The sequence below is a fragment of the Ranitomeya imitator genome, chromosome 2 (genome assembly GCF_032444005.1).
Source record: "Ranitomeya imitator isolate aRanImi1 chromosome 2, aRanImi1.pri, whole genome shotgun sequence".
In the NCBI taxonomy this organism is placed as follows: domain Eukaryota; kingdom Metazoa; phylum Chordata; class Amphibia; order Anura; family Dendrobatidae; genus Ranitomeya; species Ranitomeya imitator.
In genome coordinates, this window is record NC_091283.1 from 642,093,835 (window position 1) to 642,238,013 (window position 144,179).

At 44.9% G+C, this 144,179-nt stretch overlaps 1 protein-coding gene across 1 annotated transcript; it reads right to left on the reverse strand.

The window, feature by feature from the left end:
* Positions 1-7,207: 7,207 nt before the first annotated feature.
* LOC138665362 (oocyte zinc finger protein XlCOF22-like) lies at positions 7,208-108,590 on the reverse strand. The gene is made up of 7 exons (XM_069752779.1): positions 108,537-108,590; positions 63,448-63,597; positions 61,705-61,881; positions 61,499-61,622; positions 61,321-61,418; positions 54,444-54,534; positions 7,208-9,258 (listed from the first exon to the last, which is right to left on the reverse strand). The coding sequence occupies exons 2-7, from the start codon at positions 63,523-63,525 to the stop codon at positions 8,000-8,002; spliced, it is 1,827 nt and encodes a 608-aa protein (XP_069608880.1). The 5' UTR covers positions 63,526-63,597; positions 108,537-108,590; the 3' UTR covers positions 7,208-7,999.
* Between the last annotated feature and the right edge of the window lie 35,589 nt (positions 108,591-144,179).

Genomic DNA, 144,179 nt, shown 5'->3' on the forward strand with positions numbered 1-144,179 from the left:
TATCAATTGCACCTTTTAATGTTAGGTCTAAGTTGAGTAGTCCCAAAGTTCTCTTCGGGCACCTCTAAGTCAGGGAAGCTGGGCTCCTCTGTCATCTTCTCATCCTCCTCTCCAGCGAGGACACATAGGGGAATCTCCTCCATCTTTAATTTTGCCGGAACCTCTTCTAGAGGGACCTGGCTTTTGACCGGGACACTCTGTACAGCCCTCTTTCACCACAAATACCAAAATCGTGAAAAATCCTGTTTCAGTATGACTGGAAGGATTAAGTCTTTTACTATCCCAACCTCATGGGACTTATTATTACAATCTGTTCCCATGGTTTCTCTGGCTACAGGGTAGTCTTTGGCATCTCCATGGATGCATCGGACGCCCACATACTTGTTAGGGATTAATCTGTGAGGTAGTGTAGAACTGATTAAGGTCATTAGACTTTGAGAGTCCAAAAGTCCAAGAACCACTACCCTATTCACGGACATTGTACACGACTGCAGCCCCTCACCAGGTTGACAGTCCACACTGCAGGCCAGATAAACATAATAGGAGCAGTGCCTGCCTAGGCTGCAGTCCCTTGATTTGAGGGACATATTACACCAGGCGTATATGTGTACATTATTATGACACCACCATTAGAACTTTTTAACAGCCTTAGGAGATCCGTCAGCAGGATTGAGACACCCACATTTGCCCCCTGTTGCACCATTTGCTGCTGTTGACTAGCTAGCTGGTGCTGCTGCTGTACCTGGATGAGATGCTTTACAAGATCTTCCATGCTGGCTGCATTCTCCACCATGTGTGAGGGTTTGCTTCACTTGGCTCCCTGCACAGGTAGACTCAGGAATGCCTCTTGAGGTAAATCGCTTGCTGGTTTATTAAAAGACAACATAAACCATAGCAGCGTTGAATAAAGCAACCGTGGCCTTTCCGGCCCAATGACAAAAAAATATATATATAAATTAAAAAAAGGGGTTCTTTCCCTGCAGGAATCACCTGTAGGTAATTCATAAAGTCCACAGCTCCTCCTGCAGCCACGTGGGAGTTCCTCCTCTCCCAAGACACAACACCCACTGACTTTCATGTCCAGCTATTTAACCTAACCATGTGATGATCACATGACCGTGACATCATCGCAGGTCCTGTCAGTACATACGCCGGTGTCGGCTTAGCAGGAGCAGATATGGTGAGCACCCGCACACCCATTCTATGGGTGCCCACCTGAAACCATCCCATGTAAGCAACTTTAGTTAAACCCTCTCAACACGTAGTTGTTATGACCTGGTGGTTAAGAGGCCACACTGAAATGACCTGGTGGCTAAAACGCAACATGGAACGAGCTCTAAGAAGGTGGTATCTCTACTGACCGCAGTCCCTAATCCTAACAACACAACTAGAAATAGCCGTGGGATGTTCCTGACACTCCCTAGACACCTCGTCACAGCCTAAGATATAACTACCCCTAAAGAAGGAAATAGAAAGCTATCTTGCCTCAGAGAAACCCCCAAAAGGAAAGATAGCCCCCCACAAATATTGACTGTGAAAGGAGAGGGAAATGACGAACACAGAAATGAAATTAGAATTCAGCAAAGGGGAGGCCAATACTAAACTAGATAGACAGAGAGCAAAGGATACTGTGCGGTCACTATTAAAAACTACAAAATCCACACAGAGTTTACAAAAATGAACTCCACACCGACTCACGGTGTGGAGGGGCAAATCTGCTTTCCCAGAGCTTCCAGCTAGCCTAAATAAGACATAGTGACAAGCTGAACAAAAGAGACAAAATGCAAAGCAATAGAGTCCAAACAAATGGACAAACAAACTAGCAAAACTTATCTTTTGCAGACAAGGACTGGCCATATGAGAAATCCAAGGGAAGAATCAAATCCAACCAAGAACATTGACAGCAGGCATGGACTAAAGCCCAGAGCAGGTTTAAATAACAAACCCAGGCAAGGCGATTAGTGAAGGCAGCTGCTACAGCTACCTAATGGAGCAGCAGTTCCACTCGAAACCACCAGAGGGAGCCCAAAGGCAGACCTCGCAAACACACCATTAGCAAAAACAGGAGGGAGCTCCAGAACGGAACTCACAACAGTAGTATGCTGGATGAAACATCTCCTGGTTTCACATCACTGACGCCATTATGCAGTGACACATATTTCCCCTCAAACACTGTGCCAGTGATCCTGTCACAGTATTTAGAATAAAGGAAAGTGGATGAGATGCTTTACAAGATCTTCCATGCTGGCTGCATTCTCCACCATGTGTGAGGGTTTGCTTCACTTGGCTCCCTGCACAGGTAGACTCAGGAATGCCTCTTGAGGTAAATCGCTTGCTGGTTTATTAAAAGACAACATAAACCATAGCAGCGTTGAATAAAGCAACCGTGGCCTTTCCGGCCCAATGACAAAAAAATATATATATAAATTAAAAAAAGGGGTTCTTTCCCTGCAGGAATCACCTGTAGGTAATTCATAAAGTCCACAGCTCCTCCTGCAGCCACGTGGGAGTTCCTCCTCTCCCAAGACACAACACCCACTGACTTTCATGTCCAGCTATTTAACCTAACCATGTGATGATCACATGACCGTGACATCATCGCAGGTCCTGTCAGTACATACGCCGGTGTCGGCTTAGCAGGAGCAGATATGGTGAGCACCCGCACACCCATTCTATGGGTGCCCACCTGAAACCATCCCATGTAAGCAACTTTAGTTAAACCCTCTCAACACGTAGTTGTTATGACCTGGTGGTTAAGAGGCCACACTGAAATGACCTGGTGGCTAAAACGCAACATGGAACGAGCTCTAAGAAGGTGGTATCTCTACTGACCGCAGTCCCTAATCCTAACAACACAACTAGAAATAGCCGTGGGATGTTCCTGACACTCCCTAGACACCTCGTCACAGCCTAAGACATAACTACCCCTAAAGAAGGAAATAGAAAGCTATCTTGCCTCAGAGAAACCCCCAAAAGGAAAGATAGCCCCCCACAAATATTGACTGTGAAAGGAGAGGGAAATGACGAACACAGAAATGAAATTAGAATTCAGCAAAGGGGAGGCCAATACTAAACTAGATAGACAGAGAGCAAAGGATACTGTGCGGTCACTATTAAAAACTACAAAATCCACACAGAGTTTACAAAAATGAACTCCACACCGACTCACGGTGTGGAGGGGCAAATCTGCTTTCCCAGAGCTTCCAGCTAGCCTAAATAAGACATAGTGACAAGCTGAACAAAAGAGACAAAATGCAAAGCAATAGAGTCCAAACAAATGGACAAACAAACTAGCAAAACTTATCTTTTGCAGACAAGGACTGGCCATATGAGAAATCCAAGGGAAGAATCAAATCCAACCAAGAACATTGACAGCAGGCATGGACTAAAGCCCAGAGCAGGTTTAAATAACAAACCCAGGCAAGGCGATTAGTGAAGGCAGCTGCTACAGCTACCTAATGGAGCAGCACTTCCACTCGAAACCACCAGAGGGAGCCCAAAGGCAGACCTCGCAAACACACCATTAGCAAAAACAGGAGGGAGCTCCAGAACGGAACTCACAACAGTAGTATGCTGGATGAAACATCTCCTGGTTTCACATCACTGACGCCATTATGCAGTGACACATTTCCCCTCAAACACTGTGCCAGTGATCCTGTCACAGTATTTAGAATAAAGGAAAGTGAGGCAGAGAAATGTAGGTTTAGCGGAGCTAGAGAGTCTGGTCTCCTGATGGCAGACTATGTTACAATGGCGATTCTTGTAAAAATGAAGGACTTGAACTGGATATGTAGGGGATTTGGGAGGCAATGAAGGAATTTTCAGTGTGGAAAAACGTAGGAGTAGTGAGGATAAAGGTGGATTAGTCGAGAAGATGAAGCAGAAACAAGTAGTAAGAGGGAGTAACATTAAAAAAGACACCAGGACTATGGTGTAGAGACACATGAACAAGTAAACATGGTCAAGATCAAAAGCAATTTTATGGGTCCTGGTTTTGTGTGTTGATCAGTGGAAGGGGTAGAATAGACTGGAACCATGTAGATTGTTCGACACTATGTGAGATCGCCTAACTTTATGATTTAGAGCTAACAGGACAAAGATTTAAAGGTGGGTCAGTAGCTCAAGTAGTGGTGAAAATGTTTAGTAAAAATAGGGGTGCAGGATAGTAATCAGCTAGATGTTTCAGGTTGGATCACTTAGCCTGGGGATGTGCTTTCTTGGGAGTTAAGAATGCTTAGGTTAAGGAGAGAACTTAGTCCAAGATGACTGAGTGTGTTATTTTTCAGTTTTTGCTTGGTTCGATAGGCTTGGAGTGTTGGTTAAGAAGCTGTAGTTGAGTCAACTTAGTGTTGAACTCTGTAAGGTAATGTGATAGCGTAGCGCCATTGTACTAGAAGATTAGGTGAAATTAATTGCCCCAACGGTATTTAATGTTGGCAAAGGATCTCCAGTTTGAGGTGATAGGTCATCGAATAACTGTAGCTATAATGATTGGAATGTCAGAGGTTCCTGACCACTTGCATTATACTTTCTTAGAGGATTTTTAGAAGGTCAGTGTAGAGACATGGAGATCAGCAGGTGCTCAAGACTGCATCGACTAGGGATCATCCCTCTGAATGCTCGCTCTCCTTTTACCGTGGTCAAAATACTACTCAGATAATACAGGCTGAAGGTAAAATAGCGTGGCAATCCTTTATTGAACCATGAATAGACAATAACACATAGAACAGTTCCAGCAAAATACCCAAGATCATGGGTGTCAAACTGCATTCCTCGAGGGCCGCAAACAGGTCATGTTTTCAGGATTTCCTTGTATTGCACAGGTGATAATTTAATCACCTGCACAGAATGATTCCAGCACCTTGTGTAATGCAAAGGAAATCTTGAAAACACGCATGGTCTGAGGCCCTCGAGGAATGCAGTTTGACACCCCTGCCCAAGGTGGTACAAAATTACAGTCTCAACCTTCCGCTGACTCTCCGGGATTAAAACAGCTGTAACTTTCAGGGCCAATTACTCCCATCTATGACACCCACAGAGAGGAGGTAATTACAAGCTTAGAAAGCTGGCTGAGAGCAATGCGGTATGTGGCCAGGAGAGCTGATTGTCCCAAAGTGGATTCTTCATGACGTCTCTGAGGGTTCAGCAATGGTCAATGGATCAGATCTGTATTCTATCAGCCAGGGCCGTGGTCTCCTAAGCTGGCATCCTGTAGAATGTCAAATCTGTGTCCCTTGTGATGGAGCCATAATGTTCTGCCAGCTATCTTGTAGAGTGTTCCTGTCTGTGGTTTTGTAAAAAGTCTCTGGTTCTTTGGATCTTTTTACAGAGGCATATTCACCTTATATAGTTCACAAATTTTGTCCTTCAAGCCATCATCCAAAGGTCAAGAGGAAGGTGTGATGAGATTAACTCGTACTGTTTGAGCATGCAATCAATTTGCATAGTTTTTCCTCCTGCTTTGCAAGTCAACAAGCCACAGGGTCCCACACAATGGTCAATCAACATATTATCAAATATTGATTGTTCAATTAACCTATATTCCTGTCTTGCAAACATAACAGACAATAAGCTGTAGGAGCTGATATAAGAGGCAACATCATTCAAAAATCAACATTTAAGACTCATATGACAAGAGTCTATGGTTCTTGAGCAACTGAAGCACAAACACATATATTCAAAAGTCAATATAGACTGTCTCCTGGCTTACTGAAAATAGATATGTCAACCAATTCAGACTTACATAAAATAGCCAAAAGAAGAGAACCGTATATAATTTTTATAATAACACATGAATTTTTATTATAAAGCTGATAAAAAACAAATAGAAGAAAAGTACTAAAGCCCCCGTCACACAAAGCGAGATCGCTAGCGAGATCGCTGCTGAGTCACAAGTTTTGTGGCGCAACAGCTACCTCAGTAGCGATCTCACTATGTGTGACACGTAGCAGCGACCAGGCCCCTGCTGTGAGATCGCTGGTCGTGTCGGAATGGCCTGGACCTTTTTTTGATCGTTGAGGTCCCGCTGGGTAGCACACATCGCTGTGTTTGACACCTTACCAACGACCTCATGGCAGGACGTCCCTCATTGAGGTCTGTTAATCGTCATGAAATAGCTGCCATGTGACATCGTTGTACAGGTCGCTACAGGTCGCCGCATCGCTGCTGCGTCGTTGGGGAGATCTCACAGTTTGACATCTCACCAGCGACCACATAGCGACGCAGCAACGATCCCTGACAGGTCGTATCGTTGTCGGGATCGCTGTAGCGTTGCTAAGTGTGACGGGGCCTTTAGACATAGATAGCAAAGTGTCCAGACTAATCCTGTCCAGAAAAGTAGTCAGACCAAGGGAGTAAACCAATCTATAGATTAGTTTACTCCCCTGGTCTGACTACTTTTCTGGAAAATGATTAGTCTCTCCCCCCTACTCGACACTTTGCTATCTATGTCTTACTACTTTTCTTCTATTTGTATTTTTATTAGCTTTATAATAAAAATTCATGTTTTATTAACTATACATATGGTTCTCTTCTTTCGGCCATTTTATGCAAGTCCGAATTGATTGGTATATGATGTGCCATGCCATATGTGACTTATTTGACGTGCCATAGCTTACTTTACTTTGGGACATTATTGGTTATTATTAGTGTTGAGCATTCCGATACCGCAAGTATCGGGTATCGGCCGATACTTGCGGTATCGGAATTCTGATACCGAGATCCAATACTTTTGTGGTATCGGGTATCGGTATCGGATCAATAGGGATGTGTAAAATAAAGAATTAAAATAAAAAATATTGATATGCTCACCTCTCCGGCGGCCCCTGGACCTCACGCTGGTAACCGGCCGGCTTCTTTGTTTAAAATGAGCGCCTTCAGGACCTGCGAATGACGTCGCGGGTTCTGATTGGTCGCGTGCCGCCCATGTGACCAGCACGCGACCAATCAGAAACCGCGACTTCATTCTCATTCACAACTCCTAATTCTCGGAATTAAGGACCTGCGAATGACGTCGCGGCTTCTGATTGGTCGCGTGCCATCACATGGGCGGCACGCGACCAATCAGAACCCGCGACGTCATTCGCAGGTCCTGAAGGCGCTCATTTTAAACAAAGAAGCCGGCCGGTTACCAGCGTGATGTCCAGGGGCCGCCGGAGAGGTGAGCATATCAATATTTTTTATTTTAATTCTTTATTTTACACATCCCTATGGATCCCAGGGCCTGAAGGAGAGTTTCCTCTCCTTCAGACCCTGGGAACCATGAGAATACCTTCCGATACTTGATGTCCCATTGACTTGTATTGGTATCGGATATCGGTATCGGCGATATCCGATATTTTTCGGGTATCGGCCGATACTATCCGATACCGATACTTTCAAGTATCGGACGGTATCGCTCAACACTAGTTATTATTGATTACTGAAAATAGATGTCTGGAATATTAAGATTAAATGATGTGTCATCACAGGCACTTTATCTACTACATCTCAGGGTTTCTCGTCTGCTCTTTTTGGCCCTCGAGAATAATGAAGTCTGTACATCTCTACTCGTTCTATAGGTATAGAAGGGGATATGTCCTATAAAATGATCATTTCAAAAACTGAAGGTTTGGGGTGATGTTGCGGTACTCGATCAAAACAGTTGAAAAGAGATCGATCCAGTGACCATTTGGTATCATGAGTAATAGAACACCCCAATTGTTGGGTGTCACATAGTTGCCTCAGCAACTGTCCTGATCATGCATAAGACAAAAGTGACAGTCAATCCAGTTGCCATTATAGTGTTTACATAAATTAAAAGTATACTATATACATGATGAAACATATAGGAATGTTACATGGATTCTGTTTTTTGATAATTGAGTAAGTTTCCCAATCATCATTTAATGTTATAAATTGCTTTCACTTTTAGATATGTGACTTAACTTTGACTATGTTAATTGTAACTTTTCTTGCACAATTTGTCAATATAAATATATATTTTATTAAAGTAGAATGACTACTTCCTTGTGTGCTTTGTCTGATGTTTAAGAAAATATAATTTCTTGGTAAAACATTTTCCACATTCTGAACATGAAAATGGCTTGTCCCCTGTGTGAGTTCTCAGATGCATAACAAGAGCTGAGTTAAAGAAATAACATTTCCCGCATTCTGAACATGAAAATAACCTTTCCCCAGTGTGAGTTTTGATATGTTTAGATAGATCTCCTTTGTAAGTAAAACATTTCCCACATTCTGAACATGAAAACAGTTTCTTCCCTGTGTGAGTTCTCAGATGCGTAACAAGAGATGATTTAAAGAAATAACATTTACCACAGTCTGAACATGAAAATGGCTTCTCACCTGTGTGAATTCTGTTATGTTTAACAAGATCTGCTTTGTAAGTAAAATGCTTTGGACATTCTGGACATGAAAATGGCTTTTCCCCTGTGTGAGTTCTGTTATGTTTAACAAGACCTCCTTTGTAAGTAAAACATTTCCCACATTCTAAACAGGAAAACGGCTTCTCCCCTGTGTGAGTTCTCTTATGTTTGACAAGGTCTGATTTGTAGGTAAAACATTTCCCACATTCTGGACATGAAAATGGCTTCTCCCCTGTGTGGCTTCTCTGATGTCCAACAAGTTTTAATTTACTGATATAACATTTCCCACATTCTGAACATGAAAATGGCTTCTCCCCTGTGTGAATTCTCTCATGTATAACAAGATTTGCTTTACAGGTAAAACATTTTCCACATTCTGAACAGAAGTATGGCTTCTCCCCTGTGTGAATTCTCTGATGTGCCACAAGACTTGCTTTGTCATTAAAACATTTCCAACATTCGGAACATGAAAATGGCTTCTCCCCTGTGTGACTTCTCTGATGCCTAACAAGTCTTGATTTAATGCTATAAGATTTCCCACATTTGGAACATGAATATGGCTTTTCCCCTGTGTGAGTTCTCTGATGCATAAGAAGTCTTGATTTAATGCTATAACATTTCCCACATTCTGCACATGATAATTGCTTCTCTCCTGTATAAGTTTTTTTATGTTCAGCATCCCTCCTTTTATTTTTATTTTTCTTAACAGTCTGTGATGAATTAGAAGATCTGTGGACTTGTTGAAAAGGATTACATAATAGATTTGTCCTGTGAAAGTTTGGCGATATATCTGTGATAATGTCATGCTCTTCATTTAGATCTGGTGTGATACTATAATCATCTGCTTTAAAATCAGAAAATGCCAGTTGTCCATTTGACCTCCTGGTACAGTCATCTGCAAGGAAAAAAAATACACGTACATTTGGTTTTTTTAAGTGCCGCCTTTCAAAGTAAATTGTATTTCAATTAGCAATGAAGACAGTGGTATCAACTGTAGACCTTAATGCTGTGACTAATACAGTAAAATATAATGTTAGGCCAATATGTTGTGCCCTTTCAATGTCCCATGCAGGGGGAACTGGTGGTTTGGATTGAGTTATGAATTAAGCTATCCCAGGCTCAGGCATGAGAGGAGGCTTTCATTCATTGTAAATTTAAAGGCTATGCTAAGGATGAAATTGGGTTTGATTACCCGTTATTACATCCAAGGGCAGAGAAAGCGTTTACCAAAAGTCTTTGGTCACACTTGTGAGCATAGCAAGCTTCTTGCTCAGTTGTTTGCAGACTGTCAGGTATATTGTTGGCTGAATCAATTCAACTGAACTTGAATCAAACTTTTCAGCTCAGGAATTTTGCTGATCTCTACCATTAGCAATTACTTCTCCAAGAAAGCTTTCCCTACATTGTGCTTTCACCTGCCATAGAGCATAGGCTGATCTTTGGAATTGCGATTGTACAGCAAAGTGCACTCCAACTCAAGCACATGGAAAAACATTACAGCCAGGGACAATAATTTTTTTTCTTGGCCAACAACAGTAGGTCACTGTTTTGCATAACAGTGATGATGATGATGCACCACAACAATTAGATGGCACTTGTTCACCTTCTCCACATCCTCAAGAATGGACATCTTCCTGTATCCATGAGCAACAGGACAGAACTTGCTTCAAGCTCAAGCTCTTCCTTGCTGTCAAACAGCTGATGTGCCTGTGCAAGAGAAGCCACCCAGCAAAGGAGTTTCTCTTCTGTATCGAGCAGCAAATTTCTCGACAACTAAAACTGGGCAAATATAATATATATAATACTAATGAGTCGCATGACATCGGGAAGGGAAAATGGCTAACTGGGCACAATTTGGCCATTTCCACTTAGAGGTGTACTCACTTTTGTTGCCAGCGGTTTAGACATTAATGAGTGTGCTGAGTTATTTAGAGGACACACTAAGTTTACACTGTTATACAAGCTGCACACTGACTACTTTAAGTTGTACCAAAGTTTCAGATCTTCAGTGTAGTCCTATGAAAAGATATTATAAAATATTTACAAAAATGTGAGGGATGTACTCACTTTTGTGATATAATGTATGTAAGCTCAAGCTCTGATGTGCCTGGGCAAGAGAAGCCAGATGGCTAGAGAGTTATTGCTCTGCATCAAGCAGCAATTTCCGCTTCATGTCTCCTCACGAACTGAAACTGGGCAAAGTAGTCAATAAAAATGGGAGGAACATTGTTGCACTTAAGTTGAGCGATCTACCGTAAATACCAAAAGAACTGGCGCACAGCTATAACATCATGTATAAACGGGGGGTGCAAGCAGCAGCAAAGTAACATGAACAAAAAAAAAAAAAAAAGAAAAAAGACACTGCTACAAAATGCACACCACCCAATATATAAACATACAAAACGGAACACTTTATTGGCATAAACAATAAAAACAATTACAATCACTATGCCACTGCGGGCCACCTGAATACATCACACATACATATATATATACAAGCAATATATGCAGCCTGTCCACATGTCAATCAAATATACGAGGACATATATAATAATACCACCCTACCTAGCGGCTCATGGGGGATCTAAGGGTAAACATATATATAATAACCCACAGAATCCAAGAAGGAAATAAGTCAAATAGCCGCAAGAAACCTACCCATGTATAATAGGACGGGTGTCTAAATCATAAGAGCATAATACCCCTGGTAAAGCATAACCAACCTATGGACTGACAGGCTGAAGTATCCAGGGGGCCGGGTGGACCATAGCCCCACGCGTATCGCCTCCCGAATGAGGCTTCGTCAGGGGAAGTGTATAACCTGCCAAAATGCAAGTGTATATAAGCATACATAATCATTGTTTCAAGCACCTACCGGTGTGTACACGGATCCTGTCCATAGAACGGGGCTGATGTGCCACCCCGAACCGGAAGTAACCTGCTCGAAAGAGCTAAAGAGTAAGGCACACAGAGCGCCTGCGCCCGTGCAGGGAAATTAACCTGCACAAGATGCGCGCGTGCGCAGCAGTATCCAAGGAACGCGATCAGAACTGAAAGATGAGGCACACAGCGCGCCTGCGCCAGTGCCGACAAATGAGCCTGCAGAGGGGGGGTGCGCGTGTGCAGTAGTAGCCAGAAGAGCGCGATCAATGCCTGCGTGGGCATCAGCGCCTATACAAGGTTCTGAACTACCGCACTGCCTGTATTGCGCATGCGTGGGACCATCCAGAAGGCACAGCCAAAAGAGCCGTGCAGCTGGAATAAATAAACCCATCTGGGAAATCATGATGGAACAAGGAGGCAAAATAGTGTAACTTGGCCAGCGCGCGTCCACGACTGTGCCCTAAAAATACCATTAGCCCATACCGCCCATATCTGGGACAAATAGGTCACCCCACTGCGCATGCCAGGGAATAATTGCCGAGCAGATGCAGATGGGCGGCCAAAAAAGGGGGGGGGGGGGGCCCATATGAGAAAAAGGAGGGAGCGAGAGGGGGTTTCATACTGCAAGGCTACAACGAGTAGCCAAGGAGGAGAACAAACAAGTATAGCAGCCCAAGAGGGCTCAAGCGTACCCACACCACACACCAATGCAATAAACACATATATACCCTCAAACAATATTCATATATACAGTGCCCACATACAAATGACCAAATCTCAACCACACATGTACAATGTAACCCACACACGATGCAGGCATGGAGCATATGTACCCCCAAAACCACATATACAACATATACACAGGGCAAACCTAACGTACCCCCCTAAAAGGGAAGATCAATCACTCATCATTCACCACGGTAAGTCAATAATGGCTGAAAAGCAACTCATATTATAAATGTTTATTGCATGATATAAATATAATAAATATGAACAAATCATTCTGACACGTGTACATCCCAGGACCAATAACCATATTTCAATAATAAATATAAATATCCCATCTATCCGGAGGGGTATAGTTAATAGAGACCAAAGTTGGTCCAACCCAAGCCCCGAGAGATAATATGTAGTTTGGGACCAGCCCACCCTGAAACATCAAGGCCTATAAAACCCACAAAATGGCCCTAGTGGGTACGTCCCACATATAGGGAACATACAAGAGACCAACCCCCCCCACAGATATACTAGGTCTACCCCCATGAGCCAACCTGAACCACTAAAGCTACCCCCATAAGCTACCGACGGGCAATGTATCAAAAATTCCATATTGGGCAGAAACCGATATTAATAAGTGGTCATAAGTCCAAAATAGGGCAACATCCCGATGAGAACCCATCCATGATGTCCGCTTCATATTCCTCCTGGGTCCAATATATCTATCCATCCTTACTCCAAATCCACCAAGGGCGACATATTCTGATAGTCCATAATGGTAGATTAACCAAGGAATCTGGTGAATAATAACTCCTTATTCAAACCTGTAGGAGCAACAGATCCCAAATTAAAAATCCACCGTGACTCTACCTGAAGTAACCGTTTCTTGGGGGAACCCCCCCTCTCTGATATAAGAATCCTTTCCAGTCCAACCACTCGTGTATTCACAGTACTGCCAGAGTGGTATGTTAAAAAGTGGGCCGCCACCGGGGTCAGGGTCCTTCCTTTATCAGTATCACTTCTCGCCAAATTAATAGTGGAAAAGTGTTTTTGGACCCTCCGCCACAATTCTTGAGAGGTCTGGCCCACATAGACCTTCTTGCATGGACAGATGAGGGCATAAATGACACATCTAGTCCTACAATTGATATACCCCCCAAGTCTATATGTTGAGCCATTAATGGGGTTTTGAAAAAATTCTCTGGTTGGACCCATGTGGGGACAGATGTTACAGTCCCCACAGGGAAAAGACCCCCTAAGTTTAACCCCACGATTAAGCCGAGTGGTCTGTCGTCTATAATGACTTTTGACCAGGAGGTCCCTAAGATTGGGAGCCCTCCTGGCTACAAGAAGGGGCCGTTCACCTACAATATTAGAGGTATTCAAATCCGTAGTGAGGATATCCCAATATAATAAATAAGCAAGGCTACAACGAGTAGCCAAGGAGGAGAACAAACAAGTATAGCAGCCCAAGAGGGCTCAAGCGTATCCTGCGTAGGATACCTCCCAATTGTGAGCAATGTGTATTGTAATTAGTTATAAACCTGGGAGCATTATCTCGTACCTTACGTTCTGCATTCAGTAGAGACTCTTGTGTTTGTGTCCTCGCCCTCTGGAATGCCAATGATATACATTTCTGTGGATAATTCCTTTCTTTAAACCGAGAAGTAAGTGTCAGGGCCTCCGACCTAAAGTCATCATCACGTGTACAATTCCTTCTTGTTCTTAGAAACTGTCCGATAGGGACTCCATATTTCGTATGTTGGGGATGGAAACTTCTGAAGTCCAGGAGGCTGTTGGTAGCTGTTGGTTTACGATACAATTTGGTGATAATAGTATCATTTTCCATCACCACCTCCAAATCCAGAAAAGTGACTGAGGAGGAAGATATTGAATATGTCAGAAAAATGTTATGTGAATTTTCATTCAAACCGTCCATAAATGTCCTACACTCAGCCTCAGTCCCCGACCAAACGAAAAACACGTCGTCGATAAAGCGCATCCAATGGTGCACTTTATCTTTGAACATGTCAAGCACATATATCACGGTGGCCTCCCACCATCCTAAAAATAGGTTGGCAAGGGCCGGGGCACATCTGGCCCCCATGGCCACACCTGAGGTTTGGAGATAATATGTCCTATCAAATGTGAAATAATTGTGCTTGAGGACAAATTCCACAAGATCCACAATCAGTGAATCGTGCATTCGGTCAGAGCGCCCCAGCTGGTCCAAGAAGTAGAGGACTGGCCTCACCGCATCTTCATGATTGATGTTAGAGTAGAGAGCCTCTACATCGCAAGTAACCAGTAACGTCTCCCTAGGTAACACAATGCCCTGGCACCTCCTGATAAAATGAGAAGAATCCAATGTAAAGGAAGGCAGCTTCTTAACCAAGGGCTGCAAAAAATGATCAACATAAATGCAGATTTTTTCGCATAAACTCCCGATACTGGCCACAATTGGACGACCGGGCGGCCTGCAAAGATCTTTATGCACCTTGGGGAGCATGTAAAAGGTAGCTGTAATTGGGTATTCAACCCACATGAAATTAAATTCATGGCCATTAATGATCCCCAAGTCACGGGCCCTTTCCAGAAGACCTCTCAATTTAACTGAAAACACCCCTGTAGGATCAGATGGTAATTTTCGATAAAAACGGGTGTTATCCAGCTGACGATGGGCTTCCTCCAAATAGAGGGTATGTGGCCACAAGACCACATTGCCCCCTTTATAAGCTTCCTTGATTAGAAAGGCAGGATTTGATTTCAATTTTGTGATAGCTCGTTTTTCGTCTTATCCAAGATTATTCGGTATACCAGAAAAGGGGCGCAGCCGGAGAATATCCTTCTTAACCAACTCGAAGAACACCCTTATAGCTGGTACCAAAGAAAAGGGGGGGGGCCACCATAGATTTATTTTTATGGGGGAAACGATCCTTACCACTGTCCGTAGTGTCCTCCTGTAATAGTTGCAATAAATCTTGAAGCACTCGTTGATCCGTCCGGTATTCAGGTGGCCCGCAGTGGCATAGTGATTTTAATTGTTTTTATTGTTTATGCCAATAAAGTGTTCCATTTTGTATGTTTATATATTGGGTGGTGTGCATTTTGTAGCAGTGTCTTTTTTCTTTTTTTGTTCAAGTTGAGCGATCTAACTTATTCTTCCTGTGAGGAGGATATTTGTTTTAAAACATATAGAGGCTTAAATAAGGTGTTGGTATGGCTGGGAGAGTGTCTGTATATACCAGCCATTCTTATATTGCTAAGCATGCTCCACTTGAATTACAGCAACAGAATAGTCTGCCTGCTTGACTTCGGAATGTATGACTATACGGCCTTCTATACATAGCCCACTGAAACCCCCCACTTAACTACAAATAAAAACACCACACTGCGTGAAATTAGATATAAAGGCCATAGCAGCCTCATTTATTAAATAATATATAAACATAAATGTCACGATTCCCCCTGACCGCTGTCACCAATGGGTCAGGATTCACACCGTGACCGTCACCCCTACGTCACGGATTGAGGTGACTTTAGGCCAACAGACGGCTATCACATGTGCAGGGGGGCTTATCTTAGTTATCCCTCCACTCCACGATGTGATGAAAAAAACCACACACAAGGCTATTGACCTCTTAGTTTACAGCAGGGGCTTATTCTAGGTATCCCACTGCTTTTCTATATACCACGAACTGCAGGGATTTATGTATATCCCGCTTACAGTTCCACTTAACACTTGTAGCTCTCTGGCGCCCCCCTTACTCTCAGGTCAGATTAGGTACTGCACCCTGGGTAATTAGTCGCCAGAAAGGCTGCCTGCTATGTACTGGCTATTGGGCACGCAGCAGCGACGCGATAACTACTCCCACTCAGGCAGGAACAATAATTATCAAACCCGCAGTTGCTTCAGCATAATCCAACAGTCAGCGCACTTTCGCTGCCACCAGCTTCGATTAAACGGGTCCGAAGCTAACCCAACACAACAGTAACAGTAGCGTATTTCCCTTCAGAGACTTAGGGTACGGTTTAGAACAGGAGAACGAACTAATATATAATAGTATATCCCATTAAAAATAATTAGGCAGTGCTTTATCAAAAATATTTTATAAAGAGGTTATAAATGAGACAATTGCAAATATGTACAAGGGTAATTATAATAATAATAATAATAATCTTTATTTTTATATAGCGCTAACATATTCCGCAGCGCTTTACATTTTTTCACACATTATCATCACTGTCCCCGATGGGGCTCACAATCTAAATTCCCTATCAGTATGTCTTTGGAATGTGGGAGGAAACCGGAGTGCCCGGAGGAAACCCACGCAAACACGGAGAGAACATACAAACTCTTTGCAGATGTTGTCCTTGGTGGGATACGAACCCAGGACTCCAGCGCTGCAAGGCTGCAGTGCTAACCACTAAGCCACCGTGCCGCCCTAATTATGAAATAAACAGGGTTTAAATGAGAAAAGTAACACTCACATGTTCAACGCATTGCAGGCAACCAGGCTAGGGCAGTTTTTCCCATACGTCCCAGCTCATTTGGACGTGAGCAGGGCTCTTCCAGGACAAGACAAGAAATCAAGCAGCAAGTGACTCCTCAGAGCCTGCCAGACACTTAAAACATTAAGGCTGTGACATCACAGAAAGGCTGGCTTATCCAGACCCTCCTCTCTCTACATTCTGCCTAAACTTTAAACTATTCTCTCTAATTTCTATAACTTCACTACAAAACACGTCATAGTTCTAACAAACCCATCAATCATCTCGGGTTAACGTGAGCATTCTAATGAGATCAAATATGTCCTATCTGGGATACATATTTACAGAGAAAACCCTACTTCATTACCAGACGGAGTTAGAAGCCCGAGTCTCAAGGGATGGGTACCTACACCGAGTGGGAATACGAATATATATTTTCGTGTTCTTACCGTAAACATGGTGCATAATATCGTACCAAAACCAAACAAAGGATCTTTCATGAATTTTGGAGCCACTTTACCAGTTCTGACTAGTGAAGGTGGGAGGGGTGAGGGACTTTCCTCTGAGCCTGGAATTTACGACCCCAGGGCAATAAAACCCCCTTCTAGCATACAGTCCGTAGCCCAGAGAGAAACAAGTAGAGTCAGCTAGTGAAGGGGGGGTTTAGCCCACCTCATGAGCTGACGAGCAACTAAACTTATATGATATTTCATACCATATCGTGACACCTCCCCCTTTTGGTGTGCGCTAGGGAGGCAGTACCCCACGGTATGCCTCCATGGGCACCTCAGTAGGTTCACCCTGGCGGGAGACTCCATCTGCATTCCCATGCTCTTTGCCCGTTTTATGTTCAATGGTGAAGTCAAACTGCTGAAGGGCAAGGCTCCAGCGTAGCAATCTGCCGTTGGTTCCACACATGGCATTTAGCCAGCGCAGAGGGTTGTGGTCGGTCACCACAGTGAAGGTGTGACCGTACAAGTAGGGCTGCAAGCGCTGCAGGGCCCAGACTATGGCCAGGCACTCCTTCTCGATGGTGGAGTAGGCCACTTCCCTCGGCAAAAGTTTCCGGCTCAGGTATAACACGGGGTGCTCTTGGTCCTCCGAGTCAACCTGGCTGAGTACAGCACCAAGGCCAAACTCGCTGGCGTCGGTCTGCACCAAGAACGGTCGACTGCTGTCGACTGCTTTCAACACAGGGGCGTTGCACAGTGCAGTTTTCAACGCCTGGAAGGCCCCCTCACAGCCATCTGTCCAGTTGACAATGTGAGGTAGCTTCTTCCTGGTTAGGTCCGTCAAAGGTTTTGCCAGGCTACTATAGTGCTTTACGAAGCGCCTATAGTACCCTGCAGTGCCCAAGAAGGACATCACCTGTTTCTTGGTCACGGGAGTGGGCCAGTTCACGATCACTCCCACTTTGTCAGGCTCTGGCTTCAGGGTGTTCCCGCCTACCCGGTGCCCCAGGTAGTGAACCTCCCTCATGCCCATCTGACACTTTCCCGGCTTGATAGTCAGTCCTGCTTGGTGAATTCGCCTGAGCACCTCCTCGAGATGCTGCAGGTGTTCCTCCCAGGAGGAACTGAAGATGGCAATGTCATCCAAGTACGCCACGGCGTACGTCTCCAGTCCCTGAAGCAGGAGGTTGACCATCCGCTGGAAAGTGGCAGGGGCATTCTTCATGCCGAAGGGCATGACCGTGGACTCGTACAGTCCAAAGGGTGTGATAAAGGCGGACTTCTCCTGTGCCTCAGGGCTCAGGGGAATCTGCCAGTATCCTCGACTCAGATCCATTATTGTTAGGTAATTTGCGTCAGCTAACTTCTCAAGCAGCTCCTCGATGCGCGGCATGGGGTGCGCGTCAGAGGCTGTAATGGCGTTGAGCCCCCTGTAGTCCACGCAGAACCGTGTGGTCCGGTCCTTCTTTGGCACGAGAACTACAGGTGATGCCCACGTGCTCTTTGACCGTCGAATCACCCCCAGCTGTAACATCTCATCGATCTCTTGGCGCATAATCTGGTGCACCTGGTCAGAGATTCGATAGGGTGTTCGCCGTAGTGGGGCGTGATTCCCGGTGTCCACCTCGTGGACGGCTAACTCAGTCCTCCCAGGTCGGTTGGAGAACACGAACTGGAAGGGTTCCAGTGTGGTTTGCAACTGCAACCGCTGGGGTTCAGTTAACGAGGCGCTTACCTCCACGTCCTCAATGGATCCATTGGCCTTGGCTTGGGCCAGCATGTCCAGGAGGGTGTCTTCCTCACCGTCTTCGGGCAAGCTGCAGACCGGTAGGACGAAAGGTTCACGTTCGTGATGAGCCTTCATCATGTTGACGTGAAAGGCCTTTCGCCTACCCCGAGCGTGGTCAAGCGTGACCACGTAAGTGACCGGGTTGAGCTGTTGGTGGACGACGTACGGGCCCTCCCAGGCTGCCTGAAGCTTATCCGTTGGTACGGGGACCAGCACCCACACCTTTTGACCCACGTGGTAGGTCCGCTCCCGGGCGTTCTGGTCGTACCAGTGCTTCTGATCAGCCTGAGCCTGCGTCATGTTGTCATGCACCAACTGCGTCAAGGTCTGCATCTTGTCACGGAAGCGCATGACATACTCCACTATGGACACTTCAGAAGGGTTCGGCTCCTCTTCCCAGGATTCTCTTACCAACCCAAGGGGTCCCCGGACTCGCCTGCCGTACAGGAGCTCGAAGGGGGAGAACCCCGTCGAGGCCTGCGGAACTTCTCGGTAAGCGAACAGCAGGTGTGGGAGGTACCGCTCCCAGTCGCGCCCTTGGGTCTCAACCAGCATGCGTAGCATCTGTTTGAGGGTACCATTGAAGCGTTCACACAAGCCATTGGTCTGTGGGTGATACGCACTCGATACCAGGTGCTTCACCTGCATTCTCTTACAGAGAGCCTCCATTAGGCGAGACATAAATTGGGTCCCTTGATCAGTAAGCATTTCCCTGGGAAATCCTACACGTGAAAAGATGGCCAACAGGGCATCCGCCACCTTATCTGCCCTAGTTGACGACAGAGCTACTGCCTCTGGGTACCGGGTAGCATAGTCTACCACAGTAAGGATGTATTGCTTTCCAGAGCTGCTGGGGACGGCCAGCGGGCCCACAATGTCCACCGCGATCCTCTGGAAAGGCTCCTCTATCACTGGCAAAGGGATCAGGGGAGCCTTAAGAGCAGGCCCCGCTTTCCCCACCCTTTGACAGGTGACACAGGAGCGGCAGTAGTTTGACACATCTGTCCCCATCTTAGGCCAATAGAAGTGTTGAGACAGCCGGGCCTTAGTTTTGCTGATCCCCAAGTGTCCAGCTAGCGGGATCTCATGGGCAATCCGCAACAACTCACCCCGGAATTGCTGTGGGACGACCAGCTGTCTTTCCCTCAACCACTCCTTTTGTGATTCTCCGGGTACTGTCTCCCGGTACAACCTACCTTGTTCCCAGAACACCTTCTCCTTATCGGTCTCGGAGAAGCGCGTCCCGGCGAGTTGTCTCAAACTCTCTAGGCTCGCATCTGTGTGCAGAGCGGCCTGAAACTCCTGGCTAGGGGAAGCCAAAAGCGACGTCAGGGTCCCTTTCCCACGGGAACCCTCTTGGACCTGCTCTGGGTCCACCTCTGGTTCAGTCACAGTGATGACTGAGGAGGGTCCGGAAGGCTGACAGTTATCTGCGTTCCGGGCACTCTGACTGCGGGTGACAGCAGCTACGTAGGCTGTCTCCCCGGGGATTTCTACAGGCCCATCAGCCGGCGCTGCTATGGGCTCTACCTCCCCATCCACCCCCAACACTCCAGGGGCAGTGCTACTTATGGGCCAGTTACCTTCCTCGGTGACACTGGTCACTTTCATGGCGTCACCTTCCTCACGGTTCCCATGCATCTCCCCATTTCCTGTAGCACCGACACTTGCCCCTGTTAGGGGTTCCTCAGCCGTCTCACTCCGCAGAGCGACGTGGCTGGGCACGCCTGTACCTATGGACACATTAACCTTCACAGAAAAATCATTATCAGGTTCAGCTGGCACAGGTACAACATTTTCACCATCAATCCTAGGGAAAAAATGGTTATTAGATGCATCATTACAAGATAAAGCATGGTCAGGTAACACATGCGAATCTCCCATCATCATCATCATCATCAGGGTTAACTTTACCCTTATTAGTAGATTGGGGAGGGGTGTCAGGGACGTAGTATGCAACCATCCTCCCCAAATCAGTCCCCAACAAAACATCAGTGGGCAAATTATCAGACAGCCCCACTTCCTTCACCCCGCTCCCAGCACCCCAATCAATAAAAACCCGGGCCATCGGTAAGGGACAGCTGATGCCCCCAATCCCAGTGACAGTTAGGGTTTTCCCCGGAATGATTTCTTCAGGGGCCGCCAGTTCGGGTCGGATGAGGGTTCGTTCAGCCCCGGTGTCCTTGAGGCCTGTATCAACATGGGTTCCCACAGTGACGTGCTGTACGTTGTCACACACCCTCCCAACCACACCACCCACCAAAAGAACTGCTGCATTAGGCCCTGGGGCCTTGGCTTGGGTGTTCTTCTGCTTGGTTGGGCAGGAGAGACTGATATGACCAGTCTGATGGCAGGTGTAACACGTACGAGGTTCGGTGGTCGGTCTGGTGCTGTTGGCCACGGGGCCAGGACCTCTGGTGTGTTGGCTGGCAGGGGTACTGGCGTTGGTTGCAGGCTTACCCCCTCTCCAGCTGGTGGTGACTGGCTTCCGCCCTTCCGATCTATGGTTGGCCTCATAGTCACCATCTTGTTCTTGAGGGAGGGCAGCGAATGCCTCCAAAGCTTTGCCTCTCAGCCCTGGTGTCAGGTATCGTGCCCATTCATCTGTAGGCAGCTGGTACTGTCTGCAGGCTTTCTCAAAGGCCCGCAGAAAAGTGTCCAAGTCCCCGTCCTTCTCCATAACAGGAAAGTGATCGGGCCGGGGCTTAGGTATCTGAGCGCTGCTGGGCTCACGTCTCTGGGCTGTGGAGGGCATCCCCCCCTGCCGGAGCATCTCCAGTTCATGTTCTCGCTGGGCTTGGCGCTCGGCTCTCTCAGCCTCCCACTCGGCTCGCTGGGCCTGGGCCTCTCGCTCAGCTCGGGCCTCTCTCTCGGCTCGCTGGGCCTCTCGCTCGGCTCGCTCCTGGTATTGCTGGATCAGCTGCAGACGTCTCTCTAGGTCATCTGCGGAACATTGTTGCAGAGCCAGCTGCAGGAGGAGGTCTGCACCCCCCTGGTTGCCAGTAGGGCCCGTATTCAGTGGTTGGACCTCTGCTGCAGCACCATGTTCGCTTGTGCTGGCTTCTGCGGCCTCTGGGCTCTGTGACCTGGCTTGGTCTGCTTCAAATTGCACCAGTTCAGCGACCATTTGTATCTTGGTCTTACCCTGGGGGTTCAGGCCATGGTACGTGCATATCCCAGCAAGAATGTCCTTCTTCTGCTGGTTGTACCAGGCTTCCCCTTTCGCAGCCATGGTTGCCAAATAAAAGATAGGATAGAAAAACGAAGAGAAAGGGAAGGGATAATTACCAGTACGCAATTGTCTCACAACTAAAAAGCACGGAGTTCGTTCTCCAAACTTATTTGCGCAGAGTCCTCGCAAGAACTTTCTGCAAGTTTTTAGTGAGAGGAATGATTACTCAAACCAAATCACTAATGCTCTAAGATATCCCACCGCCTTGCCACCAATTGTCACGATTCCCCCTGACCGCTGTCACCAATGGGTCAGGATTCACACCGTGACCGTCACCCCTACGTCACGGATTGAGGTGACTTTAGGCCAACAGACGGCTATCACATGTGCAGGGGGGCTTATCTTAGTTATCCCTCCACTCCACGATGTGATGAAAAAAACCACACACAAGGCTATTGACCTCTTAGTTTACAGCAGGGGCTTATTCTAGGTATCCCACTGCTTTTCTATATACCACGAACTGCAGGGATTTATGTATATCCCGCTTACAGTTCCACTTAACACTTGCAGCTCTCTGGCGCCCCCTTTACTCTCAGGTCAGATTAGGTACTGCACCCTGGGTAATTAGTCGCCAGAAAGGCTGCCTGCTATGTACTGGCTATTGGGCACGCTGCAGCGACGCGATAACTACTCCCACTCAGGCAGGAACAATAATTATCAAACCCGCAGTTGCTTCAGCATAATCCAACAGTCAGCGCACTTTCGCTGCCACCAGCTTCGATTAAACGGGTCCGAAGCTAACCCAACACAACAGTAACAGTAGCGTATTTCCCTTCAGAGACTTAGGGTACGGTTTAGAACAGGAGAACGAACTAATATATAATAGTATATCCCATTAAAAATAATTAGGCAGTGCTTTATCAAAAATATTTAATAAAGAGGTTATAAATGAGACAATTGCAAATATGTACAAGGGTAATTATGAAATAAACAGGGTTTAAATGAGAAAAGTAACACTCACATGTTCAACGCATTGCAGGCAACCAGGCTAGGGCAGTTTTTCCCATACGTCCCAGCTCATTTGGACGTGAGCAGGGCTCTTCCAGGACAAGACAAGAAATCAAGCAGCAAGTGACTCCTCAGAGCCTGCCAGACACTTAAAACATTAAGGCTGTGACATCACAGAAAGGCTGGCTTATCCAGACCCTCCTCTCTCTACATTCTGCCTAAACTTTAAACTATTCTCTCTAATTTCTATAACTTCACTACAAAACACGTCATAGTTCTAACAAACCCATCAATCATCTCGGGTTAACGTGAGCATTCTAATGAGATCAAATATGTCCTATCTGGGATACATATTTACAGAGAAAACCCTACTTCTTTACCAGACGGAGTTAGAAGCCCGAGTCTCAAGGGATGGGTACCTACACCGAGTGGGAATACGAATATATATTTTCGTGTTCTTACCGTAAACATGGTGCATAATATCGTACCAAAACCAAACAAAGGATCTTTCATGAATTTTGGAGCCACTTTACCAGTTCTGACTAGTGAAGGTGGGAGGGGTGAGGGACTTTCCTCTGAGCCTGGAATTTACGACCCCAGGGCAATAAAACCCCCTTCTAGCATACAGTCCGTAGCCCAGAGAGAAACAAGTAGAGTCAGCTAGTGAAGGGGGGGTTTAGCCCACCTCATGAGCTGACGAGCAACTAAACTTATATGATATTTCATACCATATCGTGACAATAAATAACATTCAATAACAGTAAACAAAATTAACTTGACTCTGAAAAGGAGGAAGAGAACTGAAGGTTCAACCATTTTGAAAACTGTAACAAACAGCTCCACCAGGCCACCCTCGGCTGCACCACAACCAGCCCAGGGACACCCAGCTGACTGTTGCCCATAGCAAAAATGTCCAGCTGAGACCTCTCTCAGTAATGAGCCGTTTCCAAGTTTAACACCGGCTTAACACCGATGGGGGTCACCCATCCCTGCAGTTGGCTCCCCGTCCTTTGGTGTAAGCAACATCCTTCAAAAACTCCCTCCTTTTCCGCCATAGCAAGCAGGAATTACCCCTTATGCCTGTGAGTCCCACCACACCAAAAGTGCCTTTTAGACTCCCTTCATCAGTGCTAATGCCCACATATCTATACCAATATCATTTAAATGGACCCCATCTGATCGCAAACATTCCCTGGAATGCAACAAACCCTTATATATATTAATATAATAATAAAACAATAATAAAAATTCTTGGGGGGGATCTTATAACATATGAGGCCAGACGTAAGACCGATACCTTGCAGACTCCGATTTTTTCACGGCTTTAAGCCCCCAACCCTCAGCAAACGGCCTCAGTGGCTGTCCCAATCCGAAATGAATGAGAACCAAACTCTAAACCATTCAAACCACAACGAGCCAATCCACACCTGAAAATGGCAATAAACTTATATACCGATAATGCAGATCCATCTTGATGTCACAAAAAGGAACTGGATATTAGAACTCTCACCTCCAAAAACAAAGAACCCCATCTCACTGGGTATTCAAACAAACTGTCCACACCCCACAATTCCACCAAACAACCCGTACCAGCCGTATCAGTCTTTAACCGCTTCAAATAGCACTGTACAGCCTCCTCTGAGCACCCCACATCATGTGATAACAGACCACCATGACATTTAACATTCCTGCTTAACAGCTCACTGAACCTAAACACACCAAAAAATGCCAAAACAAAAGCCGCCGCCAATAGCCGACATTCATATTCTGAAGTACACACAACACCAAGGCAACACAAAAGCTGACCCAATATTTCAAACGATACCGAGCACCAACAATCCCTTACCGGATAGCTCCTCCAGCATGCTTTCATCACTTGGCGACCCAAAAAATCCTTGGTAAAGTTCCTCCAATCCACTAGTTTAAAGAAAAATGCCAAACTTGCTAACTTACCAGCTACCACTGAGAACGAAAAGCCCTCCTGAAATGCTTTGCTGATGATAAATAACAGTAAATAGGGACTTCCGTCACCTGCTCGCCAGCCGACTCTTCGAGCTCCTGCCACAGATGCCATGCAGAAACATAACGAGACCAGGTACTGGGGTTTACAGAACACCTCACCAGTATCATCGCTGAACGGACACTAGATCCCACAACCACGGGGGCCAATCGGTCTCCAACCCCTTAGCATCTGGTGCCAGTTCCCTAAAACGATCCCACTGGAAGTGAGACAATGCATCAGCTATTGAATTCTAAACACCCCGTACACGATCAGCACAAAACGAGACATTAAAATCCAAACACCTGAGCACTAGGTGGCGCAAGAGAGACAGAACTGGCAATGATCCAGCTGACAAGTTGTTAATACAATGCACTACACTCAGGTTGTCACAAAAGAAACAAACTTTCTTGTTCCTCAGCTCAGTGCCCAAACTTCCAAGGCCATCACAATAGGAAACATTACCAGCAATGCCATGTTTCTTGTTAAACCTGCAGCTTTCCATGATTCCGGCCACTCTCCATCACACCATTTTCCACCAAAATAGGCCCCAAAACTACAAGAACCAGACGCGTCTGAACAAAACCAAACCCACATTAGACACGACTCGATCCATCGATACCGACCTGCCATCATAAGATTGAAGAAAATCTGCCTAGAGAGACAAATCCACCTTGTGCTCTGAATTCAATCTCACAAAAAAGCAACTGATATTTTTTGCCTACCATCTCCTGAGCTAATCGCCATAAAAAAAGTCATCCCATGGGTAAAATTCTACATGCAAAATTCAACTTACCTAAAAGAGATTGCAATTGGCGCCGCAATGCCTTCTGCACACAAAACATCAGATCTAACAACTTATTTTCTGACAGAATCCAATTCAATTCCTAAAAACTTCCAAACCATGGAGTGGCCCTCATTTTTCTCCGGGGCCAATGGAATGCCAAAATGAGATGCTTCCTGTTCAACTATCCTAAGCAGCAAAAACCAAACTGAGGACCCAGCCTGCCCACTACACAAGAAATCATCTAAATAGTGCAAGACTGAATCCAAACCAGATTCCTCCCTCACTATCCATTCAATAAAACAACTAAACTTTTCAAAATAGGAAACACGAGATAGAACAACCCATTGGTAAACAACAATCCAGGTAATACTGGCTGTCCCAAAAACAACCAATTAAATAAAATTCTCAGGGTGCACAGGAGGCAGACGAAAAATGGACTCAATGCCTGTTTTTGTCATGAGAGATCCTTTTCCCAGTCTCCGCACCCAGTCCACGGCCTTGTCAAAAGAAACATACAATACAGGTGCCATATCCAGATCAATACCATAATTAACTAAACTGCCCTGAGTCTGCGACAAGTGATGGATTAACCGAAACTTGTTGCGCTCCTTTTTGGGCACAACGCCAAAGTTACATAGTTATTAAGGTTGAAGGAAGACTTTAAGTCCATCTAGTTCAACCCATAGCCTAACCTAACTTGCCCTAACATGTTGATCCAGAGGAAGGCAAAAAAAAACCCATGTGGCAAAGAGTAAGCTCCACCTTGGGGAAAAAAATTCCTTCCCGACTCCACATACGGCAATCAGACTAGTTCCCTGGATCAACGCCCTATCAAGGAATCTAGTGTATATACCCTGTAACATTATACTTTTCCAGAAATGTATCCAGTCCCCTCTTAAATATAAGTAATGAATCACTCATTACAACATCATACGGCAGAGAGTTCCATAGTCTCACTGCTCTTACAGTAAAGAATCCGCGTCTGTTATTATGCTTAAACCTTTTTTCCTCCAAACGCAGAGGATGCCCCCTTGTCCCTGTTTCAGGTCTATGATTAAAAAGATCATCAGAAAGGTCTTTGTACTGTCCCCTCATATATTTATACATTAACATAAGATCACCCCTTAGTCTTCGTTTTTCCAAACTAAATAGCCCCAAGTGTAATGACCTATCTTGGTATTGCAGACCCCCCAGTCCTCTAATAACCTTGGTCGCTCTTCTCTGCACCCGCTCCAGTTCAGCTATGTCTTTCTTATACACCGGAGACCAGAACTGTGCACAGTATTCTAAGTGTGGTCGAACAAGTGACTTGTATAGAGGTAAAATTATGTTCTCATGAGCATCTATGCCTCTTTTAATGCATCCCATTATTTTATTTGCCTTTGTAGCAGCTGCCTGACACTGGCCACTGAATATGAGTTTGTCATCCACCCATACACCCAGGTCTTTTTCATTGACGGTTTTGCCCAGAGTTTTAGAATTAAGCACATAATTATACATCTTATTACTTCTACCCAAGTGCATGACCTTATATTTATCCCCATTAAAGCTCATTTGCCATTTATCAGCCCAAGCTTCTAGTTTACATAAATCATCCTGTAATATAAAATTGTCCTCCTCTGTATTGATTACCTGCAGAGTTTAGTGTCATCTGCAAATATTGAAATTCTACTCTGAATGCCCCCTACAAGGTCATTAATAAATATGTTAAAAAGAAGAGGGCCCAATACTGACCCCTGTGGTACCCCACTGCTAACCGCTACCCAGTCCGAGTGTGTTCCATTAATAACCACCCTTTGTTTCCTATCCCTGAGCCAGCTCTCAACCCACTTACACATATTTTCCCCCATCCCCATTATTCTCATTTTATGTATCAACCTTTTGTGTGGCACCGTATCAAAAGCTTTTGAAAAGTCCATATACACTACATCTACTGGGTTCCTTTGGTCCAGTCCGGAACTTACCTCTTCATAGAAACTGATCAAATTAGTCTGACATGAACGGTCCCTAGTAAACCCGTGCTGATACTGGGTCTTGAGGTTATTCCTCTTCAGATACTCCAGTATAGCATCCCATAGAATGCTCTCCAGGATTTTACCCACAGTAGAGGTTAAGCTTACTGGCCTATAATTTCCGAGTTCAGTTTTTGTCCCCTTTTTGAATATTGGCACCACAATTGCTATACGCCAGTCCTGTGGTACAGACCCTGTTATTATGGAGTCTTTAAAGATTAAAAATAATGGTCTATCAATGACTGTACTTAATTCCTGCAGTAGTCGAGGGTGTATCCCATTCGGGCCCGGAGATTTCTCAATTTTAGTGATTTTTAGACGCCGCCGCACTTCCTGCTGGGATAAGCAGGTGACATTTAATGGGGATTTTTTATCACTAGTCATTTTGTCTGCCATGGGATTTTCTTGTGTAAATACTGATGAAAAAAAGTCATTTAGCATAATGGCCTTTTCCTCATCCTCAACCACCATTTCACCCAGACTATTTTTAAGGGGGCCAACACTATCATTTTTTAGTTTCTTACTATTTATGTAGTTAAAGAATATTTTGGGATTATTTTTACTCTCTCTGGCAATGAGTCTCTCTGTCTCAATCTTTGCTGCCTTGATTTGCTTTTTAGTGGTGAAACACAAACACGGTAACGGGGGTTCCTTATCCAATTTGCCCTTAACAACTGTCGCATGCATCCGAGCCTAAATCAAATTCTTAGGTTGCGCCAAACGTGGCACCACAGCCTACGGAATCCTGAAGCCAAAATTAAAACCATCGCTTAACAACACAGCCGCTTCCCTATCCTGATACATATTTAGAAACGGAAGCATCCAATCTATTCTTACCAGTGTCCTCCCTTTTTGAAGAAGCCTTGCTTGATTTTCCTTTTCCTTTCTTAAAGCACTTGGAATGGCTGTGAGACCCTCCGAAACCTGAACATTCGTACTTATACTTACAGAATGTGCCGAAACGGCATTCCCGCTCGTTAAACTGCCAGCACACACCCTTTCTGGTGGAACCTGCTGTGGATGCAACCGAATTGGCAGTGTCCCTGGAACTCCCGGGAAAGGACTGAGGCCAGCTTCAACCACCAACTGCAGCCACAAACTAATCTCCTTGTGGTCCCACCGTAAACTCGGACGGACCTCTTTTCTTTGTCTGAACCGTTCGTCATACCTCAGCCGTGCCATCCCGCCATAAAGAAAATGGGAATATTCAGCAATCATGATTAAGAGCTAGTGTAACTCGAAACGCGTCGACCATTATATTTTTAAAAAATGTTCCTTTTTATGTTTTAAATCTACTAATAATTGTGAAGTTTTATGACTCTTGCGGTTGCTGAATTTTCCCATTTTCTTCACGGTTCATTTACTCAGGAAACCAGTCTGAAATCTCCGTGTACCACACAACTATTCTAGGAATTTCTCAGCCCGGTGAGCTGATGGTTGCTCCATTGTGTTTTTTGTCCTGGTATGCTTCACTAATGGAATCTAAATAACAGAACACCGCAGAACATTTCTCTGGAGCTTTCTCCCCAATGACACTCGATAACATGGTAAACGCCTGCAGGCAGTTCTGAAAAGTGCAGGAATAAGTCGATAATGCCTACGCTGATCCTCATCCTTCTTACTGTCATCAAGATTTACCCTGTCGAGATTAAACTTCTCTAACGGTAATAAACAAAAATTCCACGTACTCATCATTCAATTGTTTTTTTCCTCGCACCTCCTGTTTTAAATGAGCCCCTAAGGGGCCATCAAAGCACACATAAACTTCACCCCTTGCTCTGTCATCCAATCATACTGTATCCACTGGAGTCGCAGCATCTGCTGGAGACGAGACCGTCTTATTAACCGCAACTGGAGTAACCGTAACCAGTGCGAGAATCCCTCCACTAACAGCCACAGGGGTCTCCACAACCGCTGCTGATAGTGAACCTCCGACGCCACCCTGCCAAACTCTGCTAGGACCTGCCACAGGTGAGAAAAAACCCTGCACCATACTAAACAAACAAAAAAATTCCGACACCACATCACTCATACATTCCTTACCCTTCGTACTATTAGCCGCCATAGCCCTCTGAAAATACCGCTCCCTCAAATCCAAATCATCTACATTCCCCCGAGGCCCATGTAAACTACGTAACTCACCAGGCCGACTACGAGGAAACCTCATAACAGCTGTTGTGGGTCCTCCGCAGCGATCACCTTCACTTCCATCACTGCCAGATGAAATTTCGCCCTCCTCTTCAGAGGCAGAGTCAGCCTTGAGGACATCGCCAGGTAAACCCGACGTAGTCAACCCACCACTAGACTCGGACCTGCTATCAACAATAGCACGTCGTCTGGGAGGAGGAGAGACTTCTACTGCATGCCTGTAGCCCACATCCCTGGCAGTGATCTGCCCTCTGCTGTGGAAATCGCACCGGCCCTCGCTGCTGCCGACATCCAGGGCGGGTCATCTCCTAGACCCCGTTCTGGTCTTCCGTATCTCCGCCGCAGATTTCCTGCTGCTCCTGAAGCCTGGGCTCTGTGGGGATGCACCAGCTGCATTTTTTATTTCCCGTGGCTGCTCCCCGGGCCTGGCGCTGTTGCACCAGCCGCTCTTACGATGGTTCCCACCTACCTGCAGCAGCAGAGGCGTTGCTCATCTGGTACCACATGACCGGGATGACATCACAAGGGAGGAGAAGCCAACAACGTCACTCAACCCAGCTGCTGAACGTGGCTGATGCCCTGGAATCCCTCCAGAATTGCGTGCTGCAGATGGAGGCTGGGACTGCACCGGCGATCCAGAGAGGTCCCTGGAGGGGCTTTGCAGTCAGCGCCTGGTCTGGGGAGTCACTTCCGGGCTGAGTTTCTCCAGTGGTTTGGACCTACTGGTGGCTGCAGCCAACTCGGCGGTTCTATTTTCAACATTCCACTGCCACAATTGGTCCTGGAGCCACTGCTGTTCAATGCTGCATAGGCAGCATCGATAGTAAAAAGTTGGTCACACAGGGTTAATAACAGCGTTAACGGACTGCGTTACACCGCGGCATAACACGGTGTAACACAGCCATTAACCCTGTGTGAGCGCTGACTGGAGGGGAGTATGGAGGGGGCACTGACAGAGAGTAGGAAGGGGCGAATTTGCGGCCGGACTGTGCCCATCGTTGACGCAGGATTTCTGTGACAGACAGACTGACAGACAAACAGATGCAAGTACCCCTTAGACGATTATATAGATAGATGATGAACCAGATGTTTTATCATGTGCCAACCTGATGCATAGTAATAGAAGGATATGTACCACAGGAATTACCAGGTTCAGTCATACCAGAACTTTGTCCTTCCTCTGAAAGCTACCCTGAGGACTGACCCCGTGGACTTCTTGGTCAACAGAGTGAACCGGTAGCAGGATCTGACCTAGCTTGAAAGTGCCGAGATGGACAAGATTGTTTTACACAACCGTGAAAAAACTTACATTTGTTAACATGAATCATGCATGGGGATCTGTGAGGATTTTCACACACATTGCTGAGAGTGGGGACTGACTAATGCTGTTATTAGTGCTGATGTCCCAATACTGCCTGATATCTCTTGCTTTTCATTTAGGTTCTTTACTGTGATGATGCTGCCCCTACAGATCCAGACATCTCCTCCTTGTCCATTAAGTTTTATACTGTACAACTGAATGTGCTAATGCCTCTCACAAGACCTGGGCAAAGTGTGGCCGGATTGAAACAGTCAAAGGGCCGGATGCGACCCTTGGACTGAGACAACCAAAGGGGTAAAACAGTGTCACATGGGTCGCCTTGTGCCCTCCTCACCATCCATCCATCCATCCATCCATCCATCCATCCATCCATGATTATAAGGTGCTGTGTGAGACTCATGCTATATATAGGGGGGCTCATGCTGTACTGTATATAAAAGGCTATATGGGGGTCATACTGTATAAAAGGCTATGTGGGGCTCATTCTGTACACAGGTGGGTTATGTGGGGCACGTGCTGTATATAAGAAGTTATGTGGGGCACATTTTGTAAAAAGGCTATATGTGGAACATGCTATACATAAGAGGGTTATATGGGGCACATACTGTATATCAAAGGCTATGTGAGGCACATGCTGTATATCAGAGGTTATGTAGGGCACATACTGTATATATGAGGCCATGTGGGGGCTCATACTGTATATAGGAGGCTATGTGAGGGCTCATGCTGTATATAGGAGGCTATGTGAGGGCTCATGCTGTATATAGGAGGCTATGTGGGGGCTCATACTGTATATAGGAGGTTATGTGAGGGCTCTTACGGTATATAGGGGCTGTGTGTGGGCTCATACGGTATATAGGGGGCTGTGTGAGAGCTCATGATATATAGGGGGCTGTCAGCATACTTAATTGTGCTCAATATTAAGTCATACAATTAATATTAATATAAAATAATTATATTTAATATTAATATTGAGCAGAATAAATTTTAGCCTATTGATTCAGCCCTCCACAACAGTCACAGCCTCTAATATGGCCCCTTGGGAAAATTAATAGCTCACCCCTGCTATAGATAGATAGCCAGATGTCTCCTGCCTGACAAGTACGTAGTACTGCTGCTACTGCCAGTGCTAATGCCCTTACATAGCCAAATCATTTATTTCTTTAGCATTATGTTCCATATGGTATTGCTAATGCTGCCAGTGCTAATGCCACTATAGAGCCAGACATCTTCAGCCTGTCCATTTTGTCCCATAGAGTGGTGCTCCTGAAAAAGAAACCTACTCGATACAGGGTACATCAAACAACAAAGCTGAAACAGCTCCCAAAAAATGTATAATTTTTGAATAGATAAAAGGAAGCCATTGCTTTTTCACAGCCAATACTGTTCTTCTGCTGAGAGGGATACCTATGAAGTAGCTGCCACTGAATTTTTTTTATTTTTTTTATTTTTCTAGGCTGAATTAAGACATTGCTTTTTATTGGCCATTACCTTGCGCAGAGAAAAATAACATCGCACATAAATCTGCTGTAAAAATATTTTTTAGGCAAAATAATCCACAGAGCCATTGTTTCTTCATTGACCATACTGTCTGCGTCCTGTTGGTTACCACTGCTTAATCATTTTACAAACACCAAATCTACTTTCTACTCCCGCATGGAAAAAGTTGGTTAGATTAAAGATATTCATACTTGCGAGTGTCATACACATGTTTTCATAGAAATTGGAAGCTTTGGAGCACTCTGAATTCACCTTTAATTGATTTGCTCTGAATCAAATTTTTGGGTTGTATCAATCCCTAATCCAAATTTGGGAAATTAGGTCAGCTTTATTTGACAATCAAATCCATGAAAAAAGTGAGAATGTCTAACAGCTCAGATCTGTAGCTCTTATCTCTATGCTCCTGAACGATTTCCTAAATTGATTCAACAACCAAATCAAAGTTGAGCCCCTCTGTTCTAGAGATTGATACTCCTGTTCCCGAGTCTGATCATTTGATTTCTAGTTGGCAAAAGTATAGGCAAATAGAAAAGTCTACTAATATACAGAGGAAAACAGGGAACTTTCATTAATGTGAAACACAGTGTATTTGTCTTTCAAAAATATTAAAGGGTAACTAAACTTTGAATTTTCTATCATTTTTAGGCACTTAAACTGCTCAATGACGGGCCAGGAAGTAGTGTATAATTCATAGGTTTCGTCAAACTCAATCTGACAGGTGCCCCGCCCCCTATCAAAGTGTATCAAAGTGTGTAACCCCTCCCCTCCCCTTGTTTGACGGCTGGTATCCAGCTGTCCCTCCTTGTTTGATTTCCCCTTTTGATATCGTTTATATAACACATGTTTATAATTATAGCCTAGTCGTGTATTTATTTTACACGTGGTTTATAACACCTTTCTCATTTGTTTTATATTAGATTTTATACGTAGCCCGAGACTGGTGTTTCTGTATGCAATCCTACATCCTGTTATGTGAAAAGTATTCTCATATTATACCAGTATTTCTTTTTATATTTTATTCACAGTGTATCCATATAGTGAATAGGGCTGGTGTTTCTGTATGCAATCCTACATCCTGTTATGTGAAAAGTATTCTCATATTATATCAGTATTTCTTTTTATATTTTATTCACAGTGTATCCATATAGTTCTGAACTTAAAGCTGCTTATTTGTGCTCTACTGAACACTAACTAAATGGTGAACATTACCTAAATTAGGTTAACTGTGGGTCAGAGGTTTATAGCACCTAGGTCAAGCAATTGTTGTTGTATTTGCGTACCCAATAAATGTTTATTTTCACAAGCAGAAGAGGCAGCTTTTCTCTTTGTACATGTATTGTACCTGAATTGATATTTGCTTTCTCTTTTTTGTGTCCTGAAGATGGTATCTGAGAAGTTATTTGTTATCTACTGAGGTCATTGCAAGCTGTGTTTATTCACATTGTAGCAGGTTTTATCCTTGTGGCTGCCTTATATACACAGAAGAGATATGCACCAATGTCACAACACAAGTTATAATATGACCCAATGTTACAATACAAGTAAGAAGCGGCGTGTTTTATACGAATAAAAACCAAAGACACGATATTGTAAAAATGTAAAAAATTTTATTTCTCACAATAAAACAGCATCTCAAAGACATTTCAATACTATAAAAATTCTTACAGAATATAAAAAGTAAAAACATTAAAATAGTACAATGAACAATTACACTTCTTACAAAATAATTAATATAGAGTTACAAGGCGAGTACAGCATTTTAGCCAGTACATTCTTTACATCGTGAGCCACATGGTTTGCAGCATCGGTAGAGACCTTTTTTTAGGTAGCAGAGTTCCACGTGTGGAACCTAATGACGGGGAATGTAAAGATTGAATTGTACGGGGAGCCGCCGCTAACTTCAGCGGTGTAGATACAGAGCGTGTCTCACTGTTGGTAATTTTTAATTCATCTAAAAGCTTCCTAGTAGCGGTGTTACCCACAACTGTAGACGGCATATTTAGTTCGGCCATAGCCTGCATAAATGAATCCCAACCCGGCGGTAAATTTCTACTGTTCAGAGCATGGCTCTGCGTTGTACTACGTACCAAATCCAGTAAGTTAGACCCTGGTATTACGGATCCTTTGAAAATAAATTCAGCATTATTATTCCATGCTGTGACATTTTTATTCTGCAGCAACCTGTTTAGTAAAAATTCAGCATTCTTTTTATATCTTTGGTTTATATCATATTAGCTTTTTGTCATAGGTCAGGGATTTTTTTTTTTTTTTGCACTTTATTAATATGCGGTTATTAGTCATTTAGGACTTATGTTATCATGTTTTTTGCACTTTATTAATATGCTGACCACATAGGTCAGGGATTTTTGCACTTTATTAATATGCGTGCCACATAGGTCAGTGATTTTTGCACTTTATTAACATACAACACACACAAGAAATAGACATTTAGAACTTATTTATGATTAATATGCGATTATTAGTCATTTAGGACTTATGTTATCATGTTTTTGCACTTTATTAATATGCGGCTATTAGTCATTTAGGACTTATGTTATCATGTTTTTGCACTTTATTAATATGCGTGCCACATAGGTCAGGGATTTTTTGTACTTTATTAATATGCGGGCCACAAACACTTCTGCACCCACGGGCGCTTCTCAACCAACCATGCATCCGGTACTCATCAGGCACTGTGAAATAATGCAAAAATACATCTGTGTGCGGCTGTCGGCATCAACATTTTGCTATTATAAGTTTATGGTTCTGTAAAGAACACGCAACACATACAGAACTCACACACACACACAAATACACACAACACACAACACGCACATATTATGAAAAATGACAACCATTGTATGTGATTTAAAAGACTTTAGCTAGATTTATCAGGGGTGATTTAGTTTGAAAGCACGCAGTTCCGCGGTAATGTCTGGTGTTGTTAGTATTGCTAATTAGGCCATATAAATAGAAAATTATGTAGAAACCCAAAGTTTTGATAAGTATGAAAATACACCAATATTAACTATTTGTGCTATTTTAGGCGTAAATTTGTCCTATATGTATAGCAGTCAGGAGTTGGGGCGATGAAATATGTGTTACAAGCGTAATGAATTGCAGATATATTCTACAGTGTATGTCATTTTGAGAAATGTGTGGCATAACAATTACCTATTACGGCCACTAGATGGCAGAATATCATATTAATTATACATTGGGGTTTACTTTTGGAAACTTACAAATTCCTATAATTATGCTTATACCTTAGGCGTGTATTTACATGGCGCTGTAATTCGCACTTTTACAGACTATATGTGGATTACAGCCGGTATACAGTAACAGGCGGAATGACTGAGTGTAATATTGCACGCAATACTGTGCAAAGGGTCTGAATACTTATGACCGTGTGATATTTCAGTTTTCTTTTTAATAAATTCGCAAAAATTCTACATTTCTGTTTTGTTCAGGCATGACGGCGTGCAGGGTGTACATTAATATATATATATATATATATCTCAGAATGCAGCTGAATAGTATTGCTAATTAGGCCATATAAATAGAAAATTATGTAGAAACCCAAAGTTTTGATAAGTGTATGAAAATACACCAATATTAACTATTTGTGCTATTTTAGGCGTAAAATTGGCCTATATGTATAGCAGACAGGAGTTGGGGCGATGAAATATGTGTTACAAGCGTAGTGAATTGCAGATATATTCTACAGTGTATGTCATTTTGAGAAATGTGTGGCATAACCAATTACCTATTACGGCCACATTTCTATGCAGTGTATTTTAGAACCAGTGTTTCTGGCTGCAGACTGTAATGTGTAAGGTATTCTCATTATTATATATTGTATTTTATAACACACCATGCCGCTTATATAATAATCACAGTTGTGTCTCTACAGGACAACGTGGCTTACAAAGACATTTCAATAATACAGGGCATGCTGGTCACTAGACAGCCAGAGTTTCTGTGGGGGAGATATACTAACAGAGGTTCTGTTGACCCAAAAAACCGGTGTAGAACGTACACAGAGAGCAACTTACAATATTTACTAAGGTAGCGGAAATGAGTTTACTGCAGTTATCAGAGCATTGTATTTTATTTGACAGCCACAAGTCACACAGGTCATGATGATAGTGTATCTGCAGCATGTTATTTGGAAATAAAGAATCCTTTTTTGTATTCGCCCGCATTTTATATAAAATCTGCATAAAAAAATCTTCTTGGCTACACCAAAACACGTAAGAAACAAATGTATAACTTTTAGATCTACCGCATCCGCAGATATTATTTCAGCGTTCTTTAATTCTACATTATTTTAGCACATATTAATTTCACAACTTTTATATGATATTTATAACACTCATTTTATATGAGTTCTCTAACACATTCTCACGGGGATATTATATATATATATTTTGTGTTTTGCGCAATTATTTGACACTGTAATTCGCATTTTATATAAAATATGCATAAAAAAATCTTCACATTCTCACGGGAATATTATATATATATTTTGTGCTCTGCATCATTATTTGACACTGTAATTCGCATTTTATATAAAATCTGCATAAAAAAATCTTCTTGGCTACACCAAAACACGTAAGAAACAAATGTATAACTTTTAGAGCTACCGCATCCGCAGATATTATTTCAGCGTTCTTTAATTCTACATTATTTTAGCACATATTAATTTCACAACTTTTATATGATATTTATAACACTCATTTTATATGAGTTCTCTAACACATTCTCACGGGAATATTATATATATATTTTGTGCTCTGCATCATTATTTGACACTGTAATTCGCATTTTATATAAAATCTGCATAAAAAAATCTTCTTGGCTACACCAAAACACGTAAGAAACAAATGTATAACTTTTAGATCTACCGCATCCGCAGATATTATTTCAGCGTTCTTTAATTCTACATTATTTTAGCACATATTAATTTCACAACTTTTATATGATATTTATAACACTCATTTTATATGAGTTTTCTAATACATTCTCACGGGGATATTATATATATATATTTTGTGTTTTGCGCAGTTATTTGACACTGTAATTCGCATTTTATATAAAATCTGCATAAAAAATCTTCTTGGCTGCACCAAAACATGTAAGAAACAAATGTATAACTTTTAGCGCTGTCGCATCCGCAGATATTATTCCAGCGTTCTTTAATTCTACATTATTTTATCACATATTAATTTCACAACTTTTATATGATATTTATAACACATTCTCATTTATAAGAGATTTATAACACAATATTGTAAAATCATTTATTGGTTCGCGGCCTTACTAATATCCTTTGAAAATAAATTCAGCATTATTATTCCATGCTGTAACATTTCTATTCTGCAGCCGCCTGTTTAGTAAAAATTCAGCATTCTTTTTATATCTTTGGTTTATATTATATTAGCTTTTTGATAATCCCGGGAGTGCCATAAATCTAGCCCTAGTATTTTTGTTATCTCAAAAGGGTGTGACACAGTCACATATATTATTCCAGCATTCTTTAATTCTACATTATTTTAGCACATATTAATTTCACAACTTTTATATGATATTTATAACACTCATTTTATGAGTTTTCTAACACATTCTCACGGGGATATTATATATATATATATATATATATATATATATATATATATTTTGTGTTATGCACCATTATTTGACACTGTAATTCGCATTTTATATGCCGCTACTTTTTCTTGTTTTTTGTGTAAAAATCTCTGGCAGACAGGCACAGCTGTATCTCTACAAGACATGCGGGACACACCAGAGACATTGGAAATTGGGGTTTATAATGTCGAATTCAGAAAATAACCATTTTATATTGAATGACTAATGATTTCTATAGGCCTACTTTACTATGAAATTATGCATAAAAAAATCTTCTTGGTTAACCCAAAACTGTAAGAAACAAACGCATAACTTTTAGCTCGAACACATCAGCATATATTATTACAGTTTTTTGCTGAATTAAAAATTATACAGTTATTTAATATTTTTGGGGCTTAATGACAGGAGAAATTATTGATAGAAACCCAGAATTTTGATACGTGTATGAAAATACACCAATATTAACTATTTGTGCTATTTTAGGCACAAATTTGGTCTATATGCATAACAGACAGGAGTTGGGGCGAAGAAATATGTGTTACATGCGTAGTGAATTGCAAATATATTCTGAAGTGTATGGCATTTTGAGAAATGTGTAGCATAAACAATTACCTATCACGGTCACTAGATGGCAGAATATCATATTAATTATACATTGGGGTTTACTTTTGGAAGCTTATAAAGGCGGTGTGTATGTGCACAGGATGACTTATTTTGTTTTTTATAGTCACTAATATCCATATTAAATGACTCTTTAGCTTTATGAGTAAGAGACAACCTACAAATAGAATCCTTTTCCCTAGTAGTTTTATATTCTATGTCTGATATATTTCTACACAAAGCTACAAAACTATTTTGTAGTTTATAATGTATCACAGTAGTTTCATGTGAAGTTACATCTTAGGTTCTGTTCAGACTATTGTAATATCTGTAGCTTAAAATAGAGCCAAATAGCTACTTTCAAACACGGACATACACCATTGATTTTCGTCACAAATGGATCCAATATACACTATATCTCGTGTCACGGTTTATTTTTCCGCGTTACGGTTTAAAGTTATAATCATTTAAATAATAATTTTCTCATTAGATATGTGATTCGCGATATTTATTTGCTTAGGCTAGATCATTTTCAGTTTAACAATACATTTTATCACAAAAATGACCTTATCTGGGGCCCTAGAAACAACATAGCAGCATTAGTAAGCCCCTTTCTTTTTACATTATCAAGAATCCTTGGGCTAAGATAACGTAAGTTTATATGCATAAAGCATTTAATATAGTGCACCAAACATGATATGGTTTTTGATTTCTATGAACTGTCGCAAACAAATCATATAAGGTTAAAAATATGAATATTATTGAATATAATGTTTTACTATTGTTTACAGTATTTTAGTTACTTTTGTTCATGTACTACTGGTTTCTTCCTCAGTTGTGATTTTTTACCTTTTCTATATAAATATGGGTAAATGAATTGGCCATTATAGGTTTATCGTGTCAATGCTGTCGAGGTCTAAAATGTAATCGCACTATATACTATGTGCGTTGTGTGTAATGCATGTGTTGTATGTGTGTTGTGTGTGTGTGTGTGTATGTTTGTCGTGTGTGTTGTATGTGTTGTGTGTGTTTTGTATGTTATGTGTGTTTGTTTGTGTGTGTGTGTTCTGTATGTTGTGTATGTATGTTTGTTGTATGTGTTCTGTGTGTGTTTTGTATGTTATGTGTTTGTTGTGTGTGTGTGTGTGTTCTGTATGTTGTGTATGTATGTTTGTTGTATGTGTTGTGTGTGTGTGTGTTTTGTATGTTATGTGTGTTTGTGGTGTGTGGGTTCTGTGTTGTGTGTGTGTGTGTGTGTGTTCTGTATGTTGTGTATGTATGTTTGTTGTATGTGTTGTGTGTTTTCTGTATGTTATGTGTGTTTGTTGTGTGTGTGTGTGTTTGCCTGCAGCCATCTCATTTCTGTAATTCTCCTCTCTCTTTACAGCGCCATAAATCTATAATGGCCAATTCATTTACCCATATTTATATAGAAAAGGTAAAAAATCACAACTGAGGAAGAAACCAGTAGTACATGAACAAAAGTAACTAAAATACTGTAAACAATAGTAAAACATTATATTCAATAATATTCATATTTTTAACCTTATATGATTTGTTTGCGACAGTTCATAGAAATCAAAAACCATATCATGTTTGGTGCACTATATTAAATGCTTTATGCATATAAACTTACGTTATCTTAGCCCAAGGATTCTTGATAATGTAAAAAGAAAGGGGCTTACTAATGCTGCTATGTTGTTTCTAGGGCCCCAGATAAGGTCATTTTTGTGATAAAATGTATTGTTAAACTGAAAATGATCTAGCCTAAGCAAATAAATATCGCGAATCACATATCTAATGAGAAAATTATTATTTAAATGATTATAACTTTAAACCGTAACGCGGAAAAATAAACCGTGACACGAGATATAGTGTATATTGGATCCATTTGTGACGAAAATCAATGGTGTATGTCCGTGTTTGAAAGTAGCTATTTGGCTCTATTTTAAGCTACAGATATTACAATAGTCTGAACAGAACCTAAGATGTAACTTCACATGAAACTACTGTGATACATTATAAACTACAAAATAGTTTTGTAGCTTTGTGTAGAAATATATCAGACATAGAATATAAAACTACTAGGGAAAAGGATTCTATTTGTAGGTTGTCTCTTACTCATAAAGCTAAAGAGTCATTTAATATGGATATTAGTGACTATAAAAAACAAAATAAGTCATCCTGTGCACATACACACCGCCTTTATAAGCTTCCAAAAGTAAACCCCAATGTATAATTAATATGATATTCTGCCATCTAGTGACCGTGATAGGTAATTGTTTATGCTACACATTTCTCAAAATGCCATACACTTCAGAATATATTTGCAATTCACTACGCATGTAACACATATTTCTTCGCCCCAACTCCTGTCTGTTATGCATATAGACCAAATTTGTGCCTAAAATAGCACAAATAGTTAATATTGGTGTATTTTCATACACGTATCAAAATTCTGGGTTTCTATCAATAATTTCTCCTGTCATTAAGCCCCAAAAATATTAAATAACTGTATAATTTTTAATTCAGCAAAAAACTGTAATAATATATGCTGATGTGTTCGAGCTAAAAGTTATGCGTTTGTTTCTTACAGTTTTGGGTTAACCAAGAAGATTTTTTTATGCATAATTTCATAGTAAAGTAGGCCTATAGAAATCATTAGTCATTCAATATAAAATGGTTATTTTCTGAATTCGACATTATAAACCCCAATTTCCAATGTCTCTGGTGTGTCCCGCATGTCTTGTAGAGATACAGCTGTGCCTGTCTGCCAGAGATTTTTACACAAAAAACAAGAAAAAGTAGCGGCATATAAAATGCGAATTACAGTGTCAAATAATGGTGCATAACACAAAATATATATATATATATATATATATATATATATATATATATATATAATATCCCCGTGAGAATGTGTTAGAAAACTCATAAAATGAGTGTTATAAATATCATATAAAAGTTGTGAAATTAATATGTGCTAAAATAATGTAGAATTAAAGAATGCTGGAATAATATATGTGACTGTGTCACACCCTTTTGAGATAACAAAAATACTAGGGCTAGATTTATGGCACTCCCGGGATTATCAAAAAGCTAATATAATATAAACCAAAGATATAAAAAGAATGCTGAATTTTTACTAAACAGGCGGCTGCAGAATAGAAATGTTACAGCATGGAATAATAATGCTGAATTTATTTTCAAAGGATATTAGTAAGGCCGCGAACCAATAAATGATTTTACAATATTGTGTTATAAATCTCTTATAAATGAGAATGTGTTATAAATATCATATAAAAGTTGTGAAATTAATATGTGATAAAATAATGTAGAATTAAAGAACGCTGGAATAATATCTGCGGATGCGACAGCGCTAAAAGTTATACATTTGTTTCTTACATGTTTTGGTGCAGCCAAGAAGATTTTTTATGCAGATTTTATATAAAATGCGAATTACAGTGTCAAATAACTGCGCAAAACACAAAATATATATATATAATATCCCCGTGAGAATGTATTAGAAAACTCATATAAAATGAGTGTTATAAATATCATATAAAAGTTGTGAAATTAATATGTGCTAAAATAATGTAGAATTAAAGAACGCTGAAATAATATCTGCGGATGCGGTAGATCTAAAAGTTATACATTTGTTTCTTACGTGTTTTGGTGTAGCCAAGAAGATTTTTTTATGCAGATTTTATATAAAATGCGAATTACAGTGTCAAATAATGATGCAGAGCACAAAATATATATATAATATTCCCGTGAGAATGTGTTAGAGAACTCATATAAAATGAGTGTTATAAATATCATATAAAAGTTGTGAAATTAATATGTGCTAAAATAATGTAGAATTAAAGAACGCTGAAATAATATCTGCGGATGCGGTAGCTCTAAAAGTTATACATTTGTTTCTTACGTGTTTTGGTGTAGCCAAGAAGATTTTTTTATGCAGATTTTATATAAAATGCGAATTACAGTGTCAAATAATGATGCAGAGCACAAAATATATATATAATATTCCCGTGAGAATGTGAAGATTTTTTTATGCATATTTTATATAAAATGCGAATTACAGTGTCAAATAATTGCGCAAAACACAAAATATATATATATAATATCCCCGTGAGAATGTGTTAGAGAACTCATATAAAATGAGTGTTATAAATATCATATAAAAGTTGTGAAATTAATATGTGCTAAAATAATGTAGAATTAAAGAACGCTGAAATAATATCTGCGGATGCGGTAGATCTAAAAGTTATACATTTGTTTCTTACGTGTTTTGGTGTAGCCAAGAAGATTTTTTTATGCAGATTTTATATAAAATGCGGGCGAATACAAAAAAGGATTCTTTATTTCCAAATAACATGCTGCAGATACACTATCATCATGACCTGTGTGACTTGTGGCTGTCAAATAAAATACAATGCTCTGATAACTGCAGTAAACTCATTTCCGCTACCTTAGTAAATATTGTAAGTTGCTCTCTGTGTACGTTCTACACCGGTTTTTTGGGTCAACAGAACCTCTGTTAGTATATCTCCCCCACAGAAACTCTGGCTGTCTAGTGACCAGCATGCCCTGTATTATTGAAATGTCTTTGTAAGCCACGTTGTCCTGTAGAGACACAACTGTGATTATTATATAAGCGGCATGGTGTGTTATAAAATACAATATATAATAATGAGAATACCTTACACATTACAGTCTGCAGCCAGAAACACTGGTTCTAAAATACACTGCATAGAAATGTGGCCGTAATAGGTAATTGGTTATGCCACACATTTCTCAAAATGACATACACTGTAGAATATATCTGCAATTCACTACGCTTGTAACACATATTTCATCGCCCCAACTCCTGTCTGCTATACATATAGGCCAATTTTACGCCTAAAATAGCACAAATAGTTAATATTGGTGTATTTTCATACACTTATCAAAACTTTGGGTTTCTACATAATTTTCTATTTATATGGCCTAATTAGCAATACTATTCAGCTGCATTCTGAGATATATATATATATATATATTAATGTACACCCTGCACGCCGTCATGCCTGAACAAAACAGAAATGTAGAATTTTTGCGAATTTATTAAAAAGAAAACTGAAATATCACACGGTCATAAGTATTCAGACCCTTTGCACAGTATTGCGTGCAATATTACACTCAGTCATTCCGCCTGTTACTGTATACCGGCTGTAATCCACATATAGTCTGTAAAAGTGCGAATTACAGCGCCATGTAAATACACGCCTAAGGTATAAGCATAATTATAGGAATTTGTAAGTTTCCAAAAGTAAACCCCAATGTATAATTAATATGATATTCTGCCATCTAGTGGCCGTAATAGGTAATTGTTATGCCACACATTTCTCAAAATGACATACACTGTAGAATATATCTGCAATTCATTACGCTTGTAACACATATTTCATCGCCCCAACTCCTGACTGCTATACATATAGGACAAATTTACGCCTAAAATAGCACAAATAGTTAATATTGGTGTATTTTCATACTTATCAAAACTTTGGGTTTCTACATAATTTTCTATTTATATGGCCTAATTAGCAATACTAACAACACCAGACATTACCGCGGAACTGCGTGCTTTCAAACTAAATCACCCCTGATAAATCTAACTAAAGTCTTTTAAATCACATACAATGGTTGTCATTTTTCATAATATGTGCGTGTTGTGTGTTGTGTGTATTTGTGTGTGTGTGTGAGTTCTGTATGTGTTGCGTGTTCTTTACAGAACCATAAACTTATAATAGCAAAATGTTGATGCCGACAGCCGCACACAGATGTATTTTTGCATTATTTCACAGTGCCTGATGAGTACCGGATGCATGGTTGGTTGAGAAGCGCCCGTGGGTGCAGAAGTGTTTGTGGCCCGCATATTAATAAAGTACAAAAAATCCCTGACCTATGTGGCACGCATATTAATAAAGTGCAAAAACATGATAACATAAGTCCTAAATGACTAATAGCCGCATATTAATAAAGTGCAAAAACATGATAACATAAGTCCTAAATGACTAATAATCGCATATTAATCATAAATAAGTTCTAAATGTCTATTTCTTGTGTGTGTTGTATGTTAATAAAGTGCAAAAATCACTGACCTATGTGGCACGCATATTAATAAAGTGCAAAAATCCCTGACCTATGTGGTCAGCATATTAATAAAGTGCAAAAAACATGATAACATAAGTCCTAAATGACTAATAACCGCATATTAATAAAGTGCAAAAAAAAAAAAAAATCCCTGACCTATGACAAAAAGCTAATATGATATAAACCAAAGATATAAAAAGAATGCTGAATTTTTACTAAACAGGTTGCTGCAGAATAAAAATGTCACAGCATGGAATAATAATGCTGAATTTATTTTCAAAGGATCCGTAATACCAGGGTCTAACTTACTGGATTTGGTACGTAGTACAACGCAGAGCCATGCTCTGAACAGTAGAAATTTACCGCCGGGTTGGGATTCATTTATGCAGGCTATGGCCGAACTAAATATGCCGTCTACAGTTGTGGGTAACACCGCTACTAGGAAGCTTTTAGATGAATTAAAAATTACCAACAGTGAGACACGCTCTGTATCTACACCGCTGAAGTTAGCGGCGGCTCCCCGTACAATTCAATCTTTACATTCCCCGTCATTAGGTTCCACACGTGGAACTCTGCTACCTAAAAAAAGGTCTCTACCGATGCTGCAAACCATGTGGCTCACGATGTAAAGAATGTACTGGCTAAAATGCTGTACTCGCCTTGTAACTCTATATTAATTATTTTGTAAGAAGTGTAATTGTTCATTGTACTATTTTAATGTTTTTACTTTTTATATTCTGTAAGAATTTTTATAGTATTGAAATGTCTTTGAGATGCTGTTTTATTGTGAGAAATAAAATTTTTTACATTTTTACAATATCGTGTCTTTGGTTTTTATTCGTATAAAACACGCCGCTTCTTACTTGTATTGTAACATTGGGTCATATTATAACTTGTGTTGTGACATTGGTGCATATCTCTTCTGTGTATATAAGGCAGCCACAAGGATAAAACCTGCTACAATGTGAATAAACACAGCTTGCAATGACCTCAGTAGATAACAAATAACTTCTCAGATACCATCTTCAGGACACAAAAAAGAGAAAGCAAATATCAATTCAGGTACAATACATGTACAAAGAGAAAAGCTGCCTCTTCTGCTTGTGAAAATAAACATTTATTGGGTACGCAAATACAACAACAATTGCTTGACCTAGGTGCTATAAACCTCTGACCCACAGTTAACCTAATTTAGGTAATGTTCACCATTTAGTTAGTGTTCAGTAGAGCACAAATAAGCAGCTTTAAGTTCAGAACTATATGGATACACTGTGAATAAAATATAAAAAGAAATACTGATATAATATGAGAATACTTTTCACATAACAGGATGTAGGATTGCATACAGAAACACCAGCCCTATTCACTATATGGATACACTGTGAATAAAATATAAAAAGAAATACTGGTATAATATGAGAATACTTTTCACATAACAGGATGTAGGATTGCATACAGAAACACCAGTCTCGGGCTACGTATAAAATCTAATATAAAACAAATGAGAAAGGTGTTATAAACCACGTGTAAAATAAATACACGACTAGGCTATAATTATAAACATGTGTTATATAAACGATATCAAAAGGGGAAATCAAACAAGGAGGGACAGCTGGATACCAGCCGTCAAACAAGGGGAGGGGAGGGGTTACACACTTTGATACACTTTGATAGGGGGCGGGGCACCTGTCAGATTGAGTTTGACGAAACCTATGAATTATACACTACTCCAGGAATACCCACCGATGACTCAAAAGAGTCGTGGGCACTGTCCCAACAGGGTACACCTTGCGGCGGTGGGACAGCTTTATGCTTTTATTGATCAAAAACAGTGTTTACTAAGTACCCTATGTTAATTATTTAATGTATTAGATTTTTCACTTATTAATATTCATTAGGGTATATGCACATACTGTTTTTTCTTTGGTTTTATTTGTTTCCATGGCCATTGTGAACATGCTCTTAAAATCATGCATATTTTCAAGTCATACTCCGCCTCAGCTTTCTGTAGATCTTCAATGTAGTCTAACGCGTTTCTCAAACTAAGTCACTCATTTGTACATCCAGATAAGGATTCTTCTCCAGCTACTGTTGATTATTATCAGGAATTTGATTGCTTGGCCAGAAGAAATTGTAAATTGGCCAGAATCAATTGTCTATGAGTGAAAGATTCTGTTGCTTTAACCCCTTCACTCCGAAGCCTGTTTTTAACCTTCCTAACCAGGCCAAATTTTACAACTTTATAGCATTTTTTCTGTGTTTGGCTGCTGTCACACACTAAAAAATGCTTTTTATGGCGCATAGCCATATTTTGAGAGCTATAATTTTTCCATATTTCATCCGGCAGTGTCATGTTTTGCCTTTTTTTTTTGTCGTACGAGTTGATGTTCGTATTGGTACCATTTGTGGGCACATGCCATTTTTTAATCGCATTCTATTCCGATTTTTGGGAGGCAGAATCAACAAACACCAGAAGTTCAGGAATTAATATTAGTTTGCATCTCGGCTTTGGGAAAATGGCCGCCGCGATCTCTAATGCGCACGCGCGGCATCCCGCAGCCATTTTCCTGAAGCCCCGTGCAGCAGAGCACTGGATCTGCGCACGCGCGGCCCCAGGAAGATGGCCGCCCTGTTATGTTTGCTAATGACAGGTGTTATGAAGGCAATCCAGAAACACAGTGTGCTAGCGATCAGAGCGCACACAGTGATCTGACAAATACCCAAAAATACAAGAACGAGCTCTGAGACGTGGAAACTCTGTAGACTGCACACCTGATCCTATCCTAAACACAACTAAAAGCGGCTGTGGATTGCGCCTAACAACTACCTAGGCAACTCGGCACAGCCTAAGAAACTAGCTAGCCTGAAGATAGAAAAATAGGCCTGACTTGCCCCAGAGAAATTCCCCAAAGGAAAAGGCAGCCCCCCACATATAATGACTGTGAGTAAGATGAAAAGACAAAACGTAGGGATGAAATAGATTCAGCAAAGTGGGGCCCGATATTCTAGGACAGAGCGAGGACAGTAAAGCGAACTTTGCAGTCTACAAAAAACCCTAAAGCAAAACCACGCAAAGGGGGCAAAAAAAAACCACCGTGCCGAACTAACGGCACGGCGGTACACCCTTTGCGTCTCAGAGCTTCCAGCAAAACAAAAGACAAGCTGGACAGAAAAAAAGCAACAAAAAGCAAAAGGCACTTAGCTATACAGAGCAGCAGGTCACAGGAACAATCAGGAGAAGCTCAGATCCAACACTGAAACATTGACAAGGAGCCAGGATAGCAGCATCAGGCGGAGTTAAGTAATGAAGCAGTTAACGAGCTCACCAGAACACCTGAGGGAGGAAGCTCAGAAGCTGCAGTACCACTTGTGACCACAGGAGTGAATTCAGCCACAGAATTCACAACAGTACCCCCCCCTTGAGGAGGGGTCACCGAACCCTCACCAGAGCCCCCAGGCCGACCAGGATGAGCCGCATGAAAGGCACGAACAAGATCGGAAGCATGAACATCAGAGGCAAAAACCCAGGAATTATCTTCCTGAGCATAACCCTTCCATTTAACCAGATACTGGAGTTTCCGTCTAGAAACACGAGAATCCAAAATCTTCTCCACAATATACTCCAATTCCCCCTCCACCAAAACCGGGGCAGGAGGCTCAACAGATGGAACCATAGGTGCCACGTATCTCCGCAACAACGACCTATGGAATACATTATGTATGGAAAAGGAGTCTGGGAGGGTCAAACGAAAAGACACAGGATTGAGAACCTCAGAAATCCTATACGGACCAATAAAACGAGGTTTAAATTTAGGAGAGGAAACCTTCATAGGAATATGACGAGAAGATAACCAAACCAGATCCCCAACACGAAGTCGGGGACCCACACGGCGTCTGCGATTAGCGAAAAGTTGAGCTTTCTCCTGGGACAAGATCAAATTGTCCACTACCTGAGTCCAGATCTGCTGCAACCTATCCACCACAGAATCCACACCAGGACAGTCCGAAGACTCAACCTGTCCTGAAGAGAAACGAGGATGGAACCCAGAATTGCAAAAAAATGGAGAAACCAAGGTAGCCGAGCTGGCCCGATTATTAAGGGCGAACTCAGCCAACGGCAAAAAGGACACCCAATCATCCTGGTCTGCAGAAACAAAACATCTCAGATATGTTTCCAAGGTCTGATTGGTTCGTTCGGTCTGGCCATTAGTCTGAGGATGGAAAGCCGAGGAAAAGGATAGGTCAATGCCCATCCTACCACAAAAGGCTCGCCAAAACCTTGAAACAAACTGGGAACCTCTGTCAGAAACAATATTCTCAGGAATGCCATGCAACCGAACCACATGCTGAAAGAACAAAGGTACCAAATCAGAGGAGGAAGGCAATTTAGCCAAGGGCACCAGATGGACCATTTTAGAAAAGCGATCACAGACCACCCAAATGACTGACATCTTTTGAGAAACGGGAAGGTCAGAAATGAAATCCATCGAAATATGTGTCCAAGGCCTCTTTGGGACCGGCAAGGGCAAAAGCAACCCACTGGCACGAGAACAGCAGGGCTTAGCCCTAGCACAAATCCCACAGGACTGCACAAAAGTACGTACATCCCGTGACAGAGATGGCCACCAGAAGGATCTAGCCACTAACTCTCTGGTACCAAAGATTCCAGGATGACCAGCCAACACCGAACAATGAAGTTCAGAGATAAGTTTATTAGTCCACCTATCAGGGACGAACAGTTTCTCTGCTGGACAACGATCAGGTTTATTCGCCTGAAATTTTTGCAGCACCCGCCGCAAATCAGGGGAGATGGCAGACACAATGACTCCTTCCTTGAGGATACCCGCTGGCTCAGATAAACCCGGAGAGTCGGGCACAAAACTCCTAGACAGAGCATCCGCCTTCACATTTTTAGAGCCCGGAAGGTACGAAATCACAAAGTCGAAGCGGGCAAAAAATAACGACCAACGGGCCTGTCTAGGATTCAAGCGCTTGGCAGACTCGAGATAAGTCAAGTTCTTATGATCAGTCAATACCACCACGCGATGCTTAGCTCCTTCAAGCCAATGACGCCACTCCTCGAATGCCCAGTTCATGGCCAGCAACTCTCGATTGCCCACATCATAATTACGCTCAGCGGGCGAAAACTTCCTGGAAAAGAAAGCACATGGTTTCATCACTGAGCAATCAGAACCTCTCTGTGACAAAACCGCCCCTGCTCCAATCTCAGAAGCATCAACCTCGACCTGGAACGGAAGAGAAACATCTGGCTGACACAACACAGGGGCAGAACAAAAACGACGCTTCAACTCCTGAAAAGCTTCCACAGCAGCAGAAGACCAATTAACCAAATCAGCACCCTTCTTGGTCAAATCGGTCAATGGTTTGGCAATGCTAGAAAAATTACAGATGAAGCGACGATAAAAATTAGCAAAGCCCAGGAACTTTTGCAGACTTTTCAGAGATGTCGGCTGAATCCAATCCTGGATGGCTTGGACCTTAACTGGATCCATCTCGATAGTAGAAGGGGTAAAGATGAACCCTAAAAATGAAACTTTCTGCACACCGAAGAGACACTTTGATCCCTTCACAAACAAAGAGTTAGCACGCAGGACCTGAAAAACCATTCTGACCTGCTTCACATGAGACTCCCAATCATCTGAGAAGATCAAAATGTCATCCAAGTAAACAATCAGGAATTTATCCAGATACTCACGGAAGATGTCATGCATAAAAGACTGAAACACAGATGGAGCATTGGCAAGTCCGAACGGCATCACTAGATACTCAAAATGACCCTCGGGCGTATTGAATGCAGTTTTCCATTCATCTCCTTGCCTGATTCTCACCAGATTATACGCACCACGAAGATCTATCTTAGTGAACCAACTAGCCCCCTTAATCCGAGCAAACAAGTCAGATAACAATGGCAAGGGATACTGAAATTTAACAGTGATCTTATTAAGAAGGCGGTAATCAATACACGGTCTCAGCGAACCATCCTTCTTGGCTACAAAGAAGAACCCTGCTCCCAGTGGTGATGACGATGGGCGAATATGTCCCTTCTCCAGGGATTCCTTCACATAACTGCGCATAGCGGCGTGTTCGGGCACGGATAAATTAAATAATCGACCTTTAGGGAATTTACTACCAGGAATCAAATTGATAGCACAATCACAATCCCTATGTGGAGGTAGAGCATCGGACTTGGGCTCTTCAAATACATCCTGATAATCAGACAAGAACTCTGGGACCTCAGAAGGGGTGGATGACGAAATCGACAAAAATGGAACATCACCATGTACCCCCTGACAACCCCAGCTGGATACCGACATGGAATTCCAATCCAATACTGGATTATGGGTTTGTAGCCATGGCAACCCCAACACGACCACATCATGCAGATTATGCAACACCAGAAAGCGAATAACTTCCTGATGTGCAGGAGCCATGCACATGGTCAGCTGGGCCCAGTATTGAGGTTTATTCTTGGCCAAAGGTGTAGCATCAATTCCTCTCAATGGAATAGGACACCGCAAAGGCTCCAAGAAAAACCCACAACGTTTAGCATAATCCAAATCCATCAGATTCAGGGCAGCGCCCGAATCCACAAACGCCATGACAGAAAACGACGACAAAGAGCATATCAAGGTAATGGACAGAAGGAATTTGGACTGTACAGTACCAATGACGGCAGACCTAGCGGACCGCTTAGTGCGCTTAGGACAATCAGAAATAGCATGAGTGGAATCACCACAGTAGAAACACAGACCATTCAGACGTCTGTATTCCTGCCGTTCAACTCTAGTCATAGTCCTATCGCACTGCATAGGCTCAGGTTTAACCTCAGGCAGTACCGCCAAATGGTGCACAGATTTACGCTCGTGCAAGCGTCGACCGATCTGAATGGCCAAAGACAAAGACTCATTCAAACCAGCAGGCATAGGAAATCCCACCATGACATCCTTAAGAGCCTCAGAGAGACCCTTTCTGAACAAAGCTGCCAGCGCAGATTCATTCCACTGAGTGAGTACTGACCATTTCCTAAATTTCTGACAATATACTTCTATATCATCCTGACCCTGGCACAAAGCCAGCAAATTTTTCTCAGCCTGATCCACTGAATTAGGCTCATCGTACAGCAATCCGAGCGCCAGGAAAAACGCATCGACACTACTCAATGCAGGGTCTCCTGGCGCAAGAGAAAATGCCCAGTCTTGAGGGTCGCCGCGCAAAAAAGAAATAATAATCAAAACCTGTTGAATAGGATTACCAGAAGAATGAGGTTTCAAGGCCAGAAATAGCTTACAATTATTTTTGAAACTTAGAAACTTAGTTCTATCTCCAAAAAACAAATCAGGAATAGGAATTCTTGGTTCTAACATAGATTTCTGATCAATAGTATCTTGAATTTTTTGTACATTTATAACGAGATTATCCATTGAAGAGCACAGACCCTGAATATCCATGTCCACACCTGTGTCCAGAATCACCCAAATGTCTAGGGGAAAAAAAAAAGTGAACACAGAGCAGAGAAAAAAAAAAAAAATGATGTCAGAACTTTTTCTTTCCCTCTATTGAGAATCATTAGTTTGGCTCCTTGTACTGTTATGTTTGCTAATGACAGGTGTTATGAAGGCAATCCAGAAACACAGTGTGCTAGCGATCAGAGCGCACACAGTGATCTGACAAATACCCAAAAATACAAGAACGAGCTCTGAGACGTGGAAACTCTGTAGACTGCACACCTGATCCTATCCTAAACACAACTAAAAGCGGCTGTGGATTGCGCCTAACAACTACCTAGGCAACTCGGCACAGCCTAAGAAACTAGCTAGCCTGAAGATAGAAAAATAGGCCTGACTTGCCCCAGAGAAATTCCCCAAAGGAAAAGGCAGCCCCCCACATATAATGACTGTGAGTAAGATGAAAAGACAAAACGTAGGGATGAAATAGATTCAGCAAAGTGGGGCCCGATATTCTAGGACAGAGCGAGGACAGTAAAGCGAACTTTGCAGTCTACAAAAAACCCTAAAGCAAAACCACGCAAAGGGGGCAAAAAAAACCCACCGTGCCGAACTAACGGCACGGCGGTACACCCTTTGCGTCTCAGAGCTTCCAGCAAAACAAAAGACAAGCTGGACAGAAAAAAAGCAACAAAAAGCAAAAGGCACTTAGCTATACAGAGCAGCAGGTCACAGGAACAATCAGGAGAAGCTCAGATCCAACACTGAAACATTGACAAGGAGCCAGGATAGCAGCATCAGGCGGAGTTAAGTAATGAAGCAGTTAACGAGCTCACCAGAACACCTGAGGGAGGAAGCTCAGAAGCTGCAGTACCACTTGTGACCACAGGAGTGAATTCAGCCACAGAATTCACAACACCGCCCCCACCGACGAAAGGGATGACAGCGCAGATCGCGCGCTGCTTGTTCACCACTACGCCACTACGCCACCAACGTAAAGCTGAGGAAGAACCAGCGATATCACCACGCCCTCCCGACCTGACCAGCCTGATTGACAGGCGAAAACGGCAACTTTGGTAAGTTATTTCTCAGCATACATGGGGAATCGGGGTACACTACATACACTATAGGAACACACAGCGCAGGCCCTATTTAACAGTATTTATAGCTCAATCTCAAAAAACGGGGTGACAGGTTCCCTTTAACGGTGTTCACTGAAGTGGTTAACTAGTGGGACAGTTTTATAGGTCTGGTCATTCCGCAGGTGGCGATACCAAATGTGTACTTATTTTTACACAAATAAATGTATTTATTGGATTAATATTTTTTCTTTTTTGATCTTTATTTTGTGATTTTTTAAAAAATATTTTTACAATTTTTAATTACTTTTTATTGAGCGGTGACTGAAGCCATGCCGGCTGAGCCTCTGTAACTCAAAGCTGGAGGCTCTCAGGAGGAATAAAGGTAATTTCCTCCCGGTAGCCGGGCTTCAGTGTGTGTGCTGCACAGCTTTAGAAACCTATTAACCTGTAGATCATCATACTCATCCTATTGTCTCCCCACATTCCTTTTCCAATGTTGCCCTGATATTCCGCCAGTCTCTATACTTACTTTTCTGACAGGCACGACTGCAATACTGACAAGAACGTCTTTGCTGTTGCCAGTGACTAGCTGCAGTGACAGTAAATTTGTACTAACAGGACAGAATGTATACAGCATGGCTTCGCATTACTTTTCTTTGTGGGGGAAAAAATAATAATTTTTTTGCAATGTAATTTTGCCTTACACACGTTAATTAAAAGAAAAGTGTCAAAAGTTTTTTTTGTTTTTTTTTTCTTTTTCAGTTACGAACCAGATATTTGTGCAAGTAAGATTAATTTAAAAAATTCTGTAACAGAGGCTACAGAATTGTACCACTCAGAGAATGAGTAGATTCTCATTAACTCACCTGAGCGATTATCTTCTGGAATCTCCTGTTTACACCGCTCATCGCCTCTCACATATGTCTCTGCAGCATTGATATGGGTCAGATCTTTACCCTGAAACAAATATTGTAAATGTAACATACAGATGCAGAATTCGTATGATGTCCAAAAATGACATGACATCTCCATAGTTGCTGGTTCCTAATTGTACGCAGCAGTCTCCATAACTAGAAAATGTTGAAAATATCCACACAATATCTAATGTCTATGATCAGCTTTAATCCTGCCATCTCCATATAAAACATATATAGTAAGTCCTGCCTCACACTAGCATATTTCACAGTTTGTATATGGACTAAAATGCCCAGACAGACTGACTGCAGGTCTCTAGATACATATGAGTCTGAATGTTCGGGTCGGGAGACTGACCGGGCATCTTTGTCTGTACACAGACCATGAAATACGCTGTTGTGAACCTCGCCTAATACTGGTGGATAAAACAAGACTGAACAAGACCTTCACAGCCTTCTACAAATCAGAGGGAACATTTCGTAAAATCTTTACTCCATTTTAGGGTTGAGCGACTTTTACTTTTTTAGGGTTGAGTCGGGTTTTGCGAAACCCGACGATCTCAAAAGTCGAGTCGAGTGAAATCGGCCGATTATCGCGAAAAGTCGGGGTCGGGGATCGACCGAAACACGAAACCCAATGCAAGTCAATGGGGAAGCATAGTCGGCAGTGAGTGGAGGCCAGGAAAACACCTACAGTGCCAATTTTAATGACAAAAACATCCATTCTTGGTACTGAAGCTTGTCAATCTTAATTTACCTTATAATAATAGTTAGGCATTAGAAATTGGGGGTCATTTGGCTAAAGTTGTGGGGGGTATGGTTGGTTCAAGTATTTAGTGGGCCCAGGAAACGTGGACCACGTCACGGCAGTGGAGCAGGGAGAGGTAAGTATTTCAACTTTGCAAGTGCTGTTTTCCTGAGCAAGCAGGGGGGGCCCACTCGTTCGCATTGGCACTGGCACAGGGCCCCTCAAAGTACGGCGGTGTGTTTGCACGGCGGGGACGCCTCCCACTGGCAGTGACACTTTTGCATACTATGAGAAGCCCTGTGCCAGTGACATCGATAACGAGTATCCCCCCACCTGATGATGGAACCTGCACTTTCATCTGCACCTTCCTCTTTGTCCCCGTGTAAGGTGGTATAGTATGCGGGAAGGGGAACCTGACTTTCAGCAGGGTCAGAATCTGGCTGTGTAGCGTGCAAGGGGAAAGTAGCGGTCTGGGTCAATGTACCAGCAGACTCATCTAGCACTGGCTGGGCAATGGGCAGGATGAGGAGGAAACACAGATATAGGCCCAAATAATAAAGTGGGCTAAAAGCAGTTCAGGCAGCATTGGTGTGGTCAGTGGAGGACTATTGGAAGGAGGGACCGCAGACAGACTTAGTAGGCCTAACATAAAAAAAAGGTGGCTCTATCCAATTTTAAATAGGTTCCAGGGGTACACAGGCAACATTGGTGTGGTCAGTGGAGGACTATAGGAAGGAGGGACCGCAGACAGACTTAGTAGGCCTAACATAAAAAAGGTGGCTCTATGCACTTTTAAATAGGTTCCAGGGGTACACAGGCAGCATTGGTGTGGTCAGTGGAGGACTATTGGAAGGAGGGACCGCAGACAGACTTAGTAGGCCTAAAATTAAAAAGTAGGCTCGATGCAGATCTAAATAAGTTCCAGCCGGGTGTCAGCCGGGAAAGGTGGGGCAAAATAATTAGAAATCCATGAGTGGTTCATTTTAATGAAGGTTAGATCATCAACATTTTGGGTAGCCAGACGAGTCCTTTTTTCGGTCAGTATTGAACCAGCAGCACTGAATACTTTTTCTGATAGCACACTAGCTGCTGTGCAAGCGAGCTCCAGCAATGCATATTCGGACAATTCAGGCCAGGTGTCTATTTTGGATGCCCAGTAATCAAATGGGAATGACGGGTGAGGGAGAACATCGATAGGGGAGGAAAAATAGTTAGTAACCATACTGGACAAATGTTGTCTCCTGTCACTTTGAATTGATGCTGCAGTACCTGTCCTGTCTGCGGTCATTGCGAAATCACTCCACAACCTGGTCAGAAAACCCCTCTGTCCAACGCCACTTCTCATTTGTGCACCTCTAACACCTCTGCCCTGTTGCCCCCTGCAGCTCGTGTGAGAACCATCACCGGCGCTGTGTGCTGGGAATGCCTGAATCAAACGGTCAACAAGAGTTGCTTGTTTGGTTGCCAATATTTGTTCAAAATTCTCATGTGGCATGATGTTTTGCAGTTTCCCATTTATAGCGTGGATCCAGGAGGCAGGCCAACCAGTAATCGTCATCGGTCATCATTTTTATAATGCGGGGGTCCCTTTTTAGGATACGCAAGGCATAATCCGCCATGTGGGCCAATGTTCCACTTGTCAATTCACTGCTTGTGCTGGGTTGAGGAGCACTTTCGGGCAAATCAATGTCACTTGCCTCCCTCAAAAACCCTGAACCTGGCATTGCAACGCCACCAGTTTCTATTGCCCCCTGAGAAGCTTCCTCATCCAAAAAATACTCATCCCCATCATTCTCTTCGTCCTCCTCCTCTTCGCCCGCCACCTCGTCCAGTAGACTTCCCTGACCAGACAATGGCTGACTGTCATCATGGCTTCCCTCGTCCTCGGCTGCAGACGCCTGCTCCTTTATGTGTGTCAAACTTTGCATCAGCAGATGCTTTAGGGGGATGTTCATGCTTATTATGGCTTTGTCTGCACTAACCAGCCGTGTGCATTCCTCAAAACACTGAAGAACTTGACAGAGGTCTTATAGCTTCGACCACTGCACACCTGACAACTCCATGTCTGCCATCCAACTGCCTGCCCGTGTATGTGTATCCTCCCACAAATACATAACAGCACGACTCTGTTCGCACAGTCTCTGAAGCATGTGCAGTGTGGAGTTCCACCTTGTTGAAATGTCGATGATTAGGTGGTGCTCTGGAAGCTTCAAAGATCGCTGATGGTTCTGCATATGGCTGCAGTGTATGGGTGAACGGCGGATGTGCAAGCAAAGTCTGCGCACCTTCAGGAGCAGGTCGGGTAACCCTGGATAACTTTTCAGGAAGCACTGCACCACCAGGTTCAAGGTGTGAGCCAGACAAGGAATGTGTTTCAGTTGTGAAAGGGCTATGGCCGCCATAAAATTCCTTCCGTTATCACTGACTACCTTGCCTGCCTCAAGATGTACACTGCCCAGCCATGACTGAGTTTCTTGCTGCAAGAACTTGGACAGAACTTCCGCGGTGTGTCTGTTGTCGCCCAAACACTTCATTTCCAACACAGCCTGCTGACGCTTGCCACTAGTTGTTCCATAATGGGACACCTCGTGTGCAACAGTGGCAGCTGCGGATGGAGTGGTCATGCGACTGCGGTCTGTGGATGAGCTGTCGCTTCTGTTGGAGGACGAGGAGGAGGAGGAAGTGGGGCGAACGCCTAAAGCCAACTGTTTCCTAGACCGTGGGCTAGGCAGAACTGTCCAAATATTGCTGTCCCCTGTGGACCCGGCATCCACCACATTAACCCAGTGTGCCGTGATGGACACGTAATGCCCCTGGCCATGCCTACTGGTCCATGCATCTGTTGTCAGGTGCATCTTTCTACTCACAGATTGCCTGAGTGCATGGACAATGCGGTCTTTTACGTGCTGGTGGAGGGCTGGGATGGCTTTTCTCGAAAAGAAGTGTTGACTGGGTAGCTCGTAGCGTGGTACAGCATAGTACATCTGGGCTTTGAAAGCTTCGCTTTGAACTAACCGGTAGGGCATCATCTCTAACGAGATTTGTCTAGCAATGTGGGCGTTCAAACCCTGTGTACGCGGATGAGAGGATGAGTACTTCCTTTTCCTAACGAGAGTCTCTTGTAGGGTGAGCTGGACTGGAGAGCTGCATATGGTGGTACTAGCGGGGGTGCCGGTGGACATGGCAGACTGAGAGAGGGTTGGTGATGGTATTCTTGCTGTTGGCCTACATACAGTGTTTCCTACCAAGAACCTGGTGATTCCCTGACTGCTTTGGCCTTGCGACAAAACCTCCACATTTGCTGCAAGTGGTGTGGTAAACGTTGGGCTTACAGTGAGGGAAGGGATGTAGCGTTGCTGCCTAGCTTCATTGTCAGAGGGTGCAACAACGTTAAGGGACATTAGTCCAGGCTTGTAGGTGCATGGTGTTTAAATGTCTACGCATGCAACTTGTATTTAGACTTTTAACATTCTGACCTCTGCTAAAGGTGTTTGAGCATTTCTTACAGATGACTTTGCACTGATCATTTGGATGTTGGTTAAAAAAATGCCAGACTGTACTCTTCCTACTATTGGATACCTTTTCAGGCATTGCACACTGAGCTACTTTAACCGGATGGCCACGCTGTCCTACAACTGGTTTTGGTTTTGCCACACGTTTTTGGCCAGATACGGGCCTGCCAGATGGAACCTGTTGCGATGTTGATGCCTGCTGCGGCTCCTCCTCCTCCACTTCAGAGCTACTGCTGGCTGCACCCTGTTCCCCTAATGGCTGCCAGTCGGGGTCAACAACTGGGTCATCTATGACCTCCTCTTCTATGTCCTGTGCACCTTCCTCTGTGTCACCGTGTAAGCCGGTGCTATAGCGTTCGTGACGGGGCTCCATAGTCTCATCTGGGTCAGATTCTGGATCAGTACACTGCGAGGGCAATGTTGTGATTTGAGTCAAAGGAACAGCATAAGAATCTGGCTGTGGCTGTGCATCTGTGCACTCCATGTCCGATTCATCTTGTAATTGACATGACCTGTTAACAATTTCCCTTTCTAACCCAGGAACGGTATGTGTAAAGAGCTCCATGGAGTAACCCGTTGTGTCGCCTGACGCATCCTTCTCTGTTGTTCTGGGTGAAGAAAGGAAGCGACTTGTCCCTGACCGGGAACATCCACTGACGACACGCTGCTTTTACATTTTGCACTTTCCGAAGAGGAGGCAAAAGAGCTAGAGGCAGAGTCAGCAAGGAAAGCCAAAACTTGTTCCTGCTGCTCCGGCTTTAAAAGCGGTTTTCCTACTCCCAGAAAGGGAGCGTTTGAGGCCTTGTGTAGCCAGACGATGACGGTGGCTGAACAACTCGAGACTTAGGTGCTATATTGCTTTTCCCACAACCACCTGATGCTCCACCACCACTACCATCATTACCAGCTGGCAATGACCGCCCACGGTCACAACCTCTTCCACCAGACTTCCTCATTCTTGGAAATATGTAACCAAACTAACAAACGTTATTTGGTATTGTAAAACCAGTTACAAGGTGGACGCAAAATTGTTGTGAATTTAAATCTCCCTTTATAGGTGTGTGAGAGTGCAGGGAAAATCAGGCCCACTGTATTACAGTACACAGTTTCAGCGGCAGACAGTGGCTGACAGATATGCCACTAACAGGACTGACGCAGATGCACAGATTTGCCAATATTAATCTCCCCTTCTTTTTTTGGGGGGGGATGGGAGACTAGTGAATCAATCTGGCCCACAGTTTTACAGTAGTGTTTCAGTGGCACAAAATGACAGACCGATACCACAGACTGGACTGGCACAGATGCACAGATTTGCCAATATTAATCTCCCCTTCTTTTTTGGGGGGGATGGGAGACTAGTGAATCAATCTGGCCCACAGTTTTACAGTAGTGTTTCAGTGGCACAAAATGACAGACCGATACCACAGACTGGACTGGCACAGATGCACAGATTTGCCAATATTAATCTCCCCTTCTTTTTTTTGTGATGGGAGACTAGTGAATCAATCTGGCCCACAGTTTTACAGTAGTGTTTCAGTGGCACAAAGTGACAGACCGATACCACAGACTGGACTGGCACAGATGCACAGATTTGCCAATATTAATCTCCCCTTCTTTTTGGGGGGGATGGGCGACTAGTGAATCAATCTGGCCCACAGTTTTACAGTATTGTTTCTGTGGCACAAAATGACTGACAGATACAACAGACTGGACTGACACAGATGCACTGATTGGCAATATAAATCTCCCTTTTTAGGTGTGGGACAGTGCAGAAAAATACAGGCCCACTGTTTCACACTACACAGTTTCAGTGGCAGAAAGTGGCTTGAAGATATATAAAAAAATAAAAAAAATAAAAAAAAAGGGACTGTACTACAATTACTATCTCCCTACAGTAATCTCAGAAAAGTATGGCAGGCAGCAATAAAAAGGACTGCTGCACACAAAAGTGTGGACAAACAAACAAGATAGCTGTGCAGAAAGGAAGGAACAACAGGATTTGTGCTTTGAAAAAAGCAGTTGGTTTGCACAGCGGCGTACACACAGCAATGCAGCTATCAGGGAGCCTTATCAGGCAGCCTAATAAGCTACAGAGCTGATGCACCAAAAAAAAAACTCCACTGTCCCTGCAAAGAAAAGGTGGTGTTGGACAGTGGAAATCGCTACAGCACAAGCGGTTTGGGGGTTTATATTCCCTGCCTAACGCTATCCCTGCTTCTGACGAAGCGGCAGCAACCTCTCCCTATGCTCAGATCAGCAGCAGTAAGATGGCGGTTGGCGGGAACGCCCCTTTATAGCCCCTGTGACGCCGCAGAAAGCAAGCCAATCACTGCCATACCCTTCTCTAAGATGGTGGGGACCGATAACTATGTAATCACGTTGCCCACACTCTGCGTCCTCCTTCATTGGCTGAGAAATGGCGCTGAACGCGTCATATGAAACGCGACTTTGGCGCGAAGGTCGCGTACCGCATGGCCGACCCCACACAGGGATCAGGTCAGGTTTCTTGCCAAAAGTCGGTGACTTATGAAAATGACCGATCCGTTTCGCTCAACCCTACTCCATTTACCTGATCATCCTGAGGAACATTGTAACTTTCTTCTGACCAGTCCTGTGGAAGAAGAGGACTGGGCCATCTCTCTGGTGTTGTCCTCTTACTAGATAGAACTGTAGGAAACACATACAGGGAGTGAATTAATTCTTTACTCTATAATTATAGGACATGTGTACTTAGTTCTGTCTATTACCTGGGGATGTGAGGGGTTGGTTACTCTCTACTATGACATCCTTGTACAGATCCTTGTGTCCTTCTATATACTCCCACTCCTCCATGGAGAAACAAACTGCAATATCCTGACATCTTATAGGAACCTTACACACATAATGATACAGTCATCACCCCTATCCCTCCATAATATTATGTATAATGTCCCAGTTTTGCCAGCAATGTCACCTCTCTAGTCAGCAGCGCAATCATCTTATAGGTGAGTTCTAGGATCTTCTGGTCATTTATCTCCTCATCTTTCATGGGGTGAGGTTGAGGTCCCATGGTTCGTCTCAGGGTTCTTCTTCTTCTTTCAGACACAGGGGCCTTACAGTGCTTAGTGGTCTTTTTCACTGCCGTGTAATTCTGTTTATGGAGACACACATTAATAAATCTCACTTCAGACATTTCCATACTCATCACCTTTCCGGTTCTGTCCATCTGGTATCTATAATATAACGCTGGGAGCGTCACTCTGTCCGAAGCCTTTATAGATTGCGCAAGCACAAGCGCCGGCGCAGTCTGGGCCTCACAGAGTGACCCTCCCAGGAGATCGCAGTATGCGTAAACACTGAACGCACACCGCGATCTCCAACAGAGAAGCAGGGACCGCCAGGAGGGTAAGTATGAGCTATATTCACCTGGCCCCGTTCCACCACTGCGAGCCGCCATCTTCCCGGTCCTCGGCCTGTGACCTTCAGTTCAGAGGGCGCGATGACGCGCTTAATGCGCGCCGGCGCCGCCCTTTGACTGACCAGTCACAGCCAGAGGACCGGGAAGATGGCGGCGCGCAGCGGTGGAACGGGGCCAGGTGAATATAGTAAGTGCTGGGGGGCCTGAGCTGGCGGCAATACCAGCACCTGACCCCCACAGCGCGCCGGTGTCCCCGCCTGCTCAGGCCCCCCAGCACTCGGCGCCCAGCGACCATAGGTGAGTATGGTATTTTTTTTTTTTATATATTGCAGCATCATACGGGGCATATACAATGGAGCATCTTATGGGGCCATAAACCATAATGGAGCATCTTATGGGGCCATAAACCATAATGGAGCAGTGTACGGGGGCATATACCATGGAGCATCTTATGGGGGCTATAAACCTTTATGGAACAGCGAACGGGGCATACACTATGGAGCATCTTACGGGGGCCATAAACCATAATGGAGCAGTGTACGGGGCATATACTATGGAGCATCTTATGGGGGCCATAAACCATAATGGAGCAGTGTACGGGGGCATATACCATGGAGCATCTTATGGGGGCCATAAACCTTTATGGAACAGCGTACGGGGGCATATACTATGGAGCATCTTATGGGGGCCATAAACCTTTATGGAGCAGAGTACTGGGGCATATACTATGGAGCATCTTATGGGGGCCATCAACCTTTATGGAGCAGTGTACGGGGCATATATTTATGGGGGCCATAAACCTTTATGGAGCAGCGTATGGGGCATATGGATGGGAGCAGCAAATTAAAGAACGGTGGCGCAGGATGGGAGCAGCACATGACAGAACGGGGGCGCAGGATGGGAGCAGCACATGACAGGATGGGGACGCAGGATGGGAGCAGCACATGACAGGATGGGGACGCAGGATGGGTGCAGCACATGTCAGAATGGAGGCGCAGGATGGGAGCAGCACATGTCAGAATGGGGGCGCAGGATGGGAGCAGCACATGTCAGAATGGGGGCGCAGGATGGGAGCAGCACATGTCAGAATGGGGGCGCAGGATGGGAGCAGCACATGACAGGATGGGGACGCAGGATGGGAGCAGCACATGACAGGATGGGGGTGCAGGATGGAGCAGCACATACCAGGATGGAGACCATATACCAATATAAATGCTCGCCACCCGGGCGTAGAACGGGTTCAATAGCTAGTTACTATAGATAAGAATAATGTAATGTGACCTCATCAGAATTTCTCACCTCTCCAGTAAGCCGAAAGATGATTTCTAGGATGAGGTGTAATATCCTCTCTGTCGTCTTTTCTCTGTCCCTATCCATCCTGGATGGGTCAATCAAAAAAGTTGTCTCATATAGAAGATATCCACTGAGAAGATCCGAAATTGTAGGAACCTGAATGGGAAGATGTGACAATGTAAAATCATAAAGAATCCCATATAAGAAATATCCAAAGCATGTTAACTGCTTCATATGATGCCTTCATCCAGTCATGGGCATCATCCTGCCCCTGTGATAAGATATAATACAATTATAGTCTACATACAATTGAAACTAGAAGCTTACATTCTGTGACAAAGTCACCAGTAATGTAATAGAGGGGAGATATGTGTCACTGCGCTTCATGGCATCAGTGATACGAAACGCGAGTATTTTCCACACTACGTGTTGTGAAGGTTAAGTTATGTTATGGGCTGGTTTTAGTGGACCTTCATAGAGCGGGTGGGAGGAGGTCCACCGTATCTCCACATGGAGAGTCCTGATAGGACCTGTGTGATGTCAAGATCATATGATGAGTCACATGATGGTGGAGTCACATGGTCTTGGGTTTAAATAACTGAGCTCTTAGAGGCAGTCTTTGGTCAGCAAGACTGGAGAGTGAATTCTCCAATGGTTTGTGTCTTGTGGAGGAAAGACTGAACCAGTGTTGCTCCAGAGGAGGATGTTACCTGCTTAAGTACGGACTGTGTTGCAGCGTTGTATTTTTCTTTGTTGTTTTCCTGTTTTAGGCTGAAAGGCTGAGTTTATTTTCCTCTCTTGCTGGTTTATGCTGCATAATAAACCAATCAAAGATTTAAAGAGACGATGTTCCTCTTTTCTACCTCCATATAATGCAACGTGAGTTGAGCTACCACAGTATACTATATAAAAAGACACATACCGTACATACTCGAGTATAAGCCGACCCGAGTATAAGCCGACCCCCTAATTTTGCCACAAAAAAACTGGGAAAACTTATTGACTCGAGTATAAGCCTAGGGTGGAAATGCAGCATTTACCGGTGAATTTCAAAAATAAAAATAGATCATTATTTCCCCATAGTTGTGCCATATAGTGCTCTGCACCGTTCATATTGCCCCATATCTGTGCCCCATATAGTGCTCTGCACCGTTCATTTTTGCCCAATATCTGTGCCCCATACAGTGCTCTGCACCTTTCATATTGCCCCATAGATGCTGCACAGATGCCCCATACAGTGCTCTGCACCGTTCATATTGCCCCATAGATGCTGCACAGATGCCCCATACAGTGCTCTGCACCGTTCATATTGCCCCATAGATGCTGCACAGATGCCCCATACAGTGCTCTGCACCGTTCATATTGCCCCATAGATGCTGCACAGATGCCCCATACAGTGCTCTGCACCGTTCATATTGCCCCATAGATGCTGCACAGATGCCCCATATATTGCTCTGCACCGTTCATACTGCCCCATAGATGCTGCACAGATGCCCCATATATTGCTCTGCACCGTTCATACTGCCCCATAGATGCTGCACAGATGCCCCATATAGTGCTCTGCACCGTTCATACTGCGCCATAGATGCTCCACATAAATCTGTGCCGCTGCTGCTGCTGCAATAAAAAAAAAAAACCACATACTCACCTTTCTTGATTGCAGCTCCCGGCGTCCGGTCCCGGCGCCTCCATCTTCCCGGCGTCTCGGCTCTGACTGATCAGGCAGAGGGCGCCGCGCACACTATATGCGTCATCGCGCCCTCTGCCTGAACAGTCAGAGCTCAGACGCCGGGAAGATGGAGGCGCCGGGAAGATGGAGCGACGCCCGGCGGCTGGAACGTGGACAGGTAAATATGACATACTTACCTAGTCCTAGCGATCCTGGCGCTCCCCGCCTTCCTCCCCATCTTCTGTGCTGCAGCCTCTTCCTGTCAGCGGTCACCGGCACCGCTGATTAGAGAAATGAATAGGCGGCTCCACCCCTATGGGAGGTGGAGCCGCCTATTCATTTCTGTAATGAGCGGTCCCATGTGACCGCTGAAGAGGGGAAGAAGCTGCAGCACAGAAGACCGTGGGACGGCAGGGGGAGCGCCAGGATCGCCAGGACTAGGTAAGTATGCCTCAGCGCCCTCACCCGCCAACCCCACCGCTACCGTGACTCGAGTATAAGCCGAGAGGGGCACTTTCAGCCCAAAAATTTGGGCTGAAAATCTCGGCTTATACTCGAGTATATACGGTATGTATGTTTTTCTCAAAATCTGACATGAAATTAGAATAAACCTTTCCCATTTTAGTTCAATTAGCATTGCCATAATTATTAATATTTGCCAAATGCAGGAATAATGAGAGAGAGAATGTTTTAAGCCATTTTTATTATTTACTGCAAAGTCAAGTACATACATTTCATTAGTATTTGGTACCATTCCCCTTAAACCCTTACCGACCAAGCCACTTTGCAGGTTAATGACCAGGCCTTAATTTTGAAATCTGACCACTGTCACTTTATGTGGTTATAACTCTAGAACGCTTCAATGGATCCCACTGATTCTGAGATTGTTTTCTCGTGAAATATTGTACTTTATAATGTTGGTAACATTTCTTCGAAATTACTTGTGTTTATTTGTGAAAAAAAGAACGTAAATTTGGCAACATTTTTAAAAATTTTAAAATTTTTACACTTTTCATTTTCATGCCCCTAAATCAGAGAGTTATGTGACACACAATAGTTAATAAATAACATTTCCCACATGTCTACTTTACATCAGCACAACTTTTGAAACAATTTTTTTTGTTAGGGTTAAAATTTGACTAGCGATTTCTAATTTTTCCAGCAAAATTTACAAAACCATTTTTTTAGGGACCACATCACATTTTAAGTGATTTTGGGGGCCTACATAACAGAAAATACCCAAAAATGATACCATTCTAAAAACTACACCCCTCTAAGTGCTCAAAACCACATTCAAGACGTTTAATAACCCTTCAGTGCTTCACAAGAACTGAAGCAATGTGGAAGATGTTTTTTTTTTAATTCCGACACAATTTTTTTATTTTCTCAATGGTATCAGGAGTAAATGAACCACAATATTTGTTGGGCAATTTCTCCAGGGTACACAGATACCCTATCTGTGGATAAAAATCACTCTTTAGGCCACGGCAGGGCTTGGAAGGGAAGGAGCACCGTTTGAGGTTTTGAACGTAAAATTGGTTGGAATCGAGATCGGACTCCATGTTGCGTTTGGAGAGCCCTTGATGTGCCTATACAGTGGAAAGCCCCACAGGTGACACCATTTTGGAAACTAGACCCCTCAAGGGACGTATCTAGATGTTTGGTGAGCACCCTGAACCCCCAGATCCTTCACATAAGTTTATAACGGAGAGCCCTGAAAATTAAAAATCTAATTTTTTCAACAAAAATCATTTTAGCCCCCAATGTTTTTATTTTAACAAAGGTAGCAGGTGAAACTGGACCCCAAAAATTGTTGTGCAATTTCTCTTGAGTTCGCCGACACTCCATGTTGGAGGAAGACCACTGTTTGGGAGCACATCAGGACCTGGAAGGGAAGGAGCAAAGTTTGACTTTTTGAACACAAAATTGGTTGGAAGCGAAAGCCATGTCACTTTTGGAGGGCCCCTGATGTGCCTAAACAGTGGAAACCCCCAACAAATGATACAATTTTGAAAACTAGACCTCTCAAGTAACTTATCTAGATGTGTGATGAGCATCTTGAACAACCAGGTGCATTACAGAAGTTTATAACAGAGCTAAGAAAATTTAAAAATTTAAAAAAAAAAATCAAATTTTTCCTGCAAAATGTTTCTTTTAGCTCAAAATTTTTTACTTTCTCCAAGGGTAACAGGAGAAAATAGACCGCAATTGTGCAATTTCTCCTGTGTCAATACCCTATGTGTGGGTGAAAACTACTTTTGAGGCACAGTGCAAAGCTCAAAAGAGAAGGGGCGCCATATTATAGTGCAGATTTTACTATTATGATTTGAGGGTGCCATGACCCACTGGGAGAGCCCCTGAGGTGCCAGAACAGCAGCACTCCTCATAAGTGACCCCATTTTACAAAATACACCTCTTGATCAATTAATCTAGAGGTGCGGAGAATGTTATGCCATTGGGCAGTAAAGAAAAAAAATTACATTCTTACCACAAAAATTTTGTTTTAGCCCCAAATTGTACATTTTCACACAAGAAGTGGCTAAAATTGAAATCAGAATTTGTCCCGCAATTTCTGCTGGATATAGAAATACCCCATCTGTGGCTGTACAGTACTACTTAGCCATACGGGGAATCTCGGGAGTGAAGGAGATCAGATTTTCCTAGAATAGTTTGCAGACTCCATATACAGAGCCAATAAGTGCTCAAGTGACCCCATCTTGGAAATTATACCCCTGCAAAATGTGAACGCTAAAGGTGGTTTATGCACAGTGGGGCTCAGAACGGAGGGGGCATTTGGATTTGAGAGAGCAGAATTTGCTGAATTTCTTTTGGGGGGCAAGGGGCCATTTTGCTTTTCCAGAGCCTTTGTGCTACCAGTAACATGGAAGCCACCTATATTTCCATTAACAGATGACGGACCTCAGACCTGTGAGCATGGTCTCAGAAGATTTCTGTAGCTTGGTGACCCGGGGGTCGTCCTGACGACTCCGAGTCACCATGGCGACATGACATCATGGGGGCACTGATCTGAAGGCAGAAGGAGATCCCGTCCCTCTACCTCTCTCCTGAATGCTGTGATTGTGCTCGATCGCAGCGTTTAGGGGGTTAACAGCCAGAGGCAGTGCTGACACCATTCCTGGCTGTTAGTGCAGAAGCTCGGCCACTGGCAGATCTGGGCTGCTGCACTGATCGGGCAGGAGGTGCTGATATTTCATCATCTCCTGCATGATCATGCTGTGATCAGTCAGTCAGATTGACTGACCGAACACAGCGAGCTGGGTGTGGGGACCGTCAGCATGGGTCCCTGCACCTCTTCCTGTGCCTCTCAGCTGTCACAGACAGCTGTCGGCACTGAACTGTCACTTACATGCAGTGACAGTTTAAATGCACGATGGATATAGCCCTTCTTGGTCCGGGAACTGACACCTGGCCATGATGGGCTATGCTCGTCATTGGACGTTAAGGAGTTAAACTGAATGACTTGGGTCAAACGTTTGGGATATCCTTCCACAAGCTTCTCACAATAGTTGTAGGTCACCTTGCTCACATCTGCCTTTTCAGTTTTGCCTATACATTTTCAATAGGATTGAGATCAGGATTCTGTGATGGCCACTTCAAAACATTGACTTTGTTATCCTTAAGCCCCTTTTTTTTTACCATTTTGGCAGTATGCTTCGGGTCATTGTCCATTTGGAAGACCCTTTTCTGCCCAAGCTTTAACATCCTGGCAGATGTCTGGAGATGTTGCTTCTGTATTGCCACATAATCTTCTTTTCTCATGATGCCATCTATTTTGGGAAGTGCACTAGTCCCTCCTGCAGAAAAACCACCCCACAACATGATGCTGCCAGACGTTTCCAAAAACATGACATCATCATATGGGCAGTCCCGAATTGTTTAAAGGCATAGTAATCTTAGTGTATGTAAACTTTTGACTGTACAGTAAGTAAAAAAATTCCTTAAAACATTATCTTTCTCTTATTATTCTGGCATTTGGCAAATATTAATAATTATGGTAATCCTAATTGACCTAAAACGGGAAAGGTTTATTCTGATGTCATGTCAGATATTGAGAAAAACATGCAGATGTGTCTTTTTATATAGTATATGTAAACTTCTAGTTTCAACTGTCCACAAAATGACTATAAAAAGTCTACACGCCTCTGCTAAAATGCAGGTTTTTGTCATGTAAAAAAAAATCATACCAAAAAGAATAATTTCAGAACTTTTTCCACCTTTAATGTCACCCATAATGTGTACAAATCCATTGAGAAACAAGCTGAAAGCATTTCAAGAGGGAAAATAAAAAATAGCAAAACTTAATAATGTGGTTGCTTAAATGTGCAAAAAAAAGTTGAGGAGAAAAAATACCACAAGGATATGGTCTTATCTGATCAAAAAATATCAGAAATTGTATCGATATATGCTGACCTGACCAGGGTTGAAAGGCTGTTGCGGTTCCACTGGCGGTTTCTTTTATTTTTCTACGTGTTTCAAAGTGTAACCCACGTCTTCTTCAGGAGATAAGTATGGTATGTTTTTAATTTAGTGAAGAAGTGGATTTCACATGCTGGCAGCGCATATATGGACCACTAACTTTCCAGGTTTTAGTTGTTTAAATGTGAACACCCTTAACGTTTAAGTCCCGTTAATTCCCATTATACTCGTTACTCGAAACGAACATCCAAGCATTAGGAATTGCTTGGTTCGAGTGATGAGCATGCCAGCACTTTAGTGCTCGCTCAACGCTAGAGAGCACCCTTAACTTTTAAGAGCTTAACTTTTTGGCCAGAATTCTAAAAGGTATGTTTAGCAAAAGACAACACTGTCCAAAAGAACACCTGCCCATAGTGAAGCATAGTGGAGGCAGCATTATGCTGTGGGGCTGTTTTTCTGCAGCTGGAACTGTGGCTTTAGTCAAGGTGGGGGGAATTATGAAGACTTCCATATATCAGTCAATTGTCAATTTTGCATCAAAACTTTCTGGATTTCGCTAAAAAACTGAAGGTGATGAGGAATTTCACATTTCAGCACAACAATGACCCTACACTACGTGCAGAATTATTAGGCAAGTTGTTTTTGGATCACATGATACTTTTAATACATTTTGTCCTACTCCAAGCTTTTCAGGCTTGAGAGCCAACTACAAATTAAGTAAATCAGGTGATGTGCATCTCTGTAATGAGGAGGGGTGTTGTCTAATGACATCAAAACCCTATATAAGGTGTGCTTAATTATTAGGCAACTTTCTTTCCTTTGGCAAAATGGGTCAGAAGAGAGATTTGACGGGCTCTGAAAAGTCCAAAATTGTGAGATGTCTTGCAGAGGGATGCAGCAATCTTGAAATTGCCAAACTTTTGAAGCGTGATCACCGAACAATCAAGCGTTTCATGGCAAATAGCCAACAGGGTCGCAAGAAGCGTGTTGGGCAAAAAAGGCGCAAAATAACTGCCCATGAATTGAGGAAAATCAGGCGTGAAGCTGCCAAGATGCCATTTGCCACCAGTTTTGCCATATTTCAGAGCTGCAATGTTACTGGAGTAACAAAAAGCACAAGGTGTGCGATACTCAGGGACATGGCCAAGGTAAAGAAGGCTGAAAAATGACCCCCTTTGATCAAGAAACATAAGATAAAACGTCAAAACTGGGCCAAGAAATATCTTAAGACTGACTTTTCAAAGGTTTTATGGACTGATGAAATGAGAGTGACTCTTCATGGACCAGATGGATGGGCCAGAGGCTGGATCAGTAAAGGGCAGAGAGCTCCACTCTGACTCAGACGCCAGCAAGGTGGAGGTGGGGTCATGGTATGGGCTGGTATCATCAAAGATGAACTTCTGGGACCTTTTCGGGTTGAGGATGGAGTGAAGCTCAACTCCCAGACCTGCTGCCAGTTTCTGGAAGACAACTTCTTCAAGCAGTGGTACAGGAAGAAGTCGGTATCGTTCAAGAAAAACATGATTTTCATTTTCATGCAGGACAATGCTCCATCACATGCCTCCAACTACTCCACAGCGTGGCTGGCCAGTAAAGGTCTCAAAGAAGAAAAAATAATGAGATGGCCCCCTTATTCACCTGATCTAAACCCCATAGAGAACCTGTGGTCCCTCATAAAATGTGAGATCTACAGGGAGGGAAAACAGTCCACCTCTCGGAACAGTGTCTGGGAAGCTGTGGTGGCTACTGCACGCAATGTTGATCGTAAACAGATCAAGCAACTGACAGAATCTATGGATGGAAGGCTGCTGAGTGTCATCATAAAGAAAGGTGGCTTTATTGGTCACTAATTTTTTTTTGTTTTGTTTTTGCTTGTCAGAAATGTTTATTTCTAAATTTTGTGCAGTTATATTGGTTTACCTGGTGAAAATAAACAAGTGAGATGGGATTGTATTTGGTTTTTATTAAGTTGCCTAATAATTCTGCACAGTAATAGTTACCTGCACAAACAGATATCCTCCTAAGATAGCCAAATCTAAAAAAAAAACCACTCCAACTTCCAAAAATATTACGCTTTGATACTTATGAGTCTTTTGGGTTGGTTGAGAACATAGTTGTTGATCAATAATAAAAATAATCCCCTGAAATACAACTTGCCTAATAATTCTGCACGCAGTGTAAGCATATTTCCAAATCAACTAAAGAATTGTTTTGTCAGAAGAAGATGAAAGTTTTGGAATGACCTAGCCAGAGTAGAGATCTGAATCTAATTGAAAATCTGTGTGTGATCTAAAGAGGGCGCTGTACATAGGATATGCCCTTGCAATCTGACAGATTTGGAGCTACTGCAAGGAATTCAACCCCAGAAACAAAGAAGCAAGTTTAAAAAAAATCTAAAATATTTATATATTTTTTAAACATTTTATAAAAACAAGAACCTTTTTTTTAAAGAACAGATAACAGCTACAGATCGGTATCATCGTACCAAACAAGTCAGTAATAAGTAATGACACAGCATTAATAAGAAATGAGAGAATTGAATTCTCAAGTTGAATTCTCAAATTTTAAAAACATTTGTAATCCCCAATTTTTGTGGCCATGTTGGTGAACTATTGAGGGTCAGACAAACAGTTAAAAAAAAAGTAATAACAATAATGCTCACCTCACTGCTCACATGTCTGGCCGTCCCCTCAGCCTCCTGTCTGGTCTGGTCCTCTGCTTTTTCATTTCTCGTTGCAAGCATTCCTTTCTTCCTCTTCACCCCAGGCCACGGCTTGCTGCTCGACTAGGCCTCGGATATCAGTGCATGCCGTGCAGTTACAGCGCACATTGGTGCATGGCTCTAGTAACATCTGAGGCCTAATTAAGCAGCAAGACACGATCTGGAGCTAAGAGGCTAAAGAGAATGTGTGCAATGGGGAAGGGAGAAAGAAGAGACTTAGAGGCCTAGACAGCTGACTGTGGGAACTGAGGCACAGCTGAGCGACTGTAAGGAGATGGACAAACTGTCCACGTTCCCACTTGAAGACGTGTGTATAGCTGCATTGTGTTATGATGTTTGTATGCGAATAATCTGTATTGTTAGTAATGTTGCTGTATTCTGCCCAGCAACAGCTAGTTAATAAGGACAGTGAGAGTTAACAGTTGGGACTAGCCCAGACTAGTGAGAGGGGCTAAAATGAAGGGACAGAGAGAGTTTCCTGTCAGGACGTTAGACAGGGCCTAGCTTGCAGCTAGAGCAGACTTCTGGTCTGATTACTCAGCAGAGCCGTATGATGTAAGTGTCCATAAAGTGAGAGGAGACAGAGAGGACGGATAGCATGCTCCAGTGGAGAGACAGCGACAAAAAGGAGTGAGTGATCCTGTGGAAACGAGGTATGGGGCAGAAAGTCCAGCAGAGTAAAATCGAGCATGCAAGTCCAACAGGTAACAGGACGTATCAGAGCAGGGAACATGAGAAGAAGAGAGTGCCCCAGGTGTTAGTTCCAAAGCATCGTCGAGAAGAGAAGCTCAGTAACGTCCATAGTGGCAAAGTGGTATTACCGTTGTTGGGGATGAGGAAAGTTACTGAAGTACTGTGCTGGGTAGTGAGGAAAATATAGGACATTCTGAGAAGGACAAGGAGGATGTATATGAAAATGTTTCATGCATTGACACCTCCATAAAGCTACGCACCCACTATGTGTTGTACATAATGCCCACTACTTGTACTTTACAAGACCTGCCCTGGCCAGGTGAAGTCATTGGTAATTTGTAAAAGGAGAAATAGGCACCAGTTGCTGAAAATAAGCAGTGCTCACTGGTTCACACCTCAATATGCCTCCTTAGGATCTCTGTAGGGTAGTGCATTCTTATACATAACATGAAGGTAAATCATAAGAAATGGAAAGAATTGCAGCACTCACCCAGACCCTTCTGGATGTGCAATTTTATTCCATGCTAAACCGTGACATCAAACCATGTTAAAGTGCAGAGTGCAGGTAGCAGGGGAGCTATGCAGATAAGAGAGCCTGACGGTCCGATGATTTAGCTTGAAGTCATCTGTAACATGCGGTCTGCAAGGGCAGAGCACCCCCATAGTACAAATCCACACACTCCAGAAGTCCAACTTTCATGTAACGTGCCGGGGAATAAGATGAGTACCTCGCCCACGGCTCCCACCCTGCTCCATGGTGACTATTTATTTTTAGTTTCTACATCCTATGTTTATTATGTTCTGGGTCTGGAGAGATCACAGAGATATTTGCAAACATAACTTCAGTGTTGTCAGGAACATGAGGTAGTGGAGTGTCTATTATCGCGCACACTGAGCTCTGCTACATCCGAGAACAGAGAACAGACACCCGCTGCAGCTTCGACCCCCCTTCTCTTCTCTGCTGGCAGCACAGTGGAATTCAAGCCACTCGTTCCCCCCTCCCTTCCTCAAGGAATGTCTTTGTTTGGTGAAGCCAAAACGTAAAGAGTAGAAAGAGGAGTGCATGTCATAACTCAGCCCACTCAGTGATGTCACGACGAGAGGGCATATCTTACCCCTGCTGAGTTGTGAGTGTTGGCCCAGGAAGCGAGCTAACAGCAGCTCTGCAAGCTGTCCTCATGCATCTGGATATATGCTCGCCCTTTTCCCTCAACACACGGCCAGCCAAGATGATATAAAATGATCTGAACGACCTGTAAGTGTTCTTTTCAATGTTAATCCTTTTTTATTTGTAATTTTATTGTACACATGATATTGTCTTCTTTATAATTTTTTTATACTTTGTAAATACTGCCTACCTTTTTGGACTAAAATAAAAAATTACTAGCTTGTCACTCCATGCTCTAAACGAACTGTCGCGTCTTCTTAAGTGAATTACGCTACTGATTTGGGTTGGCTCCAGACCCGTTAATCCTTGGCAAATCGGAGATGGTGACAGCATACTTTGTCCTGTGCAATCGGGCATCTTTGCAGCGACCGGTGGCGTTGATAATTATTGTTCCCGCCTGTGTGGGAGTAGTTATAGCGCCCTTGCTGCAGCGTGCCCAATAGCCAGTAGCCAGCAGGCAGCCTTTCTGGCAACTAATTACCCTAGGTGCAGTACCCTGACTGACCTGAGGGTAAGGGGGCACCAGAGAGCTGCATGTTCCAAACCAGAACTGGGAAATGGGATATAGATGAATCTCCTTCTGAAGAAACCAGAGGCAACCAAACAACCCCGGTTCGTGACAACTTGGTGTGAGTGGTGGGGATGATAAAGATATTGGTGGCAGCACGGTGGGATCCATGACAAGTGTGAATCAAAATTCCTTGTAAAACCTGAGCGATTTGGCAGATTTGATCATTTCCAACATTAATATATCCTGATAGTGTCCAACATGGAGCGGTGCTTATCATAATGGGGACTGAGCAGCAAGAGAGCAGCGAGTGACGTCAGGAGTAGTGTTGAGCGATACCTTCCGATATTCGGAAATATCGGATCGAATTGAATCGGACCGATACCCAAAAAATATCGGGTATCGCCGATTCCGATACCGGAAACTAATGCAAGTCAATGGGACACAAATATTGGAATTAAAATAAACCCTTTCTTTCCTTGTAGGTTAATTCTACATGAAGGAAAACAACTAAGAATATTGTAGGATGTATTGGGGGAGGTGGAGGAGACATTGAAGGCATAGAGGTTTAGCCCAATCAAATGGAATAGCAGGAATTATTGTTTTTTTTTTTTAAGACGTTCGGAGTTATAAAGATATTGACTATGTTAAGCTTTTTTATATTTTGTCAGATATTTATGTTTCACTACTTCCATGCTCTTCGCCTTCTTTTTAACTTCTCCCACACTTTCTCCTTCATCATCCTCAGCAGCAGCATCTTTTTCATCAACTTCTTCTCCACCTTATTCATCTTCTTCTTCACCTTCTTATTATTATTCTTTTTTTTACATTCTTCATATTCTTCTTATTCAACTATTATTCTTCTTCATATTCTATTTCTTCATCTTCTTCATGTTCTTCTTCTTCATCATATTCTTATTTGTGACAGGCATTCCTGTAGTTGTTATCTATAAAAGTTTGAAGATTACACCTTCCGTTCTGCCTGTCACAAAAGATTTACAACAGGATTTGTCCGCGTTCAGTTTGGCCTGCAGCAGCAGTTTTTTTCCAGGGGCACCACGAGGAGGAACGGACTCACCCCCATACACTGCTTAGTCTTCTTCCGCTTATAATTTAGATAATATCTTTTGCTCTGATTTTTAGTCTTATGCTTAACCCCTTAATCCCATTGGACGTACTATCCCGTCAAGGTGACCTGGGACTTAATTCCCAGTGACGGGATAGTACGTCCAGTGCGATCAGCTGCGCTCACGGGGGGAGCGCGGCCGATTGCGGCCGAGTGTCAGCTGACTATCGCAGCTGACATCCGGCACTATGTGCCAGGAGCAGTCATGGACCGCCCCCGGCACATTAACCCCCGGCATACTGCGATCAAACATGATCGCAGTGTTCCGGCGGTATAGAGAAGCATCGCGCAGGGAGGGGGCTCCTTGCGTGCTTCCCTGAGACCCTCGGAGCACCCTATGGAAAAATTATAGCTCTCAAAATGTGGTAACGCAAAAACATATTTTTTGCAATAAAAAGCGTCTTTTAGTGTGTGACAGCTGCCAATCATAAAAATACACTATAAAAAAACAGCTATAAAAGTAAATCAAACCCCGCTTCATCACCCCCTTAGTTAGGGAAAAATAAAAAAAAATTTAAAAATGTATTTATTTCCATTTTCCCATTAGGGTTAGGGCTAGGGTTAGGGCTAGGGTTTGGATTACATTTACCGATGGGACTAGGTTTAGGGGTGTGTCAGGGTTAGGGGTGTGGTTAGGGTTATGGTTGGGATTAGGGTTAGGGGTGTGTTGGAGTTAGGGGTGTGGTTAGGGTTGGGGTTAGGGGTGTGGTTGGGATTTGGGTGTGTTTGGGTTAGGGTTTCAATAAGAATTGGGGGTTTCCATTGTTTAAGAAAAAATAATCTCCAGCATGGATCTTCTAAAAAGTCAATTTATTGAAAACACTTTAAAATGCAAACATTTGCAAAAAAGAGATGGGGGTCCCAGGTGGTCAACGCCGACGCGTTTCGACCATCAGGTCTTAGTCATGGCAACATTGTTTAGGCACATCAGGGGCTCTTCAAACGCGACATGGCGTCCGATCTCAATTCCAGCCAATTCTGCGTTGAAAAAGCAAAACACTGCTCCTTCCCTTCCGAGCTCTCCCGTGCGCCCAAACAGGGGTTTACCCCAACATATGGGTTATCAGCGTACTCAGGACAAATTGGACAACAACTTTTGGGGTCCAATTTCTCTTGTTATCCTTGGGAAAATAAAAATTTGGGGGGTTAAAAAAATTTTTTTTGTTCATATCTCTGCGATTTAACCCCTTCCCGACCCATGACGCCACGTAGGCGTCATGAAAGTCGGTGCCAATCCGACCCATGACGCCTATGTGGCGTCATGGAAAGATCGCGTCCCTGCAGATCGGGTAAAAGGGTTAACTCCAATTTCACCCGATCTGCAGGGACAGGGGGAGTGGTAGTTTAGCCCAGGGGGGGGGCGGCTTCACCCCTCCGTGGCTACGATCACTCTGATTGGCTGTTGAAAGTGAAACTGCCAATCAGAGAGATTTGTAATATTTCACCTATTATAACGGGTGAAATATTACAATCCAGCCATGGCCGATGCTGCAATATCATCGGCCATGGCTGGAAACACTAATGTGCCCCCACCCCACCCCACCGATCGCCCCCCGATCTGTCCGGTACACTGCTCCGGCTCCCCTCCGTCCTGTGCTCCGCTCCCCCCATGCTCTTGTCCGCTCCCCCCGTGCTCCAATCACCCTCCCCCGTGCTCCAACCACCCCCCCTGCACTCCGATCCACCCCCCTGCAGTCCGATCCACCCCCCGATGCTCCAATGCACCCCCCCGTGCTCCGTTCCACCCCTCCCGTGCTCCGATCCACCCCCCCATGCTCCGATCCCCCCTGTGCTCCCCCCCACCCCATCATACTTACCGATCCTGCCGGGGTCCGTCCGTCTTCTCCCTGGGCGCCGCCATCTTCCAAAATGGCGGGCGCATGCGCAGTGCGCCCGCCGAATCTGCCGGCCGGCAGATTCGTTCCAAAGTGCATTTTGATCACTGAGATATAATCTATCTCAGTGATCAAAATAAAAAAAATAATAAATGACCCCCCCCCCTTTGTCACCCCCATAGGTAGGGACAATAAAAAAATAAAGAATTTTTTTTTTCCACTAATGTTAGAATAGGGTTAGGGGTAGGGTTAGGGTTAGGGCTAGGGTTAGGGGTAAGGTTAGGGTTAGGGCTAGGGTTAGGGCTAGGGTTAGGGCTAGGGTTAGGGTTAGGGTTTTGGTATGTGCACACGTATTCTGGTCCTCTGCGGATTTTTCCGCTGCGGATTTATGGCGGATTTACCGCGTTTTTTCTGCGCATTTCACTGCGGTTTTACAACTGCGATTTTCTATTTGAGCAGTTGTAAAACCGCTGCGGAATCCGCAGAAAGAAGTGACATGCTGCGGAATGTAAACCGCTGCGTTTCCGTGCAGTATTTCCGCAGCGTGTGTACAGCGATTTTTGTTTCCCATAGGTTTACATTGAACTGTAAACTCATGGGAAACTGCTGCGGATCCGCCCCGTTTTCCGCAGCGTGTGCACATACCTTTAGAATTAGGCTATGTGCACACGGTGTGGATTTGGCTGCAGATCCGCAGCGGATTGGCCGCTGTGGATTCGCAGCAGTGTTCCATCAGGTTTACAGTACCATGGAAAACCAAATCCGCTGTGCCCATGGTGCGGAAAATACCGCGCGGAAACGCTGCGTTGTATTTTCCGCAGCATGTCAATTCTTTGTGCGGATTCCGCAGCGTTTTACACCTGTTCCTCAATAGGAATCCGCAGGTGAAATCCGCACAAAAAACACTGGAAATCCGCTGAAAATCCGCAGGTAAAACGCAGTGCCTTTTACCCGCGGATTTTTCAAAAATGATGCTGAAAAATCTCACACGAATCCGCAACGTGGGCACATAGCCTTAGGGTTAGGGTTGGAATTAGGGTTGTGGTTAGGGTTGTGATTAGGGTTATGGCTACAGTTGGGATTAGAGTTAGGGGTGTGTTGGGGTTAGTGTTGGAGTTAGAATTGAGGGGTTTCCACTGTTTAGGCACATCAGGGGTCTCCAAACGCAACATGGCGCCACCATTGATTCCAGCCAATCTCGTATTCAAAAAGTCAAATGGTGCTCCCTCACTTCCGAGCCCCGACGTGTGCCCAAACAGTGGTTTACCCCCACATATGGGGTACCAGCATACTCAGGATAAACTGCGCAACAATTACTGGGGTCCAATTTCTCCTGTTACCCTTGTGAAAATAAAAAAATGCTTGCTAAAACATCATTTTTGAGGAAAGAAAAATGATTTTTTATTTTCACGGCTCTGCGTTGTAAACGTCTGTGAAGCACTTGGGGGTTCAAAGTGCTCACCACATATCTAGATAAGTTCCTTGGGGGGGTCTAGTTTCTAAAATGGGGTCACTTGTGGGGGGTTTCTACTGTTTAGGCACACCAGGGGCTCTGCAAACGCAACGTGACGCCCGCAGACCATTTCATCAAAGTCTGCATTTCAAAAGTCAATACTTCCCTTCTGAGCCCCGACGTGTGCCCAAACAGTGGTTTACCTCCACACATGGGGTATCAGCGTACTCAGGAGAAACTGGACAACAACTTTTGGGGTCCAATTTCTCCTGTAACCCTTGGGAAAATAAAAAATTCTGGGCTAAATAATTATTTTTGAGGAAAGAAAACGTATTTATTATTTTCACGGCTCTGCATTATAAACTTCTGTGAAGCACTTGGGGGTTCAAAGTGCTCACCACACATCTAGATAAGTTCCTTTCGGGGTCTAGTTTCCAAAATGGGGTCACTTGTGGGGGGTTTCTACTGTTAAGCCACATCAGGGGCTCTGCAAACGCAACGTGACGCCCACAGAGCATTCCATCAAAGTCTGCATTTCAAAACGTCACTACTTCACTTCCGAGCCCCGGCATGTGCCCAAACAGTGGTTTACCCCCACATATGGGGTATCAGCGTACTCAGGAGAAACTGGACAACAACTTTTGGGGTCAAATTTCTCCTGTTACCCTTGGGAAAATAAAAAATTGCAGGCTAAAAGATCATTTTTGAGAAAATAATTTTTTTATTTTATTTTCATGGCTCTGCGTTATAAACTTCTGTGAAGCACTTGGGGGTTCAAAGTCCTCACCACACATCTAGATTAGTTCCTTTGGAGGTCTAGTTTCCAAAATGGGGTCATTTGTGGGGGATCTCCAATGTTTAGGCACACAGGGGCTCTCCAAACGTGACATGGTGTCCGCTAATGATTGGAGCTAATTTTCCATTTAAAAAGCCAAATGGCGTGCCTTCCCTTCCGAGCCCTGCCGTGCGCCCAAACAGTGGTTTACCCCCACATATGGGGTATCAGCGTACTCAGGACAAACTGGACAACAACATTTGGGGTCCAATTTCTCCTATTACCCTTGGCAAAATAGGAAATTCCAGGTGAAAAAATCATTTTTGAGGAAAGAAAAATTATTTTTTATTTTCATGGCTCTGCGTTATAAACTTCTGTGAAGCACCTGGGGGTTTAAAGTGCTCAATATGCATCTAGATCAGTTCCTTGGGGGGTCTTGTTTCCAAAATGGGGTCACTTGTGGGGAAGCTCCAATGTTTAGGCACACAGGGGCTTTCCAAAAGCGACATGGTGTCCGCTAACAATTGGAGCTAATTTTCCATTCAAAAAGTCAAATGGCGCGCCTTCCCTTCCGAGCCCTGCCGAGTGCCCAAACAGTGGTTTACCCCCACATATGAGGTATCATCGTACTCGGGAGAAATTGCCCAACAAATTTTATGATCCATTTTATCCTATTGCCCATGTGAAAATGAAAAAATTGAGGCGAAAAGAATGTTTTTGTGAAAAAAAAGTACTTTTTCATTTTTACAGATCAATTTGTGAAGCACCTGAGGGTTTAAAGTGCTCACTAGGCATCTAGATAAGATCCTTGGGGGGTCTAGTTTCCAAAATGGGGTCACTTGTGGGGGAGCGCCAATGTTTAGGCACACAGGGTCTCTCCAAACGCGACATGGTGTCCGCTAACGATGGAGATAATTTTTCATTCAAAAAGTCAAATGGCGCTCCTTCCTTACCGAGCCTTACCATGTGCCCAAACAGTGGTTTACCCCCACATGTGAGGTATTGGTGTACTCAGGAGAAATTGCCTAACAAATTTTAGGATCCATTTTATCCTGTTGCCCATGTGAAAATGAAAAAATTGAGGCGAAAAGAATTTTTTTGTGAAAAAAAAGTACTTTTTCATTTTTACGGATCAATTTGTGAAGCACCTGGGGGTTCAAAGTGCTCACTATGCATCTAGATAAGTTCCTTGGGGCGTCTAGTTTCCAAAATGGGGTCACTTGTGGGGGAGCTCCAATTTTTAGGCACACGGGGGCTCTCCAAACATGACATGGTGTCCGCTAAAGAGTGGAGCCAATTTTTCATTCAAAAAGTCAAATGGCGCTCCTTCCCTTCCAAGCCCTGCCGTGCGCCCAAACAGTGGTTTACCCCCACATATGAGGTATCAGCGTACTCAGGGCAAATTGGACAACAACTTTCGTGGTTCAGTTTCTCCTTTTACCATTGGGAAAATAAAAAAATTGTTGCTAAAAGATCATTTTTGTGACTAAAAAGTTAAATGTTCATTTTTTCCTTCCATGTTGCTTCTGCTGCTGTGAAGCACCTGAAGGGTTAATAAACTTCTTGAATGTGGTTTTGAGTACCTTGAGGGGTGCAGTTTTTAGAATGGTGTCACTTTTGGGTATTTTCAGCCATATAGACCCCTCAAACTGACTTCAAATGTGAGGTGGTCCCTAAAAAAAATGGTTTTGTAAATTTCGTTGTAAAAATGAGAAATCACTGGTCAAATTTTAACCCTTATAACTTCCTAGCAAAAAAAAATTTTGTTTCCAAAATTGTGCTGATGTAAAGTATACATGTGGGAAATGTTATTTATTAACTATTTTGTGTCACATAACTCTCTGGTTTAACAGAATAAAAATTCAAAATGTGAAAATTGCGAAATTTTCAAAATTTTCGCCAAATTTCCGCTTTTATCACAAATAAACGCAGAATTTATTGACCTAAATTTACCACTAACATGAGGCCCAATATGTCACGAAAAAACAATCTCAGAACCGCTAGGATCCGTTGAAGCGTTCCTGAGTTATTACCTCATAAAGGGACACTGGTCAGAATTGCAAAAAACGGCAAGGTCTTTAAGGTCAAAATAGGCTGGGTCATGAAGGGGTTAAGGGCATAAAAATTCAAATTTGGACAATTGCGACATTTTCAAAATTTTTGCCAAATTTACAGTTTTTTTCACAAATAAATGCAAGTAATATCAAAGAAATTTTACCACTAACATGAAGTACAATATGTCTCGAAAAAAACAATGTCAGAATCACCGGGATCCGTTGAAGCATTCCAGAGTTATAACCTCATAAAGGGACAGTGGTCAGAATTGTAAAAATTGGCCCGGTCATTAACATGCAAACCACCCTTGAGGGGTTAATGTTCTTCTGCTTTTTGTTTTGCAGCTTCTTGCTCTTCTGCTGCTTGGTCTTATGTCTCTTGTTCTTCTGTATCTTGGTGGTTGTCTTCTTGTTCTTTGTCCTTTTGGTCATCTTCTTCAGGGTCATCTTCTTGGTCTTCTTTGGGGCGGTCTTCAGGGTAGTCGTCTCCAGGGTCTTCCTCTCCGGGGTCGTCTTCTTTGGGGTGGTCTTCAGGGTCGTCGTCTTCTTCGGGGTGGTCTTCAGGGTCGTCGTCTCCGGGGTCGTCGTCTCCGGGGTCGTCGTCTTCTTCGGGGTGGTCTTCAGGGTCGTCGTCTTTAGGGTCATCGTCAGGGAGATCCAGAGTAATTACCAAAAACCATTTCAAAAAGCTTGAACTTGGAAATGTAGCAAAAAGTCTGAGGAACTGCCGAGAACCAGCTGACGGTACTGGAACCCGGATGTGTAGCCGAAGGTACAAGAGCCAATGGAACTACCAAGGACCAGCTGACGGTACTGGAACCTGGTTACTAAGCAGGAGGTACCCATGCCAGGAAGCACTACCAAGGACCACCAGACGTTGGTGGAACTCGGATACCGAGAAGGAGGCACCTAAGATAAAGGCTCTGCCTGGAACCAGCTGACGGTACTGGAAACCAGGGGGACTTATTCAAGATTGACTTCAAAATAACCAGCTAATGGTGCTGGAACTCAGATAGGCAGCAGGAGGTCCACATGAAAAAAAAATTGAAAGGCCGCGAGCTGGCCAGAGTTACTGAAAACACACAGTCCTACAGGGGGAGCTTGTCCTATTGGCACTACGGAACCAGCCTTGATTGCCAGATCCCACAGCCCACATAGGAAGCACCTAAACGGCAGGCACCATAGAGTCGGCTAACCCGACCACAACCCAACAGGACAACGTATTGGAGGCAAAGTGACCTTGACACTACCCAGAAACAGCTGGCGTGCTGGAACCAGGCTGGGCAGCAGGGAGTACCCGTGCCAAAGACACTTATGAGCAGCAACTGGCGGTGTTGGCGCCCAGGGATTACAGGAGAAACAGAGTGTAGGCTGAGGCCTAATTGGAGCCAGTTTAATATCTGTAGCAGTGTGAATGTGGAGGGAGCAGGAGAAATTGCCGCACACACAGCAGGGGATCAGCAGACGTTACTGAACCCCAATAACACTGGAGCATGTGTGGACTGTGCAGATGGCACTTCTGAGCAGCAACTGGCAGTGTTGGATCCCAGGGTCAATTCTAGAAAAAGAGTGTAGGCTGAGGCCTAATTGGAGCAAGTTTAATATCTGTTGTAGTGTAAGTGTGGACGGAGCAGGAGAAATTTCCGGATACACAGAAGGGGATCAGCTGACGTTACTGAACCCCAATAACACTGGAGCATGTGTTGACTGTGCAGACGGCACTTCTGAGCAGTACTGGCAGTGTTGGAGCCCAGGGACAATGCTAGAAACAGAGTGTAGGCTGAGGCCTAATTGGAGCCAGTTTAATATCTGTTGTAGTGTGAGTGTGGACGGAGCAGGAGAAATTGCCGGATACACAGCAGGGGATCAGCTGACGTTACTGAACCCCAATAACACGGCAGCAAGTGTTGACTGTGCAGATGGCACTTCTGAGCAGCAACTGGCAGTGTTGGAGCCCAGGGATTACAGTTCAGGTGGTAGAAACATGAACACAACAGGAGACCTGGATACTGTTGCCAACCAATTATTTAATCTGGAAGAGGAGTGGCAAATTCCTGCGAGATCCAGGCCTTGTTCATTTTTACAAAAGTAAGCCGGTTATTGGAGGATAGACGCATGCGACAGTCTGTTAGTACACCACCTGCGGCACTAAAGACGCGTTCCCATAATACAGTAACAGCAGGGCAAGCCAGCATCTCCAATGCATAGTGGCTAAGCTCTGGCCATGTATCCAGCTTAGAGACCCAAAACTTGAAGGGGGAAGAGCCGTGTGGGAGAACACTGAGAGGGCAAGACATGTAGTCTGTCACCATCTGACGGAAACGATGCCTCCTGCTGACTGGAGCCATCTGTGATGGTGTAGACATTTGTGGAGGGGACACAAAACTTTGCCAGATTTGGGCCATACTGGTCTTGCCTTGTGCTGAGGCGCTGCTTCTGCTCCCTCTTTATGCAGAGCTTCCTCCACTGCCTCAACGCACTGAGCTGCTTTGTAAAGCACTAGCAGCACTGCTCTCGGGTGGAATGGAAAACATGATGGAATGCACCAGTGTGTCTTGATACTCCCGCATTTTACGCTCCCGGTTCAACGGTGTTATGAGGCTTTGTAAGTTGTCCCGGTAGCGAGGAGCTAGGAGGGTGTACACCCAATAATCAGCCGTGTTGAGAATGTGGGTGATGCGGCAGTCGTTACTCATGAAATCAACCATGTGCTGTAGACTGCCAACTGGCCAAGAAACGCTGTTCCCTGCTTGAGGCGTCATCTCTGCCTGCTCTGCATTACCCCACCCTCGCTCTACATACTGACTACTAGAGCATTGTGTAACTCCCTCCTCTGGACAGATGTCTTCCTCCTCCATTGACTCCTCCTCACAAAGTGTCCCCTGCCTAGGCCTTTGTGAGGAACCACGTTGCGCAGACTGTCCAGAAGCAGATGGCATTTGTGACTCCTCATCCTCCACCTCTTCCACAACCTCCTCCCTTAGTGCTTGCAGTGTTTTTTCAAGCAGGCAGATAAGGGGGATAGTCATGCTGACTAGTGCATCATCTGCACTCGTCATCCGTGTGGAATCATCGAAGGCATGCAAAACGTGGCAGATGTCCTTCATAGAGACCCACTCAGTGGTGGTGAAGTGTGAACGACGCACAGTGCGACTTGTTTGCGCCGGATGCAGCTGGTACTCCATTACTGCTGCCTGCTGCTCACACAACTGCTCCAACATATGTAACGTTGAATTCCACCTGGTGGGTAGGTCACATGTGATGCAATATTCCGGAAGGCGGAATCGGCGCTGCAGAGCTGCAATGCGCGATCTTGCCATGCTGGAACGCCGCAAGTGAGCGCACTCTAGGCAGACCTTGTGCAGCTGTGCGTCAAGATCCGGATAGTCCCTCAAAGCACTCTGCACGACCAAGTTGAGCACATGTGCCAGACATGGGATATGAGTGAGGTTGCCTAGGCCCAGAGCTGCCACCAGATTTCGGCCATTGTAACACACTACCATGCCTGGCTGGAGATTCGCTGGCATAAACTACACGTCGCTCTCCTGCTTGATGGCATTCCAGAGCTCCTGCGCTGTGTGGCTTCGATTCCCCAAAGAAATTAATTTCAGTATGGCCTGTTGACGTTTGGCCATGGCTGTGCTCATATCGGTCATAACAGGTAAGCGTTCACGGGTCCATGTGGAGGTAGACTGTGACGGCTCCTGCAGCGATGATTCAGAGGAACTGGAGTATGAGGAGTCAATGTGTACAGACTACAGTGCCGGCAAAAAAAATCTTTACAAGTTCAGTGAAACCACAAAATCTTAATATTCAAGTGGATTCAAGTGTTTTATTGTGGATATTTTATTACAGTTAGTATTTTGTCATGTCACCCTTACATTTTATCACCATCTGCAGTCGATTAGGCATGGATTCAGCAAGGCTGGCTAAGTATCTGCTACCCACACCATCACACTGTCAGGGTGTTTAACAGTCTTAACTGTATATTTTGGGTCATACCGTGACATGGTACTCGGACGACGCACAACATTTGAGCCTCCCCTGACCAGCCTGAAAGTGCTCTCATCACTAAACATCACTTTCTTACACTCTTCAGATGTCCAACCTTGATATTTCTTACAAAAGGCAAGCCTTTTCTTCTTCATTGCTGTTGTGAGCAGGGGCTTCTTTGCGGCACGGCAACTTGGCAGACCCAGGTCCTTCTGCAGGCGGTGATGAATTGTCCTAGTTGCGATGTTCTGGAGGAGCATAGGGTACTTGTTTTTTAGTTCAACGGCAGTTATAGAAGGATGTGACATCACTTCATGTTTTAGAAGCTTATCAGTCCTTGGTGAAGTCTTCTTAGGTGCGCCAGAGCTTGACTTCCTCTGCGGTACCATCCCAGGAGGCAATGATGCCGCCGACCGCTTCAGTTGATAAATTGCTTCTCTTGACACTCCCAGATCTCTAGCTACAGCAATCACCGAATCCCCCTTCTCGAGCCGAGTCAAGGCACGGGATTTCTCTTCCATTTTAAGCTTCTTTCGACCCATTGTGGGAGATAATAAAAAACTGAGGGAGATAATAAAAGACTGCCTAATAGCAAAACTGGCTGAGCTGCACATAACAACCAATCAGGGTCCAGCTTTGGGTTTACCAGAGAAGTGAAAACTGAGCGTTGATTGGTTGATAGTTGCAACAAAGCAAAATTTAATATTAGACAGTTTTTTATTATCTCCCCCATTGTGTACCCTTCTAAAAAGTGAAATTATGATGTGGATTTTATATGTAAAGTTTTTTTTTTTTGCTGCGCAAGTGTAAAGATTTTTTTTTTACGGCATTGTAGATTCCTGCAATCCTTGGAGTTGGCAGAACACGTACAGCGCCACTCTCAAGATCTGTACCCGGCTCCACAACATTTACCCAATGGGTAGTGAGAGAAAGGTATCGTCCCTGTCCATGGTTACTGGTCCACACATCGGTGGTCAGGTGGACTTTGCTACTGACAGCGTTTAGTAGTGCATGTTTAATTTTTCCCTCCACATGCTTTTTCAGGGCAGGGATGGCTTGCTGTTGTGAATTCTGCTCTTGGGCTCCCTCCAGTGGTTATGAGTGGTAGTGCTGCGGTAGTTGGATCGCAGCATTTGTCAGGTGTATCTATTTTTTGCAATTTGGGCTGGGCTATATAGCCTTGCTTGTTCCTTTAGTCAGTGCCAGTTGTCCATTGTTTTTGGAGGATTCACATCCCTTCTGGTCTCTCCTGTTCGCTGAGCTTTTCTTCAAAGATAAGTCCTGGCTTTGTTTTTGCTGTCCACCTGCTGTGGCCCTTATGGTTCTGTGCATTTTTCATGTTTTGTCTTGTCCAGCTTTGTTGTGAAGGATTTTTTGCAGCCTAGCTGTGTCTCTGGAGATGCAGATATACCCTCCATGTCTTTAGTCAGATGTGGTGTTTTGTATTTTCTGTGGTGGATATTTTCTAGTGTTTTAATACTGACTGCATAGTACTCTGTTCTATCTTTTCTTTTTTAGCTAGTATGGCCTCCTATGCTAAATCCTGATTTCATGTCTGCGTATGTTATTTCCCTCTCCTCTCACAGTCAATATTTGTGGGGGGGCTGTCTATCCTTTGGGGATTTTCTCTGAGGCAAGATAGGTTTCCTGTTTCTGTCTTTAGGGGTAGTCAATTCTTAGGCTGTGTCGAGGGGTCTAGGGAGCGTTAGGTACCCCCCACGGCTACTTCTAGTTTCACTGCTAAGTTCAGGGTTTGCGGTCAGTACAGGTGCCACCTTCTCCAGAGTACGTCTCATGCTGCTCCAAGACCACCAGATCATAACAGTAAAACTGGCCAACAATGAGTTAATTGCATCTCAAAAGAAGGGAGGAAAGGTTTTGAGCCATTTTTTTTTCCTTAGCCTGTTCCTCCCTCTTAATCTCTGGGTGGCTGCGGAACCTAGTAATAACATGAGTGTTCAGGAGTTAGTTTCTCGTGTGGATCAGCTTGCTGCTAGGGTACAGGGTATTTCAGATTATATTGTTCAGACTCCTGCCTTAGAACCTAGGATTCCCACTCCTGATTTATTCTTTGGTGACAGATCCAAATTTGTGAGTTTCAAAAATAACTGTAAACTGTTTTTTGCATTGAGACCCCGGTCTTCTGGTGATTCCATTCAGCAGGTTAAAATCATCATATCCCTGCTGCGTGGTGACCCACAGGATTGGGCATTTTCCCTGGAAACTGGCAATCCTGCTTTGCTTAATGTTGATTCTTTCTTTCAAGCATTGGGGTTATTGTATGATGAGCCTAATTCTGTGGATCAAGCTGAGAAAATCTTGCTGGACCTGTGTCAAGGTCAAGAAGCGGCAGAATCGTATTGCCAGAAATTTAGAAAATGGTCTGTACTGACTAAATGGAATGAGGATGCCTTGGCGGCAATTTTCAGAAAGGGTCTTTCTGAATCCGTTAAAGATGTTATCGTGGGGTTCCCCACGCCTGCTGGTCTGAGTGATTCTATGTCTCTGGCCATTCAGATTGATCGGCGCTTGCGCGAGTGCAGAGTTGTTCACACTGTGGCGTTGTCCTCCGAGCGGAGCCCTGAGCCTATGCAGTGTGATACTATTTTGTCTACAGCTGAACGACAAAGATTCAGGCGTCAGAATAGGTTGTGCGATTCTGCTCATGTTATTTCTGATTGCCCTAAGCGTACAAATAGAATCGCTAGTTCTGTTACCATCAGTACTGTACAACCTAAATTTCTGTTATCTGTGACCTTGATCTGCTTATTATCATAATTTTCTGTCATGGCATTTGTGGATTCAGGCGCCGCTCTGAACTTAATGGACTTAGAATTTGCCAGACGTTGTGGTTTCCCCTTGCAGCCTTTGCAGAACCCTATTCCTTTAAGGGGCATTGATGCTACACCGTTGGCTAAAAATAAATCTCAGTTTTGGACACAGCTGACCATGTGCATGGCGCCAGCCCATCAGGAAGATTGTCGTTTTCTGGTGTTGCATAATTTGCATGATGATATTGTGCTGGGTTTTCCATGGTTACAGGTACATAATCTGGTGTTAGATTGGAGATCTATGTCTGTGACTAGTTGGGGTTGTCAGGGGGTTCACGGTCACGTTCCTTTAATGTCAATTTCCTCTTCCCTCTCTTCTGAAATTCCTGAGTTTTTGTCAGACTTCCAGGATGTATTTGATGAGCCCAAATCCAGTTCCCTTCCACCGCATAGGGACTGTGATTGTGCTATTGACTTGATCCCAGGTTGTAAGTTCCCTAAGGGCCGACTTTTCAACCTGTCGGTGCCAGAACATGCCGCCATGCGGAGCTATATTAAGGAGTCTTTGGAGAAGGGGCATATTCGGCCATCTTCTTCACCATTGGGAGCAGGTTTTTCTTTTGTTGCCAAGAAGGATGGCTCCTTGAGACCCTGTATTGATTATCGCCTCTTGAATAAGATCACGGTCAAATTTCAATACCCTCTGCCTTTGCTTACTGATTTGTTTGCTAGGATTAAGGGGGCTAGCTGGTTTACTAAGATGGACCTTCGAGGGGCATATAATCTTATTCGTATTAAGCAGGGTGACGAATGGAAAACTGCACTTAATACGCCCGAAGGCCATTTTGAATACCTTGTGATGCCATTCGGACTCTCTAATGCCCCATCTGTGTTCCAATCCTTCATGCATGATATCTTTCGGAGTTATCTTGATAAATTCATGGTTGTATATTTGGATGATATTTTGATTTTTTCCGATGATTGGGAGTCTCATGTGAAACAGGTCAGGATGGTATTTCAGATCCTCCGTAATAATGCTTTATTTGTGAAGGGGTCAAAGTGCCTCTTTGGAGTGCAGAAGGTTTCTTTTTTGGGCTTCATTTTTTCTCCCGCATCTATAGAAATGGATCCGGTTAAAGTTCAGGCCATTCATGATTGGATTCAGCCCACATCTGTGAAGAGCCTTCAGAAATTCTTGGGCTTTGCTAATTTTTATCGTCGTTTCATTGCCAACTTCTCCAGTGTGGTTAAACCTCTGACCGATTTGACAAAGAAAGGCGCTGATGTGACGAATTGGTCCTCTGCGGCTGTTTCTGCCTTTCAGGAGCTTAAACGCCGATTTACTTCTGCCCCTGTGTTGCGTCAGCCGGATGTTTCTCTTCCATTTCAGGTTGAGGTTGACGCGTCTGAGATTGGGGCAGGGTCCGTTTTGTCTCAGAGGAATTCTGATGGTTCCTTGATGAAACCGTGTGCCTTCTTTTCTCGGAAGTTTTCGCCTGATGTCCGCAATCGGGAGTTGTTGGCTATGAAGTGGGCATTTGAGGAGTGGCGACATTGGCTTGAGGGGGCCAAGCACCGTATTGTGGTCCTTACCGATCATAAGAATCTGATTTACCTCGAGTCTACCAAACGGCTGAATCCTAGACAGGCTCGATGGTCCGTTTTTCTCCAGTTTTGATTTTGTGGTCTCGTACATTCCTGGTACTAAGAATGTTAAGGCGGATGCCCTCTCTACAGCGTCGGACTGGGGCACCGGGACACCGGAGAATCCTCCGGTGGGCCCCGCCCCCTGGCCCTGCCTGCCTCCTTCATTTGTCCCTGCAGTGCCCAGGCTGCCTCATTTACGCTCGCATAGTTTGATCATCTCATGTCCTGTGTGAGAAGTGCAGCCGCGCTGCAGCTCCTTCTCCACATCACATGACATGACATCACATCACCACACTAGTGAACCATTCATTACCGCGCGCCGCGCCCAGTGCTGGGCTGGCTGCAGACAGTGCAGTGGCTAGTACTGTCTGCAGCCGCTGCAGTGCCGACTGTGCGCTACTGGCTGCCTGGCTGCTATCATGCTATTGAGAGCAGGCAGCCCGTGCGCAGCGATTCGCCGCTCAGCAGACCCGGCCACGGCACCACCGCTCCTCACCCCACCAGCACCAGTCAGGAGTCACTCACCATTTTATACATTTGATTTGCATGAGCATCATTCATGATCTTCTCAACTCCGCCTCCTCTTCTAGTTCTGTGGTCTGGTTGGACTACGGTATTCTAATGCTGATTGGCTGACATGCAGCCAATCAGCATTAGTTTTGCTTTGTGTGACCTCACAGGTCACAGCACAGAGTGAGCTGTGCTGTGATTGGTCGACTGTCCTCCTGCCCAAGCAGCACAGAGCCTGCACTGGCGCACTACGTCCTGCACTATCATTCATAGTCGGAGTCGGAGAGGCTGCAGTGCTGCGCTGCCTGTAGCTGATGGTTCAGAGACAGTCCAGGAATTTCCAGTCTTAGTTAGTGAGTCACTACTATTGTAATAAATCAATGTACTAATGTATGTAAGACAGTATGTGAGTAAAATATGCCTGCAGGCTGCAACAGTAGACAGCCACTGAGACAGTTATGGGAGGCCCCCCCGGCCCCTGCAATCTAAAGCGGTGACACAAGGTGTGGGTCTGGGGGGCCCCCATATAAAATTTCTAATTTCCTGTGGTCCCCCTTCCCCACTGTCTCCTAATTTGATGTGGGGCCCGGTCACCTCTCCCACCATTTCACCTCTGGGGAAGGGCCCCAAAGGGGCACACAGGGGGCCCTCAAGAAATTAGGTGACACAGTGGGGAAGGGGTCCTCAGGAAATCAGGTGACGTGACACAGTGAGGAAGGCAATATACTACGTGGCTGGGCAATATACTACGTGGCTCTGTGCTGTATACTACGTCGCTGTGCAATATACTACGTGGCTCTGTGCTGTATATACTACGTGGCTGGGCAATATACTATGTCGCTGTGCAATATACTATGTGGCTCTGTGCAATATACAACGTGGCTCTGTGCTGTATATACTACGTGGCTCTGTGCTGTATACTACGTGGCTGGGCAATATACTACGTCACTGGGCAATATACTATGTGGCTGGGCAATATACTACGGGGCTCTGTGCTGTATACTACGTGACTGGGCAATATACTACGTGGCTAGGCAATATACTACGTGGCTGGGCAATATACTACGTAGCTGGGCAATATACTACGTAGCTGGGCAATATACTACGTAGCTGTGCAATATACTACGTCACTGGGCAATATACTACGTAGCTGGGCAATATAGTACGTCACTGGGAAATATACTACGTAACTGGGCAATATTCTACATGGCTCTGCTATATACTATGTGGCTGGGCAATATACTACGTGACTGAGCAATATACCGTACTACGTGCCTCTGCTATATACTACGTGACTGGGCAATATACTATGTGGCTGGACAATATACTCCGTAACTGGGCAATATACTACATGGCTCTGCTATATACTATGTGGCTGGGCAATATACTACGTGACTGAGCAATTTACCGTACTACGTGCCTCTGCTATATACTACGTGGCTGGGCAATATACTACGTGACTGGGCAATATACTACGTGACTGGGCAATATACTATGTGACTGGGCAATATACTACGTTGCTGGGCAATATACTATGTGGCTGGGCAATATACTACGTGGCTGGGCAATATACTACGTGGCTGGGCAATATACTATATGGCTGGGCAATATACTACGTGACTGGGCAATATACTACGTGACTGGGCAATATACTATGTGGCTGAGCAATATACTACGTGGCTGGGCAATATACTACGTGCCTGGGCAATATACTACGTGGCTGGGCAATATACTACGTGGCTGGGCAATATACTACGTGCCTGGGCAATATACTACGTGGCTGGGCAATATACTACGTGGCTGGGCAATATACTACATGGCTGGGCAATATACTACGTGGCTGGGCAATATACTAAATGGCTGGGCAATATACTACGTGACTGGGCAATATACTACGTGACTGGGCAATATACTACGTGGCTGAGCAATATACTACGTGGCTGGGCAATATACTATGTGCCTGGGCAATATACTACGTGGCTGGGCAATATACTACGTGCCTGGGCAATATACTACGTGCCTGGGCAATATACTACGTGGCTGGGCAATATACTACGTGGCTGGGCAATATACTACGTGCCTGGGCAATATACTACGTGGCTGGGCAATATACTACGAGACTGGGCAATATACTACGTGGACATGCATATTCTAGAATACCCAATGCGTTAGAATCGGGCCACCATCTAGTAAATATATATTCACCTCCCGCACTGGCAGGTTTCCAGTGATGTTGGGGCTGGATCTCATTGTTATGAGCACTGATGGGCGGCTTTGGTCTTGGGCAATCCCTTTCAACTGAGCGATACATAATTGTGATTATACAGCGTTTTACATGTTTGGAAAGGTTGTACTGTCAGAAGCTGTGTGTCTCAATGACTCCCCTTGTAATGTCACTCACCCAAAATATTACAGCATCTCCCTTGACCACAATGGGCTGTGATATCACAACAGCTCCATAACTGATGCCAACCTCATAAAACGACATATGTGATGAGTTATCTGCCGTGATGACCTGGTAGTGCCAGTCATAGATCCCTATGACATTTCTTGTATCTGTAACCATATAGGTATTTGGATATAGCTGTAGAATGGGCCCCTAGGGTCAATTCCTCCTGTGGGCCCCAGACACCGCAGTCCGACGCTGCCTCCCTAGGAGTTTTTTTCCTGATTCCCCTGGGGTTCTTGAGCCTTTCGGCATTCTGAAGGAAAGGGTGGTTCTTTCTGCCATCTCCCCTGATTTACGACGGGTTCTTCAGGAATTTCAGGCTGATAAACCTGACCGCTGTCCAGTGGGGAAACTGTTTGTTCCTGATAGATGGACTAGTAAAGTGATTTCTGAGGTTCATTGTTCTGTGTTGGCTGGCCATCCTGGGATTTTTGGTACCAGAGATTTGGTTGGTAGGTCCTTTTGGTGGCCTTCTTTGTCGTGGGATGTGCGTTCTTTTGTGCAGTCCTGTGGGATTTGCGCGCGGGCTAAGCCTTGCTGTTCCCGCGCTAGTGGGTTGCTTGTGCCTTTGCCGGTCCCTGAGAGACCTTGGACGCATATTTCTATGGATTTTATTTCAGATCTTCTGGTTTCCCCGAGGATGTTGGTTATCTGGGTGGTTTGTGACCGGTTTTCTAAGATGGTTCATTTGGTACCTTTGCCTAAATTGACTTCCTCTTCTGATTTGGTTCCGTTGTTTTTTCAGCATGTGGTTCGTTTGCATGGCATTCCGGAGAATATTGTGTCCGATAGAGGTTCCCAGTTTGTTTCTAGGTTTTGGCGGGCCTTTTGTGCCAAGCTGGGCATTGATTTGTCCTTTTCCTCTGCATTTCATCCTCAGACAAATGACCAGACCGAGCGAACTAATCAGACCTTGGAGACCTATTTGAGATGCTTTGTGTCTGCTGATCAGGATGATTGGGTGGCTTTTTTGCCATTGGCCGAGTTTGCCCTTAATAATCGGGCTAGTTCGGCTACTTTGGTTTCACCTTTCTTTTGTAATTTTGGTTTTCATCCTCGTTTTTCTTCTGGGCAGGTTGAGCCTTCTGATTGTCCTGGTTTCTGGACTCATGTGGTGGACAATTTGACGTTGTCTCAGGAAAGGGCTCAACGTTTTGCTAACCGTCGTCGGTGTGTTGGTTCCCGGATTCGGGTTGGGGATTTGGTCTGGTTGTCTTCCCATCATGTTCCTATGAAGGTTTCTTCCCCTAAGATCAAGCCTCGGTTTATTGGTCCTTATAGGATTTCTGAGATTATCAATTCAGTGTCTTTTCGTTTGGCCCTTCCAGCTTCTTTTTCCATACATAATGTGTTCCATAGATCTTTGTTGCGGAAGTATGTGGTGCCCGTTGTTCCCTCTGTTGATCCTCCGGCCCCGGTGTTGATTGATGGGGAGTTGGAGTATGTGGTTGAGAAGATTTTGGATTCTCGTTTTTCGAGGCGGAAGCTTCAGTATCTGGTCAAATGGAAGGGTTATGGCCAGGAGGATAATTCTTGGGTTGTTGCCTCCGATGTTCATGCTGACGATTTGGTTCGTGCCTTTCATTTGGCTCGTCCTGATCGGCCTGGGGGCTCTGGTGAGGGTTCGGTGACCCCTCCTCAAGGGGGGGGTACTGTTGTGAATTCTGCTCTTGGGCTCCCTCCGGTGGTTATGAGTGGTAGTGCTGCGGTATTTGGATCGCAGCATTTGTCAGGTGTATCTATTTTTTGCAATTTGGGCTGGGCTATATAGCCTTGCTTGTTCCTTTAGTCAGTGCCAGTTGTCCATTGTTTTTGGAGGATTCACATCCCTTCTGGTCTCTCCTGTTCGCTGTGCTTTTTTTCAAAGATAAGTCCTGGCTTTGTTTTTGCTGTCCACCTGCTGTGGACCTTATGGTTCTGTGCATTTTTCATGTTTTGTCTTGTCCAGCCTTGTTGTGAAGGATTTTTTGCAGCCTAGCTGTGTCTCTGGAGATGCAGATATACCCTCCATGTCTTTAGTCAGATGTGGTGTTTTGTATTTTCTGTGGTGGATATTTTCTAGTGTTTTAATACTGACCGCATAGTACTCTGTTCTATCCTTTCTTTTTAGCTAGTATTGCCTCCTATGCTAAATCCTGATTTCATGTCTGCGTATGTTATTTCTCTCTCCTCTCACAGTCAATATTTGTGGGGGCGCTGTCTATCCTTTGGGGATTTTCTCTGAGGCAAGATAAGTTTCCTGTTTCTGTCTTTAGGGGTAGTTAATTCTTAGGCTGTGTCGAGGGGTCTAGGGAGCGTTAGGTACCCCCCACGGCTACTTCTAGTTGCGCTGCTAAGTTCAGGGTTTGCGGTCAGTACAGGTGCCACCTTCTCCAGAGTACGTCTCATGCTGCTCCAAGGCCACCAGATCATAACAGCTTGCCTGCTGAAATAAAAGCGGCTGGGCACGTTGTATTGTGGGACTGCCAATGCCATGAAGTTACGGAAGGTGTCAGTCTCCACCAGCCCGAATGAGAGCATCTCAAAGGACAGTAGTTTTGCAATGCCAGCATTCAGAGCCTGTGCTCGGGGGTGGTTTGCCGAGTATGGGCGCTTTTTCTCCCATGCCTGTGCTACCGATGGATGTAGACTGTCCTGGGAGTGTGAGGATGACAGGGAACGTGGTGCTGTGGGTGGAATTACACTGTGTCTCTGTACAACAGTGCCAGAGGTTCTTCCATAGCGATCCTGTGAGGAAGCCGAACCAGCTGTGTGTGAGCTGGAGGAAGAGGCTACAGCACGAGGTGAAGAGGTGGTAGGTGGCGCTGTAGGTTGCCCTAGGTCTTCAGTGTGTTTTTGTAACTCCACCACATGCTTGGTCCGCCCATGTATCCACATATTTGTGGTATTGAGGTTGCTGACACTTTTCTCTCTTTTCACTTTCTGATTACACAGCTTGCATTTGACAAAGCAAATGTCATCTGCAACTGTGTCAAAAAATGACCAGGCACTGCAAGTCTTGGGAGCGCTCGTTTTGGGTTTTGGAAGAGGCATGCTCCTAATGGGTGCCGAAGTGGAGGCTACAGACAACCCAGTCTGCCCCCTCCCTCTCCCTCCTTTTTGGGCCGTTCGGGGAATCTCTTCCTCAGAGCTGCTCCTACCACCTTCCTGTACTTTTCGCCATGATGGGTCAAGGACCTCATCATCTACACTACCCTCTTCCAACTGCTTCTCCTGGGTAGTCTCGGCAGCACAGTACGCACCAGAAAGTGGCACCTGAGTCTCATCATCAGATGCGTACTGAGGTGTGCTGACCTTAGGCACTGGCCCACCCGCCTCTTCAGATTCAGAGAGACAAAGCAGTTACCCATCACTGCATACTGCCTCTTCTTCCATTTTTCGAATGCTGCTTGGCTAGCCCCCTCTTTCCAAGCCAAGAGATTCAGAGAACAGAAGTAGAGATGGCTCCTGTCCAGGGCTCTCTGACTGGGCAATTTGGCAGGTGGTGAAGAGACAGATGGGTGCTCTTCAGTGCTCTGGACATGAGAGGATGTTTCACTAATTGAAGTCGATGCGTTAGCTGCCATCCATCCGACAATGGCTTTCACTTGTTTGTCCCGCAGCAGTGGGGTACGGCGAGCTCCTACAAAGCTGCGCATAAAGGACTGTTCCCTGGTAAAACTGGGGAATGCTGAGTCACTGGTGCCCGCAGTAGGCACAGAATCCCCATGTCCTCTCCGTGCAGAAACTCCACACCCATGACCACGTGCCTTACTCCCTGCCTTCTTCATCTTGGTAGACTGATAAAGATAGGCAGAAAAGTACTAAGGGCTTAGTGTGCTTATTCCTGAACAGCTGCTAACAGGTATAAGAAACACAAATTTTATAAAGTGTGGACTAGACTTTAATATGAGCTAATGTGGCCTACACAACTGTAAAGTGGAGTGTTTGGTGAACTTTATTTAGGTTTTTTTTTTTACAAAAAAAATGGATGTGCCCAAAGATGTCAAACCGATAGTATCACAAACTTTTTGTAGCTATTACAATGCAGGAAGGTAACCTACATGCAATAGATAAGGCTCCAAAAAATAGGCTAATACTAATCTGGCTGGGGCTGCAGGTCACAAGGCTGCAGAAAAGCTCCTCTATCTACACCTATATAGTGTTTGCACGCAATCTAGCTGGATACGGATTGAAACACACTAGTAGGAGAAATCAGGAAAAATGTGCAGCAGCACAAATGCAAAAAAGGACAATGTAACAGTATGAGGCAGTGACGCACACTGAGCGGACTACAACCAGATGTGGCTGCAGAATACACTGCAGCGTGAGCTGCACTCACACACACAGAGACCTTGCAGACAGCCGTGAACAGCACTGCAAGGCAAAAAAAAGCTTCTCACACAGCGGTTGCTACAGTAGCCTGGGTAAAGCACAATGAAGCAAATCGCTGTCTCAAACTGTTCCTCAGTCAGGACAGCAGGGTCCTGTCCCTAACTGAATTCACAGGAGAGTGAACCCAAAATGGCGGCGGCTTTTATAGTGCATCATGACATCATTTCGGCACCCAATCACAGTCATGCCATTAGTTACATGCCTAACATGCATAACAGGATGTGCCCACACTTCTTAGGATTCCTCATTGGTTGAATTAAATCAAACTGGCTCATAGCATTATGGGAACTTCCGCCGATTCCAGTATTCGATATTGCAAAAGTATCGGAACTCAGTATCGGAACTCCGATACCGCGAATATTGGCCGATACCCGATATTTGCAGTATCGGAATGCTCAACACTAGTCAGGAGGGAAAAAACAGAATCTAATACAGTAAGGACTCATCGTTGTACAGCGCTACAGATGGCATGTGGCTACTGTGCTGTAGGGGTTAATGCTGAGTCCCCACATACCTCTACCTGCAGATGTGGCTACAGTGCTGACGGGGTTAATGCTGAGTCCCCACATACCTCCACCTGCAGATGTGGCTACAGTGCTGACGGGGTTAATGCTGAGTCCCCACTTACCTCCACCTGCAGATGTGGCTACAGTGCTGACGGGGTTAATGCTGAGTCCCCACATACCTCCACCTGCAGATGTGGCTACAGTGCTTATGGGGTTAATGCTGAGTCCCCACATACCTCCACCTGCAGATGTGGCTACAGTGCTTATGGGGTTAATGCTGAGTCCCCACTTACCTCCACCTGCAGATGTGGCTACAGTGCTGACGGGGTTAATGCTGAGTCCCACATACCTCCACCTGCAGATGTGGCTACAGTGCTAGTAAAGATGAACTTGGCACACACACAATATGTAGATGCGAGAAATGAAAGTATTTAATGAGGTATAGTACATACAGTGACGTTTCGGTCTATACACAAGACCTTCATCAATGTACTGCAAATGAAATAGAAAAACATAATGAAAACGAAGTATATACAAAAAGGGGGTCCAATGTACTGACAGTAAGTTAATAGATACACTTAGCGCAATTCAATTATCAACCGTGACACAAAAGAATAGATACAGACAACAGAATGATGAGAGTAAATGGTTGAATACATCCTGAATATTATAGCTAATATCTTAGAAGCGCCTTTGACATCGTCCACAGTGAGGAATACACCAGTGCAGTCATAGTATGTTGTAATGAGACAAGAAGGAGTGGAGTGATTTGCCGAGCTATTTATAAACCACTATAGGTGGGGTGATCGAATATGATAAAACGGAAAAAAGAAAAAACAAGAAAGAAAGGGAAAAAGAATATTGGCCTACCCTCATACAATTGTTACGAGATATCAGGGTCATTAGGGGAACCAGGGTCCTGAGGAAAATGACAGGGTGATGTCTGATTGTCCCACAGGAATAATTCACAGTAATGCTGTGTGGGATAGGCAGAATAGATACATAGCAAAAGAGGGGAGAAGCCAGCGCTGCCTATGGTCAGAATGCAATACATAAAGTGCAAATGCACATATTGATTTATAACTGTATTTCAAAATGAGACATTTAGCAAAAAATTGATCAATTCTTTGAGCTACCCCGCCACGTCATGGCATTCTCATAATGGGGCAGTCCTACTCTACATTTTTTATATTCGCTGTGCCATAAAGGCCTCCTAAATAAATTAAAAGCAAGACCACATTAAATGCAAGCTGTACCTGGAGCATTTCTGAATCACTCCCATGGCGCCAGAGGGGCAAGCGAGGATAAAGGTTGACCAGGTCCAGGCATAGAAATTTCAGGTCCAACCTCCACACTGCCAAACCAGCACCACAGATAAAGGGTGAGACAGGCTGAGACACAGGTGCACAATCAAACAGAGCCTAGGGCAGGGCTGCTGTATGTGTGTACAGCAGCCTATCAGTCACAGAAACACAGAAAGAATGGCGCACGTGACCCAGCGTGCACGGCAACAGTGGTGGTCAGCCACGTACCAATATCAAAGCAAAAGAGGGGAGAAGAATTGATCAATTGTTTGCTAAATGTCTCATTTTTTAAATACAGTTAGAAATCAATATGTGCATGTGCACTTTGTTTTGCGTTCTGACCATAAGCAGCGCTGTCTTCTCCCCCTTTTTTACTTTGATATTGGTTTGTGGTTGACCACCACTGTTGCCGTGCGCGCTGGGTTATGTACGCCATTCTTTGTGTTTTTTTGTGATTGACCTAGGCTGCTGTACACACATAGAGCAGCCCTGCCCTAGGCTTTGTTTGATTGTGCACCTGTGTCCAAGCCTGTCTCACCCTTCATCTGTGGTGCTGGTTAGGCAGTGGGGAGGTTGTACCTGAAATATCTATGTCCAGACCTGGTCGACCTTTATCTGTGCTGCCATCTCTGGTACCATGGGAGTGATTCAGAAATGCTTTAGGTACAGATTGCATTTAATGTGGTCTTGCTTTTTAGAGGCCGTAATAGCACAGCGAATACAAAAAATGTAGAGTAGGACTGCCCCATTATGAGAATGCCATGACGTGGCGGGGTGGCTCAAAGAATTGATCAATTGTTTGCTAAATGTCTCATTTTTGAAATACAGTTAGAAATCAATATGTGCATGTACACTTTGTTTTGCGTTCTGACCATAAGCAGCGCTGGCTTCTCCCCCTTTTTTACTTTGATATTGGTTTGTGGTTGACCACCACTGTTGCCATGCGTGCTGGGTTATGTACGCCATTCTTTGTGTTTTTTTGTGATTGATCTAGGCTGCTGTACACACATACAGCAGCCCTGCCCTAGGCTTTGTTTGATTGTGCACCTGTGTCCAAGCCTGTCTCACCCTTCATCTGTGGTGCTGGTTAGGCAGTGTGGAGGTTGTACCTGAAATGTCTATGTCCAGACGTGACTGGTCGACCTTTATCTTTGCTGCCCTCTCTGGTGCCATGGGAGTGATTCAGAAATGCTTCAGGTACAGCCAGTGGCGTAAGAAGGGGGGTGCGAGGGGGGCGGTCCGCCCCGGGCGGCACAATGCGGGGGGCGTCCGGCGCTGCAGGAGGAGAAAGAGAAAAAAAAAAGACGCCCCTTTAAATCTTCGGGCGGCGCCGTCTGCCGCCACGACCAGGCTCCCCCCACCCCCGGGGCCCCCGCCCCCCGCTCTAATACTCACCTCTCCTGGTTCCTGTGGCGCCGGCAGCTGCAGCGTCCTCTGACTCTGCGACGTCTCAGAGCAGAGGGCGCGATGACGTCACTACTGTGCGCGCCGCTCAGCCTCTCTGTCCTGAGCGTCGCAAAGCCGGAGAGACGCTGACTACTGCACCGGACCTGCGCTAGGAACGGGAGAGGTGAGGATTTTACTTTTTTTTTTTTTCTTTATGTCTGACTCTGTCTGGGGGCAATGCTGGACACACTGGGGCAATACTGGAGACCATGGGGCAGATTGCTGGACACAGTGGGGCAATACTGGAGACCATGGGGCAGAATGCTGGACACACTGGGGCAATACTGGAGACCATGGGGCAGATTGCTGGACACACTGGGGCAATACTGGAGACCATGGGGCAGAATGCTGGACACACTGGGGCAATACAGGAGACTATGGGGCAGATTGCTGGACACACTGGGGCAATACTGGAGACCATGGGGCAGAATGCTGGACACACTGGGACAATAAAGGAGACTATGGGGCAGATTGCTGGACACACTGAATACTGGAGACCATGGGGCAGATTTCAGGACACATTGAGGCAATGCTGGAGACCCTGGGGCAGACTTCTGGACATACTGGGGCAATACTGGAGACCATGGGGCAGATTGCTGGACACACCGGGGCAATACTGGAGACCATGGGGCAGATTGCTGGACACACTGGGGCAATACTGGAGACCATGGGGCAGATTGCTGGACACACTGGGGTAATACTGGAGACCATGGGGCAGAATGCTGGACACACTGGGGCAATACTGGAGACCATGGGGCAGAATGCTGGACACACTGGGGCAATACAGGAGACCATGGGGCAGATTGCTGGACACACTGGGGCAATACTGGAGACCCTGGGGCAGATTTCTGGACACATTGAGGCAATGCTGGAGACCCAGGGGCAGACTTCTGGACACACTGGGGCAATGCTGGACACTGGGGCAGATTGCTGGACACACTGGGGGTAATATGCTGGACACACTGGGGCAATGCTGGACACTGGGGGTAATATGCTGGACACACTGGGGGTAATATGCTGGACACACTGGGGCAGACTGCTGGACACACTGGGGCAATGCTGGACACTGGGGCAGATTGCTGGACACACTGGGGGCAGTGCTGGACATACTGGGGCAGATTGCTGGACACACTGAGGGTAATATGCTGGACACACTGGGGCAGATTGCTGGACAACATGGGGGTAATATGCTGGACACACTGGCGCAGATTGCTGGACACACTGGGGGCAATATGCTGGACACACTGGGGGTAATATGCTGGACACACTGGGGGCAGGACTTGAGGCATGGGCAGAATGTAGATACGGGGCATGATTGGAGACACGGGGCAGGATTGGATCATGGGGCAGGACGGATACGATGGAGGCTGGTGGGGCAGGATGGGGAGATCATATGGGGTAGAATGGATACTCATGAGGGCAGGATGCGAGAACATATGGCTGGAGCCAGGAATGAGATAAACGGGGCCAGGATGGGGAATAGTGTTACCATAGGGGCTAATTAAGGGATATTATTACTGCAGTGATGTATTTATTTTATTTTTTGAGTATACTGTTTTAAATGGGGGGGCGGTCCTGTTACTGTGCAGAGTGACACTATATCACCTTTTTTTCTTCATGTGATGTAATGTAGAAGTTGTGAAAAATTAAGTAATGTGTTCTGCAAGCGGAGCTCGAGATAACTGTGTTATTTCCTGCAGAAACGAGTCCTGGCTGGAAGGAATGATGGCGGTCTGTGCTGGATGAAAGATGAAGGACTTCACCTAGAGACGTCACTGGTGAGTCAGTGTTACCTATACACTGACACTATACACTGTATACTATATAGAGGTCCTGTGTATAATGTCACCAGTGATCTCTGTATTACCTCTACACAGACACTGCATACTAAGTACAGATCTCCTGTGAATACTGGCACTTATGGTGATAGTATTGTGTTTTTTTTTTTTATTACTGATCAGTATTGTAGTATTCAGTCACTATGTGGTGGTAATATGTGTTCTGGAAATGGTGTTGTGGTATTTGTCCCTTGTATGTAGTATTATTCGGTCACTATGTGGCCTGGTCATGGTGTGGTGGTATTAAGTCACAGGTTTGGCATGTGGGGGTGACACCATTAGGCCCAGTTTAAGTTCTACAAAACAGGAAAACCATTTTTGGTAACCTTTGTGTGTATTGAGCCGGGGGAGGGGGGGGGGCGCCAAACTCGGGAACAGCCCCGGGCGGCAAAAGCTCTAGCTACGCCTCTGGGTACAGCTTGCATTTTTTTATGTGGATCGCCCCCAGAGTAGGGCAGTGGGGTACTCGGCACCAGGTCCTGCGGTTCGGAGGATGTCACAGTGGTTGACCCGGTCCGTGGCCCTCAGGGGTGTCCAGTAAAAGAGTTTATATATGGGCAAGGTGCAGTAAAGAACGAGGAGACAGGTTTGCAGTCTTTTACCTTGTTTACTGAAGACTTCAGATAGTATCCTCAGCCCAGAGCGCCAGATGACAGGGCAGGCAGAGTCCGGTCGGTCTGAAGGCAATTCCAGAGTCCCCTTATCCAGGTGGGAAATCAGTAGCCTTCCTTCTAGCGCCTGGGTGTTGTAGTACCTCCCTGCTGAGCTTCTCGGTAAGGTCCTCACAACTCTTGTAGATGTTCTATATGTTATTTCTTCCTCTCTGTTCCCCAGATGGTGTGAATAGGACAAACCCGTATGACTGACGGCTTGGGGCTTGTTTATAGGGACCCTAGAGACGCCCCAACCCCCACAAGTTGCCACAGTGTCTTCTTAGGTATAAAGGTCGGACAGCCAACCTGGAATTGACTGTCCTGCCGGTCTCTGGAGCAAGGCTTAGAGACAGTTACTCCCTCGGTGTTCCCGGCTACCGGCTTCTGCACCTCAGAAAGGAGCAGCTGGTTCCTGGCTGATCTCCCTCTGGTATTTCTCTCCTGTGCTCTGCTTTCCTGCATACTCTCTGCAGTATGTTCACCTTTAGGTGTCTTTTCCCAGGAGTTGCAGCACGTGATGCAAGCAGAGCTCCTCTCCTTCTCACTGCCTGACAGGAACTGAACTCTTTTTCCTCCAGATCAGGATGTAAGTAGGGAAGCTCACCCTAAACAGGCTTAGAGCTCCCCCTTCTGGTCTGGAGTGTGAACATGTTGCATGTGTGTGATACCTGAATGTGGTTGTCTTTCATTGCCTTCAGACATGACATCACTTCTCCCTTGAAAGGATAATGACATCACAGCGACGACCAGGACACTGGGGCGCCGCATATGCACCCTGTGATGTCCATGAGCCGGGACCGCGCAACCGGAAGTGATATACCGGAAGTGACGCGGGTATGTGAAGACGAGTGCGTGCGCTCCATTGGGTAGTAAGTAGGTGGTGTTATGACCTAGTATGCATTCCACGGTGTGGGCATGCGCATTAGGAAGGTGTGACAAGTACAAGATGTGTACTATGAGCGCTGGTGCAGCAGAGGAAAGGAAACAGGTGGAAGCGTGATCCTGTGGTTGGGTCCTAATCGTAGTGCACAGAGAGGTCTAGTAGAGTCGGTTCTGTAAAAAGAGGCTCATGGATATCACAGGGCGCATAAAAAGACAGGCTGCACACCTAGGTGTCACACTGGACAAGCGGTGGACACTGCGTCCGTGACTCCTATACAGCGCCCTCACTTGGTAAGCTAACGGGCTCATGGGCATACACTCTTTATGCGACATGTCTCAGCTTGGGACTTCGCTCTAACTTAGCCCTCCCCCTTTTTTGTTTTTACCCGTAGTGGCCGCCTCCACCCATTAAACAGGAGCCATTTACTCACAGGGTATGTATCTATTCTGCCCATCCCACACAGCATTACTGTGACTTATTCCTATGGGACAATCAGACATTACCCTGTCATTTTCCTCAGGACCCTGGTTCCCCTAATGACCCTGATATCTCGTAACAATTGTATGAGGGTAGGCCAATATTCTTTTTCCCTTTTTTTCTTGTTTTTTCCGTTTTATCATATTCGATCACCCCACCTATAGTGGTTTATAAATAGCTCGGCAAATCACTCCACTCCTCCTTGTCTCATTACGACATACTATGACTGCACTGGTGTATTCCTCACTGTGGACGATGTCAAAGGCGCTTCTAAGATATTAACTATAATATTCAGGATGTATTCAACCATTTACTCTCATCATTCTGTTGTCTGTATCTATTCCTTTGTGTCACGGTTGATAATGAATTGCGTTAAGTGTATCTATTAACTGTCAGTACATTGGACCCCCTTTTTGTATATACTTCGTTTTCATTATGTTTTTGTATTTCATTTGCAGTACATTGATGAAGGTCTTGTGTATAGACCGAAACGTCACTGTATGTACTATACCTCATTAAATACTTTCATTTCTCGCATCTACATATTATGTGTGTGCCAAGTTCATCTTTACTAGTATCACAGCTTGGGCACCTACTTGAGCACCACTCCCTAGTAGTGCGTACATTATTTATATCAGTGACTACAGTGCTCACGGGGTTAATGCTGAGTCCCCACACACCTCCACCTGCAGATGTGGCTACAGTGCTGACGGGATTAATGATGTTATGATGTGTACAGAGCGGACCTGTGTGTGTATGATGTGTATAGAGCGGACCTGTGTGTGTATGATGTGTATAGAGCGGACCTGTGTGTATGATGTGTATACAGCGGACCTGTGTGTATGATGTGTTCAGAGCGGACGTGTGTGTATGATGTGTACACCAGACCAGTGTGAGTATCACATGTATAGCGGACCTGCGTGTGCGTGTGATGTGTACAGAGTGGACCTGTGTGTGCATCGTGTGTATGGAGCGGATCTGTGTATGTTTGTGTGTATCATGTGTATAGAGCGGACCTGTGTGTGTATGATGTGTACGGAGCGGACCTGTGTGTGTATGATGTGTATAGAGCGGACCTGTGTGTATGATGTGTATACAGCGGACCTGTGTGTATGATGTGTTCAGAGCGGACGTGTGTGTATGATGTGTACACCAGACCAGTGTGAGTATCATGTGTATAGCGGACCTGCGTGTGCGTGTGATGTGTACAGAGTGGACCTGTGTGTGCATCGTGTGTATGGAGCGGATCTGTGTATGTTTGTGTGTATCATGTGTATAGAGCGGACCTGTGTGTGTATGATGTGTACGGAGCGGATCTGTGTGTGTATGATGTGTATAGAGCGGACCTGTGTGTGTATGATGTGTATAGAGCGGACCTGTGTGTATGATGTGTATACAGCGGACCTGTGTGTATGATGTGTTCAGAGCGGACGTGTGTGTATGATGTGTACACCAGACCAGTGTGAGTATCACATGTATAGCGGACCTGCGTGTGCGTGTGATGTGTACAGAGTGGACCTGTGTGTGCATCGTGTGTATGGAGCGGATCTGTGTATGTTTGTGTGTATCATGTGTATAGAGCGGACCTGTGTGTGTATGATGTGTACGGAGCGGACCTGTGTGTGTATGATGTGTATAGAGCGGACCTGTGTGTATGATGTGTATACAGCGGACCTGTGTGTATGATGTGTTCAGAGCGGACGTGTGTGTATGATGTGTACACCAGACCAGTGTGAGTATCATGTGTATAGCGGACCTGCGTGTGCGTGTGATGTGTACAGAGTGGACCTGTGTGTGCATCGTGTGTATGGAGCGGATCTGTGTATGTTTGTGTGTATCATGTGTATAGAGCGGACCTGTGTGTGTATGATGTGTACGGAGCGGACCTGTGTGTGTATGATGTGTATAGAGCGGACCTGTGTGTGTATGATGTGTATAGAGCAGACCTGTGTGTATGATGTGTATACAGCGGACCTGTGTGTATGATGTGTTCAGAGCGGACGTGTGTGTATGATGTGTACACCAGACCAGTGTGAGTATCACATGTATAGCGGACCTGCGTGTGCGTGTGATGTGTACAGAGTGGACCTGTGTGTGCATCGTGTGTATGGAGCGGATCTGTGTATGTTTGTGTGTATCATGTGTATAGAGCGGACCTGTGTGTGTATGATGTGTACGGAGCGGACCTGTGTGTGTATGATGTGTATAGAGCGGACCTGTGTGTATGATGTGTATACAGCGGACCTGTGTGTATGATGTGTTCAGAGCGGACGTGTGTGTATGATGTGTACACCAGACCAGTGTGAGTATCATGTGTATAGCGGACCTGCGTGTGCGTGTGATGTGTACAGAGTGGACCTGTGTGTGCATCGTGTGTATGGAGCGGATCTGTGTATGTTTGTGTGTATCATGTGTATAGAGCGGACCTGTGTGTGTATGATGTGTACGGAGCGGACCTGTGTGTGTATGATGTGTATAGAGCGGACCTGTGTGTGTATGATGTGTACGGAGCGGACCTGTGTGTGTATGATGTGTACGGAGCGGACCTGTGTGTGTATGATCTGTATAGAGCGGACCTGTGTGTATGATGTGTACAGAGCGGACCTGTGTGTATGATGTGTTCAGAGCGGACGTGTGTGTATGATGTGTACACCAGACCAGTGTGAGTATCACATGTATAGCGGACCTGCATGTGCGTGTGATGTGTACAGAGTGGACCTGTGTGTGCATCGTGTGTATGGAGCGGATCTGTGTATGTTTGTGTGTATCATGTGTATAGAGCGGACCTGTGTGTGTATGATGTGTACGGAGCGGACCTGTGTGTGTATGATGTGTACAGAGCGGACCTGTGTGTATGATGTGTTCAGAGCGGACGTGTGTGTATGATGTGTACACCAGACCAGTGTGACTATCACATGTATAGCGGACCTGCGTGTGCGTGTGATGTGTACAGAGTGGACCTGTGTGTGCATCGTGTGTATGGAGCGGATCTGTGTATGTTTGTGTGTATCATGTGTATAGAGCGGACCTGTGTGTGTATGATGTGTACGGAGCGGACCTGTGTGTGTATGATGTGTATAGAGCGGACCTGTGTGTGTATGATGTGTACGGAGCGGACCTGTGTGTGTATGATGTGTACGGAGCGGACGTGTGTGTGTATGATCTGTATAGAGCGGACCTGTGTGTATGATGTGTACAGAGCGGACGTATGTATGATGTGTACACCTGACCAGTGTGAGTATCACGTGTATAGCGGACCTGCGTGTGCGTGTGATGTGTACAGAGCGGACCTGTGTGTGCATTGTGTGTACGGAGCGGATCTGTGTATGTGTGTGTGTATCATGTGTATGGAGGGTACCAGCGTCTGTGTATTGTGTGTATGGAACAGAGCTGTGTGTGATGAAGCGGTCATCAAATAAAATAACTATACAGGGACTACAAAGATTGAACTGCAGAGGACTGGGGTCCTGTAATGAAGTGAAGGCTTTTTCAGACTGTTTGAGACATTGTCTGGAGAAGAAAACATGAGCGCTACTGTGGAGACATGGGGGAGGTCAGTGGGTGCTCTTGTCTGCTGTCCTGGGACCACATGGACCATGGCTCATCCCACTGAACGCCCGCTCTCCTTTTTCCATGGGCATAATACTACTCAGACAACACAGATGAGGGTAAAACAGCATGGCAATCCTTTACTGAACCACCAAAAGACAATAACATATAGAACAGGACAAGCAAAATACCCAAGATGGTGGAAATTACAGAGTTTCATTCTGGCGCACAGCAATTAGAGCAGCTGCGACTTACCTCCACTTGCAGAGCCGAACACTAGATATATGACTGATCTGTGCTTACAGGACCTGTGCTGATGTCATAGTCATGTGATCAAACATATGGCTGGGAGGAGTCAGGGGAACCCATGATCAGGAGCCTCTGTTCTATGTAGGACTATGTAGGTGTTGGTTGAGTTTATGTTTGGGATTAGGATAGATTTATAATGTATGCAAAGTGGACCTGTGTGTGTGTGATGTGTACAGAGCGGACCTGTGTGTGTATGAGGTGTACAGAGCGGACCTGTGTGTATGAGGTGTACGGAGCAGACCTGTGTGTGTGTGTATGTGATGTGTACAGAGCGAACATGTGTGTGTATGAGGTGTACAACAGAGTGGACCTGTGTGTATGAGGTCTACGGAGCGGACCTGTGTGTGTGATGTGTACAGAGCGAACCTGTGTGTGTATGAGGTGTACAGAGCGGACCTGTGTGTATGAGGTGTACGGAGCAGACCTGTGTGTGTGTGTATGTGATGTGTACAGAGCGAACATGTGTGTGTATGAGGTGTACAGAGCGGACCTGTGTGTATTATGTGTATAGAGCAGAGCTGTGTGTGTTTGAGGTGTACGGAGCGGACATGTGTGTATGAGGTGTACGGAGCAGACCTGTGTGTGTGTGTATGTGATGTGTACAGAGCGAACATGTGTGTGTATGAGGTGTACAGAGCGGACCTGTGTGTATTATGTGTATAGAGCAGAGCTGTGTGTGTTTGAGGTGTACGGAGCGGACCTGTGTGTGTGTGTATGTGATGTGTACAGAGCGAACATGTGTGTGTATGAGGTGTACAGAGCGGACCTGTGTGTATTATGTGTATAGAGCAGAGCTGTGTGTGTTTGAGGTGTACGGAGCGGACCTGTGTGTATGAGGTGTACGGAGCAGACCTGTGTGTGTGTGTGTGTATGTGATGTGTACAGAGCGAACATGTGTGTGTATGAGGTGTACAGAGCGGACCTGTGTGTATTATGTGTATAGAGCAGAGCTGTGTGTGTTTGAGGTGTACGGAGCGGACATGTGTGTATGAGGTGTACGGAGCAGACCTGTGTGTGTGTGTATGTGATGTGTACAGAGCGAACATGTGTGTGTATGAGGTGTACAGAGCGGACCTGTGTGTATTATGTGTATAGAGCAGAGCTGTGTGTGTTTGAGGTGTACGGAGCGGACCTGTGTGTATGAGGTGTACGGAGCAGACCTGTGTGTGTGTGTATGTGATGTGTACAGAGCGAACATGTGTGTGTATGAGGTGTACAGAGCGGACCTGTGTGTATTATGTGTATAGAGCAGAGCTGTGTGTGTTTGAGGTGTACGGAGCGGACCTGTGTGTATGAGGTGTACGGAGCAGACCTGTGTGTGTGTGTGTGTATGTGATGTGTACAGAGCGAACATGTGTGTGTATGAGGTGTACAGAGCGGACCTGTGTGTATTATGTGTATAGAGCAGAGCTGTGTGTGTTTGAGGTGTACGGAGCGGACATGTGTGTATGAGGTGTACGGAGCAGACCTGTGTGTGTGTGTATGTGATGTGTACAGAGCGAACATGTGTGTGTATGAGGTGTACAGAGCGGACCTGTGTGTATTATGTGTATAGAGCAGAGCTGTGTGTGTTTGAGGTGTACGGAGCGGACCTGTGTGTATGAGGTGTACGGAGCAGACCTGTGTGTGTGTGTATGTGATGTGTACAGAGCGAACATGTGTGTGTATGAGGTGTACAGAGCGGACCTGTGTGTATTATGTGTATAGAGCAGAGCTGTGTGTGTTTGAGGTGTACGGAGCGGACCTGTGTGTATATGATGTGTACAGAGCAGACGTGTGTGTATGATGTCTACACCAGACCGTGTATAGCGGACCTGCGTGCGTGCGTGTGACGTGTACAGAGTGGACCTGTGTGTACAGATTGGACCTGTGTGTGCATCTTGTGTACGGCGCGGACCTGTGTGTGCATCGTGTGTATGGAGACTATTTGAGACATTGTCTGGAGAAGAAAACATGAGCGCTACTGTGGAGATATGGGGGAGGTCAGTGGGTGCTCTTGTCTGCTGACCTGAGACCACATGGACCAAGGCTCATCCCACTGAACGCCCGCTCTCCTTTTCCCATTGGCATAATACTACTCAGACAACACAGATGAGGGTAAAACGGCATGGCAATCCTTTACTGAACCACCAAAAGACAATAACATATAGAGCAGGACAAGCAAAATACCCAAGATGGTGGAAATTACAGAGTTTCATTCTTCTGACGCACCACGATTAGAGCAGCTGCGACTTTGGAACTTCCAGGATTGACTACCCTCACCAATGGCACCCCGCTTTTGGTGGGTACCCACAGAGAGGCGATAACAACAAGTTTAGAATGCTGACAGCCTATTGATATACGTGACCAGGTGGCCTGATTGTCCCAACCTGGATTCTCTGAACATTTTTGAAGGTTCAATGATGATCAATGGAGCAGATCTGTATTCTTCCAGCCAGGGTCGTGGACCCTTAAGCTGGCATCCTGTAGAATCGTCCTGGGAACAGAGGCATATCGTCCTTTTATAGTTCACAACTGTTCTTCAGGTATCATCCACAGGTCAGGGGGAGGTAGATGAGAATAACTCTCATTGTTTGAGTATTTAATCAATCTGCATAGCAAGTCCTTCACTGTTTGCAGAACAACAAGCTACATGGATTTATACATTGGATAATCAAAATATTATGAAACATCGATTGTTCAATGGCCCTCCATCCCTGTTTTGCAAAGACAGCAGGCAATAACCTATAGGAGCTGATATAAGAGGCATGCAGCTGCAATAAAACATTCAAACAATAGTCTATCATTCTTGACCGACCGAAGAAAGCCACGTTTGATGTAATTACGATTAAATGCTGTGTCGTCACAGCTACCATGAGTACTGTGTCATGCCAGCTCTAAAGCATCCTGAGACTATTCGTGTGGATATCCTACAGATAGACCAACCAATCTATACAGTATCTCCTAAACTGTTACCAAATCTTCCTATCAAAAAATGGAGAAAATTCAAAATATAGAAAATTTCAATAGTCCATAAACCACACTTAAAAGCATAAAAAGGCTATAGGGTAGTTCATGATACGACATCACATTGCAAGGCCATGTACAATTAATGACCAGTGGGAATAAATATAAGATCTCTATACAAGCAATTCTGTAATATATCCATACATGGGGGGCAAAAAACATCGACCAGACTATATGTGTAAGAAGGGTAGAATTGCAAGATAATTTAAGCACACTATTTTATGCCCAGAGTGGAGGTAACAATATAGTAGACAAAAATAATTAAAAAAAGGTTGTAAAATACATAGGAAGAGAATAGCATGCAAATTGGACTATATTACCTTTCAGAAATCAAGTAAAACATAGCTGTCACATCAAATTAATTAAATATAATACGCTGAAAATCACTAGAAACAATTGCACTGTTATTTGCCTGTTGTAGAGCAAAAACAATCCAGATAAAGTACAGAAGTATACAGTGGGGCAAAAAAGTATTTAGTCAGTCAGCAATAGTGCAAGTTCCACCACTTAAAAAGATAAGAGGCGTCTGTAATTTACATCATAGGTAGACCTCAACTATGGGAGACAAACTGATAAAAAAAAATCCAGAAAATCACATTGTCTGTTTTTTTAACATTTTTTTTGCATTTTATGGTGGAAAATAAGTATTTGGTCAGAAACAAACAATCAAGATTTCTGGCTCTCACAGACCTGTAACTTCTTCTTTAAGAGTCTCCTCTTTCCTCCACTCATTACCTGTAGTAATGGCACCTGTTAAAACTTGTTATCAGTATAAAAAGACACCTGTGCACACCCTCAAACAGTCTGACTCCAAACTCCACTATGGTGAAGACCAAAGAGCTGTCAAAAGACAACAGAAACAAAATTGTAGCCCTGCACCAGGCTGGGAAGACTGAATCTGCAATAGCCAACCAGCTTGGAGTGAAGAAATCAACAGTGGGAGCAATAATTAGAAAATGGAAGACATACAAGACCACTGATAATCTCCCTCGATCTGGGGCTCCACGCAAAATCCCACCCCGTGGGGTCAGAATGATCACAAGAACGGTGAGCAAAAATCCCAGAACCACGCGGGGGGACCTAGTGAATGAACTGCAGAGAGCTGGGACCAATGTAACAAGGCCTACCATAAGTAACACACTACGCCACCATGGACTCAGATCCTGCAGTGCCAGACGTGTCCCACTGCTTAAGCCAGTACATGTCCGGGCCCGTCTGAAGTTTGCTAGAGAGCATTTGGATGATCCAGAGGAGTTTTGGGAGAATGTCCTATGGTCTGATGAAACCAAACTGGAACTGTTTGGTAGAAACACAACTTGTCGTGTTTGGAGGAAAAAGAATACTGAGTTGCATCCATCAAACACCATACCTACTGTAAAGCATGGTGGTGGAAACATCATGCTTTGGGGCTGTTTCTCTGCAAAGGGGCCAGGACGACTGATCCGGGTACATGAAAGAATGAATGGGGCCATGTATCGTGAGATTTTGAGTGCAAACCTCCTTCCATCAGCAAGGGCATTGAAGATGAAACGTGGCTGGGTCTTTCAACATGACAATGATCCAACGCACACCGCCAGGGCAACGAAGGAGTGGCTTCGTAAGAAGCATTTCAAGGTCCTGGAGTGGCCTAGCCAGTCTCCAGATCTCAACCCTATAGAAAACCTTTGGAGGGAGTTGAAAGTCCGTGTTGCCAAGCGAAAAGCCAAAAACATCACTGCTCTAGACTAGATCTGCATGGAGGAATGGGCCAACATACCAACAACAGTGTGTGGCAACCTTGTGAAGACTTACAGAAAACGTTTGACCTCTGTCATTGCCAACAAAGGATATATTACAAAGTATTGAGATGAAATTTTGTTTCTGACCAAATACTTATTTTCCACCATAATATGCAAATAAAATGTTAAAAAAACAGACAATGTGATTTTCTGGATTTTTTTTTTCTCAGTTTGTCTCCCATAGTTGAGGTCTACCTATGATGTAAATTACAGACGCCTCTCATCTTTTTAAGTGGTGGAACTTGCACTATTGCTGACTGACTAAATACTTTTTTGCCCCACTGTACTACCACCTAGTGGTGTGTGTTAGTAAACGTAGACTGCAGCTCAAAAAGGAATCCCTTTTATTGCCTCACTCCATTCAGATCTTTCATTCAAATAAAAACTTACATGAGAGAGGTATGTAAAATGTACTTTTCGTGTAGGCTTTTTTTGAAGGGGTATATGTACGGAGCGGACCTGTGTGTGTATCATGTGTACGGAGCAGAGCTGTGTGTGAATGATCTCTACAGAGTGGACCTCTGTGTGTATCATATGTGCAGAGCAGATGTCATGATCCATGTTTAGATCTGTGGCAGATCTGGTTTCCCTCTGATTTAAACCTTTTTTCCTTTCTGGTAATTGGGGGTTAATACAGTTCCACACAAGCAGGCCTTTGCCCAATTGCTACATACTTTCACCGATGAGTGTAAGGTGCTGCGTAGTGAGGTGGTGCAGAAGTTGCAGCAATTGTTGGGGTTTTGGGCCTAGGCTCAGGTACAGGCTCAAACAGAACCCAAGATATCTCTCCCAGACAGGTTCTCTGGAGGGAGAGATACATTTTTGGTTTTTAAGGAAGCCTGCAAGTTGTACTTCAGGTTCCGCCCTCGTTCATCAGGGAGTGAGGAACAACAGGTGGGAATCATCGTTTCCCTTCTTAAGGATGATCCCCAATCCTGGGCCTTCTCCCTGTCGACCGGTTCACCATCCCTATGGTCAGTGGACGAGTTTTTTTACGGCTCTAGCGCTGGTGTATGGTGATCCAGATGGCGTTTCCCTGGCGGAATCCCGACTCCGTAAGATCAAGCAGGGGGGTCGGCCAGCTGAGGAGTACTATTCAGAGTTCAGGAGGTGGGCCACTGACACACAGTGGAATGACCCTGCCCTTAGGAGCCATTTTGTGCAGGGTCTGTCCCCTAAGTTGCAAGATACCCTGGTGCAGTACGCAGCCCCCAGGTCGTTGGAGGCCGCTATGTCCCTTGCCATCCGGGTGGATAGACGCTTGAGGGAGAGGCATACACCAAATGTGCCCCCTGTGGTCCTTGCTAGGGAGGAGGACACACCTGGGCAGGCGGACGAACCCATGCTGGTGGGAGGAGTTGGTTCCCAAACTGGGGTGCCTGTGGTTCGCCGTGGAGTGGGGGCATGTTTCTACTGTGGGCAGACCGGTCATTTTATCAATGTCTGCCCAGCGCGTGCCAAAGTACCTGCACCATCCAAAGAGCCGTGTCCCCCTGGTCGTGTGGAGGGAGGTGACCAGGGTGTGTATATTTCCTCCATTTTTTCATCTCAGTGTACCTTACCTGCTGAGGTGGTTATTGGTGGGGTAACTGAGAATATTCCGGTGCTTGTGGAGCAGGAGTCAATTTGGTGGATGCTCATTTTGTCCAGACCCATGGCCTGATGAGTAGGACGCTAGCAAAACCCTTAAGCGTCCAGGCCATTGACTCTGCTCCGCTCAGCCAGGGGAGCATTACACAAGTCATAGACAATATACATCTGCGTATAGGGGCATGTCATGAAGAGTCATTATCATGCTATGTCTTGGAGGGCATACCAACTCCCATGGTTTTAGGACTCCCTTGGTTGAAAAGACATAACCCGGTCATAGACTGGCGGTCCAGGGAAGTAGTCAGCTGGGGTCAGTCGTGTAAGGACTGCTGCCCGGGAGCTACGATCTCTTGCAGTTCTTCTAAAACCTACCCCTTCCCCTTCAGTGGGGGCAGCAGAGATCCTGCCAGGGACTAGGGGCAAGACTTCACCCTCACTACAGGTTAACCCGGTGGGTCAGAGACCTCTTAGGAGGAAGGGTCAGATGAGGGTGGTGGTTCCCTCAGAGCATTGTGGGGGTGTGAGTGTAGTGACACAGGGGGGACGCCTCTATTGTCAATTCCTCAAAGAATTCTCCGTCCTGTGGAAATAAACGTTCAGGTCCGGATCTGTGTGTCAATGAGTACGTATAGGTGTCCACCAAAAACATCAGGTGGAAGTTTGCAACTGGGACCTGGAGTTCCAGGGTGATTGGGCTATATCGGGTGTCAGCCATTCTCAGCCTGGGGACTTTTCAGTTGGAGTTACCCCCAGTTATGCATGTACACAACTTATTCCCCAGGTTGGCGCTCTGGAGATTTGTGGCTCCTCCGGAGCCTACGTTGCTGGCATTTTCATCAGGTCGCGTTTGCCATAAACCTGAGAGTCAGGTGACTGATGAGGTGAACTCTGGTGGATCGAGGCGTCCTCACCGTAGATAGGTCTGGTGAGGTCTGATGTTGAGTGTCCAGAGGCTACTCATTGAAAGGGGGGTACTGTTACGATCCATGTTTGGATCTGTGGCATATCTGGTTTCCCTCTGATTTAAACCTTTTTTCCTTTCTAGTCATTGGGGGTTAATGCAGTAAACCCCCCCGATGGCCGCTGGTGTTATTGCATTGCATTGCTGCTGGGTCAGCTGATGTTTGTGACCACTCCCACCATCCTTTATAAGGTCACCTGGTGCATCAGCTGATTGTTGGTTATACAGTTCCTTTCAGGAGACCAACCTTGCAGTAGCAGCTCCCTAGTGTCAGCCTAGTCTGGTGTTTGGAGCTCAGTTGCTGAACTATCTGTATTGAGTCTGCAGCGGTGTGCACAAGCTAAGTTCTGAGTTTTGTTTCTTTGTAGTTTGTGCATTCACCTTTTGGTATCGTGTTCCCTTCACTCTCATATTGTTTATTCCTGTTTATTTAGTCCAACGGAACAGGTTCAGGGGCACCTCCCGATAATCCTTGTGCCAGCTAACAAAGCAATAGTCCACACGAGTCCAAGGGATCCCAAAACAATCTCACGAACGACGAGATATGTCCTCAGCTCAAGTCTCGCCCCGTTCACGTCCGCAGTCCCAGATGGGCGTGGGGTCTTGCCTCAGCTAAGAATCCCCACTCCTTCTCCTTCAAGGAGCAACTCACATCTGATCTCAAAATAAGAATGGATTGTCTGAGCTCCTGGGATCCGCCCATGAAGGGGGGTAGGGGTCACACCTTCTATTCAATGGTTGGGTCCACCAGAAGATTCTAGACTGGGGGCATGCCCCTTGAGGAAGGAGTCTTTGCCACTCCAAAACGCGCGTCGGGGTTGGGCTTTTGGTTTCCCACTCCTGCATTCCAGAGGTATGTACCATGAGTCGATATCCCGTTATTGATATTGCTATTGCTATTGATGTGTATCGTTATTACTATTTATGAATGCTATTATGTGCCATAATTTGGTGTAGTTTTCCGATTATGCAGGAGCGTGTGGCCAATTTTGCCCTTCTATTCTGCCTATGACCACTATGGGCACTATTCATCTCTCTAATCATGCCATTGTACCTGCTTTATACATTGTTTTAATTAGAATTTAATAAAGTTTACAAGTTATTTGGAACCTTTTTGACTGTTTCTTTTGTGGGTTTGTTTGGTATATTTATATTTGCAGTTGGGCCCTATTTGGTCTGTACTTACATGTAGACTATAAATTATATGATATGTAAGCCTATTATTGTGCTATTTAACCCCTTTTGGGGTACTCTACATGTAGTATGCTTGCTACAATTATTTTTTGCTCTGTGTGTATCATGTGTACGGAGCAGAGCTGTGTGTGTATCACGTGTACGGAGCGGTCCTATGTGTGTATTATGTGTACGGAACAGACCTGTATATTATGTGTACGGAGCAGAGCTGTGTGTGTTTCATGTGTACAGAGCGGACCTGTGTGTGTATTATGTGTACGGAGGGGATCTGTGTATGTATGATGTGTGCGGAGCACAGCTGTGTATCATGTGCGGAGTAGAGCTGTGTGTGTATCATGTGTACGAAGCAGAGCTGTGTGTGTATGATGTGTACAGAGCAGCCCTGTGTGTGTATCATGCGTACAGAGCGGACCTTTGTGTGTATCACAGGTATGGAGTGGACCTGTGTATGTATGATGTGTACAGAGCGGACATGTGTGTATGTGATGTGTACGGAGCGGACCTGTGTGTGTATGATGTGTACGGAGAGGACATGTGTGTTGATGATGTGTACAGAGCGGACCTGTGTGTGTGTTATGTTTATGGAGCGGACCTGTGTGTGCATCATGTGTACGGAGCGGACCTGTGTGTGTATGATGTGTATAGAGCCAACCTGTGTGTATGATGTGTACTGTTGTGAGTTCTGTTTTTGGGCTCCCTCTGGTGGTTACTGATGGTACTGGGTGATTTGTGTTCTGCTGTCTCTGGTGTCCACCTGTTCTATTAGGATTTGGGAGTTTCCTATTTAACCGGGCTTTCTTGTCATTTCCCCGCCGGCTATCAAGGTTATCAGAGTGTTTTGTTACCTCAGCTTCTGGCTTCAGTAATCTTCAGGACAAGCGAAGTTTTGATTTTCTTGTTCCACGTTTTGCTTTATTTTTGTCTTTTCCAGCTTGCATATAATTGTCTCTTTGCTGCTGGTTGCTTTAGTGGGCTGTAATTGCTCCTCATGTTCCATGAGTTGGAACATGAGTTCAAGTAATTACAGGATGGTTTTTTGAAGGGTTTTTTGCTGACCGCGCAGTTTACTTTTGTATCCTCTGCTATCTAGTTTTAGCGGGCCTCATTTTGCTGAATCTGTTTTCATACTGTGTATGTGCCTTCCTCTCATTTCACCGTCATTATATGTGGGGGGCTGCTATTTCTGTGGGGTGTTTCTCTGGAGGCAAGAGAGGTCTGTGTTTCTTCTAATAGGGGAAGTTAGATCTTCGGCTGGTGCGAGACGTCTAGGATCAACGTAGGCACGTTCCCCGGCTATTGTTATTTGTGTGTTCAGGTTTAGGGTCGCGGTCAGCTCAGGTTCCATCACCCTAGAGCTCGTTGTTGCTTGTCCTTTTGTGATTCCCTGCCATTGGAATCATGACAGTATAGCCGGCCAAAAATGTTTGGGCTGAAGTAGGAGGAAAAGTAGTCTGAGGAAGTTTTTTTTTTTTTCTTTTTCTCTCCTCTGAGGTTGCTGCCTAGCCTTAATTGCAGCCTGGCTGATTTTTTTTTTTTTTTCCTCCTCTTAATCCTTGAATGGCTCTGACCTTAGCTGTTTGTCATGGACGTCCAGAGTTTAGCTTCCAGCTTGAATAATCTTGCTGCTAAGGTTCAAAATATACAAGATTTTGTTGTACATGCTCCTATGTCTGAACCTAGAATTCCTATTCCAGAGTTCTTTGCTGGAGATAGATCTGGTTTTCTGAATTTTAGGAACAATTGCAAGCTGTTCCTTTCTTTGAAATCTCGCTCTTCTGGAGACCCTGCTCAGCAGGTTAAGATTATTATATCTTTCCTGCGGGGTGACCCTCAAAATTGGGCATTTGCATTGGCACCAGGGGATCCTGCGTTGCTTAATGTGGATGCGTTTTTTCTGGCATTGGGTTTGCTCTATGAGGAACCTAACCAGGAGATTCAGGCTGAAAAAGCTTTATTAGCTCTCTCTCAGGGGCAAGATGAAGCAGAAATATATTGTCAAAAATTTCGGAAATGGTCAGTGCTTACTCAGTGGAATGAGTGCGCCCTGGCTGCAAAGTTCAGAGATGGCCTTTCTGAGGCCATTAAAGATGTTATGGTGGGGTTCCCTGCGCCTACGGGTCTGAATGAGTCTATGACTATGGCTATTCAGATTGATCGGCGTTTACGGGAGCGCAAACCTGTGCACCATTTGGCGGTGTCTTCTGAACAGGCACTTGAGACAATGCAATGTGATAGAGTTCAGTCTAGAAGTGAACGGCAAAACTATAGGCGGAAAAATGGGTTGTGCTTTTATTGTGGTGATTCAGCTCATGTTATATCAGCATGCTCTAAACGCACAAAAAAGGTTGATAAGTCTGTTGCCATTAGTACGTTACAGTCTAAGTTCATTCTGTCTGTGACTCTGATTTGCTCATTATCATCCATTTCCGTCGATGCCTATGTAGATTCAGGTGCTGCCCTGAGTCTTATGGATTGGTCATTTGCCAAGCGATGTGGGTTTAGTCTTGAGCCTCTGGAAGTCCCTATTCCTTTGAAGGGAATTGACTCTACACCTTTGGCTATGAATAAACCTCAGTACTGGACACAAGTGACCATGCGTATGACTCCCGTTCATCAGGAGGTGATTCGCTTCCTGGTATTGTATAATTTACATGATGTTCTAGTACTTGGTCTGCCATGGTTACAAACTCATAATCCAGTCCTTGACTGGAAAACAATGTCTGTGTTAAGCTGGGGATGTCAGGGGGTTCATGATGATGCACCTCCGATTTCTATCGCTTCATCTACTCCTTCTGAGGTTCCTGTATTTTTGTCTGATTATCGGGATGTTTTTGAGGAGCCTAAGCTCAGTTCGCTTCCTCCTCACAGGGATTGCGATTGTGCTATAGATTTAATTCCTGGTAGTAAATTTCCTAAAGGTCGTTTGTTCAATCTGTCAGTGCCAGAGCATACTGCTATGCGGGATTATGTTAAGGAGTCCTTGGAAAAGGGACATATCCGTCCATCTTCATCCCCTTTGGGAGCAGGTTTTTTTTTCGTGGCCAAAAAAGATGGGTCCTTGAGGCCTTGTATAGATTATCGTCTTTTGAATAAGATTACCGTAAAATATCAGTATCCTTTGCCTTTGTTGACTGATTTGTTTGCTCGCATTAAGGGGGCTAAATGGTTCACTAAGATTGATCTTCGGGGTGCGTATAATCTTATACGAATAAAGCAAGGTGATGAGTGGAAAACCGCATTTAATACGCCTGAGGGCCATTTTGAGTATTTGGTAATGCCTTTCGGACTTTCTAATGCTCCTTCAGTCTTCCAGTCCTTTATGCACGATATTTTCCGTGAATATCTGGATAAATTTATGATTGTGTATTTGGATGATATTTTGTTTTTTTCTGATGACTGGGAGTCTCATGTTCAGCAGGTCAGGAAGGTGTTTCAGGTCCTGCGGGCTAATTCCTTGTTTGTAAAGGGCTCAAAGTGTCTCTTTGGAGTCCAGAAGATTTCTTTCTTGGGGTATATTTTTTCCCCTTCTACTATTGAGATGGATCCCGTCAAGGTTCGGGCTATTTGTGACTGGACGCAGCCTGCATCTCTTAAGAGTCTGTAGAAGTTCTTAGGCTTTGCTAATTTCTATCGTCGTTTTATAACTAATTTTTCTAGTGTTGTTAAGCCTTTGATGGATTTGACTAAGAAGGGTGCTGATGTTGCTGATTGGTCTCCTGCGGCTGTGGAGGACTTTCAGGAACTTAAACGCCGGTTTTCTTCTGCTCCTGTGTTGCGTCAGCCTGATGTTTCGCTTCCTTTCCAAGTTGAGGTTGATGCTTCCGAGATTGGAGCGGGGGCGGTTTTGTCACAGAGAAGCTCCGATTGCTCGGTGATGAAGCCATGTGCGTTCTTTTCTAGAAAATTTTCGCCCGCTGAGCGGAATTATGATGTGGGTAATCGGGAACTTTTGGCCATGAAGTGGGCATTTGAGGAGTGGCGTCATTGGCTGGAGGGTGCTAGACATCGTGTGGTGGTCTTGACTGATCACAAAAATCTGATTTACCTTGAGTCTGCCAGGCGTCTGAATCCTAGACAGGCTCGTTGGTCACTGTTTTTCTCTCGTTTCAATTTTGTGGTTTCATATCTGCCAGGTTCAAAGAATGTGAAGGCGGATGCTCTTTCTAGGAGTTTTGTGCCTGACTCCCCTGGAAATTCTGAGCCCACTGGTATCCTTAGGGATGGGGTGATTTTGTCGGCCGTCTTCCCAGACTTGCGACGTGCTTTGCAGGAGTTTCAGGCGGGTAAACCTGATCGTTGTCCGCCTGAGAGACTGTTTGTTCCGGATAGTTGGACCAGTAGAGTCATCTCCGAGGTCCATTCTTCTGCGTTGGCAGGTCATCCTGGAATATTTGGTACTAGAGACTTGGTGGCCAGGTCTTTTTGGTGGCCTTCCTTGTCGAGGGATGTGCGTTCTTTTGTGCAGTCTTGTGAGGTTTGTGCTCGGGCTAAGCCTTGCTGTTCTCGAGCCAGTGGATTGTTGTCACCTTTGCCTATCCCGAAGAGGCCTTGGACGCACATTTCCATGGACTTTATTTCGGATCTCCCTGTCTCTCAGAAAATGTCTGTCATCTGGGTTGTGTGTGACCGCTTTTCTAAAATGGTTCATCTTGTACCCTTGCCTAAGTTGCCTTCCTCCTCTGAGTTGGTCCCTCTGTTTTTCCAGAACGTGGTTCGTTTGCATGGGATTCCGGAGAACATCGTTTCTGACAGGGGATCCCAGTTTGTGTCTAGATTTTGGTGGACGTTCTGTGCTAAGATGGGCATTGATTTGTCCTTTTCGTCTGCATTCCATCCTCAGACGAATGGCCAGACGGAGCGAACTAATCAGACCTTGGAAACTTATTTGAGGTGTTTTGTTTCTGCTGATCAGGATGACTGGGTTACCTTTTTGCCACTGGCCGAGTTTGCCCTTAATAATCGGGCTAGTTCTGCTACCTTGGTTTCTCCTTTCTTTTGTAATTCGGGGTTTCATCCTCGTTTTTCCTCTGGTCAGGTGGAGCCTTCTGATTATCCTGGAGTGGACATGGTGGTGGATGGGTTGCATCGGATTTGGAGTCATGTGGTGGACAATTTGAAGTTGTCCCAGGAGAAGGCTCAGCAGTTTGCTAATCGCCGTCGCCGCGTGGGTCCTCGACTTCGTGTTGGGGACTTGGTGTGGTTGTCTTCTCGTTTTGTTCCTATGAAGGTCTCTTCTCCTAAGTTCAAGCCTCGGTTCATCGGTCCTTATAGGATCTTGGAAATTCTTAACCCTGTGTCGTTTCGTTTGGATCTCCCGGCATCGTTTGCTATTCATAATGTGTTCCATCGGTCGTTGTTGCGGAGGTATGAGGCACCTGTTGTTCCTTCGCTTGAGCCTCCTGCTCCGGTGCTGGTGGAGGGAGAATTGGAGTATGTTGTGGAGAAGATCTTGGATTCTCGTGTTTCCAGACGGAAACTCCAATATTTGGTCAAGTGGAAGGGTTATGGTCAGGAGGATAATTCTTGGGTGGTTGCCTCTGATGTTCATGCTGATGATTTGGTCCGCGCTTTTCATAGGGCTCATCCTGGTCGCCCTGGTGGTTCTCGTGAGGGTTCGGTGACCCCTCCTCAAGGGGGGGTTACTGTTGTGAGTTCTGTTTTTGGGCTCCCTCTGGTGGTTACTGATGGTACTGGGTGATTTGTGTTCTGCTGTCTCTGGTGTCCACCTGTTCTATTAGGATTTGGGAGTTTCCTATTTAACCGGGCTTTCTTGTCATTTCCCCGCCGGCTATCAAGGTTATCAGAGTGTTTTGTTACCTCAGCTTCTGGCTTCAGTAATCTTCAGGACAAGCTAAGTTTTGATTTTCTTGTTCCACGTTTTGCTTTATTTTTGTCTTTTCCAGCTTGCATATAATTGTCTCTTTGCTGCTGGTTGCTTTAGTGGGCTGTAATTGCTCCTCATGTTCCATGAGTTGGAACATGAGTTCAAGTAATTACAGGATGGTTTTTTGAAGGGTTTTTTGCTGACCGCGCAGTTTACTTTTGTATCCTCTGCTATCTAGTTTTAGCGGGCCTCATTTTGCTGAATCTGTTTTCATACTGTGTATGTGCCTTCCTCTCATTTCACCGTCATTATATGTGGGGGGCTGCTATTTCTGTGGGGTGTTTCTCTGGAGGCAAGAGAGGTCTGTGTTTCTTCTAATAGGGGAAGTTAGATCTTCGGCTGGTGCGAGACGTCTAGGATCAACGTAGGCACGTTCCCCGGCTATTGTTATTTGTGTGTTCAGGTTTAGGGTCGCGGTCAGCTCAGGTTCCATCACCCTAGAGCTCGTTGTTGCTTGTCCTTTTGTGATTCCCTGCCATTGGAATCATGACAGTGTACGGAGCGGACCTGTGCGTGTATGATGTGTACAGAGCGGATCTGTGTGTGTATGATGTGTACAGAGCGGACCTGTGTGTGCATCATGTGTACGGAGCGGACCTGTGTGTGTATGATGTGTACGGAGCGGACCTGTGTGGGTATATGAAAGGAGCGGACCTGTGTGTGTATGATGTGTACGGAGCGGACCTGTGTGTGTGTGATGTGTACAGAGCGGACCTGTGTGTGCATCATGTGTGGAGTGTACCAGTTTCTGTGTTTTATGTGAATGGAACAGAGCTGTGTGTGATGGAAGCAGGGAGTCATCAAAGAAAATAACTATGCAAGGACTGCAGAGGACTGAGGTTCTGTGATGAAGTGAAAACTAAAATTCGAGTCAGTCTCAAAACGTTTGACTGTAACTGTACACTGAAGGCTAGACATGACAGCAGACTCGTAGCAAACTGGGCCATGGCTTGCCACTGCTCCAAAATGCTGACTAAGAAGTCTGTAGGATCAGCACTTGGGGTACAGTATCTGCCCGGAAAAATGACAGTATAGGTAAGACTGAACCTGTCTGCTCAGTAAGTCTGTCTCTTTTTATTGAAGTGGGTTAGGTTGGTGCAACTGCAGATAAAGCATCCGGACCATTATATCAAACATAGTGTAGCTGTTGCTGCCTTGTCTACTTGTTGTAACCCTCATGCTGGCATAGGCAGGGAAGCGGAGAGAAGTCTCCTGGTCAGTAGAGCAGTTGGCAGGCATCCACTTGCTGAAAGCTTCTGGTAATAAGCCAATTTGGACTACCATTCGAAAGCAGAAAAAAATTACCACATTTTGCTTTCATATTAATGGTCTAAAAGCATGGCTATCACATAGTCCTCCATTTGTTTGATGGTAACAATACCATGCCACAAGTATTCCAATACCGTACCATCCCACAAGTATTTCAACATATAGCTTGCCATACTTGCCAGAATGGCAATACTTTCCTATTTTCATCACACCACTGAGTGGGCCTCTAACCCTTAACCCCGATAACAATTACGGTGGCGCACTCTAATTGTAAGTATAGGGGTACCTCACCAGATGACCACGCTGTTACTGAAGATAAATCTCTAGACTAAGGCCCACACTGATATTAACTCTATACAGTGACCATATAGTGATTTAGAACAAAAATCACAACAAATATAATGAAATATCCAGGCTGAGAAGGGCTATAGCCCTGCTCCCTCCGTAAATGCATAAGTGTAGCCAAATATGATAATGGGTGTACTACTCCCAAAACATATAAAGAACAAGAGAACATGGAGTACAATCAACACCAACAGATTGAAAAGTTAAAACAATCATTTTATTAATGCACTTAAAATATACAAAAACAGCCCAATCAAAAGGGCAAAATACAAAAAAGAGGAAGGGTACAAGGAACCGCTAGCACAGCAGGCTATCTAGACCAATAGTGCAATATATGCGAGGGCAGGTACAGCAAATCCTGAAGCAAGGGGGGGGGGGGGGAGAAAAAAGTATAATCTAAATAGAGCAAAAAAAGGGGAGAAGCCAGCGCAACCTAAGGTTAAGACGCAAACATAAAGTGCAAATGCACATATTAATTTCTAACTGTATTTTCAAAATGAGACATTTAGCAAACAATTGATCAATTCTTTGAGCCACCCCGCCTCTTCACGGCAATCTCATATTGGGGCAGTCCTACACTACGTTTTTTATATTCGCTGTGCCATAAAGGCTTTGTTTAATTATGCACCTGTGCCTCAGCCTGTCTCACTCTTCATCTGTGGCTCTAGATGGGCAGTGTGGAGTTTGGATCCGAAATGTCTGTCTGGACCTAGTCAACCTTTATCCTCGCTTGCCTACTCTGGCGCCATGGGGGTGACTCAGTATATGCTCCAGGTACAGCATGTTTTTAATGTGGTCTTGCATTTAGTTCATTTAGGAGGCCTTTATGGCACAGCGAATATAAAAAACGTAGTGTAGGACTGCCCCAATATGAGATTGCCGTGAAGAGGCGGGGTGGCTCAAAGAATTGATCAATTGTTTGCTAAATGTCTCATTTTGAAAATACAGTTAGAAATTAATATGTGCATTTGCACTTTATGTATTGCGTCTTAACCTTAGGCTGCGCTGGCTTCTCCCCTTTTTTTGCTCTGTTATTGGTAAGTGGCTGACCACCACTGTTGCCGTGCGCCGCGCCTGGTTATGTGCGCCATTCTTTCTGTGTCTGTGATTGATAGGCTGCTGTCCACACACTGCAGCCCTGCCCTGCCTCAGGCTTTGTTTAATTATGCACCTGTGCCTCAGCCTGTTTCACTCTTCATCTGTGGCTCTGGATGGGCAGTGTGGAGGTTGGATCCGAAATGTCTGTCTGGACCTGGTCAACCTTTATCCTCGCTTGCCTACTCTGGCGCCATGGGGGTGACTCAGTATATGCTCCAGGTACAGCATGTTTTTAATGTGGTCTTGCATTTAGTTCATTTAGGAGGCCTTTATGGCACAGCGAATATAAAAAACGTAGTGTAGGACTGCCCCAATATGAGATTGCCGTGAAGAGGGGGGGTGGCTCAAAGAATTGATCAATTGTTTGCTAAATGTCTCATTTTGAAAATACAGTTAGAAATTAATATGTGCATTTGCACTTTATGTATTGCGTCTTAACCTTAGGCTGCGCTGGCTTCTCCCCTTTTTTTGCTCTATAATCTAAATAGATCCAACATCCAAGTTCTACAAATAGGCTCCTATGGATGCTACCATCACTATGGGATCCCCAAACTCCCTACAAGTTTCAATAGGATGCCATCACTCACCCATAATCACCGGTGTCCTAGGTCCTCCTGCTGTGACCCCTTAAAGTTTGGGAGTTTGGGGATCCCATAGTGATGGTAGCATCCATAGGAGCCTATTTGTAGAACTTGGATGTTGGTCCAGATAGCCTGCTGTGCTAGCAGGTTCCTTGTACCCTTCCTCTTTTTTGTATTTTGCCCTTTTGATTGGGCTGTTTTTGTACATTTTAAGTGCATTAATTGATTGTACTCCATGTTCTCTAGTTCTTTAAGTGACCATATAGTGGTAGATACCAGTCCTACAGAAAATACAAATGATTACAGTACAGTTATAGTTAAAGTTGATGTTCGTTGAGATGGAGTCAACATTTCCCGTTTTTTACATCTGGGCCAGACTGCCATAACTACTTCTTTACTTCTTTCAGCTGTAGGAGAACGAAACACAAGAAATAATACGCTGCAATGACACACAGCATGTAATGCCTGAACATTAGGCAGAACTGATTCAAAGGAGAAAAGTTACTGGAGGGACAGAATAAGACAGTGCTCCGGATCAGGTGACAGTGATGAGACAAAAAAAGACAGCAGACCAAAACGGGAGCATATTTGGTGCCAAGAGAAGTGGTGGGTGTTCCCACTGCAGCTCCAGCGGCCGAGACAGTAAGCTGCAGCCGAGTGTACCAGCAAAGCCCAGACTCGGATGATGATGGTAAAGCACCAAAGGCCAGAGCTACGCCACTCAAGGTGCAGACTCCACCCGTCGGCGGTCAAGCATCGAAGACCCAACCGTCACTGGTCAAGGTTCTCGACCCAGACAACGCCGGAAAACAGTCAAGGACTAGCCCCCATCGATCAAGGAGGCATTCGTCGCCAGTCAAGTACCAAGGAGACCCTGGATAGCTGTCCAGAGACTCGAGCCTGGGCCGGTGATCGAGGAAGGCATGTGAGATGGGCTGTCACTTTCAGCACATACTCACAGCATCGGGCATGGGCAGGGGGAAATATGCAGGCCAGACAGGGTCCGGCTGACGCTAAAGCGGCTCAGAGAGAGATGATAGACTTGGTTAGTGTAATGGGCTGGATGGTGGAACCACTGTGTTGAGGCCCAAGGAAAGCCAGGATGGGCATAACTAGGAGCATCACCTAGTCTGACCACTGATGCACAGTGGCTGACGATACCATGATCCGAGGAGAGACAAAGGATGCGGACCAGGTATTACACCAGGACTGACCTTGGGTAAATGGCGGCTGATCCCCTAGGGACAGGTTAGCTGGGACAGCCCGAAGGAAGGTACAGTAGATGCAGGCAGGCGCTGTAGGAACACAGGAACCACGGATTCCAACTGGACTGGCTGATATACAGATGCGCACTGGCAGATGTGGCTGGACAGGCTGATGTACACATGAGCCCTGATAGGTGTGGGCTGGACCGGCTGATGTATAGATGAGCCCTGGCAGGTGCATACTGGATCAGCTGATGCACAGATGAGCACTGGCATGTGCGGACTGGCACAGCTGATAGGCAGGCGGGCACGGCTGGTAAGCAGGCAGGTATGCAAGAATACAAGCACTGAGACCTGAGAACTTACAAGAGTGTTTGCAAACAAACATACAACGTTGCACAGGCACCTCCCTTCAGGTTGAGGTGCCTTAAATAATGAGGGTCTCCCAACCACTGTCTGGGCACACTTTAGGATGGCGTGTGCTGTCCCATTTAAAAGGATGGGACCGTGCGCGCCCTATGCACAGTGTCCGGGTTTCCTGCCAAATATGGTGTTTGCCCCCCCCCCCCAACTAGAGCTAGGCTGGACTGTAGACCCTGAGCTAATTATTATACAAATTATTGTATACTAATCATCATATCTCAATTTATATAACTGTTCTGCTAGTAATTCTGTGAAAATTGTTCCTGCGGAGAAAAAGGTAAATTTCACTAATCAGCTTTATATCAAAGTTTCTTATTTTCATGTGTGCTACTGATTTATAGAATAAAAAAATTAAACAAAAGTTACTCTTTAAGAACGCTTGTTTACGATAATCTTTCAGTATAAATGCAGCCTTCAATATTATCAACAGTCATAGACAAAAGTTTTCCGGCCGACACAAATTTTGGTTTTCACACAGTGTGCAGCTACTATTTTTATAGTGTCAGTTTGCATTAATGGTAGATTGCTATGAAGAGTGAACAAATGAATAGTAAAAAAATTCAAAGCCATTCCTTGCCATGAAAATTAACTTGATCACAAATATCCTATTTCCACTGAATTTCATCACTGTCACAAAATGATCCTCTATACATCATTTCAGTGATCTTCTCTTTAACTCAGGAGATAGTGTTAATAAGGACAAGGCAACAGATATCACTATGTTATGCAGATTGAATTATAAGAGAAGACAGGAATTAATAGAGAATGGTATCTAACCATCTTCCAATAGCAACTTCTCTCAACGATCCAGGAGGAATTTGGTGATGGACAATGCTTTTTTTCCAGCATGATGGAGACCATATCACAATTTTAAAAGTGAGAACTAAATGATTTGATGAATAAAACATTGAAACTTCTGGGTCCATGGTCAGGAAACTCCCCAGACCACAATCACATTGAGAAATTGTGGTCAATCTTCAAAAAGCAGGTGGATAAACACAGAAATTGTGACAAACTCCTAGCACTGATAAGGCAAGAATGAGTTATCGGTCAGGATTTGGTCCAAAAGATAATAACCAGCAACCTGTGGTGAATTAACCCCTTAATGACCGCCGGGTTGGAATTAGTGTTAGGTTTGGGATTAGGGTTATGGTTAGGGTTGGGATTAGGGTTAGGGATGTGTTCGGATTAGGGTTAGGTTTGTGGTTAGCTATGGTTAGGGTTGAGATTAGGGATAGGGGTGTGTTGGGGTTAAGGTTGTCATTAGGGTTAGGAGTGTGTTGGGCTTAGGGTTGTGATTAGAGTTATGGTTAGGGTTGGGATTAGGGTTATGGTTAGGGTTGGGATTAGGGGTGTGTTGGGGTTAGGGTTGTGATTAGGATTATGGTTATGGTTGGGATTAGGGTTAGGGTGTGTTGGCATTAGGGTTGGAGTTAGAATTGGGGGGGTTCCACTGTTTAAGTACATCAGGGGGTCTCCAATCGAGACATGGCTCCACCATTGATTTCAGCCAATTTTGCATTCAAAAAGTCAAATGGTGCTCCCTCCCTTCTGAGCTCTGCTGTGCGCCCAAACAGTGGTTTACCCCCACATATGGGGCTTCAGCATACTCAGGACAAATTGGACAGCAACTTTTGGCATCCAGTTTCTCCTGTTACCCTTGGGAAAATAAAAAAAATTGGAGGCTAAAAAATCATTTTTTTGTGGAAAAAAAAGATTTTTTTAATTTCATGGCTCTGTGTTATAAACTTCTGTGAAGCCTTTGGACGTTCAAAGTGCTCACCACACATCTAGATAAGCTCCTTGGGGGGTCTAGTTTCCAAAATGGGGTAACTTGTGGGGGGTTTCTACTGTTTAGGCACATCAGGGGTTCTGCATACGCAACATGATGCTCGCAGACCATTCCATCAAAGTCTGCATTCCAAAACATCACTACTTCCCTTCTGAGCCCCAACATGTGCCTAAACAGTGGCCCCTCCCACATATGGGATATCAGCGTACTCAGGAAAAACTGGACAACAACTTTTTTGGGTCCAATTTCTCCTGTTACCCTTGTGAAAATAAAAAAAAATGCGGGCTAAAAAATCATTTATATGGAAAAAAAAAAAGAATTTTTATTTTCACGGCTCTGCGTTATAAACTTTTGTGAAGCACTTGTGTGTTCAAAGTGCTCACCACACATCTAGATAAGCTCCTTGGGGGGTCTAGTTTCCAAAATGGGGTCACTTGTTGGGGGGTTTCTACTGTTTAGGCACATCAGGGGTTCTGCAAACGCAACATGACTCTCGCAGTCGAATCTGTCAAATTCTGCATTCCAAAAAGGCGCTGCTTCCTCTCCGAGCTCTGCCATGCACCCAAACAGTGGTCCCCCCTCCACATATGGGGTAGAAGTGTACTCAGGACAAATTGCACAACAACTTTTATGGTCCAATTTCTCCTGTTACCCTTGTGAAACTAAAAATTTTGGGGTAAAAAAAATTTTGTTGAAAAAATATGATTTTTTATTTTCACGGCTCTACGTTATAAACGTCTGTGAAGCCCTTGAATGTTCAAAGTGCTCACCACACATCTAGATAAGCTCCTTGGGGGGGTCTAGTTTCCAAAATGAGGTCACTTGTAGGGGTTCCTACTGTTTAAGTACATCAGAGGCTCTGCACATGCAACATGACGCCCGCAGACCATTCCATCAAAGTCTGCATTTAAAAACATCACTACTGCCCTTCCGAGCCCCGATGTGTGCCCAAAGATTGTTCCCTCCCAATATGAATGGTATCAGCATACTCAGGACAAACTGGACAAAAACGTTTGGGGTCCAATTTCTCCTATTATATCCTTGTGATAATAAAAAATTGTGGGCTAAAAAAATCATTTTTGAGGAAAGGAAAAAGATTTTTTATTTTCACGGCTCTGCGTTATAAACTTCTGTGAAGCACTTGGGGGTTAAAAGTTCTCACCACAAATCTATAAGTTCCTCAAGGGGTCTAATTTCCAAAATGGTGTCACATGTGGGGGGTTTCCACTGTTTAGGCACATCAGGGGCTCTACAAACGTGACATGGCGTCTGATCTCAATTCCAGCCAATTCTGCATTGAAAAAGTCAAACGGCGCTCCTTCCCTTCCGAGCTCTGCCGTGCGCCCAGTGTTTTACCCCCACATATGGGGTATCGGCGTACTCAGGACAAATTGCGCAACAACTGGGGGTCTCATTTCTCCTGTTACCCTTGTGAAAATAAAAATTGGGAGAAAAGATCTTTTTTGTTGAAAAATATACAATTTTTTATTTTTATGACTCTACGTTATAAACGTCTGTGAAGCACTTGGGGTTTCAAAGTGCTCACCACACATCTAGATAAGTTCCAAAAGGGGTTTAGCTTCCAAAATGGTGTCACTTGTGGGGGGTTTCCACTGTTAGGTACATCAGGGGGTCTCCAAACGCGACATGGCTCCACTATTGATTTCAGCCAATTTTGCGTTCAAAAAGTCAAATGGTGCTCCCTTCCTTCTGAGCTCTGCTGTGCACCCAAATTTACCCCCACATATGGGGCTTCAGCGTACTCAGCACAAATTGGACAGCAACAGCAACAGCTAAAAAAAATCATTTTTAGTGGGAAAAAAAGATTTTTTATTTTAAACTTCTGTGAAGCCCTTGGGCATTCAAAGTGCTCACCACACATCTAGTTAAGCTCCTTTGGGGGTCTAGTTTCCAAAATGGTGTCACTTGTGGGGGGTTTCTACTGTTTAGGCACATCAAGGGCTCTGCAAATGCAACATGATGCTTGCAAACCATTCCATCAAAGTATGCATTCCAAAACATCACTACTTCCCTTCCGAGCCCCAACGAGTGCCCAAACAGTGGTCCCCCCACATATGGGATATCGGCGTACTCAGGAAAAACTGGACAACAACTTTTGGGGTCCAATATCTCCTGTTACAATTGTGAAAATAAAAAAATGCGGGCTAAAAAATCATTTTTGTTGAAAAAAAGATTTTTTCTTTTCACAGCTCTGCGTTATAAACATCTGTGAAGCACTTGGGCATTCAAAGTGCTCACCACACATCTAGATAAGCTCCTTTGGGGGTCTAGTTTCCAAAATGGTGTCACTTGAGGGGGATTTCTACTGTTTAGGCACATCAGGGGCTCTGCAAACGCAACATGGCATCCGATCTCAATTACAGACAATTCTGCATTGAAAAAGTCAAACGACACTCCTTCTCTTCCAAGCTTTGCCGTGCACCCAAACAGTAGTTTACCCCCACATATGGGATGTCGGCGTATTCAGGAGAAATAGCACAACAAATTTTGTGGTTCATTTTCTATTTTTACACTTATGAAAATAAAAAAAATTGGTTCTGAAGTAAAATGTTTGTAAAAAAGGTTAAGAAATTTTTTCCTTCCACATTGCTTCAGTTCCTGTGAAGCACGTAAAGGGTTAATAAACTTCTTGAATGTGGTTTTGAGCACCTTGAGGGGTGCAGTTTTTTGTGTTATTTTTGGGTATTGTGTCATTTTTGGGTATTTTCTGTTATGTACATCCCTCAAAGTGACTTTACATGTGACATGGTCACTAAAAAATGATTTTGTAAATTTTGTTGTAAAAATGAGAAATCGCTGGTCAACTTTTAACCATTATAACTTCCTAACAAAAAAACTTTGTTTCCAAAATTGTGCAGATGTAAGGCTAGTTTCACATTTGCGTTTAAATCCGCAGCGTTTAATACGCATCCACAAGGGGTAGAAAAAACGCATATAAAGGCGTACAAAAGCGGCGTTTTTTAGACGCATGCGGTAAAAAAAGCCACGTTTGTACGCGTTTATATGCGTTTTTTCTTGCGTTTTTTGTACGCATGATGAGAAATTTCACAAGAGAAAAATCTAGCTAACCATACATCGCCAATGTGACTACAGAGGGCATGTATTATGGGATTTCTTTATATAGACCCCTGAACAGCTGTAATATTCAGATTTTCTCCTGTATCCTGTGTCATGATGGATCTTCGCATGGAGAGCTTTTATTTCAACCTGGATTTAAGCATCAAGCTGTTTCTTGCCTGTGCTTTTGCTTGGGAGCAAGACAGAAATGGCGAAAGATGGAGAAGGAGACAACATCGGCGTTTTTGGAGACACCCCATTATCGAGCTACGTGAGAGCAGGGGAGCCTGTCACACACTGTATGGCGAGCTTAAGGCCAACCCGGAGAAATTCCATGAATATACAAGGATGTCGCAAGACTCGTTATGGGATTTGCTTGCTCGTGTCCAAGGAACCATACGGAGACAGGACACCCAGCTCCGTAGAGCGATTCCACCAGAGGAACGTCTGCTGGTTACATTAAGGTACGTTACAAATCTAAACCAATGACAGTCCAAATTTTGTGCTTTCAGACATGTATGTTTTGGGTATTTTCCTATCTTTCTTTAGCGTAAACACACCATAAATAGAATAGATTGTAATTTTTTTTGGTTTTGTTTTTCTTACAGATTTCTGGCAACCGGAGAGAGTTTATCATCTCTCCACTTCCAATACCGGCTTGGAATATCCACCCTGTCCGGAATAGTTGAGGACACCTGTCGGGCTTTGTGGAATGTACTCCGGGATGAGTTTATACCACTACCCACCGCGGACATGTGACTTGAAATAGCTGAAAAATTCTGGAGTGTGTGTGATTTCCCAAACTGTTTAGGAGCGGTGGATGGAAAGCACATCCGCATTATAAAACCTGCCAGAACAGGATCAGAGTTTTTCAACTATAAAAAATATTTTTCTGTTGTGCTCATGGCAATAGCTGATGCGAACTGTCGCTTTATTGCCGTGGACATTGGAGCTTTTGGCCGTGGCAATGATTCCCAGACTTTCAAGAACTCGGATATGGGCCGGCGTGTGAAAATTTCAATTTTCCCCCGCTACAACCTCTCCCCAACACTCAAGGTCCACCGCTGCCATTTGTTATGGTTGGGGATGAGGCCTTCCAGATGTGTGAAAACCTACTGAAGCCATATTCCAGTCGGGACTTGAACCACACTAGAAGGATCTTTAACTACAGACTGACCAGCGCCCGAAGAACAGTAGAGTGTTCCTTTGGCATTCTGGTCTCAAAATGGCACATTCTTGCATCAGCCATAAATCTAAAAGTGTAAACAGTCGACGAGGTGGTCAAAGCCTGTGTGGTTCTGCACAATTATATAATGGCTAAGGAGCAACCCAACATTGAACTGGATGAACCAGTTGCACACCCACTGCCCGATTTCCAGCATCACCCGCTGCGGTCAACTGCAGCAGTTGGTCACATGCGAGACCAATTTGCTGCATTTTTTGATTCAGATATTGGACATGTGTCATGGCAGGACAATGTTGTTTAAATGTCCTGTTGTAATTAGATCTGTAACAGTAATTTTCGGAAATGATAATAATATTTCTCATTAATAAACTTTAGTTTTGGTTGTGTTGACCGTGTCTCCTATGTTTTTCCTCTACAAACCAAGGCTGTCCTAAAACTAGCAGTATTTGGTCTGTATGTAATATCAGTATTTGTAATCCAAAACCAGGAGTGGGTGTTAAAGGCAGAGGTGCTAGTTATTATGTTAATATCATAATTTACCACTCCTTATTTTGGCTTACAAATACTGATATAAAACACTGACCACATACTGCTTGTGTTATGGCAGCCATGTTGCTTTAAGCTTGGTGACGTCATTGCGTCCTGATTCTGTTCTGCAGTATCCATTGGACACAGACTGAAGAGACAATGACTCTCACATTCAAGAGATCTATACTCATCAAGTCAGGTGTCAGAAATAATGAATTCATGATGCACATATAACAGCCTCATGAATTCACTATTTCTGACACCTGTGCAGGTGAGCATAGATATGCCGTGTATGACCACCATCGTCCCTCCACTTTGTGTGGAATAGATTATGTACACAGAAGAGAAAATGGAGGTTATACAGGGCAGTTCTCTACTCACCAGGTCAGGTTTCCTAACTAATTAGTTTTTTTGACACCTGACCTGTTCAGTAGAGTTCTGCACTGTATTTCCACCATTTTCTCTTCAGACTGCAACACTAGTCACAGCAGAAAGAAGAGATTATGGAGATAATACATCTATTAATTTTTGGCCCACCTCATATCTTTATACTAAAGACACACAAAGCTGCAGTCTTTTTTTATAACTACTGGATATATGATGTGGGCCAAAAATTACGTGTGGCGAAGTTTCTTATTTGGCGCACGGTGTGTGTTGCCAGCGGCGATAGACACAATAAACCAAACATAATTGTGGCAAATCAAATTGTATTTATTTTTTTAAACAACCAAAAAAAATTATTTAACTGCGCCGGCTTGGGGTAGAGTGATGTAAACTGGGGGTGTGAAGCACTGAGGCCTGGCTAACCGTGGACGACGCAGAGGTGACAGGAGAAGGGGCAACTAAACTAGTGGGGTCTGGTAGTTCGGGGATGGGGCTTGACACATGAGAGGCATGAGACGCACTGGAAAGGTGAGACAAACCTAACATTACAGACACATTGGGAGGTGAAGGGGGAGGAATGCTAAGAGTTCTCTGTTTTTTTTTTTTTTAAAGTTTGCCGGGTTCTGGGAGGTATTCGTGGGCTCATATGGCGTGGTGTGGTGGTGGGTGACCTGTCAGGGTCCGGCTGCACTGTGTCACAGTCCATAGTGCTCGTAGAGCGTGCAGCCATGCCAGAGTCCATAGTGCTCGTAGAGCGTGCAGCCATGCCAGAGTCCATAGTGCTCGTAGAGCGTGCAGGCATGCCAGAGTCCATAGCGCTTGTAGAGCGGAAGGCCATGCCAGGGTCCTGCTGCAGCGTGGTGGTGGCGGTACGAAAGGCCATGCCAGGGTCCTGCTGCATCGTGGTGGTGGCGGTACGAAAGGCCATGCCAGGGTCCTGCTGCATCATGGTGGTGGAGGTACGGAAAGCCATGCCAGGGTCCTGCTGCATCGTGGGGGTGGCGGTACGGAAGGCCATGCCAGGGTCCTGCTGCATCTTGGTGTCAGTGGAGGAGGTCCAAGCAGGAGCAGCGGTTGTCATGGTGGTGGCGGTGGGATGTCCAACTGCACTCGGCATGGTGCTGGCGCTGTAGTGGTGTCCGGCTGTGGAAGGAATTGAGGTGGCCATGCAGTGGTATGCAGCAGAGGTCAGCATTGAGGTTAAGCGTGACAGGGAAGGCACATGTGAATATGCCGACACTGTCTGCTGGAAATACAGACTCTGCTGCATAGCCTGCACGTAAGCAGCATTGCAGGCATGCATGACAGTCAGCTGGAGATCAGGAGTAAGGTGTTCCGACATGCCCTGTTCAATTTGGTTAAAAAAATGATGTGCTGGCCTCTGGAGGTCGGCTTTCACTTGATCAAGACTTTTGCTGACCTCCTGGATACGTGCATTCAAGTGGTTATGTGAAACATCCATTCGGTCACCTAAAGCCTTGATTGCTTCGTGTAAAACCGAGCTCAAGTGCAAAAACTCGGGCATGAGTGACCTCTCTGAAGCCCTCTGCCGCTGCCGGGAGGAGCCCAAAAAAAAAGGGGCAGTGGAAGGGGACTGCGAAAGGGGAAGACCTGATGGACCAGCTCCCTGGTCTCCAGTTAGTGTGGAAGGCCCACTTGCTGCTGCGCTGCTGGATGGCTGGGATGGGTCCGTGGCTGTCGGATGAAGGACCGCTCCAGAACCTGGGCCAACAGTAGTGCTCCATGTGCTGTGAAAAAAAAAATTAATACCAAAAATTAAAAAGACGCCAAATCCTGTGGAATAGAAACATACATAGTATGGCAATACAACACATCCAAATGCACAGGAGAAATACTTATGTTCTCTGAGCAAGGACCGGTCTTAAAAATGCCAGAACTCGATGGTATTTGTACGTTCGGATCCTTGCCCCTGAACCACTGGGAACACGGCTCTCTTGACGCAGCAGGTCTTTGTTGAAGCGGTCCTTAATCGAACGCCAACGTGTTTTGACTTTGGCCACTGTTAAAAAAAAAAAAATTGTCACAAAAAGGACTTTTGGCCATGCTCACACAACTGTGTGTGATGAAAGAAACTCCTGAGAGTTTCTTTCATCACACACAGTCGAGTGAGCACAGCCAAGGTCTCTGCTGCTTCACACTACAGTGCAATACTTACCAAATGCATTTCGGACCCGAGTCGGGGCATTGTGCCAGCCATCCCACAACTCTTTGGCCACCTCATTCCATAGGCGCCGCATCGTGATATTGTTTGAGTGCAGTGGATCCCGGGTGTCCCACAACGGGACTCGCTCCTGGACCAGAGAGATGAGGAGTTCATTCTCTATGAGATCATCCTCTCGTTGTGAAACCTAAAAATTAAATAAAGTCGTTAAAGTTTGGTCAATTAACATAAGGAAAAGAAAGAAAAAAGATGCAGAGAAATGGCATGAATAGGAAAGTCAACATACAACAAGCATTCCAGAAGAAAAAAGTAAAGAAATACGAATGGAAAGAAAGGAAGAGTCAAGAATATTACATTGAGGATACATAAAACAGTCAGCCTTGTATACGTACCCGCTGCCGTCTTTCCACCCGACCTTGACTCCGCTGCTCCTGCCCAGTCTCTGCCGCAAACCAAAAACACATGGGCTACTTGCACAGTGAACAAGTCTGTAGAAACCTGTTCACACCACCAAAGAACTTGAAGACACAAAAGCGCACAGAGAGGTCAAAAAATACTCTGTTGTAAAAAAGTCACAGTAAATAAGCAAGTGCTAGTCAAAAAATGAAAAAAATACAGGGTATTTAGTTAATAGGTTTTTTTTTGCAAAAAAAAGTATGTTAAGCTGCTCCACCAATCGCCAAGGTATACCCATAATAGAGCAGTCCTATCTAATGTATATAATCCCTATCTGATGTATTTAAAAACCTGATCATCTGTATAGTACCTGTATGAGCAGGGTTCAGAGAGAAAATATCCATGTAGAACATACAGGATGGAACAGCTACAATGCAAATGACCCACAGAGGAGTGGTGGACTCCCCAGCCGCAGATGAAGAAGAGCTCTAAAAAAATGAAAAACAAAAATTGTCCCATGTGTGGATGTGACAGTGAATACTTACCAATTGGATGAGGCAAGTACTCACCTCACTGACATGCTCGACTTCCGATGGCCCAGGAAGAAACACCTCATGAAAAGAAGTCAAAGAAGAAGACATTCTGATGCATGTAGAAAGAAAGAAATGGCAGAAATTAGGACATGTAGAGACAGAAAATAGAAAATAAAGGCATTGGCTAGGATATACTCACATTGTTCAGAGTCTGGTTTCTTCCAAGGTGCTTGTGTCTGTCTGCTCTGCTTCAGTCTATAAAGGCACGGATGATTGACCTCGTGGAGACCAAAGCATCCAACACCACGGAGACACCATCACGTGTTTCTCAACGCAGTGATCCAGAACACTGCCCCCAAATATGCAAATGCAAGTAGAGGAGCTGCGGAGACACCATCACGTGTTTCTCAACGCAGGCAGTGAATAGCCAGGCCTTTCACCGGGAAGGAACAACCAAGGGAAGGGCAGCATCCAATAAAGGAAAACATCCAATAAAGGAAAACCACCTATGCCAAGCATGGTATCCATCCACAGACAGCTGTTTCGGGGTTTTTGCCCCTCATCAGTGTGGAGTAGGAAACTGGCTATCAGGAGCAGTGCCTAGTAGAAAGTCTATAAAGGCACGGATGATTGACCTTGTGGAGACCAAAGCATCCAACACCGCGGAGACACCATCACGTGTTTCTCAACGCAGTGATCCAGAACACTGCCCCCAAATATGCAAATGCAAGTGGAGGAGCTGCGGAGACACCATCACGTGTTTCTCAACGCAGGCAGTGAATAGCCAGGCCTTTCACCGGGAAGGAACAACCAAGGGAAGGGCAGCATCCAATAAAGGAAAACATCCAGTAAAGGAAAACCACCTATGCCAAGCATGGTATCCATCCACAGACAGCTGTTTCGGGGTTTTTGCCCCTCATCAGTGTGGAGTAGGAAACTGGCTATCAGGAGCAGTGCCTAGTAGAAAGTCTATAAAGGCACGGATGATTGACCTCGTGGAGACCAAAGCATCCAACACCGCGGAGACACCATCACGTGTTTCTCAACGCAGTGATCCAGAACACTGCCCCCAAATATGCAAATGCAAGTAGAGGAGCTGCGGAGACACCATCACGTGTTTCTCAACGCAGGCAGTGAATAGCCAGGCCTTCCACCGGGAAGGAACAACCAAGGGAAGGGCAGCATCCAATAAAGGAAAACATCCAATAAAGGAAAACCACCTATGCCAAGCATGGTATCCATCCACAGACAGCTGTTTCGGGGTTTTTGCCCCTCATCAGTGTGGAGTAGGAAACTGGCTATCAGGAGCAGTGCCTAGTAGAAAGTCTATAAAGGCACGGATGATTGACCTCGTGGAGACCAAAGCATCCAACACCGCGGAGACACCATCACGTGTTTCTCAACGCAGTGATCCAGAACACTGCCCCCAAATATGCAAATGCAAGTAGAGGAGCTGCGGAGACACCATCACGTGTTTCTCAACGCAGGCAGTGAATAGCCAGGCCTTTCACCGGGAAGGAACAACCAAGGGAAGGGCAGCATCCAATAAAGGAAAACATCCAATAAAGGAAAACCACCTATGCCAAGCATGGTATCCATCCACAGACAGCTGTTTCGGGGCAAAAACCCCCTGTGACATATCTCTCTGATTTAAGGGCATAAAAATTCAAAGTTTGAATTTTTTTTGCCATATTTCTGTTTTTTTTTTCATAAATAAATGCAAGTAATATCGAAGAAATGTTACCACTAACATGAAGTACAATATGTCTCGAAAAAACAATCTCAGAATCAGCAGGATCCGTTAAAGCGTTCCTGAATTATAACCTCATAAAGTGACAGTGGTCAGAATTGTAAAAATTGGCCTGGTCATTAACCCCTTCCCGACCCATGACGCCACGTAGGCGTCATGAAAGTCGGTGCCAATCCGACCCATGACGCCTATGTGGCGTCATGGCGGGAAAGCTTCCCTGCGGGTCCGGTGACCGGGGTCATTCAAATGTCACCGTACCCGCAGGTGCAGGGGGACCTGTACTTTACCCCGGGGCGGGGGTGGCTTTGCCCCCCCGGGTCTACGATCGCTCCTGGTTAACCCCCTCCAGCTCTGATTGGAGCTAGCGTCCATGTGACGCTAGCACTCCAATCAGAGCTGGAGGGGCGGAGAAAAACAGTGTCTGCCTCGCTCCTCAGCTTCATCCCATCCGTGGAAGCTGAGGAGCGAGGTGCCCGACTGCTCACCTGCCCCCCCAGACACCGCGATCGCCGCCGCAGCCGCCGCACACCTCTTCAGAGCGCCGCCGCTGCCGCTACCGCCGCCTCCCCCACTGCTACCGCCAGTACCACCGCTGCTGCTGAGGACAGGTACCTCCCCTCTCCTGTCCTCCACTCCCCCCAACCTCTGCTCCCTCCCCCCTGCCCCCCTGATCACTCCCCTGCCCCCCTTTATCACCTGCTGCTGCTCTACTTTCTTTTCTCCTATCGCCCCCTGCATCTGTCAGCCCCTCCTCCCCTGGTGATCACCCTCTTCAGTGATCACCACTAATCACCCCCTACCCCCCCTCCGATCACCCCCTGCCCCCCCTGTCCACCTGATCACCCCTCTGCCCCCCTTTATCACCTGCTGCTGCTCTACTTTCTTTTCTCCTATCGCCCCCTGCATCTGTCAGCCCCTCCTCCCCTGGTGATCACCCTCTTCAGTGATCACCACTAATCACCCCCTGCCCCCCCTGATCACCCTCTACCCCCCCCCCGATCACCCCCTGCCCCCCCCTGTCCACCTGATCACCCCTCTGCCCCCCTTTATCACCTGCTGCTGCTGCTGCTGTGTTTTCTTCTCTCCTACCGCCCCTGCGTCTGTCGGCCCCTCCTCCCCTGGTGATCACCCTCTTCAGTGTTCACCGCTAATCACCCCCTGCCCCCCCTGATCACTCCCTACCCCCCCCCCCGATCACCCCCTGCCCCCCCTGTCCACCTGATCACCCCTCTGCCCCCCTTTATCACCTGCTGCTGCTGTGTTTTCTTCTCTCCTACCGTCCCTGCGTCTGTCAGCCCCTCCTCCCCTGGTGATCACCCTCTTCAGTGATCACCGCTAATCACCCCCTGCCCCCCCTGATCACTCCCTACCCACCGATCACCCCCTCCTCCCCCCCCCCGTCCACCTGATCACCCCTCTGCCCCCCTTTATCACCTGCTGCTGGTGCTGTGCTTTCTTCTCTCCTACCGCCCCTGCGTCTGTCAGCCCCTCCTCCCCTGGTGATCACCCTCTTCAGTGATCACCGCTAATCACCCCCTGCCCCCCCTGATCACTCCCTACCCCCCCCGATCACCCCCTGCTTTCCCCCTGTCCACCTGATCACCCCACTGCCCCCCTTTATCACCTGCTGCTGCTGTGTTTTCTTCTCTCCTACCGCCCCTGCGTCTGTCAGCCCCTCCTCCCCTGGTGATCACCCTCTTCAGTGATCACCGCTAATCACCCTCTGCCCCCCCTGATCACTCCCTACCCCCTCCCGATCACCCCCTGCCCCCCCCCTGTCCACCTGATCACCCCTCTGCCCCCCTTTATCACCTGCTGCTGCTGCTGTTTTCTTCTCTCCTACCGCCCCTGCGTCTGTCAGCCCCTCCTCCCCTGGTGATCACCCTCTTCATTGATCACCGCTTACCACCCCTTGCCCCCCCTGATCACCCCCTACCCCCCCTGATCACCCCCTGCCCCCCTGATCACCTGCTGCTGCCAGCTTCATCTCCATCTGACGCTGCATCTCCTCAGCCCCCTCCTGTCCCCCCGCGCCTGACAGCCCCCCGCACCTGACAGCCCCCCGCGACTGACAGCCCCCCACGCCTGACAGCTCCCACGCGCCTGACAGCCCCCACGCGCGTCTGACAGCTCACCGCACCTGATAGCCTCCTCCTGCAGAAGTTTCACCAAACACTCGCACATACACACGCACACGCAACACTATAATAAAGTTTAGATTTTGTTTTACACACGCACACACACCACACACACAATGTCCCGCTCATCCCAGTCATCAAGGCTGTACTCAGCTGAAGAGGCATATTCCTTTCTTGCCTCCGAAGCTGATAGTGAGGGAGAGGACTCCACTTTTCTGTATTCCTCCCACTCTTCTTCCTCTAGTGACACCGACTCGCCACCCCCAAGATGTCGCAGGTCGAGAAATCGTCCGCAGCCTAGGGGAGGAGAGCCGGAGCCTAGGGGAGAAGACACACAGCCAAGGGTAAGTAACCCCCAACCTAGTGCTAGTGACGCCCAACCTAGCACTAGTGCCCCCGTCTGGACCCCCGTCCCTGAAAATTTTGCTCCACGGATTCCTGATTTCATTCCCCAATCTGGAATCCAATTCGAGACTGCCAACCTCAGGGAAATAGACTTTTTCAAAGTCTTTTTCTCGAAGTCAATCGTCAGTCTCATGGTGGAGCAAACAAATTTGTATGCCCTGCAATTTTTTGCCCAAAACCCAAGTTCATCATTTACTACTTGGAATCCCGTTGACTCCGTAGAAATGATGAAATATTGGGGACTGGTCCTTCACATGGGAATTGTGAAGAAACCAGAAATTCGCCAATACTGGAGTACTGATATTTTATACCAAACTCCAATATATGGCATGGTTATGAATCGCAAACGTTTTGAGGCGATTCATAAATTTCTTCATTTTAGGGCCAATACGGACATCCTTCCCCGCGATGACCCGAATTTTGATAGACTGTTCAAAATTCGTCCGGTCATCGAACACTTCAGCAACAAGTTTGCTGAAGTGTACATTCCCCAAAGGGAAATTTGTGTGGATGAATCCCTCATCCACTTCAAAGGGAGGCTTCAGTTCCGTCAGTACCTGCCCAGCAAGAGGGCGAGGTACGGGATAAAACTCTACAAGATCTGTGAGAGTACCTCAGGGTACACTCTCAGCTTTAGGGTTTATCAAGGAAAGGACAGCAGTATCCAGCCCCCAGAATGTCCACCTGCTCTGGGGGTGAGTGGGAAAATAGTGTGGGATTTGGTCCACCCACTGCTTGATAAAGGTTACCATCTGTACGTTGATAACTTTTATACAAGCATCCCACTCTTTCAATCCCTCTCTGCCAGAGCTACCGTCGCTTGCGGTACCGTGCGCAGAAACAAGAGGGGTCTCCCTTTGTCTCTAATTGAGCAGGTTCTCCCAAAGGGTGAGAGCCGGGCCCAATGTAGTGGCAACATGCTTGCGGTCAAATTCAAAGACAAAAGGGACGTCTTTTTCTTGACCACAATCCATGGTCCTGGCACCACGGCCACCACCGTTCGAGGTACCCCAGCACAGGTCCACAAACCGGACTGTGCCCTGGGGTACAACAAACACATGGGGGGAGTTGATCTTTCTGATCAAGTCCTCCAGCCCTATAGTGCCATGCGGAAGACGAAGGTGTGGTATAAAAAACTGGCTGTGCACATCGTACAAATGGCACTGTATAACGCATACGTTCTATCACGATGTGCAGGCCAGACCAACAACACCTTCCTTCAGTTCCAGGAGGCGGTGATAAAGGCCCTGATTGGAGGCGTGGAAGGAGCGGGCCCCAGCACCCCTGGAACTCAAGGTTCCCGTATGATACCAGGGCAACATTTTCCCTGTGAGGGGAGAGCAAAAAAAAGGTGCCGGGTGTGCTATAAAAGGGGGATAAGAAGGGAAACTCATTTCCAATGTGAAACGTGTCCCGACAAACCTGGACTGTGTTTGAATGAATGCTTCAGAATTCATCACACATCCATGGACTAGCCACATCCTGATATTCCACTACAGAACTCACTCACACCAGGCTGATATACACAACACCACACACACACACCAACCTGACGTACACTACACCACACCCCAACCTGACATACACTACACCACACACACCAACCTGACGTAGTGTGTCAGGTTGGTGTGTGTGTGGCGTAGTGTACATCAGGTTGGTGTGTGGTGTGGTATAGTGTACGTCAGGTTGGTGTGTGTGTGTGGTGTACACTACATCACACACACACCTACCTGACGTACACTACACCACACCCCAACCTGACATACACTACACCACACACACCAACCTGACGTAGTGTGTCAGGTTGGTGTGTGTGGCGTAGTGTACATCAGGTTGGTGTGTGGTGTGGTATAGTGTATGTCAGGTTGGTGTGTGTGTGTGGT

Coding starts and splice junctions, on each gene's coding strand:
- LOC138665362 (XM_069752779.1), bottom strand. CDS start 63,525: ATGGATAGGGACAGAGAAAAGACGACAGAGAGGATATTACACCTCATC. Junction 61,623..61,704: donor TTGCGCTGCTGACTAGAGAG/GTGACATTGCTG, acceptor TATGTGTGTAAG/GTTCCTATAAGATGTCAGGA. Junction 61,419..61,498: donor CCAACCCCTCACATCCCCAG/GTAATAGACAGA, acceptor TGTTTCCTACAG/TTCTATCTAGTAAGAGGACA.